Consider the following 128,490-nt stretch of genomic DNA (forward strand, 5'->3'; position numbering starts at 1 on the left):
AAACCCTGGGTGAGTTTAAAGGTATTTATCACCATTGGCAGTGAAACAAAGCAAAACACTGTACAATCCTATTCTGAAGTAGGTCCCTTGAATTCCATGGGTATCACTGCCAGGTAACTGTGCAATGGATTGTAGCCATCAACATTCTTAACTGGCTTATCTTGAAATTGAGCAATTTCCTCCCAAAGTGTTTTTCTTCTCTAAGAGCCTAAGTTCAAACTAAGGTAAAATTAAAAACAACTCTCGCGAAACAGAGACCATCTGCCTAGAAACCACAATGAAAAATATCTGCTCTAAAAGTGGTTTGTTTCCTGGAAGCTGTTTTTGCCAGCATGTAGAAGTAGAAAGGAGTGAAAGGCCACTGAATGTGAACAAACTCACTACAAATGCACTACCTGACATTCCTTTTGTGGGAGGGGTGGGGAATAGGTCCGTGGCAGAGCATAATGGTATCCATGCATGGTTAGTGGTAGAGCTCTTGGTCCGCATGCACAAAGTCTTAATATCCAATCCACATTCAATCTCTACGTAAGGTGTGGGCTGGAAACAACTTTGGCAGCTGTGACCCTGAGCAGATGCCAATCAATGTAGACCCAGGATGAGGAACCTGTGGTTCTCCAGATGTTGAACTGAGTCTCCCATCATCCCTAACCAAGGGAGGGCCACAAATCCCTCACCTTGATGAAGACAGCACATAGTTCGATGAAACAATAGTTTGGCCCTGTGGGTGGCAGTTTTATACATGAATAAATGTGTTTACAGTGCCCTTGAAGAAACTTAACTTTATTTCCATTTCAAAAGAGTTAAGCAATGTATTTGCAATTGGTTATGCTCCAGAGATCAGGTGCGCTTGTATAGTGTCTGGAGACAGCATTTGTACTAGGCACCCAGAACAAATGTTTTAAGGGTTCTGAATACAGCTTTCAAGGATCAAATGGTAAATGACCAGAATAACTTAAAATAAAAGCCAGAGTTTCAATATAAGCAACATTTCCACCTGGTTTGGAAATCTGTTAAATCGGTATCCTCAAGGAAGAAATTGGAAATATGGGTTAGCCAGCTAACTAAATACAGTGGTACCTCAGGTTAAGAACTTAATTCGTTCTGGAGGTCCGTTCTTAACCTGAAACTGTTCTTAACCTGAGGTACCACTTTAGCTAATGGGGCCTCCCGCTGCTGTGCCGCCGCCGCGCAATTTCTGTTCTCACCCTGAAGCAAAGTTCTTAACCCAAGGTACTATTTCTGGGTTAGTGGAGTCTGTAACCTGAAGCGTCTGTAACCCGAGGTACCACCTTAGTATATCTAGAAAGCCTTGTTCAAAACAAATTCAGAATACATTACATTTTATGAATACTTTTGGCAGTTGTTTGAGAAGATGTAAAGATAGATAGACAGATAGATGATAGATAGATGATAGATAGATAGATAGATAGATAGATAGATAGATAGATAGATAGATGATAGATAGATAGATGATAGATAGATAGATAGATAGATGATAGATAGATAGATAGATAGATAGAGAGAGAGAGAGAGAGAGAGAGAGAGATAGATAGATAGATAGATAGATAGATAGATAGATAGATAGATATAGATAGATAGATAGATGATAGATAGATAGATGATAGATAGATAGATAGATAGATGATAGATAGATAGATAGATAGATAGAGAGAGAGAGAGAGAGAGAGATAGATAGATAGATAGATGGATGATAGATAGATGATGATGATGATGATGATAGATAGGTAGAGATAGATAGATAGATAGATGATAGATGATAGATAGATAGATAGATATAGATAGATGATAGATAGATGATAGATAGATGATAGATAGATGATAGATGATAGATAGATAGATAGATAGATGATAGATAGATAGATAGATGATAGATAGATAGATAGATAGATAGATAGATAGATAGATAGGTAGGTAGGTAGATAGATAGATAGATAGATAGATAGATAGATAGATAGATGATATAGATAGCAAAGCAAGGAAAAGGCAGTAGAGAAGAAGAGGGAAGAGAAAAATGTTTAAAAGGGCATAAGAAGGGAGCCTTTTATTTTCATCTCTCAAAATTATACGTTCATCTGCTCACTATGACTATCTTTCAGCTCTATCATGAAACACATCACAAATTATTGTGAGAGGATTTACTTTGCTAATAATAGGGGGGAAAGTATACACACAAACATTTATCCCCTTTTGCTTATGAAGGATAATTATGAAAATGTTTCAGAACTCCTTGGTGTTATTTAGAATGGTGGCCCTATACGAACAGAGCAATATTTAGGAGGAAGATGTATATGCTTTGCCCATTTTCCTGGATGTTATCATATGAAATGAGCAATTTCAAGGATCAACATTAAAAAATAAAGCCAGATGTGACTGGATTCTCAGTGGTGGCGGTGGTGAAAGTGGCAGCATTTTTGCAACTAAAAAAGAGAAAACAATAAAATGCATATAGATGCAGATGTTTATTTCTATGGGGAAAACATTAATATCCAAGCTCATGCATTTAGAATTTCAAATCTGCTGATTAGCTATGTCAGAGATGGCCAGAATTATCATTTGGACTTTATTTCTTACATAATGGCAAAAGAGCATGGCTATTACCTGCCTTCAACACATGAATGCCTATGGAGCAGTATTTAGCAACTCCTTTTCTTTTTCATATCTCACAACGTTCTGGAAATGGGGGCAGATTGATTTGAGGATATCACATCCCAGCCACCTGGCTCTCATACCACCTGGGGAACTGAGACATGGTCACAGAAGAGTGTACTAGTCTGCTTGCACCTACCGTTCCTTTGTTTGAGGTTTTGTTGCTCCTAGATAAGAGACTAATCATTTGCTGGGGGGCCACTAGGGGGCGCATCGGAAGATGGCTGACAATAACATCTCTCCGACCCACACGAGGTAATTTGGAGGCCATGATGGGGGTAATTAGCCTCCTTAACCCCCCCCAAGATGGTGGGGGGGACTGCCTTGCCTGCTGTGCCCTATACCACCCCCGAATTTGTGGGAGTGGGGGCACTAGGCACAAAGCCCTCCTGTGGGATTCCGGCACTCCTGGACGCCGTCCCTGATCCGTGCCACTAGCTGCAAGAACTTCAAAAGAAACAATTTGGATGAAGCTAATTGCACATATTTCAACGAAGAAGGGGGAGTAAAGACTGCTGACAGAAGAGATCTCTGATAAAACAAGACAAGAATAAATCATGAGAAGATACGCTAAGACACGGTATGGCAAATGACTGATGGGGGAGGGGGGAAAACTTTCCTTTCTTTTCTTATGTGATTAAACAAGAATCCCCTCCCCTCACGAGTCATAAATGTCGTTTTAAGGACTTAAGTTGTGGATTTAAGACTGTGTGGAGATAAACTTTCGAACCAAAGCATGTTTTAAGAAGAGCCTGGAATGTACAAGAGCTCTGGAATGACGCAGTTAAAATTGCCGTCGCCATATTGGGAAGTTCTGTCGGAGGTTTTGAGTCTGGGAAGAGAAATAGAGAAATAGAGCTGCTTCTATACTGTGGGTGAAACTCCTCAGAGGGACTCAAGAGCGACAGTTTTGCGAGATAATGATGGAAAGAGCGATGTTATCTATGAAGGTGATGATATATGAAAACCATCTCGATTTGAGGATTGGAAGAACGGAAAAATTCACACAGGATTAATATTGGTGTTTATCGGCTTAAGGAGACTATCAGAAGAGATCATAAAGAAAAAAGAGAAAATATATGAACAAGATGTGATGTGGAAACAGCAAGATAAGACTGGATAGAATTATGAACTTTGTTTGGACTGATTTGGTCTGATTTGGACATTAATGCAGTAGCAAGAAGATGATCAGAATCCCCCTTCGGATCTTGAAATATGGGTCCCCCCAACAAAATTTAAAATTCGGCTTTCTAATTCGGAATTTATGTGATGTGATTTAATTTGATTTGATTGGCCGGTTAATTTTTTTTTCTTTTTTCAAAAAAGAGACTAATCATTTGCTAGGCTTAGCAAACAGCCTCCATAAGTTCCCTGGGATCTCCCATAGCTTCCTTAGGTAGGGTGGGGTTTAAGGCAGAAGAGTGTTTAGTATAAGCTGAGGCCACATAGGTTTATGAAACAAGAAGTTAGTTTACTAAGATGGAAAAATATAAGACAGGCAACTGTCCTCCCCAAAAAAAGATTTAATTAATTAATTAATTGAACTTACTAGCCGCTTGTCATTCAAAGGTTTCCAAACGGCTTACAGCCACACACACACACACACACACATGCAATATCCAAAAATTTCAGAATCCCAAAATATTCCCTTTCGAGCAAAAACAAGCCAAAATCGGAGAAACTCCATCTTTTGTTCCTGGCCTACACAGACCTTTAAACTCGACAGACTCTCACTAGTATTCCTACTCATGAGTAATAATAATAATAATAATAATTTCTTATTTATACCCCGCCCATCTGGCCCGGCCTCCCTAGCCACTCTGGACTGCTTCCAACAAAATATTAAAATACAGTAATGCATCAAACATTAAAAGCTTCCCTAAACAGGGCTGCCTTCAGATGTCTTCTAAAAGTCTGGTAGTTGTTCTCATTGACATCTGATGGGAGGGCATTCCACAGGGAGGGCACCACTACCGAGAAGGCCCTCTGCCTGGTTCCCTGTAACTTGGCTTCTCGCAGTGAGGGAACCGCCAGAAGGCCCTCGGCGCTTAACCCCAGAGGTCAGAATAGAAAATGCAGTGTGGTGGGGCAGGCCGCCCCGGATTTCACCACTGAGGGGGGTGACAAAATGCCAGGCGGCACTCACCGCGGGGCCTGCAGCGTGCCTGAGCCACGCGTCTTTCCTGGGAGTGACACGGTGGCTTGGGCACCTGCAGGCTCCACACTGCCCCAGTCTGCCTGCCGCCTCCCCCTCAGCTATAGGGCAGCTGAGTGGGAGGAGGCAGGCAGACTCCTTGGAGGCCCCACAGAGCATCCTGCCCCAGCTCGCCCCGCCCCAGGCGCCCAATTGGCTTGCTCTGCCACTGGATATAGGACCCGCCCCCCTGTCAATCACAGATCCCTGCCTCAGGTTGCATGTTTGTATGGTTCTTTTAAATCTGTCACCCTCAGATGAGGGATGTGAAGTCCTGTGCTTCAGCAATGATGGTTGCCTTTGTCTTGATGTTTGGAATCTTGAGGCACTTACTGGGACTCCAAGCCATCCCCATAACCCCATCACAGACTGCAAGAAGACATGCAAGCAATACATTCATTATCAATACAGTTGAGGGCAGTAAAGACTCATTTCTTCGCAACCGTCAAAACATTATGGGCAAAAGAAGATGGCAGCTGCCAGTCTGCTACCACTATTGAGGGGGAAAGGCAACCAATGGAGTGGAAATGATGAAACAGGAAATTATGACAACTTTTCAAAGTTCTGGCTCCCCATTAAGAGATATGCTCCTAATATGCATATGTGGACAACATTCCATGCACACAGTTTAGAATATGGTTCTATTTTACAGCTGAGGAACACTGATGCACAGCAGTAGGTAATAGTCACAGATCAGTCAATGAACCCATGCCATAAAAGTAGACATGTTAAAAATTAAATGACCTAAGAGTGCTTTCCCCAAAACCTCTGAGCAAACATGGCATCTCCCACCCACATTTATGAGTAATGAGCAGAGTTTACAGAGTGATGGCATAAGCCCAAGCACCCTTTCCTTTAGAAATTAAGTACTGACCTCACCTCTGCTGCCAAGCAACTAGAAACAGAGAACACATACATTTCTCACCATTGAACAAGTCCACTCAAAAGCACTCAAAAAGCAAGTTGCCTCTGACAATATACTTAGCTCAGCGTTTTCATTACAAAGGTTGAGGACCTCTGTTTACACACACACACACACACACACACACACACACACACACACAACTTCTCATTTCCTTTTCACTCTCCTCATTTCCTTTATTCCAGCAGCACCGTTAATATTTATTTTTTTTAAAAAAATAATAATCTCATTTCAAAGCACATTACCACCACAGTGGAAGAAAGCACTTTTTGTTTTCAGTGTTCATCATTAACTGATGTGGTATGTTAAGGGAATGAGTAAGGGCCCAACCTCCTCCTATTCCCCCACTTTTTTATGACTGGAAGGTTTCATGTTGCTCACCAGTGGTCATTGCAATGTTCCCAATGAAAGCAGAGACTTGTCCTCTGCTTAGTGGGCTTAAGCTACAGGAGGGTAGATTTCAGTTGAAAATTAGGAGAACCTTCTTTACTGTTAAGAGCATTTCAGCTATGGAGCCAGTTACTTGTGGGACTGGTAATCTGCCTCATCAGAAGCCTTCAAGTAGAGGCTGACAAGGCATCATTTTGGGAGGTTCTAGCTCTTGATTCCCTCCATTGATCAGAGGGTTGGACTAGATAGCCTACAAAAGGGATGAGGAAATGTGTGCCTCCCATTTCAAAACTTGAGTGTCTCTAGCAACTGACACATTTACAGAGTGTTTGAGTAGAGGTCTGTGCCACAGGGGCTGTTGAGGAGAGGCCTTATAGGCTTTCCTCTTGCTGAGGAGAGATCTTGCAGGTTTCCTTCTTGCCTGCTACCATCTCCTCCCTCCCCATTTTAGGAGGGGAAAGGGGGGATGGGCAATGGTGGGGTGCAGACCCCAATTTGAGGATGAGTTTGTTGTGGTGGAGAACTGTGTTCACATTGGAATGAGACCACTTTTAAGTCAGGCAGGTGCATTTGCATATTAGAGCTCCCTCCATCAGATAATCTCTCCTATTCCTGACCAAGTATCTGGTTGCGTTTTGGACCCTATGACACAAGAGGATGTTATTCCATGTGCAAATGGTGTGTGTGTGTGTGTGTGTGAAGTTACTCTGGAGCTTCACAAATGGTTTATCATGGGGATAAATCTCTGTGTGGTTTCACTGCCCACATATGTGGTTTCATTTTGTCAGACGAGCCATTTCCCCACCCGCCAACAGCAATATCACTTGACTAGGAAAAAGTATACACAGAAGAATGTATGAATGTATTACGTGCCAGTTTTTCCACATACACATATTCTTCATATATGAAATAAGTTATACAGGGTTCGGTGGGTTTACTCCAAAGAACTTGCCATTTTGTCCTGCACTGTAGCACAGTGCCATCCCCATCTCCATGAAGCTGACTGTTTTAAGGACTTTTTTTAAGGTAGGCAAATGTCCCCATAATATATCATTCTGCCCTTCAATCCCTGTAACATGAATTAATTTTGTCTGTTGTACTGGTGGGAGGCTGCTGGTTTCTTTGTATGCTAGCTACAGATATGAAACTGCTCCATGATTATAAATGGAGGGTATTGATCCGGGTGTGCAAAGGGATATTATCCAGAAAAATGAACGTGGCAGGCTTTGCAGGTCAGAGAGCTTTGTGTGAACTAAAGTTTCACCAATCACTGGTTCAAGAAACATTTCATATAGGCTCTAAAATTTCTTTGACCATCATTACCAGATAATATGAGCTGAAATTGTTCTTGACCCTTGTATCACTTACATACAAACCTCAGCAATGACAGTTAGGAAAAATGATTCAAGGAGATAGAATAGAGAAAACCCCAGTGTACAAGTATATTCACCATGGGACCATAGCTGAACATTCCATCTCAAAATAATAATAAAAACCAAGAATTGCACAAAATAAATTTATTTGAATATGTTATATACCTACAAAACTTTCATAAATACATTTTTGTTGGCCTGGTTCGCAAATATTATGCAATACTTTATAAATAAAATTATAAATAATTTTGCAAAGAACAATAATACTATATATAAATTACCTGCATTCCTGTGTAGATATTTTTTAGTTTTGCAATCCTCAACTTTCAGCTAGAATTGAAGTATAAATGGCTAGACAACCAGGGACAATCATCTTTAAAAAGTGCTTATAACTCAGTTAAAAGCAGCATGTAACATAAGAGGGTCTATAACTTACGGCTTCACCAGGGCCCAAAATATTTCTCACAATCCCATTTGAAAGAAGTCTCTAGCCTATGTTGAGTGTTAACTTCCAGAGGAGCTGTGGTCATTAAAAGAAACGGAGGATCTATGTCTTAACTGACAGCCCAGTTCCTGTGGAATAAACATCAAAAAGGAAATCTCACAAGATTTGAGATGTGTTCGGTGGGAGCTAGTCTTTTAGGGCAAATGGGGCACTGCCCCACAAAGCTCAGCCTGCCCTCAGCAAGCCCCTACCCAATAGCTGCCACCTTCCTACTTACAACCAGCCCAGAGTAGCACCCTCCAGCTTCCTCCTCTTTAGACTCTGATGCCCTTGTAGAACTCAGCAGGGAGGAGGCTGGGAACAAAGATAGAATTAGCTGGTTCTGCATCTGATTGGCTCTGGTTCCATCCAATCCAATGTCCCCTGCCTTCTCTCCTACCGATCCCAAAGGGCACCAGTCTTCACTGGATGGATTTCTGGTGCCATTTGCCCATAATCCATGAGTCCCAAACCCAACAGTTGGGAGACACATCAGACAAAGACAAAATTTGGAGCACACTTTCTTTCTTTATCCCCATTTCCCCTGTTTTTGTTTTTGTTTATTATATTGGTATTGCTTGATCATTTATAATTTGGGGAGGGTGGGTGTATTTTTAGGTGGTGAAGGGAGGATGGCAGGGAGTATAAAGCAGGGAAATGTCTGGGGGATTTGTTGTGTGCTGAAATTTGCGGAAATATCAATTAAATATTGAATAACATAATAATAATATAATAATTTATTATTTATACCCCGCCCATATGGCTGGGTTTCCCCAGCCACTCTGGGCAGCTTCCAACCGAATATTAAAAACAATACAGCGCCAGACATTAAAAACTTTCCTAAACAGTTGTCTTCAGTTGTCTTTTAAAAGTAAGATAGTTGTTTATTGCCTTGACATCTGCTGGGAGGGCATTCCACAGGGCAGACGCCACTACCGAGAAGGCCCTGTGCAAAATGAGGTCATAAGTAGTAGTATTTCTAGAATGATTTCATGTACAGAAATAAATATGTATTACAATTCGATAATGTTAAATAATATATTAAATAAATAAATAAATAGTTTCATCTTTGACACACTGTTATAAGTTAACAAGCAAATTGAATCCCTTTTCTTCTTCTTCTTCTTCCATAATACATACTGATGAGAGTCCTGGTTTGTTCAACACACTTGATTAGTCAAAGAGATCCTCTTGAACAGCAGAGCAAACGATCCTTTGCACGGTCCAAGTTCACAGCGTTGCTTTTTTGGGTCGCAAATGCCTGTGCAAGGTTTTCAGAAAGCGATCAAGGTGTTCTAAGAGTTTGTCAACACTTTTGCGTGGTGCTGTACAATTCTCATTCTTCTCCTGTGGGGCAAAAATTTGCATTGAAAAATTAGATTGTTTGCGGCTTGCTTTCAGTCAGGGGCTTTAGGTTGCCAATGGGTCATTGAGAAATCACAAACAAGTCATGGGCAATTATTAAAAATAATACATGTCAAATTATTTCTGAAAAGGAAAACTAGGATTGAATGGGGTAAAAATACTGGGTTGGCATTTTTCTGTTAATTCATTTTTATTAATTTTCCAATAAAAAATATCCAATTAACATATCAAATTAGGGTTGGCATTTTTATGCCCATGATGGGTGGAAAACTGTGGAAAACCTTCACATATGAGGGGTGCCAATCTCACAATAAACACTTGTCTGGAACCACCCAGAGTGCAGTGTGAGGAAATATTATCTTCCACAGGGCAGATATGTTGAGTATGGTGTCCCATGATTCCTGATTTAGGTGGAAGTTGGCATCTCTTGTATCACTAACTTATCAGGCTATTTATTACTGACCACACACATGTGACTAATCCAGGGACAGTCAAATTGGTGCCCTGCCAACACTGTTGAATTCAATTCTCATCAGTCCCAACCATCATGGCCAGTGGTCAGGAATGGTGGGAGTTGTAGTCCAACAACATCTGGACAGCACCATGTTGGCCACTCCTGAAGCATTTTGTCAACTGATTGCATTAACCCAACATATCAATATTTCTAATGAAGATAACCTTCACCACCAGAAGTTCCTTTAGGCTGCAGTCCTAAATTTAGTTCTGTACACGCAAAGGATTACTTTGTTAGGCATGGTAGCAGATGACCAGTGACAATGAAATGCAAATTCAAAAGGCATTTTAAGGATGCCAGGGATTTAACGTAGGACCATCTGCATGCAGAGCAAATGCTCTACCACTAAGCTGCAGACCCTCCCCAAATCAGTCATCTTCATGACCATCAAGTATCTTAATGACCATCAAAATACAACCAGTGGAACTTATCTGTTACAGCTCCATCATGGTTTATTTCCAAAGATGGGAATTGAAATTAATACTCTGGGAATATGCACTTGACCTACAAAGTCAGCTGCTTCTCCCTCAATGCTCTTTCCTAATGTGATTGCTGTATCAACATTGGATCCTTACCAACAACCTAAGAAGGAAGCTCTGCTCCACCAAATGATATGTGCCCCATTCTCTCAACAAGAGGTCTGCATGCAGAATTTAACTTCTGTATGTGCACCTGTGGTGACTGAAGACAGGGTACCGGAGCTCAGAAAGCACATCTATGTTCACACCACATGGATCTTCCAGGCCTATTGAAGGAAGCATCCTTTTGATGCAAGTGGTAATATTCTGGAGTTGCTAGTTCTTGCATATGACTAGGGTTGAACCAGGTCTGTATTTTAAGCATAAGGTAAAGGTAAAGGTACCCCTGCCCATACGGGCCAGTCTTGACAGACTCTAGGGTTGTGCGCCCATCTCACTCTATAGGCCGGGGGCCAGCGCTGTCCGCAGACACTTCCGGGTCACGTGGCCAGCGTGACAAGCTGCATCTGGCGAGCCAGCGCAGCACACGGAACGCCGTTTACCTTCCCGCCAGTAAGCGGTCCCTATTTATCTACTTGCACCCGGGGGTGCTTTCGAACTGCTAGGTTGGCAGGCGCTGGGACCGAGCAACGGGAGCGCACCCCGCCACGGGGATTCGAACCGCCGACCTTTCGATCAGCAAGTCCTAGGCACTGAGGCTTTAACCCACAGCGCCACCCGCGTCCCAACCAGGTCTGTATTTTAAGCATATATACCACAATTTCCCACTTTGTGATAATTTTCCTGGTCCTCCAGCCACATTACTAAATCCTAACAGTAGAGAGCTGAACCTTATTCTTATATGGAACAGTTCTACCAGAAGTTTCACTGACAGAGTGGTTCATAGGATTGAGGACCCAGATCCCAAGGTGGCATGAGAAGACAACCTATCCAGTTTGTATGTGATGGCAGCTGATATTTAATGGGATCTGTCCCACTCGTGACCAGGGCTGCATCAACACTCCGCACACCTCCTGCTCCAAGTCTCTGCACAGCTCAGATGTTCACATGAGGGTTCCCTCCACCCCCAGAGCAGCACATGCGTTAGATGGATTTGTAGCCATTCTCGGGAATGCCTGAGGACTATCAGAGTGGTTCCAGATCCCCAGCTATAGTCCACAACTGCAACCAATATTTTAACATTACTGTTAAAATGCAGTCAGGGCAATCTTAATGGGAATTTAGAGAATTACAGTGGGATTTGGGAGAGGTTATATGTTAATAAAAATAATATATTTTTTTACCCTGCCCACCTGACTGAGTTGCCCCCTCCACTCTGGGCAGGGCAGCGTTAAATAGATCAGAGCTGGTCAGCTCTGATACACTACACAAACTTAGAATGTTGAATTTGCTACTGCCGCACAAACACCTGTTTATAACCACTGCAAATAAGATAGCACCTCATGATTTGGCTGCCTTTGATACAACAGTGCTTCACCATCATAGCTAAGGCTCTGGATTTTGTGGCTTTTGGTTATTATAGGCCCTACAGCAATATGGATCCATCAGGATGTACAAATAGGGACAAACTGGAGCTAAACTAAAGCAACTTTGTAAGGTTTCTGTAAGGGTAAATATGTTCCAATATACTGTTGCTGAAAACTTAACTAAAATAGCTTTACTTACCTCATTTTTTGGCAAATCTTTTTTTAAGTGCTTAAGGTTTCTGCGCAAGTTGTCAATGTCCACGTTGTCATCAGTTTCAGCCCTCACTAATTCCAATGAGTTGATAAATACATCCAAATTATCCTTTACACAAAATTCCTGAAATGAGAGTATGTGAGGAATTATGTAGCCTTCTGTAGAATAACATACTATATGCCAAAGTTATTTAAGACCAGACACAATTCAGTATTCTTGCACAATTCCCATTTACATATTTCTAAGAGCCTTCCACAGAAGAACTTTCAGGAAAGTCATGCCTACTCTTTTAAGGAGTAGTATTTGTTCTGAATATATATCTTTTCCTGACCCAGGCTTAGAATGCCATGTTGATATCCATAAATGATAGACATTTCATTAGGTGAATGTTCTGTACCTCACAAGCCGTTTTAAGACCACTCACAATAAGTGGGAACTAACTTTGGCAGGATCATGCTTTACCATTTTAAGGGAAATCCATTATTTTGAAAGATAGGTCCCCATTTGAAAATAACCCACTTCCAAGGATGTCTTTTAAGCCAGGACATCCTAATGTCGTACCCATGTTCCCTCCTTTTCAATATGCCAATTGCTTTACACACCAAAAGTGCTTCTTCTAGCAACCCATACCCAATATTTGAAATGATTCAACATTTTAAATAAATAATAATCATGTTTTAATTTCTTACCCGGAAGTTTTCTGGGACAAGTAGTGATGTCTGTAAATATTAAATGACAAAATGTAGTTAAGTAGTGGCCGTGTGAAAGTCAAAGTACATGTTCAATTAGACAAGGTTAAAAATTAGATATGCCCTTTGCTTGCCCCCCCCTATCTTCAAGGGTTGCCTCAACCTTAGGAACACATCAAGGCAGAGGATTACAAGAGGCTCAGCAAGTGGCAAGGGCCCATTCTTGACTGGAAGAGGAGAATTCTATGTAACTTTTCATGTCTTATTATCCTAACCCATGGGTAGGCAAACTAAGGTCTGGGGGCCGGATCCGGCCCAATCACCTTCTCAATCCGGCCCGCGGACGGTCTGGGAATCAGCGTGTTTTTACATGAGTAGAATGTGTCCTTTTATTTAAAATGCATCTTTATTTGTGGGGCATAGGAATTTATTCATCCCCCCTCAAAAAAAAATATAGTCCAGCCACCCACAAAGTCTGAGGGACAGTGGACTGGCCCCCTGCTGAAAAAGTTTGCTGACCACCGGACCTAACCTATCCCTGTGGCATTTTAGAAAGGATGCAGCTTCATGGGATCTCTGAATACTGCACCTCTGAAGACACTATTTCTGAATGTACACATGGAAAGGCTCAGTAGCACAGCCTGGGTAGTTCAGTTAGTTTGAGTTTGGTGCTGATAATGGCAAGGTTCAATCCGCGTATGGGACAGCTGCATACGTTGGACTAGATGATCCTCAGGATCTCTTCCAAGTCTACAATTCTATGATTCTATGATCTGCTTTGTATGCAGAAGGTCCCATATTCAACTCCCAGCATCCCTAACCCTGTCTGAAACCTGGAAAGCCATTGCCAGTCAGTGCAATGACTCAGAATACTGAGCTAGGTGGACCAATGGTCTGAATCACATTATGACAGCTTCCCATAACATAACATAACAAGAGGAGTTTCCTATGTACCTATTAACTTTTAATCAGGTAGGCCCTAAATTCCATTGAGCCTGTGCCGGGGAAAAGTGCAGGGTTCCAAAGACACATTTCCACATGTAAATCTTCTATAATTTCCTTTACTTTCTCATGTGCCCGCCACTGCAAGTCCAATTCATTCAGAAAGGCTTGGTTTTATACGCATGTTTACTCAGAATCAAGGTTCACTGAATTTAGTGGAGCTGAGGAGGTCTTTCGTAAATAAGCATGCAAAGGATGGCAGGTTTAGTTTCTTACCATGGCTGGATCCTTGGGTATCACTTTGGTCTGCAAATAGCAAAATACAAAACGAGGTTACCTGGTGGAAACGCATTCTTTCATGATCAAATGTTTTAAAGTTCAGTCAAACATTAGTTAACTTTGCTTTACAGTTATAGCATACCCTTCGTGTCAAATCTTTCAGACGATTCTGTGTTTCTATAAGCCCCTCTATACCGGTAAGTTCTTTTCTCGCAGTCGGATTGTGTGCTGGTCTGCAATTGATGTAGGCTCCAAGGCAAAGGATGATCAAACAGTGGGGCAGCATTGTGGTGATAGCAGTGTGCTTCAGTTTCCTTGTTCTGAACCTGGTAAGACTTTGATGCTCTTATATATACACATGAAGCTAAAGGAAATGATTAATATCTCACCACAAAAGTCAAGCATACCCAACGGAGGTGGAGGGGTGGGAAATTACCTTGAATAATGGAATCTCCTAGCTGCTTATCTGATGCTCGGGTGCATATGATTTGTTGTGAAGAATGCTTGAATTTTAAAGGGAAATGTATACATATATGGGCACAGAGATAAGCACTTTTAAGTTCAATTGATTTTAGTGACGAATTAAGCATGCAATAGTACATAAGAACATAAGAAGAGCCTGTTGGATCTGCCCAATGGCCCATCTTGTCCAGCATCCTGGTCTCACAATGCCAACCAAATGCCTGCAAGAAACTCATAAGCCAGACCTGAGCACAAGAGTGTTCTCCCTTCCTACAGTTTCTAGCAACAGATACAGTGGTACCTCAGGTTAAGAACTTAATTCGTTCTGGAGGTCCATTCTTAACCTGAAACTGTTCTTAACCTGAGGTACCACTTTAGCTAATGGGGTCTCCCACTGCCACCGTGCGATTTCTGTTCTCATCCTGAGGTAAAGTTCTTAACCTGAGGTACTATTTCTGGGTTAGCGGAGTCTGTAACCTCAAGCGACTGTAACCCGAGGTACCACTGTATTCAGAAGCATCTAACCATGGAGGCAGAACATAGCTAACCATTGATACCCTTATCTTCCATGGAATGGTCTAACTCTCTTTTAAAACTATCTGAGTTGCTTGCCATCACTGCTTCCTGTGGGAGCAAGTTCCATACTTTAACTTACTATCTGCCCTGAATCTTCCAGCTTTTCAGCTTCCTTGTATTTTCATAAGTTCCGGTGTTATTAAAAGAGGAGAAGAACATTTCTCTCTCCACTTTCTCCATGCCATGCATCCTTTTTATAAACTTTTATCTTGTCACCTCTAACTCACCAAAAATGATCAAGGGCATGGAGCAACTCCACCATGAGGAAAAGGTTGCAGCATTTTTACAAAAAAGCTGAAAGGCTTCAACCTTTCCTCAAAGGGAAGTTGCTCCATGCCATTGATCATTTTGCTTGCCCTTTTCTGGATGGTGTGCCCTGTGTCCTACTTTTACAATGGATAGTCCTCTCTTTGAAGGGCTCCTCTGAATGGCTGCCCAGCAAAAGGCCAATTATTAATAATAATACCCTGCCCATCTGCCTGGGTTTTCCCAGCCACTCTGGGCATCTTACAAGACACAAGACCACAGAAAAACATCAACCATTAAAAACTTCCCTATACAGGGCTGCCTTCAGATGTCTTCTAAAAGTTGTGTAGTTGTTTATCTCTTTGACATCTGACAGGAGTGTGTGTGTGTGTGTATGCATATGCAGATTTTATTCAGATTTGTGCTCCATTTCATCGTTGGTGTTGCAAAAGGAGCTGCCAAAAGTTAACAGAATTTAAAGTAATTAATTTCATATAGAATTATGTCCTTACACGATTTGGAATTATGAAGCCACCTTCAATCGTCCATGTATATTAGAGCCCTGGTGATGCAATGGTGGATCTCATTCTAAGGAAAGAGTTTGGACTATTGGGTTCATCACCATGGGGATGTGACATGAGAGCATGGTTCTATCTCTTCAGGCACATGGGCAAGCATGGGCACCAGATCAGTGACCCTGACCACAGGCTTGTAGATGGGGGTGCTAGTGGGGCTTTCCTCCCCCTTATTTTTTTGTTATAAGCAAGTAATTAACTCAACAGGAAAGCCTTTGTTTTAATAGTATTCTCAAGCACCACACATAAGCCAATCAGAGCCATATATTCTTAATGTCTTCATACATCATGCATACCTGCATGCCTCTAGCTAGTTTGCAGCAGTGTGTGGGGAGGGGGAGACAAAGGATTCGTTTTTATTTCATTTTTTTGACTGTAAGGCACAGGACAGGGGGCAGAGTTCTCAGTTGAGCGGGTGCTCAACTTTTCCCCGTTGTTAAGGAGGGTTGTAAGAAAAAGGGCCTCCTAAGAACACTTGGGGGTGGGAGTGGAAGGGCGGAGAAGAGAGAATTCTGGAAGTTTCTGTTGAAATGCATCTAGGTTGTTGTTGGTGATAATTTTATTCAGTGCTTTTTTCTGGGGGGACACAGGGGGACGCTTACCCCTAAACATTTTGTGAATCTTTGTACTTTTGTCCATTTACTATATTTATTTTTTCTGACATAAACTATAAAATGGTTTTCTTGAGTCAAAATGAGAGTACCACTAAACATTTTTTTTTAGAAAAAAGCACTGGTTTTATTTATACGCCACCCATTGGACTAGGGTGCCCTAGCCACTCTGGGTGCCTTCCAGCAAAATAGGATGACTAGCAAACCAATACATTCTGGGTTCTATTCAACTAAGTCCTACTCAGAGTAAACGAGTCATGTCTCTTAACTTCAATGGGCCTCCTTTGAATAGGCTAGCATTGAATTACTCCCCCAAATTATGCCAGAATTCTTGTGTGTGGGTAACAAGTGTTGAGAAGGAGAAAGAATATTGAAAATATGAAAAGGGTGTGTTGGAGGAGAATGGAGGAAACAAGGAAGTGAATGGAGGTCAGGGAAGATGTGGAAGAGAAAAGAGAGGGGAGAGGGAAGGCAACCAGTGGATGGATAGCTGGAAAGATGAGGGGGAAAGGGGATGAACAGAGGGGAAGGCAGTGGGAGGCTGCTGTTCTTTGGCAACCCCATAAATAGCTCTCCTCCAACCTGGCTTACCACTGCTACAGGTTACAGTAAGAAATATCACCTTTATCAGTGTCATCATTAACCACATTAATGTGTACATGGGGATGAACTGCCCCCTACGTTTTTAGTGCCTCCTCCAAACTTTTAGGCTAGCTATGGGCCTAGCCTGCCATACTCTATGGCATACCTTGTCTTCCTGGTGTTCACTTTTCTTTACCTTTTCTTTTTTTTAAAAAAAGAAAGAGTTGCATCTGGTTCAGGAAGTACTAACTGTAGTTCCTATTTGTGTGGGGAGGATATCCTACAGGATATCCTGCAGATTTCTGAAGGCTAAGGAGCGTCCTGGGACTAATCAAGGACTGTTTCTCAGTCTATATATACAGCATTAAGAAGCCAACTTCCTTGTTGGTTCAGGGTTTGGTCACACAAACCAAAGCATTTCCATTCAATGGAACCTGAGCTCTTTTCTAACTGGCACACATGCTGCCAGTTATGTAGACCCTTAACCACAATGTCCTGACAATAATTCATGTGACCAAAACAGCTTGGAAAAGATGTGTGTGAGAGGGGGAGTGCTCAACTTCAGTTAAATGCCCAATGACTGAAATCTTTGGGACACTTTCTCTTCTTGCCATCTAGCTAAATAATTTTTTAGTATGGATCAAACTTTGAAAATCTATTACACTGTAGCAGGACTAGGAAACTTTGGTGTTTTTTTTTCTCATTGAGGGGAGCATTCTCTCAGACGTAATCTTGAAAGACCTACATTGGCTCCCAGTATGTTTCCGAGCACAATTCAAAGTGTTGGTGCTGACCTTTAAAGCTCTAAATGACCTCAGTCCAGTATACCTGAAGGAGCGTCTCCACCCCCATCGTTCTGCCCGGACACTGAGGTCCAGTGCCAAGGGCCTTCTGCCAGTTCCCTCACTGTGGGAAGCCAAGTTACAGGGAACTAGGCAGAGGGCCTTCTTGGTAGTGGCACCCGCCCTGTGGAACACCCTCCCACCAGATGTCAAAGAGAAGAACAACTCACAGACTTTTAGAAGACATATGAAGGCAGCCCTGTTTAGGGAAGCTTTTAATGTTTGATGCATTACTGTACAGTGGTACCTCAGGTTACATACACTTCAGGTTACATACACTTCAGGTTACATACGCTTCAGGTTACAGACTCCGCTAACCCAGAAATAGTGCTTCAGATTAAGAACTTTGCTACTGGATGAGAACAGAAATTGTGCTCCGGCGGCACAGCGGCAGCAGGAGGCCCCATTAGCTAAAGTGGTGCTTCAGGTTAAGAACAGTTTCAGGTTAAATATGGACCTCCAGAACGAATTAAGTACTTAACCTGAGGTACCACTGTATTTTAATATTTTGTTGGAAGCTGCCCAGAGTGGCTGGGGAAGCCCAACCAAATGGGTGGGGTATAAATAATAAATTGTTGTTGTTGTTGTCACAGCCACAGGCCAGCAGTAGGAGGGGCTGAAATGATGGTAGGTGAGAGCAGAAGCAAAGAGGGTGGACCCCCTTTGTCTCTCTCCTGCCACTCCCCGACCCTGTTCCCCACTACCAGCTTGCTTCATGCATTGTAGCTCTGGAGCCATGGGTTGCCTACTTCTCTGCTTTACAGCAATAACTAAGAAACCTGTCCATGCAGAAACCAACAAAATCTGCTTATTCCACAGTTTACCTAAAGACGGCTACTCCAGTGTGGGTTGCTTGAGACTAGAACCACAATGACTTTCCAATATTTGTAACCAAAATATTTCTCTAACAAGAGTAGTGGTGGTATATGAACCATAAATATAATAATTTCTAGAGCAATATTGTTGCTGTGGATGTGTGAGATATATGGACTGCTGACACAATTTTTTTGCAGTTTTTGCTGTCACCTGGTTGTCTTCATCTGCTAGAAGAAAAGACATAGTAGCAATGGTTGAGTGACTTGATATAGATAGTAAAGTAAAGGTAAAGGGACCCCGGACCATTAGGTCCAGTCGTGGCCGACTCTGGGGTTGCGGCACTCATCTCACTTTATTGGCCGAGGAAGCCGGCGTACAGCTTCCGGGTCATGTGGCCAGCATGACTAAGCCACTTCTGGCAAAGCAGTGCACGGAAACGCTGTTTACCGGTACCTTCCTGCCAGAGCGGTACCTATTTATCTACTTGCACTTTGACAGGCTTTCGAACTGCTGGGTTGGCAGGAGGATATAGATAGAGGGGTAAGTCAGCGTTTATGAGATTTGCCATTTTCAAAAGCCACATTCTCAATTTCCAACAACAACAACAATTTTATTATTTATAACCCACCCAGCTGGCTAGGTTTCCCCAGCCACACTGTGCAACTTTCAGGAGAATATAAAAACATAATAAAACATCAAACATTAAAAACTTCCTGATACAGGGCTGCCTTCAGATGTTTTCTAAAAGTTGTGTAGTTCTTAATCTCCTTGACATTTGATGGGAGGGTGTTCACACAGGGAGGGCACTACTGCTGAGAAGGCCCTGTGCTTGGTTCCCTGTAACTTCATATCTCGCAATGAAGGAACCACTAGAAGACCCTCAGAGGTGGACCTCAGTGATTGATGGGGGTGGAGACCCTCCTTCGGGTATACTAGGCCAAGGCCATTTAGGGCTTTAAAGGTCAGCACCAACACTTTGAAATGTGCTTGGAAACGTACTGGGAGCCAGTGAAGATCCTTTAGGACCAGTATTATACAGTATGGTCTTGGCAGCTGTTCCAAGTTACCAGTCTAGCTGCTGCATTCTGGCAGAAGATACTGATTAAGTGTGGATTTCACAATCTTTCATTGGCAGACAAATCTCCTTTTGCTGCTACTGACAAGAATCTTAGATTACAATCCTTAAGGGAGGGAGAGGGAGCAAAGTGTTTGATGAAAATCATTTTCTGGTTGTGTGTGTTTTCTCCTCGCCTCTAGACTGAGCATCCCTTGAGTATGGGCGCCATTCAGCCAGTGTAGCAGCAGCATCCCTCTGGTCCCTGTGTAATGTGAATATAAGTGCCCTGTCCTGGCAAAGCAGAGCCCACAGATGAATCAGGAGGGTACAAATCCAACAGTCTGGAGTGGAAGGAGAGAGCAGGTAGCATTTCTTCAGGGTTTGGACGCAGGAAGAGGAGGGAGGGTGGCAGCAGGACTTTCAGGACCCCGGACAGAGCCCAGGGAGATGACTACAAGAGCTTCTGAACCCAGCCTATTTTCGTTCCTTAACCTTGCCTACATTTCTGGGGTAGAGCCTTAAAGGAGCAGTTTCTTTGCCTGGAACTCTACCATCTCTTTAGCCCAGTGGTTCCCAACCTTTTTTTGGTCATGCCCCACCTAAGCATCTCTAAAATCCTGATGCCCCGCCCACCCGCCCGGTGAACTCCTGTTTACACGGAGGAAGCCTAAAAGGCTTAATAACTCATTCTCAAATTGCACCCCCTTAAAAATCAAATTGCCCCACATTCGAAACCACGACTCTAGCCAATGCTGCTTAACGCTGGACTGTCTAGTCCCTTCTCTTGATGCCATTGAATGACCATTTGGCTTGGGCAAACAGATGTTACTGTCATTGGCTTAGCTACTGTCTCAAAGCAGCAATGCTATAGGAAAGGGGTGGCTAACTCTCAGCCTGTGATCCAGCCCCCAAGCAAGGTGGGTTGTTTTGGATTCTGCCTGTCCCAGAAAAAAAGAAGCAGCAAAAAGGTGGGGGAATAAAGTTGGCATGGCACTAGGTTAGGTGGAGAGGTTTGTTTCTGTGTCCTGATATCGTGTGTGTGCATGTGTCGTGTATGTGCACCCACCACTAGCATTCAGTCTCCACAAGTTGTGGTTGGCCAAGGGTGAATTAAGCCCTTGTTCCTACCCCTCAAATGTTTGCCAGTATAGGGAACCAGCATCTGAGGGCTAAGCCAGAGATGAAAATCTAAATAATTCAGATTCCAATGCCAATGAGCAATTCTTGTGAGAAGAAGACTTCAATCCTAGGCACATTCTTGTGAAGTAAGTCCAAATAAATACAGAGGGATTTATTTCAGAAAACACTTGCACATTGTGGTACTGCATATGACTTGGTTTATGGATTTCCCATTGGTTTTTAAATGGTACTTTGGTCATGGCAAGAGGTTAAGTGGATTTAGAGCTTTTGTCTAGAAACTCAGGCTAGGAACATGCTATCCCTTTGAAGCACATTCTTTCCCTCAAGGAACTCTGGACATTGTAGTTCACCTCTCACAAAGTTACAGTTCAAAACAACCCTTAACAAACTACAGTGCCCAGAATTCTTTGAGGGAAAGACTGTGCTTTGAATGTGCTTTAAAAAGCAGAGTGTGCACACATTGACAGATGTTACTTACCACTTAAATAAGTGAACAAAAGGCAAGTGTGATGCTAGAGGGTGTTTTAAAAAGGGAAATAAGATAATATTAAAAGAGTTTAAACAAATCAGCCACCTTGCCTCTGGAATGAGGAACTGCTGAAATGTATCAGTGCTTAGGAAAAGGAACCCAAAATGTCAAAGCCATGGGGAAAGAATTATTCTGGAGCATAATTCAGAAGCCAGAAGCTGTCACTTTAGACAGAGGTCTTGGTTCTTTGGCAACAACAACAAAAAAATTAAGCTGAAAGGTTGGCATGGATGGGGTTTTTCCACTAAATGTCTTATCATATATGTTGCAGGATGTGGTTGATGAAATCAAGACCATGGGCATTCATAGAGAACATACAGAGCAAAGCAAGAGCCGAATTATCATAGGGAAAATACACTGTGGATTCTATAAAATTAGAAACAAGAATTCCCTATGAGAGATAAAGAAAATGACAGGTGTACATCAGAATATTCCCCATGAAGATCATTTCCTACGAAAGATGGAGGGCACAAGGAGAAGGGGATGACAGAGGATGAGATGGTTGGACAGTGTTCTTGAAGCTACCAGCATGAGTTTGACCAAACTGCGGGAGGCAGTGGAAGACAGGAGTGCCTGGCGTGCTCTGGTCCATGGGGTCACGAAGAGTCGGACACGACTAAACGACTAAACAACAACAACAATGTTTGGTGACTGGAAATGAACTGCTACCCTTGAAGGGCTATAGCTCAGTGGTAGAACATCTGCTTTGCATGCAGAAGGTCTCTGGTTCAATCCCTGGCATTTCCATATATGGCTGGGAGAGACCCGCCCCCCAACCACCTGAAATCCTGGAGATTCAAAGCAAGCCTTACCAGTAAGTCATGAGAAAACGGGAAACTCCCTTATACCAGGTCAGATGATTGGTCCATCTAGTCCAGTATTATCCACTTTGACTGGTGGATCTACTTTGACAGGATCTCAGGCAGGGGTCTTTCACATCACTTGACACCTGATCCTTTTTAACTGGAGCTGTCAGGAATTGAGCTTGGGACCTTCTGCATCGAAAGCATGGTCTCTACCGCTGAGGTAGTGTCTTCCTCAAGATTGGGATTGAATTGGAAGCTTCTTGGCCTGAAACTAATGTTCTGTTTCTATAGCCATTTTTTCCCCCAGGGTGTACTCACAGGTACACAGAACCAGCATGGGTTTCTTGGGGGGGGGGGGGTTGTTGTTGTTAAAAAGTGTCGCACAACTTCATGGTGAGTACCGGCACCTATTTTTCTAGGAAAAAATGCACTGTGCACAGCACAGAGGTCAATTGAGCCTTCCATGATACCTTGGGCCACTCAATTCACAGCTGAGGAGAGAGACTCCTCAGAGTAAGTGTTGTTTCAGCAGCAGTCATCCTCAGAATAAGGCTCCATACACACCATACATTCAAAGCCCAAAGAATCCTGGGAACTGCAGTTTACCCACGCCCAGTACTACAGTTCCCAGCACCCTTAACAAACAACTGTTTTCAGGATTCTTTGGGGGAAGAACCATGTGTTTTAGATGTATGGTGTGTGTGAGGCTCTTAAATAGGAGCTGTGGGTGCCTCTCAGTACCTAGCTGTGCCTGCCATGAAATTGTTTAAAGCCAACAATTTGCCCAGTCACTCGTGCGTTCTCTCCCCGTGTGTCCTGGTGCTGCCTTCAACATGGGAGATGTTGCGTATGAGGAATGGAAGGATTTAGTCAGGTTCTGCATCTGACTAAATTCTTCCGTTCTCTCAACGGTTCTCTCCTTGTAACTTTGCCCTCTAATGTTTTGAACCAGTAATAAGCTGCCACCGGTGCCAGATATTCTTCCCAGGAAGAATGCTTTTAATCTAAAGCCTAAACTCTGATTCACCCACCTGCCTTCATATGGTTCATATAGCTGAATTTCTAGAAATAGGGCATGTCTTTTTCATTCAAGGAATTTAAAAAGTGACAACCACAGTTCACTGGGCCCTCTTCCCACATGGCGTCACATATAGTAGTATCAGGAAAATGCCCGCTTTCAGATGAGTCATGACCTGAATTCTCATTTACCCAATTTACGGTTGGCTATGCACTGACAATACATTGCTTCTGTTTTCTGTTTTCTTTCCTCACCTTCTTTTTGCATCTTAATTGTGGGCAATGGAACTCCTTTCCTGCTGAGCTGCAGCTAATGCTGTCTTTATTTTTCAACACCCACCTATGCAATTTAGCTTTCGTAGGGGTCTGATATTCTCGGTATGCAGCTACTTTCTGCTTTTAACTATATCATCTGTATTTAAATAGTTTGGCTGTAAATTATTCAGGAGGGTGGATCTGTAATCTGCCTTAATGAAGGAAGGGTTATTTATCACAAAACACAATACTACCTAACACAACATTGTGTGCAGAATTTCTCTCTGTTGTGATTTTATATATATAAATATATATATATATATTTCTTTTAAGGTTTCTAATATAATGCAACATGTTTTGACATGCAGCATGTTTTGACATGACATGATCCACGCTTTATATTCAGGGGAAATGAGGCCCAACAGAAGAAGCAAAAAATTGTACATGCCTGCTAGCCCTCTTTCAGTACTGATGACACAAACCTTGTCAAGTTACTGGCTTTAAGTCTTCCCTTATTTGCTTGTGAGCATTAGCGACTTATTAGAAAAGGGGGGGGGGGATACCAAAGCTTTCATCTCTAATAAATCCATAAGCTGAACTTTATCCTGGAAATTAGTACAGTATTCCAGTGGTTCACAAACAAAAATCTTCTACAAACTTATTTGGCAATCTAACCTTTCTGCCTCTTTTATAATAAGTCACTTTAGTAAACAGAGCACTAGTCCATCACCTTTTCCACCAGATGGAGCTTCTATTGGTTTCCAAGGGGCAGCTAAATACATTCTGGCTGAAGTCAACCAGCGGGTCACTAACTCAAAATCTTCTAAAATTATCTTTATTGCCTTTTCCTCTCTGCCTTCCTCTGAGGAGCTCAAACTAGTGCACATAGCTCTCCCTTTTCAATTATAACTTCAACACCATCCTGTAAGGTAGCTATGGATGGGCAGTCTTCAGGCTCCCATGATCTATGTTTTATTTTAATAAACCCCTGAAAGCTGCCAACTGGATCCAGGTATAAGAGAGAGAAAATAGTAGGTAAGGGTGTGACCCAAATAACCTACTGTGCTGCATGCCATAATAGCCAAAGGGTGTGACCCAAATACCTACTGCACTGCATGCCATAATAGCCACACACTGGGTCAATACTGGGATGGATCAGGTCAGGACTGTGGAGAGGTTGGGACTGCACAATTGCATCAGTGGAGGCAATCACAGATCTGCATGGTCCAGGTCTAACCTGCTCTCCATTTCCACTGCACTACTCTGGCTCTCCAGCATATGTTATCTTCCTTCCAGGGGCTTTCTAGGTGGTTGTTCTGCTGCATGAAGAACTGTCAGTTGTAACTTAAATGCTGCGCGTAAAATCAGCATTTCCCCAGAAGTATCAGTCAATATCTTCTCACTGGAAAAAGAAAAGCAATTCTGTTACCCAAATGCTGCATGAAAACTACCATATCTTGCTGTGGTTTTGTGAGTATCACAGCCGTTCAGTGGCTAGTTTCCATGACATAGTGAGTGACCAGAATATGATACTTTCCACCACTAAGGCCTGGCATTTGGGAAATGTTTAAGAAACAATGTCATGTCTTAAAACCTGTTTCTGCCATTGTTTTAACAGGCTGAGTGTTTGTACCATCCAACGGGAAGGATTCATCTGCATGGAGGAAGACATGACTGGAAGGCATGTATAGTAAAGTTATCGCAGAAATGTGTTGCTTGCAAGTCAAGTCTGCGAGAAAAGGTGCAAAATAACGCTGCGTAGCTACTGGTGTGTGCGGAATATGATGGGAAACATCAGCTCTCTTCCACAGTATTGCCATGCAACATAATAAATAAATTGGTGTTGTTTTTGTTTTTAATTTATGTGCTGTTCGCTTCCTACCTCCAGCCATGGAACGTTCATTTAGGTTAATTTTAAAAAGAGAGGGCAAAGCAATAACCTCTCATGCACTTCTGTCTCTCCTTCCACTGTAAAATGCTTGCAAATGAAACTGTGCATTCTGATGACAATCTGTTGGAGGGACAAGGGATTCAGTTTGGCTTCTCTCGCTTTGGACAAACTTGACTCAGGGTCAAACTGGACCCCATTATATGTATATTTGTATTTAACATGCAGCCTTTTCAAAGAAGTTTGCATTTCAAAGAAAATGCAAATAACATCCGCTACTGAAGGCAATAATTATCAAAACTATGGCAGGAGACTGTCTCTCTCTCTGTGTGTGTGTGATTTAATTCTTTTCTCCTCATCAGCTTCCCAGAGGAAAATTCTTCATCCCAAGCCATTCCTCCATTACACTGGGAGGAAATCCCCATGAGCAGCAATGGGGAATTTCCTCTTGATGCAGATACCAGCTTCAGAGGGGATTTTCCTCAGGGTTGCAGCAGGAGAGGAAATGGTTAAATCTCTCTCTCTCTCTCTCTCTCCCTCTCTCTCTCTCTCTCTCTCTCTCTCTCTGTGTGTGTGTGTGTGTGTGTGTGTGTGTGTGACCACACACCCCCCTGCTGTGATTCCAGTATCCATCACCTCCCACATTTAAACAATGGCAAAACACCCCACATTAACTAGGTGTTTAACATCACATCCAGTTCAGCTTTCAGAAGATGCTTGAGAGACCAGTGTTTTATTGAACTGGAAAAGGAGGGGAAGCTCATCTTGTAGATACTCAACCTTCCTTGTATCTATTTAATCACAGATTAAGCTTCCAATCTCCTGTTGGGAGATAGCACTTTCATGACTCTGGGTCTGGATAGAACAATGTGAACATAAAGAGTGGTCTTAGCAGAGGTACCAAACAAGGGCCAGGTTTGATTTGTGCCAATCCCCACCAGGGCTTGATGCCAGAATATATGGGAAAGTGTCCCTGACAAATGCTTAAGTACCTTTTCCATCATTGCTGAGTAGCTCCACAACCCTTATTGCTCTTTTGCTAGAAATAAAATACTAATACAGTTGACTGCTTTATCATGTCATCCTCTCAAGAAGCTGCTCCCATAATCACCTATGCAATTGGTTCATCTCCATATATGTGCAAACAGCTTCTCTAATGCACAGATTCTGGCAACTAACAAGAAAAACATCCTGTCAACATAGCATGGAAAGTACCTGTAAGATGAGTGACTGACCTGCAAAATAGATGGCATAATTGACTGGCATTTGGAATTCACTCTGTCGTTAAGGAAGTCAATAGTACTCTTTCATGCTTGTTAAGAATGGCATGACCTCTAAAAGAGTCCTCAGGAATAAGTCTAATGAAGTATTCTGTTTACTTTGGCATACGTCACAGAAACCGCTGGCTGGTTTACTACAACAGTATAAGCTGTTGTATAGGACCAATGACAGTGTTTGTTTGGTATGGTTCATTACTGTCTCCTTTTCTTCTGAGCTTGCAATGTTCCTTACAAGATCTGTTTCCTGACTGACTGTGTTGGCACATGCATGGACCTCATACTGCACCTCGAGAACTGTGGGTCGCGTTCCTGTGCCACAGACACTGTATGTGTTCGAGATATGTTGCAAATCAGACGTTCACTTCCAGTCCCTGTCTGAAATATGCCACTGTTAATGGTGTGACTCTTGTTAATGGAGTGACCGATGTATGTTAGCTACAGGTAAAAGGTAAAGGACCCTTGGATGGTTAAATCCAGTCAAAGGCGACTATGGGGTTGTTGCTCTCATCTTGCTTTTCGGGCCGAGGGAGCCAGCGTTTGTCCACAGACGGCTTTCCAGGTCATGTGGCCAGCATGACTAAACCACTTCTGGCACAACAGGACACCATGCCAGAAGTCAGAGTGCATGGAAATGCTGTTTACCTTCCCACCACAGCAGTACCTATTTATCTACTTGCACTGGTGTGCTTTCAAACTGCTAGGTTGGCAGAAGCTGGGTCAGAGCAGTGGGAGCTCACCCCATCACACGGATTCAAACCGCCAACCTTCCAATAGGCAAGCCCAAGAGGCTAAGTGGTTTAGCCACAGCGCCATGTGCTCCTGTAGAGCTCAACCCTGCCACCACTCCGCCTAACCTGGGCCAGAGAGCAAGAGCTAAAGTACCACTCTCTACTTCAGGGGCCTCAGGCAAAAGAAACCAAGTTACCAAAGGAAACTACGGTAAGTAACAGATGTGATCAAAGAAGTCCAGACACTAGTTTATAACCAAGGCTTAACCCAAAGAGACACACCAAAATGAAGAGGTAGATATTTTATTAATAATGGTTAAAATAACAGCAAACCATGAAACCTGTTTAACTACATAGGAGAAATAGGAAGGGGAAATACTTTTCTGTTAAGTATATAGGACCACTTGGGGAATCACAAAACATTACAAAAACAACCAAGCAATGCTAATCTAACCAATGAATTCATGTCCCCACAAAGATGCACCAGAGGTGCCAGTCTGGAAGACATCACACACAGAACATCTAGGTAACTTATACCCTTTTGCGTAGTAACCAGTCTGAATCTTCCCAGTCAATGAGTAGATATCTGGGCTGTAACTTTCCAGAACAAAGAGTCCAGAGTGTACATGCAACTCTGCAGCTCTTGAATGCTTCCCAATTAGAGAACTTGCCATCTTTGGTCTTGAAGCCCTGATGCAGACAAGATAACACAGATGCAATTAATGAGCATGCTATCGACTAGCAGAGAGAAAAACTGCTTTCTCACAAGCTCACCTCTTTACCCAGAAGTCTGAGCTCCTAACAGTACCAACATTTGTGAACAGAACCTAATACAAGATTTAATTTAGTTTTGTGTAGTGTGAATATGTATGTGAATGATTTTGGTGGTTGTGTTATGTGGTTTTTTGTAATATTTATGGTTTTTATGCTATATTGTAATTATGTTGCATTTTGATGTATCTTGATAAGCTTTAGTGTTTTGTATATGATTTGTTTTTATGGTTTTTAGTTGTTTCACTTATGTACATTCTTTACAGATATTTATGTAATTATGTTACTTAAAATGTGGATATATGAGGAGCATTATTTTTGGTTTTGAATGTGAAATTTGTACTGTGTTTTCTTAAATGGAATTATTTTTGTTGAGATCTGTACAAGTATGAAGCAGTATATCAATTAATTAAACAAATTCATCTTGTCATGAAGCCACTCACGAGCGAGTCAGTGCATTTGTGAAATGCTATGCCCCTGCCCCCCTCCAATAGAAAAAAACCCACCCAAATGCTTGACAACTTTGCAGCAAACAAAAATATTGGAAAAGTAGGATAAAGCATTTATTCCCAGGGCAGCTGACATGCAACAGTAAGAATAAAAGGAAGCAGTGCCATACAAATGGCAGGATAAAAACTATAGCGGGAAGAAAAAAATTCCACTAAAAGTCTGGGAGAAATAAACACCTTCTCATTTGGTGATGAGAAGACAGAGTAAGCATAAATAATAAATTAACAACAACAACAACAACTCACACTGTCACCCACACTCAGTAGCCCTGGAATGAAAAAGTTCTGTATCCTATTCAAAGCGGAAGACACACCCTAATCCTCTTCATCTATGATTTATTCTTTAGGTAAAGGCATAGGAAAACCACACAGAGCCAGGTTGAAGGTTGACAGCCCCAGTGGTCATATCTGACGTATAGGCAGGTCATTCTGAGAGGAAAGCGTTAGTGGACTAGATATATAGCCCAGTGGCTCAACAGTGTATTTGCAGCTTTTCTTGGCAAACACTCTGACTCATTTCCTCTGCAGGTCATCCGAAACCTGTACTAAATCTAGCCCAAAGAAGAGTTCTAGTGAATTCAAAAGCTTGTTACTATACTTGGTTTGCTTTGGTTTAATTATCTTCTATAGATAAAGTCAAATGACAAGCCAAAAATAAACTAGCTTAACAGTCCATATAGATATTAATTCCTCCCGGTAGGCAGAGGCAACACACCTGCCAGGAGGTCAGCTAAGCCCCAGCCTGTCATCTGCTGCTGCCCATAGTTAAGCAAACGAATTCACTCCCACAAGATGTAGCAGAAAACTTCTTTTGTAATAGCTGGTGGGCTGTGATTTTAAATTTTTACCACCACCACCCCTTTGGGAAACGAGCCGAAAGTAATAAGAAGAACAAAAAGAGAGATTTATCAATGTGATTTATTCGTTTTATGGCTGTGCACAGCACCCCCCTCAATCCAGGGCTCTGACCTGAACTAGAGACCCCAAATCAATTAAATGGTGGGGCTAATAGTTAATGAGGGTTTTAAAAAAAACCTTTATGATCCAGAGGTGGGTGGGGGGAGGTGACACTGCAGCCCCTTTCCTTCTCCTCCCATCCATACTGCAGAGAGCAAGAGGATTCAGTCCCTGAGGGAAACATGTTGGCAAAATAGATCCCTGTAGCCAGCAGGATTGCACTCTTGGTGCGCAATTCTCAGCTGCTGTGTCAGGCCTGCTGGGCCTCCCTCTCACTTCTTTACACCCAATGTGTGTCCCAGCTTGGTGTGGTTCAGGGCCCCAGCTGTCTCTGCCACCACCACCAAACATTTCTGAACAGGGACCAAAACCTGTTTCTCTATCTCAATAACCCTCATGCCAAATTGGGCAACAATATATCTTCAGAGGAATCCATATTGGTGCAGCATGGAATCACCATCTCAAAACGGTCAACATCACCCCAAACTGGGTGACAACATCTTCAGAGGCATCCAAATTTGTGCAGTTTGGAATGGTTCAGCCTGCCATCTTGATTCAAAATGGTTCCCAGCTGTTTCCAAATGTAGACCAAAACATGTTCCTAGGTCTTGGAAACCATCGTGCCAAATTGGAATGATGGTATCTTTACATGGAAGTAAAGTTTGGTACCAGAATGAAGTATTTGATGAAGGTCAGGGAAGCTGGGGCACGCCAAGATAATGGAAAAAATAGTCATATAAGCCCTGCTCAGAGATTAGGGTGGGTGATGATTAAGCTGGATTTCTTATTGATTACACAGTAATGTACTGAAACTATAGATATGGCTTATATGTATCAACATGTTCTTAATACTTAGTCATGTATTAGGCATTGGTTACTCAGCCACCCTGAGCCCAGTCTTGACTGGGGAGGGCATGGGTATAAATAAAAATTATTATTATTATTATTATTTCTTTTATCTATGAAGTTAATAAAACAAAATATAACCTTTTTTAAAGGGGTTGCAGCTTTTTGAAATACTACAAAAACCCTGCAAAATGTGTCCTACCACAGGCCATAGTAGGAGAAATAAATAAAATAGCATGTACCCAAAAGCAATCATAGTTTTATTATGTCACCTTCAAATCCCTGAAAAATCATTTTTGAACACACTCATGCAGCCAAAGGGTGACCTCTAGAGGTAACGTGTCTACAAGGAAAAGGAATCTGAGACAGACAAGGAGTCATTAGTTTCTCAAAAAGCAAAAGAATGTGTGTTGGTCTATTAAAAACATTTCGTAATTCTTTTCTCAGTGGCTCAGTGGCTGTCCAACTACCGGGCCTCACTCAAAGGTGTGCATTGTACTGTTTGGGGAGATGATTGCATTTTATAGTATATATTGTTGTTGTTTTATTATTTTTTGTGCTTTACATTGTTGTAATGAGATCACATACGATGAGAAACATGATATAAATTCTAGGAATAAATAAATGGGTTAATGAATAATCATTAGCCTTTGAAAAGCTGCTTCAGACTGCAATCCTACAGCACACTTACCTGGGAATAAGCCTCATTTAACTCTTTAAGGATTACCTCTTGAATAGATGTGTATAGGATTGCTCTGCCAGTAATTTTTTAACACTTGTCTTTTGCATAAGTGTGTGTAACCTTTGGTTAAAAGGATTAAGCAGCTTTAAAAACGACTGAAAGTAAAGAAATTATATATCTTTATCACTAAGATTTTTATCCTGGTTGTCAATGAAATAATCAGGTTGTTCTCATCAGGGAAAAATCCCGTCCTACTTGTTATAAATTATTTGGACATTTCCAGGCTTAGATTCAACAGAACCATCAATATATGGCAGGCATAGGCAAATTTGGCCCTCCAGATGTTTTGGGACTACAACTCCCATGATCCCTAGCTAACAGGACCAGTGGTCAGGGATGGTGGGAACTGTAGTCCCAAAACATCTGGAGGGCCGAGTTTGCCTATGCCTGATATGCCTATTTTAGCTCTCAGTCCAAATAGCAGAGACTCCTATAGACTTCAGATGAAATTGCATTACTGGTTTCAAACAGAAGGTGTCGCTTTCCTCAAATGTGTGGGACAAGGAAAATCAACTTCCTGCAAATGAAGCAAAATGTAATTCTTTGGTCAATTTCCAATTTGACCCTTTGATGTTTTGCCCTGTGGAGCTTGAAAGTGTGACCAGCTATATCTGCAGGGAATTATTGCTTTCCATACCCAGGCCTCACTGGGGGGGGGGGGGGGGGAGATGGCAGGTTTTGAATAAGGAAACAGTATGTGCAACCCTGTGTGTGTTTACTCAGAAATAAGCTCCATTGAGTTTAATGAGGTTTGCAGCTTGGCAGGCAAGTCCTCTCCTCCACCTTCAACATGGACTTTCCCCTCAGCTCCCACTGTAGGCAGCTGTGCTCTGGTGGGTCCTGAGCTAGGAACAGAATTACATTTGAAGGAAACATCACTATCCATGGTCTTGGTTTTTCTAAAACCTCAATGGCGAACCTCCAGTTTATCATTAAGTGCTCCCTGGTTCCAAATCCTCATAGACTGCATTTCTTCCTGAATCTGTATTGCTTCAGCAGAAAGAGTAGAGAATCCATCTTGTCATAACATTGCTATAAATATCCCTGAAAAGAGAACATTCCCAAGTCATCCATTTTCTTATTGGCATTCATAAAAGGAAGAGGTTTATCTGAATCTAGCCTGCAGCACTTAAATTTGCTATAGTGCTGATAGTTCACCATTGCCCAGAGTTCTAATGCTGTAACACAGATATCATGTTCCCAAAGCAAATACCTGCCATTCTGCTAAGGGCATCATGTTCATTTATTGAACAACAGCAGTGTATATTAAACAGATATAAGGGAAATTCTAAGTGGAGTTCAAACTGTACAAATCAACATCAAAACGCCAAAGCAATATCATGTGAGCAATACAAAAATTCAGCGGCATAGGAATCAAGGAAAGCCTGTGTGTGTATGTGTGTGTTTTCAAAACATCTGAAGCAAATGATGATGTTTGACCAAACAAAGGGCATCCCAAAGTGTAGAGGTAATAGCAGGAAATGCCTCTTTTTGGATCAGCACCATATGAAACCATGTAGGAAGCTGTGCATGAGTAAATATTTCCCCAATGATCTAAGTGTTCTTGCAGGTCAATAGAGAGATAAAGGGTCCTTCATGTAACCTGTCCCCAAATTGTTTAGGGCTTTATATACTAATAACAAGTTCTTGAAGATGGTCTGGTAGCTATTTAGTCACCAGTGCAACCAACTAAGGCAACAGAAGTCCTTTGTTTCTCAGCTGCATGGTAAGAAGGAACCCTAGGTGGGGGAAGAGTATGTCCTTTGCTTTGGGGCAAAATAATGTTGCTTTTAAGATTGGCACCATCTATCTGGGTACCTGTCCATAATATTATCTTCAGCTTGTATATTTGTGGATAGATAATGCAAAAACAATATTGGGCTCTTCTCACAAGGGAACTACAGTGAAGCTACAAACCACTTTCCCTGGAACTTCCGTACCACTTGAGGAGATAAAGAAGCATGGACCAATATAAAGTTATATCTATGACTTTTCAGTATTTCTCAACAGGGAAACCGTCTGAACACCTTAAATTTCAACAACAGGGGGGACGTTTCTCATGGAGGTAAAAAAACCCCAACTGTTTTTACTTCACTTTTTGGTTTTCAGAATAATGTGGATCAGCAGTGAATCCCATTGCAGAACTGGTTGGCTGGTCATTTAATGAGCTTCCTAGATAAATTCTCACAACTTAAAAATTAAACACACAAACACACATTCTAAATACCTATTCTAAAACAAAACCTTAAAACAATGCACTATAAAACTACAGTCAATAATTAAGGTCCATGCACACACAATGTAGTCTAATGTCTGTTTAATGCATTAAGCCCTCTAAGGACAAGCAGGGTTTGCCGCCACTCTGTCTTAAGCAGTTCCCTTGGACTCCCTCAGGTTTCCCCCTTCCTGACTCCAGCAGTGCTATGCGTGCCCTTTTATTCCATCTGGCCAAAACCCTCTAAACCAATCACAATTTACTATCTGGCAACTTGACAATTCCACTGGCCCATACCTATGAGCCAATTAAGCACAGATACAATGCTCCCTCAAGGACCTATTACTGCCTGACTTTTGCACTGCTTTTTGATTCTGTTGGCCAGTGCTAAAGCAAATGGGCATACCTGTAGACCTCCAAATAAAAATAGTTGCTACTGTAAATGCTGCTGTTTCTTGGCAGGCTGCCAACTGTCGGGCCCATAAATATAATGTGTCTTTTAGACCTCAGTAAATTGCTACCTTTTACCTGGTTACTGCCTTATGGGAAAGCTGTGGTGCTCAATCAAGTGCTGACTGCATGGTGTGTTTTTCAATTGTTGCTGTGTCTTATTACGATTATCATTTTAAATGGAAAATGTGTATGTGACTGATGGTGTTTTGGATTCTACAATATGCACCCATTCTCCTTGATGTTGTTGTTGCTTTGCCATTGCTTCCCTTAGTGATGAACTTTATCAACTTGAACTTGGCCTAGGTAATGGAAAAACATTTGCTCTCACAGAAATTTGGCTGAAAATTTAGCAGCCTGTGGTATAAAGCTTTGCAAGCTTGCAAGTTCGTTTTAGTGATACTGAGTGATGGCTAAATCCTCTGAGATGTTGAGTGGAGATGGGTCCTAGCAGTGTGTATGAATAAGGTCAAGGTTCAGGGCCTGATGTCTCCAGTTAAAATAATTTCTGGCACCCGAGATTCAAAGGCCTCTGGTGAGGATTTGGAGTTCTGCTGTCAGTCAGAGTAAAAAGTACTGGATGAGGTGGATCAATGATCTGCTTCAGGAGAAGCAAATTCCTTGAATCAGCCCTGAAAATTGAGAAATCTTTCTCATACTAGTGAAAGTATGTGAGCAATCTCACTGGAGATTTCCTATTCAAACATCATATTTCATTGGATCTGATTAGCTACCAGCTTTTTGAAAGAGAGAGCAGTTCACTTAGCTGTGCCAAAAAGCAAGTTTGATGTGAAAAGATAATATGCAGGCTATTTTAAATTTTTATTTGCCCCTAAATATGTTAATCAGCATCATTTCTCACACGCACACACACTTTTTTAAAAACTGTATTTCTGCCATGGGTGTAAATAGAAATCTAAGTTCGTCCTCTAAACTGCGGAAGATTATACGTTTATTCCTTTGCCTTAAATGACTCGAGTTAGAATGTGCATGAAATGTTACTGGCTTTGACAGCTGTTATGTCCTGCTTTGATCTCCAATCTTAATTTATTTAGGGCTTGATATGGAGGGCTACTTACTTTACACACACACACCCCACTTAAATTAATTGAGAGTGGAATGGAGAGATTCTGATTTGCTCTCTGTGGTATAAGAAAGTTAAAAGTCCCCATGGAATGTCCTGCCTTGCCCTACATACAGTTGTACCACAGGTACTTAGAACCAGATCTTAAGATGACAGACAGAACAAAAAGGTTTTAACCTGGTGCCAAAAGACAGCTGTGTGGGCGTCAGGCAAGCTCCCCTAGGAAAAGCATTCTACACTCTGCCGCTCTCTCATGGCCACCTTCTGAGCTTCATATGCAGGGGGAACATGGAGAAGGTACACATGGGGAAGGTAGTATTCCATGAGAATATCTGATACATGTGCATGGTCTGAATGCTACAGTGCAAATAAGTGAGTCTATCCTTTTTGGTCCTGAGCATCTGACAGTGGGAGGGAAGACACATAGGCAGAGCATAATGTATACATGTGGGAACGTATGTGAACTGCTCTATATTCCAGTAAAGTCATCAGGAAGATCAAGAATTTGCCTCCACATGATGGTCAAATGAGCCAAGCAGAACACAAAGACTTCTTAGGCTGTAATCCTAACTCCAATTACTTGGTAGTCAGTCTCACTGAATTCAGCAGGACTGACGTCTGAGTGGCATGGTTAGGATTGCCTTGTGAGTTGTGAAGATGGTCTCAATAATTTGGGAGGAACATTTTAATCTTTCTCTATTCTTTGAATAGAAGACTGTGGTGAGGGTGCTCTGGGCCATACTCAGGACAGCTGAAGGACCTAAAAAAATCTCTGGGCCATATGTTTGACACATCCTTTCTTTCTGTCAGAGAAAGAAATACACTCCAAATGTATGCTGAATAACTGGGATCTCCCATTTCTTGAATCCCTGTCCTAGGTGCTGGAAGAGATGCTGTGTTTAGTTATGTTAAATGATATCACCACTTCACATTTTTATATTGGCTTTTAGAGTGTTTCAAAAGGCTTTATATATTTTATCTCAGTTACTAATTACACATCTTATTCTCATATTCATGATCAGTTCCAAGGTGAAGGGTGGAAGAGGATTTTGAGCGAAAACAGGTGGTGATAGAAGAATAAACTAACTTTATCTCCAAAAGTGACCCTTATTTCGGAGACTCACATTTCCTTGTTGTAATCCACCACAGCTACACACAGAAGAAGTTGAGATGAAAGTACAGGACTGTGGTTTCTTTGCCCCAAAAAATCAGTACAGCTTATCGAAGAACTGTGTGGTCACCAGGTTATCAACAGCCACTAGCCCTTGGCAGAAGCCCCTCGAATATTGAATAAATAAGAACATTTCTAAGAGGTAGGCCTGTCAACCATTTTAGTTTATAAATCACCTCTTTTTAAAAATGAGATATTGAGATGAATCTGAGATTATTGTGGTTTTTAATAAATTCAGAGCACCTTGTGCAAAAGAGCGCCCACAAATTTCACCTTCTTCATCAGTGACATTCAAGGCTCTTGTGGCTAGTGTGCACTATGAGTACTCCGCTGCCACTCTCTGCTGCATTGAACCAAGCACTAGAATTGCAATACTCCATGCTGGGAGCCTTGCACTGAGATGTGACCTCAGTCCCAGGCCTGTTACTATAGCTGTTAGTAGCAGATCTTAGTGGGGATTAATAGCAGGACAACAAGAGGGGATTTTGCGAATTTTTATGACTTGTACTTCAAGCCAGGAAGCATAAGCACCCACCATCTATTTCACAATGATGAGGATCTCCCTGCCCTTACCACATTTGAGCACATTACATATTAACATCAATTCCATATGGATACCTATCTGGACATTTGAATGCCTTGTATCAATTGATATTTTAAAATAAGTTCTATATACTGATGGTTATTGTACAGTAAGCCCGTGAACTATGCCCATTTAACTTGTGCACATTTGTAAAGAAACCAGAGGCTTTAGGGATTACAGGGAAGGAAATAAGAAGAAAGGACTGTAAACTTTTCCAATATGCAGTCACAGAAGCAAGACTTTTATTGGACCAGAAATGGAAGCAAGAGGAAATACTGACGTTAGAAGAATGGAGAATGAAATTGACAGACTATGCAGAGTTGGACAAATTAACCGGGAAAATCAGATATCTTCGAGACCAAAAGTTTATCGAAGACTGGGGGAAATTTGCAGATTATCTGAAAAGTATATGTGATGTGCAAACAACACTAGTGGGGTTTCAAGAAGCACTGTGAATTTTAAGATGTATTGTTAAAAAGAAATAGAAGTGGGAGGGAAGTCCAATGGCAATACAAAATATGGGGAATGCGTAATTGAGAGATTGAGATGGATGATTGTCAGAGAAGCTGAAGGAAGTCCAAAAAGAGATAATTTGTTAAAATTTGGATAAAATTGTATATTTGTGTGGAAAAACTAATAAAAATTGTTTTTTAAAAAAACTTGTGCACTTCAGCTTTATGCACTTGGCAAAATAATGTTTAATAAATTAAAAGGGGGGCAGAAAGAGGGTGGACGTCTGGGGGGGGAGACTTTGGCAATCCCACCCACCATTGCACCCAACGTGTTTTGACGATTCAGGATTTTGGCTTTAGGTGCCATCCCCGGAAGGAACCCCCTGTGTAAGTTGTGAGCTTATTGTATTATCAATGTCAGCTGGGGGAGGGGTTTCCCTTTTCTTTAATTTTTCACCATCCTTCTTCTTTTAAAATTTGTTATAAAAATCAAGTTTTTAATAAAAATAACAGCCAGCATCAGAACTGACACACAGCAGTGCCACAAGAGACACTCATGAGTGGGCAAGCAGGTGTAACCCACTGCAGAGAGAAGAGTCTTTCATTTTAGGGACATAGCAACTATTTATGCTTCCTTTGCCTTGCTGGGCAGTGCTCTCCAGGGTCTCAAACAGAAGTCTTCCTCGCCACTCTATTGTGGCAGCACTGGGAATTCAGCCTGGGACCTTTAGCATACGAACTTTGTGCTCTGCCACGGAGGCATAATCCCACCCTGCAGGTAGGTAGGTAGAATTGGGCTGCTATCTGCCTGCTCCACTATAAGCCTGCACAACACTATTCTCTGCTTTGCGAAAAGGTTGTTGCATGGAAGGTTTGAGACAAAGAAAACACCATCAGTAATCCAGTCTGTCGACAAGGTAGGAATTTTGAATATCAGGTAATATGCAAGCTGACACCACCCAATGGGAACAAATTGCTTTCCCAAATGTATTTCTTTTTTGTTTCAGAGTCCTACTGAGAACCCATTAATTTTCATCAACCACAGTTCTGCAAATCTCACATTAATAACTCTCCCAAAGTGACTTGTTCCACTAATAACTTTTCTTAGGGAGTCTTTCAGCATGTGTCTCAGAATACAAGCTTAGTAGGTAGAAAACAATAATTGTATCCAGCTGTGCAGTCACTTATTTTTTGTTGCGTGGTTCTTGAAATAAAAGAGTAATGGGGAGAACCTTTTAGAAGCCTGCATGTTCCTGGCAAAGGATGACCCCACCATGTGCAAAATGTCTGTATTTCAAAATGTATTGGTGCCTCATTGGCAACTAAATTACACTTCTGCCAACATTCATGAGCCTTCCCAAAATGATTTATAGCGAATGCATTTTGGATGCTTTCATGTTTTCTTTGACTTAAGTGATTTTATTTATAACACATGATTCATTGCATTTATTTGGTTACTGACATTTAGGCAACAGTCCTAACTTATTAAGTAGTAAGCCCTGTTGCAAAAGTCAGGCTTACTTCTGAGTAAACACTTATAGGATTTTCACCTGTAGTAATAGGAAGAAATATCAATCTATCCCCAATTTTAAATCAATTGCCAAAAGTTTCTCAAGCTTCAGGCTGCTTTTAAGCAATAACTTATGGGGAGGATACACTGCTTTCCATAATATGTTTCAGATAGGTGTCATACAATACTTCTTGAACCAAAGGTAATGCATTTTATTGTGTGATTCTTTACATGTCTGCTATGTTCCATTGAGGGTGGCTTGTAACAATATTCCAAAGGTGGCTGACAAGTTGATTCTGTTGGTAGGCTATCATCCCCAAGAACAGACATTGAGATCTTTTTGCAGTTGTATACCAAGCACCGAAGATGACACACCTCTTGAAATGGCTCTGCTTCCTGGTAGCAGAGGGTATAGCATCAACAGTGACACAGTAAAATTTCCTAAGCCAGAGTGTTATGTATTTACATCTCTTGGCTGGACTCATCTGAGGAATGAAATTTGGCAGATGGTAAAGCAAAGCAAACAAGTCTTTGTTGGAGAAATATCTATGTTAGCTATGGAGCTGCTCTAAGTTCTGCAGGTTTCTTCACTGACCTTGGTATCTGTCACCTCGGTCATCCCTCTGTAGTGGTAGCCCCAAAACTTTTTCAACCCATGCTCCACCTTTAGCTCAAATATGTGTTTGGGGATCCACTTCTTTATTTATTTTTACCATGTAGATGTATGGTATACTGGGAGTTCACTGAGTGATTTGCAATAGAGGGGAAATTTGGAGTAATAATTCCTGCTAAACAATAACAAGAAAACTTTTCCCCAGATTAGGCAGCTGAGATGAAGAAAGCTTGGTATGGGGATGGGAACCTGAATGGGCTGTGAGCTCAGTTCTGTTACTGGGGGGAAATTGTGGGTTGAGTGTGTGTGTGTTTGGAAGCACCCTGTTTCTAAAAGTATGTTGCTTCTCTCACCAAACCATGATTTTGCATCTGGTTCTGCTTGATGGATCTCAGGCTCCAATAAAAACTAACCAATCAATCAGATACTGCAATCCTGAAGTCTATCTGCCCCATCTCTATCAGGTAGGTCATATGTACAAAAAGTATAGGAAAAGCTCAATAATGATTGTGTTGCAGTTGAAGCACTACTCACACTTCTTCAGTTCCTTCTAAGAAGGTGCAAGGGCAATCTGAGTCCAGTTTTCCATGACACAGCTGATGGCAAAGAGTTTATTCAGCACATTCCTCTCTGAGTACTGCATTTTTATTAGTTCTGTTATCATTTGACTCAAAGCACATTGTTCAGTATTGGTTCCCGCACCTTGATACCCAAGGAAACAAATGCCAGAGTGGAAACACATGAAAATCTGCCCCATCTCTATCAATGAAGGAATATATGTAGTCCTGTCTCAGACAGAGACAGGAGCAGGTAATGTCCATCCCTTCTGTTTTCAGAAATTTAGTACAGTAGTATCTTGGATCCCAAACACCTTGGTACTTGGACGTTTAGGCTCCCAAACGCCGCAAACCCAGAAGTAAGTGTTCCGATTTGAGAACGTTCTTTGGAACCCAGACATCCGACGGGGCTTCTGGGCATCCAATGGGCTGCAGGAGCTTCCCGCAGCCCATCAGAAGCCGCACTTTTCTGAATGTTTTGGAAGTCAAATGGACTTCTGGAATGGATTCCGTTTGAATTCCATGGTACAACTGTATCTAATTCCTGTCCCTAACGAGAGAAAACATGCCATGCTAGTTTTCTAAATGAAGGGCTTGTTGATGTTCTTTTAACTGGGGCAGAAGCATTTAAAATATGCAGCCTCTCACCTGCGTTTTGAAGTACTACTGACTTTAAAGGCTGTGCCGCTACGACATCTTTGAAGGTAGAGTGCGGCTCTGACTCCTCAAGTGCCTACCATCTGTTTGACCTTCATACTACACAGACATCTGTGGTACTCTGGTTGAAATAATAATGTTGCTCTCCATCTCTAGAGACTAAGAGCATTTTTCCATTCACTAACACTAACAACACCTTTGAGTCTCTGTTTTGCTATTTGTGGACACGTGAGAATGTTTTTCGAAAAGCGGCATTAGAAAACAGGAAAGAAAAAAATAAATATACAGTATAGATTTTACATTCACATAAAAGAATGTGAATGATCATTGCCTTTCATCATTGCCTTTGTCTTGGAACATGATACAATAAGGATTTTGCCATTGTGGATTGCAGAGAAACCAGTGCTCTCACCCTGGTTGGAGAGATAAAGAGACCGAGGATCTTCTACATTGCAGTTTGATTGATTGAACTTATATCCTACCTTTCCTGCAATGAGTTCAAGGTGGAGTATTTGGTTTTCTTACTTCTTATTTTATTCTCACAACAACCCTGTGGGGTAAGTTGGGATGAGAAACAGACTGGTCCAAACTCACCCAGTGAGCTTCATGGCTGAGTAGAAATTTGAACCCTAGTCTCCCAAGTCCTGGTCCAGAACTCTAACCATTACACCACCCTGATTCACTGGCCTTTGGTTGCTATTGCAATCTTTTAATGGCACACAAAGGTTTTTCATATGTTACACTGAATTCCTAGTATGTTTCATTGTGCCCTTTCTGGGTAGCTTTTGCTGAATGCAATCAAACCCTGAGAGATTAATCTCCAGAGAGACTATTGGGATTGCTGAAATTTAATAATGAATAACTCAAATCTGTTTTCTCCAGATGCTGCCCAAAGAAGACCATGAACAATATGCAGGATTCTTATCAAATTCTCAGTGATTGGACATACTTACAGGTTCAGGGCTGATGGCAGGAATTCAGCTCCCATGTGAGGGGCATAATCTTTAGCCACGTGACAGCCTCCTTGAGCTCTTTATCTTCAACCTTTCCTGACTCAGAACCCACCTTTGCCCAAATATGCATTTAGGGATCCATTTCTTGATTTTTATTTATTTTTACCATATATTTGTATGATGAAAGTGCTGTTACCGTGACTCACCTTAGGTGCTTTCTACTGAACCATTTGAAGTTAAGTCCAACTTGCTTTATGTATTGCATTTTTATTGTTTGCTGGTTTATTGCTTAGTTTAAAACAACAGCAACACAGTACATATAAACACGAAAAATATGCAACAAAAAATGTAACAAAATGTTGCACATAATAATAAAAAAACCCCAAGTATCATTTGGGTGCATTTGCCAATACAGTACAGTGGTACCTCGGGTTACATATGCTTCAGGTTACATACGCTTCAGGTTACAGACTCCGCTAATCCAGAAATAGTACCTTGGGTTAAGAACTTTGCTTCAGGATGAGAACAGAAATCGTGCAGCGGCAGCAGGAGGCCCCATTAGCTAAAGTGGTGCTTCAGGTTAAGAACAGTTTCAGGTTAAGAACGGACGTCCGGAACGAATTAAGTACTTAACCCGAGGTACCACTGTATTGGCTCACTCCACAGCAGCCGGCCTGGCTTTGTAATGTCCGAAACCAGTTGTAGAGACCCCAAAGCATATATTTGACCACTGCAGGCTTGGGTGTTTGCCCCCTGCTGGCCCAACCCTTAGGCAGAGGGAGGCAGTAGCCTCTGGCGGCTAATTGTGGGCGTCAGGAAAGTGCAACAAACTGGCCCCCTAATGCATCATTACAGTATTTTTATTCTCAGGGAGAAATGCTTTGTGGGGTCTTTTACTTTTTTAATGTCTGAGGTGCCAGGAGAGCAGCTATTTGGTAACTTAGCCTGAAGGGGAGGCGAGAGCATTTGCCTCAGAGGGCAACATGCTGAGGCGACTCCCAGCCTCTTTGTCTGTGAAGCGCCTGGCTTCTTTTGACCTTTGCCCTCCTGCAAGGCGGACTACCGGCGCCTTCTTGGGCCTCCTGCGCCTCAGCCGGTCTCCCCAAAGGGGGCGGCGGGCAAAGGCGAGGACGGGGGAGAGAAAGGAGGGCCGAGAGCTGAGCGCGGATGTCTGCCGCCTTGTACGCATGCACCGCGGCGGCAGCACGCGCGAGCCTGGCATCCTCTTAGCGCCGCCAAGCCGGGACGCGGCCTCGCCTTCTCCAAGAGGAGCCGGTGCAAAGAAGGGCGGCGGGCGCGCGGCTAAAAATAACCTCCTCTGCTGCTACTGCTGCGGGCGGGCGGGCTTGCGCCTGGGAGCAGCGAGAGCCAGCCAGTCCCCGTCGCCGCTGCCTCTACTGCTGCTGCTCCCTCAGTCACTGCAGTGAGTTTGCTGCAGTCCCCCCCTCAAGCTGCGCTCTCGCTTCAGGCCGCCCATGCTGCAGCCGGCTCCAGCAGGCATGCTCACCTTCTTCCTAGTGTCTGGTGGCTCCATCTGGCTCTTCGTGGGTAAGTCAGCCTCGGCGCTCGCTCGCTCCCCTCCCCGCCATCCCGCTCCTTCGCTTTCTCTCTCTCCCCCCCCCTCCCCACCTATCACGGGCGCCGCTTCCCATGCCCCTCGCCGCGAGGGAGAACGGAACAAAAGCGGAAAGAGACGGCGGGTGTGCGCGGGGAGGCTCCTTTTTGGAAATGACCTCAATCCAACCCTGCACACCTCTCCCGGCCTCCATGGAAGCCGCTCGTCGGCGCGTCCCGCTGCTGCTTTGAGCTGCTTCTCTCGGATCTCCTGGACATGAGCGCCGTCGCTGGGATGTGTTTTCCCCCAGACCCTCCGGAAGGACCAGGGCAGGAGAAGAGGAAGGCTGCGAGGGATGCTGCTGCCTTTGATGTCATCCTTCTGCGGTATTGGGCCCTATTGTGTGGAGGAATTTGGAAAGCTCAGCAATGCTGGGCGAGCCTGAAAAAAAAGGGAAAAGATTACATAAGTTATCTGCTGTGATTTCGCTGCCTGCACCGGGGTCAAGATGCTCTCTTTTGAGTGTATAGGGTGATGCATATGGGTGTGTGTATGGGTGCAAAAAGGAATCTGCCGTTGTGTGTGGCTGCTGCATGCAGTATTAATGATGGGTCAATGTTTTAAAGATGATGGGATCAGACAAAGAGGATTAGCGGGACCCCGGAATAGCTGCGATCCTCTTCAGCGCCTGACAGATTCAGTTTTAAATGGTGTAATCTGCTGCAATGATTTGAAATAGAACACTCTGGAGGTGAGGGAGAAGGGCAGCCTTTAGGAATCTGTAACTCCTTGTCATTTGTAGGTGATGGGTTGAGATCAACTTCTTTTTGGTGCAGAGATCTTTGCTGTGTTGAGTGGGTGTTGCTGCTGTGAAGGGAGAACCGTAGTTCACATGGGCTGGATTTTCTGGTGCTAAAATAAATGCATGGGAATTAATGCTGGGCTCCTGCCTCCTCTCCATCCGTGTAGGAGGCAACTCCCCTTTACGGCACTGAGGACACTCTGTTTCTTTCCAGGGCATGCAAAGCCACAGAAAGGCACTTAGATGTGCCAATATTTCCTCTTGCTGGCCTAAGTTGGGGTGTGGGAGGCATCATCCAAATGGCTAGCAAATTCTTTTCAGCATGGTGGAAATCTAGTGGCGCTATAATCATATTGTGGGATGGGGGAAGGAGGAAAAAAAGATTTTGTTGCCACGTCTCATGTCTTAAAAAATATAAATTTAGGAACTCATGCCAGCAATTGTTTGAAGACTTGCTTTTTTATTCTCAATATGTATGAAACACTTTGCATGTGCTCAGAGGCTTATTTCTTTGCTGTTACTTTACACATTGCCATGTCCCCCCCAGCCTTGCGGGTGAAATCTATGGCTTGAAGCCATGACAACAGAGTCCTCTTGCAGAGGCGGGGGGGAAAGGACCAATATGTATGAACTGTTGAGGTTGAGGCAACAGAAAGCAAAATTAGCTCATTTAGCAGCTCCAGCCAAGAGAGACCCTGCCCCAGCCGATGCACCACCCGGACCAGAGCTCTTTCACTTTGTCTGCTTGTATTGGTCATGTCAGCTGGCTGCAGAAGCAAAGGCTTGAGCGTGGGGCCTAACGCCAATGGGGTAAGGCAGGATAGCTTTAAGAAGGAGAAGAGTATTTCAAATGAATGTTGTTGCTGTTTTATGTAGAATTTCTCAGGGAATAAAGCATTTGTTCCCTCTTTAACTCTCGTAACATCTCATAATGCCCCGGGAAGTCTTATTCTGTAATCTTACATGGGTGGGGCTAACAGTGATACCCTTAGCGGTTGAAGCACTTTGCATGTGCTCAGAGGCATATTTCCTTGCTGTTGCTTTGCTGCTTACATTACATCTGATCCCGCACAATGGGTGACACTTGAGATATATGGCTGGGAATGTGATCTCTGCTTCGTGCCCATGTGATGAGGCGACAGCACAGCAAGGAGATAAATTACAACCTCCAGATCAACTAATTATTGCAAGGCCTGGGGGCTGTTTCTGTGATAAGTTAATGCTGGTACCCCAAAGAATTCTGCTTCTATTCATTGCAAGCAAACACTCAAAGATCTAAAACTGGTACTTGGAAGCTAAATGTTTGCCCAGTCATACTATGCCATATTCTCTTTCGGGAAAGCCCAGCCAGGCCTCTGAGTCATGCAGGCATGGAATCAATAATTGATCATTTGTAGTTAAGTATAGAGCTGCCCTTAGGGCCCCACCCCTTTTACATAAACTTTTTCTTTTCGTGTACATGCTGAGGCCCTGAAATGTAATGGAATTGTTGTTTTTAAAAATGTGTGCTGCATCTTGCCAATGACCTATCCTTTAACATTATCTCTTCTAGCTTTAGGTGCTTAGTCCTAGGTGGTTAGATTTTATTGTGTCTTGTTTTGAGGGGATGGGTTTGGGGACTCCCCTGAATAATTTTTTTTTGGGGGGGGAGCTCATGGGGGCAGAAGAGGAAACAGAAGTGCAACTGTGCCAATAGAACTCTGCTTTGAATACAAGCCTAAGTGTTTTAATAATTTCTGTATTTATTAAACTTCTACACTGCCCTCTGTCCTGAAGATCTAGGGAGGTTTACAGACACCCCAACACACAATTAAAATGATGATATTATCAAACCCACCAACTTAGAATGACATACAGCATCAGATATATTAGCTGTGCTGTTTGTTTTAAAATGGAAAGGCAGGGCAAAATTGCTTTTTATTGGAGCAACTCTGATGAAAAGTTACACGGCTCAGGTACGTCCAACAAGGCTGCATGTTGAAACATTCAAAAGGAATGTTGAAAGGCTTAGTTAAACTGTGAAATTTTCTGGCCACTGGTTTGGATGGCTTTAAAAGAAGATTAGACAAATTAATGTAAAAGCTACTAGTTGTGATGGCTATGATCTGCCTCTACATTGCTGGGAATTGCAAGTGGTGACATCCTCAGTCACAAAGAGCTGTAGCCAAGGAGAGAGAGTGTAACAATGAGCCATAGATGATGCACTAAGCCAAGCCTTGCTTTAGCTCAGGGTAGCACAGGAGTAAAAAGTGTGGGGAAGAGCAAAGCAGCTGTGAGCCTCTCTCCAGAAGCCCACAAATGGTGCTGGTAAGCCAAGGTTTGAGGTTGTATAAACCATGTCATAACCATGTTTTCAACACCCACCCCAGGAACAGCCCAAGTTTTGGAAAACAGCTAATACCAATGTACCAAAATAGCCAGTGTAGTGTCCTCTATATGTTGTTGGACTACAGCTCCCACCAACCCTAACCATTAGCCATGCTGGCTGGGGCTGATGGGAGATGAAGTCCAACCAGTAGCAGTAGGTGGGGCTGCATTGCTGCTGTTGGTTACCAAGAGGGGGGAGAGACAAGTGAGCAGGGAGTTCAGGTTCTGTGTTGGGAGCATTGGATTGGCTCCGGTGCTGCACCAACACTGTACTGCACTCCTCACTGTCCACCCTCTTGACAACCGGCAGTCTTACGCAGTGTTGGGAAGCCAGGCCAGCAGTACAGCCCCATCTGCATCCTCATGCTGGCTGTTTCTGAGTCGAAAGGTTAGGAAACTGTACTAGATGTTTTGAATGAGCAGCTCGTTGTTTATTGTAAACCATCATTCTGCTCACAAATATGGCAAAGCTGCTTATAATTCCTCAGTGGTGAAGGGAAAGCACTGCAGGTGGTGAGCGTTTCTCTCATCTTTCCTATTATTTTATAAATTCCAGCCCCAGAAAACAGATTGTTTGAAAGAACCTGGTTTAAACGAAGCCCAAGAGTTTAGCCAGTACTACTAACTTGGTTGGACTTTCATGGTATGTGAAACCGGGGGTGGAGATGCTGCAGGATTAATCGATGCAATCCTTTATCACAGGGGCAGGGAACCTTTGGATTTTCAGATGTTATTAGACTACAGTTGCCATCAGCCCAGACCAGCACAGGCAGTGCTCAGGGGTTTTGAGAGCTGTAGTCCAACAACATCTGATGGGACACAAATTCTCCAACCCTGCTCTAAGACTTGGAGCATGCTCACATTCCCACCTTATAGCACAGTGAAGCTGTTTTCTATGCATTTCACAGCTCCCCCTCCCCCCATCTCTACACATAAGCATGGTTTCAATTCAGTTGTCTGTGTATGCACCAGGGAGTGCTGAGGACACAGATGTTGTTACCCCAAGCAGAGGTGTTCACACCTTGGCTGGAGTCTAAGGACTCCTGGCAGTAAGATGCTTGTTTGACATAGAACAGTAATAGCTCACAAGAAAGTACAGGATACTTAAGCATTTTGGACAAGGTCATGTAAATCCAGCACTGGAAGCAAAGCCAGTGCATAGTAAATGGGAATGTGAACACAGCCTAAGTTTTATTGGTTTCTTCTCCCTCCCTTCTCCTTTTATCATATAGCTTTAGTTCTGTTAAATGCTCCAAGGCTGAAGAACTAAATGCCCTTGAAAAGGATGATACAGTTTCAGTGTCCCTCTACAGCTGCTATAATGAAAGGGAAGCTTAAACTAGAGATTTGTAGTATTCATGTCACACATATTTGTTAACATGGGTGAACTAATTAAAAACATTGGCAAAGGTTAAGCACTGATCCATGCTTAGACTGCAGTCCTATAGCTTACCAGAGAACACTGCCTTTACCCATTGGCACTCCTGCTGTTTTTTTATTATTTAATAATTTTTTGTTCCCTGAATAATCAAGATACAGGCGATATAGAGCTTTTTAGCTCAATTCTTGAATTAGCTGTGAAAGAGATGTGAAGCAGTTCAGATGTTTCAGCTGGTGTAATATGATCATGCTAACCCATCTCTGTTAACAGTTGGGCAGCAGCCGTCTGCACTAGCTGACGTTTCTACGTGGACATCTCTGCATAAACCACATCACAGTAATCTGATCTAGAAGTAACTGAAGCATGAATGACAGAAGCCAGTCTCTGTCTTCCAGCAGTGGGTGTCTCAACCAAAACTAATCAAAGGCATTATAGGTCACAGGGATTCTGGGTGTAATGTCAAGTACTGAAGTTTACCTAAGCTTCAAAGTGAATCTTTAGGAACAGTACGATTCTAACCAAAGCAATTTAACCTGCCCACAGGTGTCTCACTCCCCAAATGTTACCAACTCTGTCTAATCTGGATTGGCTGTGTTCACTTTCATCCAGTCCCTCACTGATCCTAGATGCTAATTCAGGGCACCACGGTCTTTGTGGGAGTTGCTAGAAGGGTGAGATAAAGGTGTGGGGCAGGTAAGGACATGTAAGGTAAGGACAATTGGGAGCTTGCTGATTAGACAGTGATCCCCACGGGGGGATCGGCGACACTAAGAGGTTCCCCACTGGTAACTCCCTAGTAGAGTTGAGGGGGCTCATTGTCCAGAAGCCCCTTTGAAGATGAGCTTTCATTGGCAATCTGCCTTCATATAGCCATGCTCTCTCTGCTTGCAGCAGGTATGGTTTGGATGCAAACCATCGGTGCAAATGGACTTCAAATGTCCTCACTGTGACCACAATTATAGTAAGACCCTTTTGAACTCTGACAGGTGGCCAGGTCTGCGTACCTGACAGTCATGTGATATCCTTATGACATGTGATTGACAACCACCCACCAAAGTGGAGTTGAGGCTGTTTCTCTCTTGTGGCACAAACCCACTTCTGAACAAAAAAGGAGATATTTGAATGTTTGCAGTAAGGAAAGTTAAGGGGAAATGCACTGGTAAGTGTGGGATAACAATTGACTTGATGCAACATCATTTAACCCTTTGTAAACAAATGAAAATGAATGCTTCTGAAGGCAACCCTGTTTAGGGAAGTTTTTAATGTTTGATGTTTTATTGTGTTTTTAATATTCTGTTGGGAGCTGCCCGGAGTGGCTGGGGAAATCCAGCCAGATGGGCGGTGTATAAATATTATTATTATTATTATTATTATTATTATTATTACTTGCCAGAAGGGAGAGGAACAAGGTGGTGGTGCAAACACACCAGAAGGAGCTCTGCTGATGCCTTTGCACTGCACCAACCTCCCTGCTGCCTCCTCTACTCCCTCCCATTAAGCAACTGTGACCCATTTGCTGGGAAGCTGGTGTAGCTGCTCCACCCCACCCAGCAAGCCACTTCTAATTGGGTCGCTTATTAGTTTAATGCTGTATATGTTTTAACTGATTACATCACAAATGGTAAGCTGCCTTGGGGAAAATATAGCATTTTGAAAGGTGGCTCAGAAATTTCTTAAATAAATAAGAAACTCCAGGGGAACTTTCTCACTGCAATTCTAAAAGCTACAACTATTTCTAAATTTGAAATCAGCCTTTCTGTCTCTTTATTCAAATAAAGATTTATATGTTAATATATGGATAGAATAAAAAGTAATAATGACCACTGTGTGATAATCATTGAGGATCCCAATAGTTTCTCATTCACAAATGAATAACAGGAATCTTCTGTATTTCTGATAATATAGCTTAAAGTTGGGCTTTGATTATCCTTTCTTTCCACTAGGGGGAAGTGCGTTCTGCAACTTGGATTGGTGCAAGCTCTCTTGAGTTTTCCACAGTAATCTTTTGCAGACTTTACCCAACTGCCCCATCAGTTTCCCTAGACACTAGTGTACAGACCCGGCCCAGCTGAGCAGGTTCCTAATACTAAGTTTTAATTAAAAAGCAGCTACAGGGATTAATTGCCAAAAAGGTTTTCATAGCACCAGAGTCCCTTAGCTGGAGTCTTAAGCTTTTGCCATAATTATTATTTGCCCCCTGTTTATTATTGTTCTCATTATTAACTTGTGATGTACATTGAGATTCTCAAGGAAGATTGGGATTAAAGTATAATACTGACAACAGTATTAGTAATAATCATAGTAACGCCTCCAAATCCTTGTTATGGGCAGGACAACTTTTATTCTTGTCTCTCTCCTCTCTCCAAACACATATGAACAGGGACGCACACAAAAATTGTTTGCATAAGTTGAGCTGCTAAATCCTAAAACTGTTTTTGTTGAATTAGTAAACATTCATGTTTTTAGGTGCCCTTTAGAAGAAGTTACCATTGGAACAGTGTTTTTGTGTGTTGTGGTAAAAGGTTTACAGGGAATATTGTTCCTTACTTACATGACTCAGTGTCCTCTTTATAAGGATCTTTGTGAAAAGTATTTGTTTGAATTTAGTCCTACAACATTTTTTCTTAAAGCTATTGCATTTATATGGTTTTTGCTGTTTGAGAATGAAAACTATGTTACTTTGCGTGTTTCCTTTTGTGCTGGCCAGGAAATTAAGAGCCCGATTTGTTACTTCAAGTCTAAATGCTCCTTTTGTTTTTGTTATGGCTTACAGCTAAACAATAAGCTTGTTACTACTTCTTACTTGAGAGTAAGTCTCAGTGAACGCTATGGGACTTACTTCTTCTGAAGGATGTATAGGACAGCAGTGTTAATGGCTTACTACTTGGTCTACAATGACAGGATGTTACTGGAGCCTCCACACCTGGCACTGCTGTGGATTTTATTTATTTAATAGTTTTTATACCATCTTTCAAAATACATTTCTGAAGCAGCATATATGATATAAAACTACTACCATTAAAATATATAATAAAAGAAATAAAAATGATAAATGCAAAGTAAAAAAAATCAACAGTAGAGGAGTGGAAAAAGGAGTGTTAGCAGATTCAGTTTTTGAAAGCACAACAGAAAAAAATTCTGATGGTTGTGCAAAGGGAGCAAAACATTGTTAGCCTCTGCTACACACCCACACCCACCTAGAAAACATCAGAACGAGAACCCATTGAAAATTCATTTTAAGCCAGTGCTGGCGGGGGTGGGTGGATGACTGCTCTGAAAATACATGGGCATCAATTAGTGGTTCTGGCAACATGAGGCCTGAGGATTGTGTCAAAATGGCACATTCTATTTTCTATTAGTGGTGTTACTGCCAGAAACAATGTGATGTCAAGGGATGGCTGGTTTGGGAGTTGTAGATAGAGGGCAGGATTTAATAGGATTTTGTGCTCATTGTGGTGGTGCTTAGTAGTGCTAACATCCTGAGGAGATAATCTTGAAGTTGTGAAGGAAATATCTCCCAAAGTTTCCAGCTAACATACAAGCAACAAGCCCAAATTTATATTTTTCCAGATACCAAAATTTCCCTATTAAGGAGGTTATTTGGAAGACCAAATGCAAAGTGTGTTTCTGCTTAACACACACACACACACACACACACACACACACACACCTAACATGAATTTATATTCATAATGCCAGGGATTCCTTATAAAGAGTATCTTAATATAGTACTCAGTGATGCAGTCATCAGAATTAAGTGATGGTAAAGTCCCACCTCAGTTCTGTGGGATTTGGGGAGCATGTGTCTTTGGCTCTACAGCAAAAGAAGGCAGGTGGTTTAGTAGTTTGGATTGTGGCCACTTCCCTCCTCACCTGAAATAAAACATTCCTTTAAAACCAGATCTGTGCATGTTCATGGGTACTGTATACATTGATATGATTGGAGGCGACACCATTTGGTGCTCTGCCTCGGGCAACAGGAACATAGGAAGCTCCCTTTAATTCATCCGGTTCAGTGTTGCCTGCACTGACTGGAAGCAGCTGTCCAGGGTTTCAGACCCCTTCTCCAGGGGTCTTTCCTAGCCCTACCTGGAGATGCTGGAGATTGAACATGGGACGTTCTGCATAGAAAGCAGATACTCCATCAGTGAGCTATGGTGGTTCCCTATATAAGTTTTGGGCAGGCGCTGCTCCACTGCAGCAGCACATTGCAGAAGAAGATTAGTAGCAGTGGGGTGGGCAGGCTGCTTTTCAACTAATCTGTCATTACTGATTTTTATCACTGGGAACCCTTGAAAAGCTTCTAGAAAACCCCAAGGTTTCCTAGAACACAGATATAAACCGGCTAATTTGCATCATTACTCTCCTATCCTTTGTATCTTCCTATTTTTTTCCTTCTCTTAAACCTTGCAAGCCTTGAGGCATTTACTCTCCTGTTTGCTTGGTTTTCATAGACAGCTTCATGTGTGTGGGACTCATGGAAATACATTTTCTAAACCACATGCTTGCCCTTACTTCTCTCTCTGCACCCTCCCCCGCCCCTCCCCAAGCTAGGCTTGAATAATGAAAATAGAGGCCCAGCTTAGGAGACAGATGGCAAAACTGAATTAACTGAATATCCACGGAAAGAGTAACTGATTTGAACTCATGCCAAAGGCAAGGAATGCAACTATGTTGCAGTGGAATGGGAACAACATACAGTATATCACTGTGTTGTTGCTTCAGCCACAAAACAGGTGGAATTTGCTGCTGCAAGTTCCCTTGTATGCACATTCCTGAGTGGCTATGCAAAGTTTGTGATTAAATTTAATTGAATTTCAACAGTAATATAATGCAGAACAGAAGTGAAAGTTGCTGACTTTCAATGCATTCACATTTTTACTGTTTGAGTTGGTTTAAATTAATTTGAGTCCAGAATGAGGTAGGTTAGGCTGAGACACAGTTAATGGCCCAGGGGTCACCCAGTGAGCTTCATGGCCAAGTGCGGATTTGAACCCTGGTCTCCCAGGCCCTAGTCTGACTTGCTCTTGTTATGTAAAGCATGATGTTGGAGAGTGGTTTTATGTAGTGACAAAGTTTGCATCTTTTAAGATGAAATGTAGGGCGGTACATATTAGCATTCTCTATCTTGTATGCAAACACATACACCCACAAAAAAGCAAGTAGCAAGCCAGCCATTAATCTATTTCTACAGCAGAAGTTTAGAATAAAGCTGATTACTTTTAAGTTCCTGGCTGGCGTCAGGTTCCATGATGACGGCATCTCCACCAGCACCTTGAGAGATCTAACAATAATAGTTGTTGCTATTGCAAGAATGAGGCTACGAGAGCCACCCATCGCTTGCAATCTGCACCTGCTCTTGTTTCAACAGCACTGCTGGATTTGTGCTGATCATGCCAAAACCCAGGAAAAACTTAAATTTCCTTAGTGTGAGGCTACCACTGGGTTGTCTAGCCCTATGCAATAAGAGACAAAACTTCCACAAAATGCACCCTTGCCATAAAGCACCCTTGAAAACAAATATGCTTGCTAAAGAGGCATGTTCAGATGATCAAGTATTTTTGCCACACTGGATTTAGGCCCAAGTATTTAAAAGGCCTCGTTTAGTCTCCTGTATGGATTTGCAACATTTTTGAGTAATTCCTTCCATTGCTGAAGCCCAATAAGTCATGTTCGTTCCCTCCCTCCTTTCTCTTCTCTTGTGTGGGCCAGTAGGTTCCACTTTACACTGCTTGATGCACTATGTTCCTTCACAAAGAACACAGAGTAAGGCAGGCAAATACAGTCCACACTGATCAACTCCCACCCAGGAACCAATGTCCCCACAGTGGAAGGACATGGGGGTCCAGAATTGGCCTCCACAGTCACTTATGGACTCACTATTAAAACCATATTTATGGAAGACAATCTTACTCAGCTACAAGCTATCACCAAAGAAGAAGAAGAAGAAAGCACCCTGAACACAAATCTGGTTTCAGGGCAGTTTACAAAACTAGTTTACTAGATTAGTAGTAAACTAGTAAAACAGATTTTTTAGTAGACTCTGTCTTTCCAAAATTATTTTGCAGATGTCAGGTGATCTAGGTGTTTGTTTTAACGTATGTCTAGGTAGGAAACATAAATTATTTGTTGCATTTGTGAAGGCATTTAGTTTCATAATTGGCCTTCCTAGTATACTTGTTGACAAAACAGAGGCGAAAGAAGATCCTGTTACAACCTTGAAACAAACACACACACATTCTTTCTCTCTCTCTCTCTCTCTCTCTCTCTCTCTCTCTCTCTCTCACACACACACACACACACACACACACACACACAGACTTAAAACTATGAACCTCCGGATTGAGTGAACGAAAATAACCTCTTCGCTGCACTTGAGTGTAATGCTTAAGCCCTAATTTTATTTTCTTCTGAAAGGATTTTTTGTTGTCCATTGACAGCAGCTTTATTCTGGCAGGATTTTTTCTGCCAACTATCTGAATAATAATATTGTTTAAAAAAATCCTTTCAGTTCACAGGCTGCTGAGGGTGGTGTGATACTGTGATCTGCCAACACCGATTCAGGCTTGTGTTTCATTCAGAGAAGCTATTTGCATATTCTCTGTTCCCCCTGTTTGCTCAAACACGTCTGAAAAAGCAAAGTTCTCAGCCATTGAGGTTGAAGAATGAGCGGTCTGGTAACTCAGCTGAGCTTTAATACTTCCCATACTTGTTACTTGTTTTACCATAGAGAGAAGTTCTGAGGTATCGGTTAAATTCATAACAATTCTCAAGAAATTATTTTCAAAAAGGAGAAAGAAAAGCAGCGTTCAACAGATGGGAAAAGAGAGGACTGTACCTCTGTCAAGTCTAAAGGCCAGCTAATTGGCAATCCATTTGCACAAACTAAAAATTTGTAAAAAAAAATTAATACTTTTCGTACCATATTAGAATTAGTCTGAAAAGTGAAAATGATTGGCGGTTCTAGGGTCAGGATGGATCAACAAAAGGAAATTCTTTTTCACACAATACAGAATAAACGTATAGAATTCCCTACCATAGCATGTGGTGGTTTTAGACAAATTTCTGGATAAAGCTATGACCATGGACTGTTAAGTAGAATCTCCATGCTTAGAGTAATATTCCACTGACATAGAGGTGCGCCCAATGTTTTCCTGTGAACATTTTAGGCACAAAAAGGTGGTAGGGAGGGGTCTAATTCATTTTCTGAAATACCCTCCAAAGCTTTCATGCAACCAATCAGATTTGACTGTGTGAGGACATCACTGAGGGTAAACAAAGCCAATTCAGAGTAAGAGCAGTACTTCCTGAATGTGTCTTGTTTCTTATTCAGGAATTTGAATGCAAAATTGGAAATGTTTCTGAATCTTGAGCAGATTTCAGGTGAATCTTGTGAATATTCATTTCAATGATGGACTGCCCCATCCAGTTGTTTTCTTGGTCAGTTGCAGTATGAATATAACTACTTGTTATTAACATAGAGGGGGATAGGTTTTACTGGCTCTGTGTATAGTGTTGGGTTTTTTTTTTTAGGCGAGCCCGGTCTCCATCAAGATTCTCCTCCACCTCTTTTTGTGCCATGTATCATTTTTTTTGTGTGGTTTTTGTATGCCTGATCAGACAAATCATAGAATTTTATTGCTGGAAGGGAACCAAAGGATCATCTAGTCCAGGTCAGCCTAATAATACTGGCCCACATGACTGCTCTATCTCAACATCTCGCAACACCCAGCAGAGCCACAGAAAGAAGCCCCTGAATCTAGTGCTGCGTGGGTATATGCCGGGCAGCTGATGATAGAACTGAGATGTTTGAAGACGCATGGAATAAGCTTCTTCCCTTTCAAAACATTTAATTTGCATATGAGGCTATTATTGTCTGATTCCAAGCCTGTTTGTGCTGTATGTAGGGTCAATGTAGTTCTTTAGGAACCCTGACATATTTCATGGCGGGGTGGAATGCTGTTGTGATTGTTCACCTTTAGTCATGCCTTTTTGATACTATTTCTCCCTTGATTTGCTTCCATTTGAGCTCTGTTTCCCCTCCCCCTTGTTTCATTCAAAGGATTACGTACATCTTTTCTCCTTCATTGAGTGATCTCAGCTGCCCACGTACAGAAATACTGGTGGGCATGCCCCAAATGGCGAAGGAGTCATGGGTGGGACAAAAACACATGGCCCAGGTACATTCTGGAAAGCAGTAGAATAGCAACAGATGACCCATTTGCTATGTAAAGCCCCGAATCTGGAAGCACCCTGTGCGTCTGTCAAGTGGTGCAAGTAAACAGTAAGGGGTCAGGATATAAACGGCAGAGCACAATACTTGTTGCCTTGCAAGCCAAGTAAGGTAAAGGTAAAGGACCCCTGACAGTTAAGGCCAGTTGCGAACAACTCGGGGGTTGCAGCGCTCATCTCGCTTTACTGGCGGAGGATGCCGGTGTTTGTCCGCAGACAGTTTTTCCAGGTCATGTGGCCAGCATGACCAAGCTGCTTCTGGCGAAACCAGAGCAGTGCATGGAAACGGTGTTTACCTTCCCGCCAGAGCAGTACCTATTTATCTACTTGCACTCTGATGTGCTTTCGAACTGCTAGAGCAGGGACCGAGGAGGAGCAGGAGCAGGGACCGAGCAACAGGAACTCACCCCGTCGCGGGGATTTGAACTGCCGACCTTCTGATCGGCAAGCCCTAGGTTCAGTGGTTTAGACCAAAGGACCACCTGCGTCCTTTTGCAAGCCAAGTATATGATGTCAATTCAGGTGTACCAATTCAGGCTTCCGGTAAACAGATTCCTTTTGTAATATAATTTTACAACATGAAAAATGAAGTATTGTTCAGAGATGTATACTCAGCAGTTGCAATTGCTTTGCCAACACATTTTACAGTACTTAACAGTACTACAAGGAGCTATCAGCAGAGGCAGTTGTAACTCTATGTGCTAATTTATGTGTTTTTTACACTGGGAAGACATATTAGAGTATGAGCACTAAACTCCAATTCACATTCAGCCAGTAATCTATTTTTAAAACACTGTTTTTGATAGAAGTTGTTACCCTCTTGATATCACATTTTCATATTGTTCCTAACAAAAGTGTTGTCATATCCAAGCACCTCTGCTGTTAGTGTTGCCACCTTTTTTCCTGTGACTTTTACATTGCCTTTCTTTATTATTTATGTCCCATATCATGAGTGGGAATGCTTTCAGTGCAGCTGACAGCTGGTACTCCCCCCAAAAAAAAATCAATGGAAAAGAATAACAACCAATTCTATATATAAAAAAATAGTTAAAAATAGTTCCAGTATTTACTTTTGCAGACTAGGATAAGGATATCCATTTAAAAAACATGATGGAGAAAGTCTTTAGCAGGTGCTGACAAGACAATAGAGGGAGGCATAAAGGGTGGGTGCCACCACACTAAAGGCTCCATTCAGACATGGTGCAGAACAGATCTCCTAATAAGATGGTGTCTGCAAGAGGGCCCTGTCCTGCAGAACACAGTGAGCGCAATGCAAAACTAAACTAAGTGCATAAAGGTAATTTGACCCAAACCTTTTGTAATTAGGAGGTAAGAAAAAATGGTTGTAATGACTACTTTGTTTATAGATTACAAATATTTACTAAGTATATTTTTTAAAAGAGAAGAAAAATTTCACGAAACTTTTCTCACCTTTTCTACTCCATGCAAAGAAAAGCTTCACCGCCTTTGCCTGTGAAGTTGCTGTTAAAGGTCCGGAAGCAGGTCTTAATTGGCTACCCTAGAGAGCCATTTTGGTGTAGTGGCTACAATGTCAGACTAGAAATGGAGAGACCAAGGGTTCAAATCCACCCCCCCCCCCCGGTAGCCATAAAGCTCACTGGGTGACCTTGGGCTACTGACCTCCCAGGGTTTGTCCAGCAAAACAACCAGCAATTTTCAAGTGGCCATGGGGTGGAGGGCTGGGAACACCTGATCTGGACAATGGCTTACTTACTGTGACAGTGACTTACTGTGGATGAGCAGCCTGGTAGGGCATGCTGCTCAAGTAGCCCTTGCCGTGCTCCTACCTTTGCCAAACAGTTTCTAAAAGCAGCTACTGAAAGCTAGGACTAAACTTAAACTGCTGAAGCTAACCCATCAAATAAAATAGAAATTCTTCCTTCCTTATTCAGCTCCACTGGTTACCATTAATAGCCTAATGAATGCATTTTATTTCTCTCACGTCCTAGCTGCTTTGCATCAGTGTTCTCTGCCTGCTGCAATTACCTTCTATTTGCAATGTTTTTTGTTTTGTTTTGCTGGTAATAGCTGTCCTGTTATCTCATCCGGTTATTTCATGCAGTGAGTAAGGAAGTATGAGAAATGCTTAAATCAGAACAAGCCTTTCAAGCCTCATCAACCTTTAGAATTCTTTGAGTGCTATATACATATGTAGATAGGGGTGATCTGCTAGCCATTACAGTATATAGTTGGACTTCCAAATGGCTTTCAGCAAAGTTCCTTCCCAGCTGCTGAGTAAACTTAGCAGCCAGGTGCTTTTATGGATTTGGAACTGGTTAAATAACTGGTAGCAGGTGGTTTCCATAATGGAGTAAAGAAGGCAGTGGAGTTCCCCAAAGAGCTGGACTAGGACTGGTGGTCTTTTAACGTTCATGAATAACCTGGAGTCAGGGATGAGAACCAAATTAGCTAAGGTTAAGGTTACATCAATATGAAGAGTGTGGAATTGATATATTGGGTTGACGTGACCCCCGCTAATTGATTTGCGATCCTCAATTAGCTATTTATGGCTGCCCGGCACACTTCCCTGCCAGACTCTGTTCCGTCTCCCGCAGCTCTTCAGTCACGCCTCAGCAGAGAAAAACACAGCGGTGAAAAACTGTCACGTCCTTTGACAAACACACACAGAGTCCAGGTTTGTCCATTTTCAGTTCTTTATTCCGACATTCCCCAGGGATCTCCTGGGCTCACCGCAGCCATAAGGAAACTGCGACTTTCCCCCTCAAAGACCCAGGAGGAAGAGAACAGAAACTCCTCCCAGCTCCTCCCAGCTTCTAAAAGCTGACGTCAGAATGTTGAGGCATCATGGGAACTTCTTAACCAGTTAAGTTCCAAACCTCACAAAGAGCTCCAGAAGGATCTCACAATACTGGCCTTGTTTACATGTCACAGTAAGTTGTGAACATGCAGATGATTCCTACTTTGCTTCTCTCCAGCAGTCAAAACAAGCCACAGTCCTTAGTGCTTCGTGTTAGGTGGGAACTGGGGATTGTAGAGAACCCAAGGTTTGGCTTTGGCTTTCCAGTTGTGGTTTGTTTGAGCAGTTTGTTGACCAGGTGCTGCTGACTGTTGATGGGCCACTTCAAGACTTCTCTTTACAGTTCCTAGTCTTGGACTGGACAGCCCTCTAACAGGGGACACCTTCGAAGAGACAATAGTTTTCTGACAGCCCCTCCAAACAGAGGATTGTAAAGTGTGATGCGTGGCCACTCTGAGCAGGAGCATAGGAGCCAAAGAAGAACCTGGCTGGATCAGGCCAAACAGGTCCAACATCCTGTTCTCACAGTGGTCAACCAGATGCCCATGGGAAGTTGGCAAGCAGGACCTGAGTGCAACAGCAGTCTGCTGTTGTATGGCATTAACTGGCCCAATGCGTGAATGAGTGAGACAAAAGTATGTGCAATTAAACATAAGGAATTGCAAAACTATGGTAAAAGGAAGAGAAAAGACCATTCTATTATATTTACACTAGTGGAGTTTAAACTGGTTGTGAGTACCCAGAAAGAGAGCTATTTCTTACATCGGGGAAGGGAATCTAGCTGTTGTACCAGATCCTTTTAACCCCAGCCTCATGTAGGCCAAGTCTGAAAGACAGGAGGCTGCCTACCTGTCAATCACCTGACATCACAATGGCATTGGCTGAACACTTTAGGCCACACAGTTTTAGGCCACACAAATACAAGACCACTTTAGGCCACACAAATACAAGATGGGTGACACCTGGCTTGAGAGCAGTACATGTGAAAAGGATTTAGGAGTCTTGGTTGACCACAAACTTGACATGAGCCAACAGTGTGATGCGGCAGCTAAAAAAAGCCAATGCAATTCTGGGCTGCATCAATAGGAGTATAGCATCTAGATCAAGGGAAGTAATAGTGCCACTGTATTCTGCTCTGGTCAGACCTCACCTGGAGTACTGTGTCCAGTTCTGGGCACCACAGTTCAAGAAGGACACTGACAAACTTGAACGTGTCCAGAGGAGGGCAACCAAAATGGTCAAAGGCCTGGAAACGATGCCTTATGAGGAACGGCTAAGGGAGCTGGGCATGTTTAGCCTGGAGAAGAGGAGGTTAAGGGGTGATATGATAGCCATGTTCAAATATATAAAAGGATGTCACATAGAGGAGGGAGAAAGGTTGTTTTCTGCTGCTCCAGAGAAGTGGACACGGAGCAATGGATCCAAACTACAAGAAAGAAGATTCCACCTAAACATTAGGAAGAACTTCCTGACAGTAAGAGCTGTTCGACAGTGGAATCTGCTGCCAAGGAGTGTGGTGGAGTCTCCTTCTTTGGAGGTCTTTAAGCAGAGGCTTGACAACCATATGTCAGGAGTGCTCTGATGGTGTTTCCTGCTTGGCAGGGGGTTGGACTCGATGGCCCTTGTGGTCTATTCCAACTCTATGATCCTATGATTCTATGAAATCGAACCACATAAGGAAAATCACAGCACTCTGTAAGCTCTGACAATCAGCTGATCTTTGGTAGCTTAAAGTCCCTTTTTAGCCCAGGTGCATCTTTACCTGCCCCACACCTGGCATAGAGAACAGGTCAGGTAGGGAGAGCTGGTGGGCATAACTAGGCCCATGGACTGGAAGTCCGCCCATCTGTACTATCTGAAAATGTTATTGTATGTTTGTATCACAGTCAGTGTGAATCTATGGGTTGCTTTCTTTGTACTGCATCCCTGTCTTTAACAACAGTCTTGTTACTCAGAAGAAAACCCTAAATTTCTGGCTGGATCGTTTATATATACAGTGGTACCTCAGGTTACATACGCTTCATGTTACAGACTCCGCTAACCCAGAAATAGTACCTCGGGTTAAGAACTTTGCTTCAGGATGAGAACAGAAATCGTGCTCCGGCGGCGCAGCGGCCCCATTAGCTAAAATGGTGCTTCAGGTTAAGAACAGTTTCAGGTTTAGAACAGACCTCCGTAACAAATTAAGTACTTAACTCGAGGTATCACTGTATAAGGTAGCAAACCCAGCAGCAATTGGCAACTTTGCAAGCAGCCACTTTAGCCCTGCTTTATGATGTGTGGACATTAAGAGGTGGTAATATTTCTTTCCATTCTGTGAAAATGTTTCAGATGCGTTCTCCTTTGCAAAATAGAGATAACAGGAAACTGCTGTCTTAGTTCAGCACTCCCCCCCCTCCTGCTCTTTGTTTTTTAATACATATGGAGCAGCCATTACCCTCTCTCTAGCGTTAGGTTTGCAGACTTGTAGTGTGTGGCTTCTTTCAAAATGCAATGGAGGTAATTTAACATCTTTGAGGGTTATTTGAAGCTAATTCTATTTTAACTGTCTGGAGGTGAAGTTATTAGTTTATTTGGAGTAAAATGCACTCTAGATAAAGTAGCAGTGGTCCTGGAGTCCCAGAAGTATTGGAGATGCATGTAGATAGTTGAGGTGGCTGTTCCAATTGGAAACACTACCCTTTGGGGGGTTTTGGGGAGTGGGATGGGGGTGGGGAAGAGAGCTGCCTTTTTTCATGTGAGAGGTGTTTATAAACTGACTAGTGTAAAACTAAGACATAAGATGCCATTTCTTCATTAACTGAAACACTAGGAATGTGGGCCAATTCTGTTATTAAAGAATGTTGCAGTCTTTTAAATTAACTGGGACTTGTCAGGTAGGCAGAAAAGTATGTTTAAAAAAAGCACAGTCATTCTCCTTTCTTGTTTGTTCAGATAGATAGTAATGGCACTGTAAACCTTTTTAGTATGTTTAAAATCTATAGGGCATAACTGTTGCTGCTTTTATGCTGAAGTTGATGGAGACTTTTGTGTAATGTGGAAGTTTGTATATTCCTTTACCAGTAGAATGTGTGCATAAAAGAATCCCCACCTTAAGGCTTCTGATTCTTAAAAAGTAATGTACTGTAATCAGAAGACATTCGCCAGGTACAACTTCTCCAAGCATGTAGATTATGACTTACTATGTGTTCAGATGAAGCAGTTGTTAAAGTCATGCAAGCAGGAACCAATTAAAAAAAAAGAGCAACTGTACATATGTGACAACAGCATTTCCTAAATACAAACTACTAAACTGTCCTTGAAACACTTGCTCTTTAAATTTATGTAAAGTAAACCAAATGGGATAGCAAGGGCTACCTACCAAATGCTGGTGTTAAAATATTCCCTAATCATGCTAGCAATGAGTAAGCATTCTTAGCAAATACCTGGCCATATTCTTGGAACATAGGTTCTCAGCTCCAAACTGATTAGGCCAGCTGCGAAAGACCCATAAAAAAAAGAAGAGAGGCAGAAAACTTGTTCATTTCAGAAGTGTAAGCCAGTTGCACCCATTTATCTTCGACATGCATTTGGTGTGGGGAGGAGGACTTATCTGCTGGCTCCTGTTCCCATTTGTGCTCCTGTGTTGAGAATATTCCAAGGATGTTTGAAGAAGGGACTTTAGTTATTTTGCAAAGAGAATAATATTTCAGCACATGGCTGACAATGCAGTCTCAGAAGCAGCAGGGTTCCTAAGCCACTGCACAAAGGTAAGGACATGAATTTAACCATTTTTTTAGGTTAGAGACAGTAAATAAGAAGCTGGAACTCGAACAGAGCCACAGAAGCACTACAATATCATTTAAAAGTATTTCCTACGGAGAACAATAACAGAGAAGCTGCTATATATATTTTCTCTTACCATATGAATAATTCCAGGCTTTGTTTGAGCTAGGGTTCAGCAGCCTCTTCTCCAGAACCTATTTACACTGCTAGGGTTTAGCCCTGAAATGTGCAGTAGAAAGTGCCTTTGAGAATATGCAGAGTCCTTTTCTTTTGTCACCTAATGCCCACCAGCAGTCCTTCTCTGTGTTTATGGATACAGGCATAAGTCAGGCAGCTTAACTCCAGGAACTCTTGTGTTGGAAATTAGCACCAAACAAGCCTTATCATATGAACTCAGTAGACTTAAAAGCAACAATACCTCACCACCTGTTGCTATAGAAAGGTTGAATTTCTTTAGGTAGTAATTCCCCAGGTGGCTAGTTGTGTGTGAATAGATGAGCACAAAAGACAATGTGTTCACCTGCAGAAACAATGAATACTTCATCAAACCCAAAGCATTTGCTCTTCAGCCGTGACTTTGGCTAGTTGTAATTTTAATATCCTGCTGCATTAAACAACACTTGACAGTCGGGAGTGCATACACTCACAACAGTCTTTTTTTCTCAGTGGGGGATCTGAATAACACAACAGGAAGCTAGTTAGCCCTTGAATGTTTGATTCCTCCTAAAGAAGCCTGCCAATTCACACACACCCCATCTAGCAAAACATCGTAATAAAAAACAACAACCATTGAATTTCATGAGGGCAGAAAGTCCAACAGGGCTTACAACCAAGCAAATCTACATAGGATTGCAGCCAGAAGTAGTATTAGAAGCATCCTGCATGTGGTTTTCCCCAGGACAATTGATTATTAATAATTCTCATTGCATACCCTCTAACATTTCTCTGATAAAAATAGGGACATCCTATTCAATAATAATAAGTTTATTATTTATAACCCACCCATCTGACTGGGTTGCCCCAGCCACTCTAGGCAGCTTCCAACATATATAAAAACACAACAAAACATTAAACATTAAAAAAAAACCTTCCTTATGCAGGTGTCTCTATCAGATGTCTTCTAAAGGTTGTATAGTTACTTATCTCCTTGGCTCAGGGGTCGCATAACTCTATACCCTCTGATGACAATAGGGATCTCCTACCGTGCCCTGCAACATTTCTCCAATTAAAATAGGGATGTCCTAAGGAAAAGCTGGGCATTCTGGGATCAAATCAGAAATTGGGACGTCTTCTGTAAATCTGGGACTGTTGCTGGGAAATAGGGACACTTGGAGCATACAGTGCCAATTAATAAACTTGGAAGTATGAGGCACTTTCCAGTGATGGAACAGTGTCGTGTGCATATCTCAGATTTAGCAAGTTTTCAGCAATTGACCCAAAATACATTTGCCTCCTCAAGCACATCTTCCAGTTCTCTTCCCCACCTATATCCTTAGCAATAAATTTAAACCTTTGGATTGAATAGGGTATGAATAGAAGAATAATTGCTCCTGGGCCTATTAAGGTAGCATTGGCCTTATTCAATGTAAACAAAACCAGAAAAACAGGGGTACAAATAATTCAACAAGCTCTACCTCTTAATGCCAGCTTTTGAGACCTGAAATGTATCTACAGCTTGTGGTACCCTATCTACAGTGGAACTGTGGAATGCTTTGGATGGTGGGATCTCTCAGCCAATGGTTTCCCTGTCCTCTTTCTAGCTAGGGCTGGTGGGGGTTGTAGTTCAACAAAATCTGACGATCCAAAGGTGTACCATACATACTGGTTATAGATGCTTACCTGGGAGCAAGTCCCACTGAATTCAGCAGGACTTCCTTGTGCATACATAGAATGGATTACACTGTGAAAGAACTATAACCTAAGTCAACTGATTGTGATGTAATAATGGAACAGTTGAGCTGATCAGTGTCAGTAAAACTTGCTAATGAGAGCATGTTTCTGTCACCCTAAAATTGCCCACTTTTACAGCCTGTTTTAACGTTGCTCAAGTAGTGAGGGCTACTACAGAACTGTTCTTTGCTGCTAGGGGCGTGCAACTCAACACCTGTGTGGGATCCCTTGTTGCCTTCTGTGGCCAGGTGAATTGTTAAATGCAAGGTTGTACGAGACTCTTCTTAAGTTGTGTTACGATCCAAAAGGGACAAACTATGCCCAGTTGTTTGCATGCAGGAGCTCACAGGCTCAATCTCTGGCATCTTCAGTTAAAAGGATCAGGTAGTAGGTAATGGGGGGAAATTCTGCTTGAGACTCTGGATATCTGCTGCCAGTCAGAGTAGTCAGTATTGGCTTAGAATGAAGGAAGATCACTATTTTTGTAGCAAAGCATGTTTCAAAGCCTATACTATACTATATCTCGATAGCAACACAGTCAGTAGGAAAGGCACCTGAAATGTACTGTGACAAATAGGTTACTTGTTTGCTAATTCTACTTGCTGTCACACTGGCTGCAATTAAAAAGATACAATTAGTCGTACTGGATCATTATGCATGCATTATTACTGAATCCTCCATTTGTTCTGTTGGATTATGGATACAGAGTTGTTGGACCTTTCCACACTTACCACTTAGAGTAAGGCAGTTGCTGTTTTTTCAGATTTTTTGGCATGCTGCCACACAACTAAGGCATTATTCAGTTAGTATTCCAGAATAATGTCCTCAAAAAAGCCCACTTTTTCTTCTACCACAAAAATTTGACTTATGTGAAGGATGCAGAATGGATCCTCAAGTTTTTCATTTGTGTAGCGTGTGTACAGTCATCATCCTGGTTTCCGTGTGGAAGGGGATGGGAGCTCTTTTGTGTCTCCCTGCTTACTGTACACCTGGTTTCCCACAGGCATCTGGCTGGCCACTGTGAGAACAGAGTATTGGTCTCAAAGGGCCATTGACCTGGTCCAGCAGGCTCCTCTTATGTTCTTAACTCATAGTGGAGAGACACACAGCAGAGTTTCCCCCAGGGATCTGAATGATAGAAATATGCTCATCTGAAGGACAACCTTCACTAGCCTTAAGGTCTCAACGACTAATGAGAGCAATTCCAGGGACTGGGTGGCTCCCCTTTTATGGAATACCCTCTCCAGGGGTTTGCATGAAGCCCGCTCCTGAGAGTTTTTAGAAGAGCCCTAAGAAGAGCCCTAGGATGCGGGTGGCACTGTGGGTTAAACCACAGAGCCTAGGACTTGCCGATCAGAAGGTCGGCGGTTCGAATCCCCGCGACGGGGTGAGCTCCCGTTGCTCGGTCCCTGCTCCTGCCAACCTAGCAGTTCGAAAGCACCTCAAAGTGCAAGTAGATAATAGGTACCGCTTCGGTGGGAAGGTAAACGGCGTTTCCGTGCGCTGCTCTGGTTCTCCAGAAGTGGCTTAGTCATGCTGGCCACATGACCTGGAAGCTGTACGCCGGCTACCTCGGCCAATAAAGCGAGATGAGCGCCGCAACCCCAGAGTCGGTCACGACTGGACCTAATGGTCAGGGGTCCCTTTACCTTTGCCTTTAAGAACGTTTTTATTCTAATCTGATTTAGGTTAATTGATTTTATAGCACTGTGGATTGATGATGAGGGCTTTAATAACTCCCTGTTATTTTAATGAGACTTAATGTTGTTGTTGGTTGTTTTAGTGTTTTGAAACTTCACTGTGCTATTTTATTGTAAACCAGGGGGCAAGCCTTGGTTACAGTTCTTGGTTTGTCTGGAGAGAGGGCCAAGTTCAGCAGCAGAGGAGGAGCAAAGCAGCCACCACCTCTTTTCTGGGAGCTCACATGTTTGCTTGTTTGTGCCAAACCATCGTTTGCTAGTTTGTGCTAAACCATAGTTTTACATGTGAATCAGGCTTCTTGGGAAGTTAAGGATTCTCATTGGAGATGAGAGGAGAGGAGGAGAGAGCATGGCACCCGATATTACATCTCATGATTATTGAGAGCTTCTGGCACATAATACTATGTTTGCACCAGGCATGTGAGGGGTAAAGATAACCAAGTTTCCTTTCTCCTCAAGAGGCTTATCATAGAATTGTAGAGTTATAAGGGAGCCGAAGGGCCATCTAGTCCAGCCCCCTGCAATGCAGGAATTATCTGGATTGCAGTCAGTGATGAGGACAGAATAGTTTAAAATTCCCAAAGATCTCATATGTAACAAAGTTGTTTTCTGTTTTAATCTCCTTTTCATATTACAACAGCTCTTGTTTAGTCATTTTGACCTGTTAATAACTAGTTTCCATAGTTACTTTTTAATATAGTTTTAATATAGTTATACAATATGAGTGATGCTGCTGTTTCTGTGGTTACACTGAACATTAATTTACACCACATCTCCCCTCCTTCTTTAACTAAGTGTATCTAAAGAAAAGAAAAGAAAAGAAAAGAGAAAAAGAATGCTTGCTTACAATGCAATAAAGGGAGATTCCAGACAATGATTGGTGGATGAAACTTTTGGATGTTTTACAAGAGTTTTACTTCCTGAGTTCCAAACATTCAGTTGAAGATTTGTTCAACCGGCAGCAAGTACAGCAGATACAAAAGAAAATCAGGCTTGCATTATACTGCTGAAACCTCTTTCTGATCCAATCTCTAGGCCTGTGGCACTTTGGAGTTTCTAAATTGTGTATGTTTGCATTTGCATTTGTCAAGTGCCTGACACTTGACACTTGCATCTAGGAAGGGCTTATACTTTGCATGCTGAAGCTCCCAGTTTCAATTCCTAGCATATTCGGTTAAAAGGATTGGGAGCAGGACTAGGAAAGACCTCTAGTGTGGAACCTATGGCTTTTCGACTCCAACTCCCATTAGTCCCAGCCACCAAGGCCAATGATCAGGGATGATGGGAGTTGTAGTCCAACAGTTCCTGAAGGTCCGCGAGTCTCCTCTGTGCTGCCTTAAGGCTTTGCCGGATCACAGCCAGAGGAGACAGTCATATGGGGCAACTGTTTGATTTGGTGGCAGCTTCTTAAGTTCATTCAGCTTGTTGTGTCAGACTTGCCCTAACACAGTGCCTTCTCATGGAAGAAAACCTGGTCTGAAATCTTGGAGAGCTGTGGCCAGTCATTGTAAACAACCTGTGAGATGGCCAATGGCCTGACTGTATAAGGCATCTTTGTTGGTTCCTATGATATGCTGACAGGGCTTTTTGCTTACATTGCTATGCAGCCTAAGGCAGGGATAGGGGAGCTTGGCATGCAAGCAATTATTATTATTGTTGTTGTTGTTGTTTCCACAACTTTATCATTTCCCCTCTTATTAGTTGAAGAGGTGTTTTCCTATTGGCATCCTAGTTCTAAACAAATTCATTTTAGTGGAATCTGTCTCCAAGCAAGCAATTTTAGGGCCGCACCCCACCTTCCTTAAGTAGGCAGATAATTCATGTTCCAATCCTATGGAGCCAAGGGCAGCCTTTTTAGTTCTGTGTTGCAGGATTTGCCCTTGGTTGGCGTGCAGGGATTCACAGTATGGTGGATTTTCCAGACGGGAGCAGTGATTTCAGGACATCTGTCCCAAGGGAGAACTGGGCGTAGGAAAGAGGCACTCATGCCCAGCCTTTCAGGGACTTGGAGAGGGTGGAGCTTCCATTGTTCTTTTGAATCTTAGTAAGAGTGGAGTGATGTTGGCTGGCTCCTCAGAACGGCATCTCCCATGCTGTTGCTATTGGTGCTTTGTTAGGGAATGAGGTAGCTCTGAGTCAAAGGATATGTTGGTGTGTGGGAACCTTGAAAGCCCTGTTTGGACCAAGTAAGTAGCTGCATTTTATTTCGTTCAGGGTGTTGCGGAGATGTGCGGGTTGCAAAAAGGAACATGCTGCACATGAATGCCAAACCCTCTGCACTGCAAGAATTTTTTAAAAAATCTAATCTCAGTTGCTAAAGGAGGAGGGGAATAACATAAAAAACGGGGAAGAGGGCAAAGTCCTTTTAGTTTTCCCCTTGGAGGATAAAACTTTTGATCTCTGAAACATTGTTAATCCCTTCTTGGAGTTGCTGGTACAAAAATCTTACCTCAAAAAGCGCTCTGTGTTAGTATTTAGCACTGTGTGCCAAGGACGCACTTTGAAACAAACACTTGGGAGGATGGGAATCTTTCTATTGGGTGATATTTAGTGCAGAAAACCCTGAAAGCCTATTGAAGTGCTATGATATGTTACACACTGGCTGCTCAGTGTTTCTCTGGAAGGAAGAGGATGTAGTCTATACATGAAGATCCTAAGATTTGCAAGTATGAAAAGTAAGTGGTGTGTATATACGTTTTACTAATTTAACAGGATGCAAATAGATTGCCTGGTGCATATGACCCTGTTTTGGAAATTTTGGGGTTGATCGAATGAAAAATAACTCTGAATGTTATGTTAACGACATCTCTGTTTCCCGGCAACATGCCAGGAGAGCTGTACGTATATAAAGGAGACGCTGAGAGCAAACCCAAATTATAACAATAGAGTAGAGCAAATAACTGAATGAGCAATCCTAGCAGCAGCAGAATACTTTTACTATAATAGCTTTTCGGATTTAAAAAAAATCAAATTAGCATAACTGTCTACGTGTGTTTGTGTATCAATGTTTGTGCTCCTATGTATTTGTCATCTTTCCAACGATGAAGAGATTATGTTAAGATAGTGGCATTGGTGTTACCAGTAACCCAAGATTTTGCTAATTGGATATCTACTCTTTACTCAGCAAAGTGGCATCAGACTGCAGCTTCTAAGTATTTGAAAAGCTTATGTTGCAGATGAACATTTCAGCAAACAGAGGGCTTTTGGCCCTGACCCTTAGTCTTAGATATTTTGGAGGCAATAAACACTTTGTTTCCTAAGCTCTAATCAACTGAAACATGACTGAACAAACGACACTGCAGACTGGGGCAGCTTTTTCATGCTTCTGCAGCTATGTGGACTTTGACTTATTGTGCACCACAAAAAAGCACTGAAGCTTGAGTTGGAAATATGTGGCAATAATTTTTTTAAAAAATTATTTGACCTTAGGGGGCAATTCTTTCTAAATAAGATGCTAGTTAAATTTGCCAGTTCCACATTGCCCTGAAAAGCACCAGTTTGCAATGGTAAAAGTTGGAGTCAGTGCATTTTTTTCTTCAGATGGCTGCAAAGGGAAATTGAGACTGAGATGCAAAGTTGGAAGTTCATGTGGTGCAAAAATCCAACTTCAGTTTCATTACCCCTTTAGAGTGGCAGTGGATACTGCCAGTCAGAGGAAGACATTTTTTGAAAGGATACCTTCCTACTGATGGTTTTTATTTCATCGTAATTTAGCAGCGTGTAAAGGAAAGTTCTTGAGACTTGCTGATTCTTTTTGCAGTTGTTTCCCATCTCTTTTGGCTTCTGCTCAATGCAGTGAGAAGATGGGTGCATTTATATGTCAAGCTGCTGTTCCCAGGGTTCCCAAGAGCATATTATGAGACAGGATGGCAGACTGCACTGTTAGATAAACTGCTTCCCAATCATTGCCTCCTTCACTTGACTTTGAATTATAGGCTGCTTTGGGAGCCAACGATGTAGTGGAAACCCCCCCCCCCCCATTCCTCCAAAGTAGATTTTATTTAACTTCATATATCCTGCCTGCTTTTAATAGGTGTAGGAACCATCTGGCGGTGTTAGTAGGTTGTTGCATATCACAAATCTATGAGCAGTCTTATTGAATGTGAACTATAACCTAATTTTAGGTCCCATTTATTTTAGTGGTAGAGGCCTGAGCACATGCTTACTTCTCCCATTAAAATAAATGAGATTTAAAGGTGCTCCCATTGAAATAAATGAGATTCAAGAGTGTGCTTGAGATTGGAAGTAACTTTTACTTGGATGGAATGTCCACCAAGTCAGTGGAACACTTGGAGTATGTTTAGAATTGGGATGCAAGTTAATGGTGACATTCCATGTGAAGTTTTCAATATCTGGACCTTGTGTCCTGGTTGCAGTGTTCTCTTGCGCAGCCCAGCACAACATTTGCTTGAAGTGCATGGATTTCAATTGGAAATTGCTTTGGATAAATATGTTTAGGCTTGCACTCTTCAATATAATCATAAAGGTATTTTGGATTGCAGTAGGAAACATAGGATTACAGAGGAGCCATAGGAAGACCCACATGGCAATATGCTACATAGCATCATCAGCATATAGGCCACAGGTGATGAACCTTCTTTAGCTAGAGGACCACATTGCCTTGTGGGAAGCCTTCTGAAGGCTGGATGCCAGGGGTGGCTGGAGTCAGAGGCAAAAGTGAGTGCAGCAATGGGTGTGGCTCTTACAGTAGGCTGTATTCCAGTCACACACGAGTTGGAAGCTGGCCACTGTGAGTATTGGGGACTAGACTAGATGGACCTCGATGATCTAGCAGGCTTTTATGTTCACACATTCTCTCTCTCTCTCTCATCCACACCCACCTCTCCATTATTACATTTCAGCCAGGCAAAAGCACTCAAGGAAGAGATGAAGCTGGGCCAATGAGAAGTGTTTTAGACTAGGAGAGTCCTGACAACTGGACAGAGCTGGAGGGTTGCATTCAGCCTCCAGGGCTGAGGTTCCCCACCCTGATTCAGGGAATTTAATTATGCATTAATGTTTACAGGAATACAAATTCCACAAATTAAGAGAGCCATCTTTTGAACAGGGTTGCCTTAAGATGTCTTCTGAATGTCAGGTAGTTGTTTATTGCTTTGACATCTGATGGGAGGGCGTTCCACAGGGCGGGCGCCACTACCGAGAAGGCCTTCTGCCTGGTTTCCTGTAACCTCACTTCTCACAATGAGGGAACTGCCAGAAGGCCCTCGGTGCTGGACCTCAGCGTCCGGGCAGAACGATGGGGGTGGAGACGCTCCTTCAGGTATACTGGGCCGAGGCCGTTTAGGGCTTTAAAGGTCAACACCAGCACTTTGAATTGTGCTCAGAAACGTACTGGGAGCCAGTGTAGGTCTTTCAAGACCAGTGTTATGTGGTCTCAGCGGCCGCCCCCAGTCACCAGTCTAGCTGCCGCATTCTGGATTAGTTGTAGTTTCCGAGTCACCTTCAAAGGTAGCCCCACGTAGAGTGCATTGCAGTAGTCCAAGCGGGAGATAACTAGAGCATGCACCACTCTGGCGAGACAGTCCGCGGGCAGGTAGGGTCTCAGCCTGCGTACCAGGTGGAGTTGGTAGACAGCTGCCCTGGATTATAACAAGCCAATAGATGGCACTGTGAAGAATTGTAATGGCCTGATCTCACTTGGTATTCAGTCCGAGTGCGGGAAGTCCTCAGATGTACTGCTGCACACTCTGAATTTGTGGTGTTGTGTGGGAAAGTGTGGTTCCCATTTCTAGAAGATAAATGTAAAAAAAACACATGAGCAGTTGTCTAATTCAATATATTTTTACTTGGATGAGAATATAGAGGGGAGGTTTATCTGATTTGCAGATGACACAAAGCTGGGAGGGATGGCTAACACTATAGAAGACAAAAATCAAGATTCAAAATTACACAGGTGTGCTGGAGCTGGTGTTTTGTTTTTTGTTTAAATTGCTGTTATTTTTTACCTATGCCATCTTAAACTGTGATATTAATGCTGTATTAGTTTTAGATTTTGATTTATGTGGAAATTGTTTTCCATTTGGTTGTGTATTTTTTTGATGTGGTTTATTTATTGTTTATGACATTTGTAATTATGTAAATCTTGTCATGTTGTAAGCCGCCTTGAGCATTGTTTTTAACTGTGGAAAGGCAGCATACAAATAAAAAATGATGATGATGATGATGATACTGCAATCTTAGGCCACTTTGGCAGGAACACAGTATTCACATCATGAGAAGTACAGTGGTACCTCGGGTTAAGTACTTAATTCGTTCCAGAGGTCCGTTCTTAACCTGAAACCGTTCTTAACCTGAAGCACCACTTTAGCTAATGGGGCCTCCTGCTGCCGCTGCGCCGCCAGAGCACGATTTCTGTTCTTATCCTGAAGCAAAGTTCTTAACCTGAAGCACTATTTCTGGGTTAGTGGAGTCTGTAACCTGAAGCATATGTAACCTGAAGCGTATGTAACCCGAGGTACCACTGTAATGACTTTGCACTATTCTGCCTTGGTTAATCCATATCTTCAGAACTGTGTTCAGGGGTGCCACATTTTAAGAATGGCCATAGACCATGTGGACCATGTCCAGGGGAGAGAAACAAGGGTGCTAATGGGCTAAAAATCAAGTTCTGTGAAGAACAGTTGAAAGGTCTGGGTGCATTCAGCCTGGAGTAGAGTGGAGACATTAACATTGGTCTTCAAATATCTGAAGGTCTGTCATGCAGCAGACAGAGCAGACTTTTTCTCTGTTGTTCTGGAGGACTGGATTAGAACCAATGGGTGGAAACAGCAGGGAAGCAAATTTGCCTATGTGTTAAGAGAAACATCATAACAGTATTTGACAGTGGAACAGACTGCTTTGAAAAGTGATGAGCTCTTCTTAGCTGGAGCTTGCTGCTGTGCTGCTGTCCAGCTTGAAGGCTTCCCACAGGCATCTGGTGGCAAGAAGATGATGCTGGACTAGGAGGGCCATTGGCCTGCTCCATCTTGTTCTTATGTTCAGAGGCCAGACAGCCACCTGTCACTTGCATCTGCATTAAAGTAAGGAAGGGATGGGGGAACTCTGTTCAAGGCATTGTTGTCACCTGGTGTCATTACGATTATGACTAGGTGATTGACAGGTAGGCTGCCTCATCCACCTGCCCAATTTGGGCCTTAGGGAGACAGGATCTTGGCCCAGCAGTCTGAAAATATTTCCCAACCCCGTTGTATGCAGTAGCATATAGAAAAGACACCAGATTCTGGCTGAGTGTGCCGTTTGTGTTTGTATGTGGAAAATGGGACCTGCGAGTCTTGCAAAGTTGCCTTACCTCTACTAAGAGTAGAAGATTATATCCAGGGTAGGCACCTAAGGCCCGTGGGCCGTATGCAGCCCAATCGCCTTTTCAATCCAGCCCACGGATGGTCCGGGAATCAGCGTGTTTTTACATGAGTAGAATGTGTCATTTTCTGGGTTATTTGTGGGGCCTGCCTGGTGTTTTTACATGAGTAGAATGCGTGCTTTTATTTAAAATGCATCTCTGAGTTATTTGTGGGGCATAGAAATTCGTTCACCCCCCAAAAAAAAAAGACTGACCCCCCACATGGTCTGAGGGACAATGGACCGACCCACAGCTGAAAAAGGTTGCTGACCCCTGGATTATATAATGGCAGCATATCATCTAATTTTTGAGGGTGGAAAAGAGGCTGAAACTTTCCAGTTCTGTCTGTCAGAATTGGCTGCACCTACCCCATTCACTGGGGACGCGGGTGGTGCTGTGGGTTAAAGCCTCAGCACCTAGGACTTGCCGATCGAAAGGTTGGCGGTTCGAATCCCCGCGGCGGGGTGCGCTCCCGTCGCTCGGTCCCAGCGCCTGCCAACCTAGCAGTTCGAAAGCACCTTCCGGTGCAAGTAGATAAATAGGGACCGCTTACCAGCGGGAAGGTAAACGGCATTCCGTGTGCTGCGCTGGCTCACCAGATGCAGCTTGTCACGCTGGCCACGTGACCCGGAAGTGTCTGCGGACAGCACTGACTCCCAGCCTATAGAGTGAGATGAGCGCACAACCCTAGAGTCTGGCAAGACTGGCCCGTATGGGCAGGGGTACCTTTACCTTACCTTTACCCCATTCACTAAAGCAAACCTGTAATGAAACCCACCCACCCCACTTTCTTGCCTATTTTAAAAGGGCATTTTACTCAGTGTCCTGCGTACAGTATTCATTGGGGAAAGAAGTTCCATTAATTAGTTTCACCTTGCCAGCTATGGATGTCTGGTGCAAGACGGTATCACGGTCACTACGACTGTGTAGAAAGTGAGTAGCTGCATGGTCAGCAGGCATGCACAGTCTCTTGTGCTGTGAAGTAGCCTCTGGGCCCTGAGAGGCCAAACAATACCTGTGTTCCTTTATCCAAGTGTCTGGTGGCCCCCATTTTGATGAAGATTGTGGACTACAACACCTATGTGTGCCTGGATGCAGCTTGCTAGTTTGGTGGGGGTCTCTGACTCTTAATGGTTAGCGTTAGGGTGAGGCACGCTAGCTTTGTTATTTTCTGTTCTGTACTTGAGTACTGTTAGTCCTTTATCTTTTTACTGGGAATAGGTTCTTATGCTTATGCGTCTAACCTCCTTAATAAAGTATTGCATTTATCCTGGTGTGGTTTCTTGAAGTAAGCCTGACTCTAAATCTGGTACCTGGCTGCTTGGTGCTCCTGAATAATTTGTTTGTTTGGGGCTCAAGAGATAGAGAGTGAGTAGACGGTTTGGCGCTTGTCTCTGTGAATCCCAAGGATGTCCAGAAACAGCCTGGGGGCACTAACAGGGATGATGGCTGTACTACTTGGCAGGGTTGGTTTTCACCCTGGTTATTCAATATCCCATTAAAACTCAGGAGATAGGCATCCAGGGTTTGGGTAGAACATACCTTGGGGGTGGGGGCATTAGCAGGTTTGAGTATTCATTCTCCCCATTTCTTTCTTTACAAAACCTAATTTCTCCTGTCTCACCTGTTGGATGCTGCTGCTCTCTGCTAGCTTGACTCAGAGGGAGTTATTTTTGTGCTGTAAGTATTGGGCCATGTCCCAAAATGGGGCTGCAGACTCCAGGCCGACTCAGGACAGGGTCATTGTCAAGCTGCTCTTAGACAGAAAAAATCAAGATTAACCTTTTAATGTGTTGTCCTAGTCAGAATATCTGTGAGCCACAGAAATGAAGAAATCAGATTTGACTTGGAGAGAATAGCAGCACAAGTAGTTTAGAAGTATTGATTTTAAAAATATATTCCAAAGGTGGGAAGAAAGAATTCCAGGTTTGTTTGCTTTTAATATAAACACTTGTTTTTATTCTATACCTAATCTCCTCGGTTTATTGACAGCATTCCACTACGGAGTTTTCTCCTCTTACTTAATTGTGTGCACAGCTCCCTTTATTTATTAAATTCTGGTCAAAATATGTCTTTATATGGCTCCATGTATGAATCTATTAGCCCATGCAATTGATCGACCTTGGCTTCATTTGCCCAAGTGTTTCATTACTGACTCATCAGAATGAAAAAGATGGGAGATAATCATAGGTGCTGAACTATTCAAAGTATCAAATGGCAAAAAAAGAATCTGAATTCTTATTTAATTCAGTGGCAGATATACCTACGATGTTTGCTTTTCTCCCCTCCCAACTGGCACCACACTGGAATATTTCCTCCCTCCCCAACAATTTTAAGGAGTGTGTGGTAAACTAACTGTTCTTGAGGTTAAGCACGTAAGGAGAGCCCTGCTGAATTGGACCAAAGGCTAATCTAGTTCAGCATCCTGTTTCCCACAGAGGCCAAGAGGATGCCTATGGGAAGCCAGGGCAGCAACATAATAGCCCTCTCCTCTTGTATCCTAGCAACTGTTATTCAGAGGCGCATTGCCTCTGCCCCTGGAGGTAGTGACTTAGTAGCCACCCTTTTCTACCAGGGACGTGCCAGCAAGAGATAGTTATCAAGAAGTTACCACCTCAGGGGGATGTTGGATACTAAAGTGTAAAATGTAAGCTTTGCTGAATTAATTAAGCAGAGTCTACAATAAATAACTGGCACAGCAAAATAGAAATGTAATATTGAGCAGCGTAATAGTCACTTTTGTTGCAAAAGAAAGGAAGAGTTAAACTTGCTGCAGCTTGGGAGAGGAAGTGCTTAGCAGTACACACATAATAATACTGCAATAATATCAGTCATGAAGAGATGATTGTTTGTGTGCCTGCCCATCAGTTCTATTTTTGAAGCTAATCTCTTTAAGGTACCTACTAACAGTAGCACCTGTGTGTCTCCTGGCACCAAATTGAATAGGAAACAGAAAGCAATTGCTTAAACTGTAATTTAGGCAGTGTGATGATGTTCATGGCTAAGTAATTGTTGATCACTGAACATACTGATATAGTGCTATCGATTGTACACATGGCAATTTACGAAGAACAGGTCTGACAGGTCCCTTACCCAACAATCTGCAAAAGAGAAAGCCACAACAAGAAGTAAAAACTCTGGAAGTGGGGACAGATAGAGGCGGAGGTAAACAGAATAAGAATAATGGGCTTATTTTAGCCTCACATACTTATAGGAGATAATTGGGGCAAGGGTGTTGTTCTAAATGCTTCATGAAACAGAGGAGGAACTGAGGAGTGATTTGATGGAGGTGAGGAGGAAGGTGTCTCAGAAGCCATTCTGAGAGGCAAAACAATCAGCAAGTGAGAAAGGGCAGAGCCGTTTTAAGAAACAGGAGGGTGGTGGAATACAGTATTAATATTTTGATATACTCTTCTCATTTCAGGTGTGAATGGGATGGTTGGTAACCTACTCCTTATTATACATTGTGAACTTGGGTTCTGATCTCAAGGTACAAAATAGGATGCCTATGTGTTTTCCTTTTAAAACACTTGGAAGTAGCAACTGGAAAAGGATTGCTTCATGTATTTGGGAAGAAGCTGCTCTCTCTCTCTCTCTCTCTCTCTCTCTCTCTCTCTCTCTGTGTGTGTGTGTGTGTGTGTGTGTGTGTGTTTGTAACTTTGTAGCCAACATGTATCATCCTTCTTTTGAATTCTTTTATACTCAGAGACTTCTCATGCTTCTTCTTCTAAATGTGGCTTTAAACCATTTAGTTCATGGTGAAGGAAATACTCATCCACAGACTGTGCTTGGCAATCCTGAACAGTTGATTCAGATTTCGGCCCTTAGTTCCTAGCTTCGGATTCTGCCAGCACTGGATTTAGTGACCTCCTCATTATTCTGCTGCATATTCGGCATGAAATAAATATTGCAGTTGTGCATTTGAAACAGATTTGAAAGCCACAAAATGAGGGGGAAAGAGATGGATGCACAGCCCAATTGCCACTGGATTTGGGATGCATTTTCCCCACTATCAAACTGCATGCTTGAACTATCAAAACCCATGTTACCTGAGGTACCTTGCCAATTCACATTTCAGAATGCTTTGCTGCTGTTTGCAAGCAAACATCTTATTGTCACAGTTGTAACAGATATCTTCAAGTGTGATTACAGGATGTATCCTAAACAGTTCATCTCAAAAGCATCGCTGCGGGTGTCTCTGAATACAAGGCGATGCTGTCATGGCAACAGGGTGTTACTTAGCAAGCATTCCACTTTGTTCAGGCAACAGGGGAAGGGTTTTGAATTTAGAAGAGAGTTACACACACTCACACAGTTGAAGCTGCCAGAGAGTACATGGCTGCAAATGGGGAGGCATCGAAAGGGATCTGATTTTGGAATCTGTTAGAGGAGGGGATATGAAAGGAACCTTGCATTAGGCAGCAGTGATGAGAGGGAGCTATGAGGGGAAAACCTCGTAGGGGGACAGAAGGTAAGAGACAAAGAGGCTGAGGGCAGCACAGACACATGAAAAGCAATGAAGTGGATGCAGAGATCATTGTGTGAAGTTGATACAAAGGGAAGCAGTAGAAGTTGAAGAATGTAAGAAGATATGGTGGGAAGCAAGGTTGGGGGAGATATTTGATTCAGTAGGCATTGAAAGCTGAATCTATCAAGTTCACACATTCTAAAATAATACGTGAACTGAAACACAGGGCTCCTTTGAAATGTGCATTTATCTGAATTTTGCAATACAGTTCTCCAACCCAACAATGTTTGTATGTCTTAGGGGGAAGTGCATAAAAATGAATGCAAAACATAGATTATATCAGGGGAAATTGCTTGAAAAAAAATATGTACATTGGTCAAAACTGCATATAAAAATGTGTTTATCGTGAGAAATTTGCAGTAAAATCCTGATGGATTTTCAATTGCTAATTGCTTCAAAATGTGGAGAACTGAATTTGAATGTGGAAAAATAAGAACCGAAATTGGCAGATCCTTCCATCCTTGGCTGGAAGACTAGGGGGCTTATTTGGGCTCATTGAGGTGTTGACATTTGTATGACACACTAGGTTAAAGGCCATGCTGAATCTCTAAAAGGTGCAACTTCACCAAACCTTTCCTCACACACTAGGCTCCTCATATATGCCAGGCTTATAAGAGCAAACAGCTAGGAAGGACCTTTAATAGTGCAAAACAAAATTATATTTTAAAGCTGCCATGGCTGGGGGATTCTTTAAAAACACTGCCACTATCACCACCAACATCAACAGGCCACAGAATTTGTCAGTTTCCAAGATAAGGTCATATTCATGCTGTGCAACCTTTTGGCTTTCGTTGTAGAGTGTTTCCAGCATGAGAAACATCTCCTTTCAGTAAAAGAGCAAACAGACTTTCCACCAACACTCTTCTTCCCTGTGTAGTCATTCTCTTCCCACTGGATGCAATGCTTTGTTTCCACACCTACTAAAGCAGAATTGGGGAAAGAGAGCCATCACAGTAGGAGGGAAATTGTTACTCACACTGGATAAATCTTGTACGTGCAGAGTGTTGTGTTGCTGTTGTTTAGTCGTTTAGTCGTGTCCAACTCTTCATGACCCCATGGACCAGAGCACGCCAGGCACTTCTGTCCTCCACTGCCTCCCGCAGTTTGATCAAATTCATGCTGGTAGCTGCAAGAACACCATCCAACCATCTCATCCTCTGTCGTCCCCTTCTCCTTGTGCCCTCCATCTTTCCCAACATCAGGGTCTTTTCCAGGGAGTCTTCTCTTCTCATGAGGTGGGCAAAGTATTGGAGCCTCAGCTTCACGATCTGTCCTTCCAGTGAGCACTCAGGGCTGATTTCCTTAAGAATGGATAGGTTTGATCTTCTTGCAGTCCATGGGACTCTCGAGTCTCCTCCAGCACCATAATTCAAAAGCATCAATTCTTCGGCGATCAGCCTTCTTTATGGTCCAGCTCTCACTTCCATACATCACTACTGGGAAAACCATAGCTTTTACTATACGGACCTTTGTTGGCAAGGTGATGTCTCTACTTTTTAAGATGCTGTCTAGGTTTGTCATTGCTTTTCTCTCAAGAAGCAGGTGTCTTTTAATTTCGTGACTGCTGTCACCATCTGCAGTGATAGCTGGAGTAGTAGCTGGAAATATTTAGAGAAGTGCCTCACCCTCCCTTGTTCTGATCCTTCTCTGTAATGGCCAAAACAAAATGCTTGTTTCTCCTACCCATGATCGTAGTGCATGTAGTAGGGGGAGACTGAAAGTTCTTTTTTGGATGCTGCAGAAAAGCACGAGGGACTGACAGTATAAGCCACTCAGATTCACTATTCTTGTAAAACAAAGGCCTTAGTGACCTCTCCAGAGTAATTTGTGGTAGTTTTATCTTGTGGCCCACTGCCTCTGGCCAATGCCATTCCTCTGCAAGCCATGGCCCTGATTCTAATTGCCTCCCTGACACATCTCCTTTTGGGGGAAATAGAGCATCCAAAATGCCAGTCATGGCACGCCATTTATCAGGTAGTTTGGTCTGATCATCAGTAGGCTATTTCCTCTCTTTGTCCAAGGACTGGTCCCAGTCTACCAGAAGTTACCAGTGCAACCAAAGAAGACTTCAGGTCTAGGTCTAGGAGTTGCTGGGTCCATGGTAGGGAGGGGCTTGAATAAGGTTGCGTCCTTATTCTTTTAAAGAACTCTGTGAAGTAAAGAGTACTGGATATCTTGTTTCATACCCTAATGTGAATCCTAGAAGACTTCCACATTCTCCTTAAAATTCAGAGAAGTTTTTAGTGTTTGATGTCGTATTGTGTTTTAATTTGTTGGAAGCCACCCAGAGTGGCTGGGGTAACCCAGTCAGATTATTAGTAAGGGCTTGAGAAATTTGTGGCACTTCTTGAACAGATATCATACTCATTGATTGTTGAGGGGACTCCTTAGATAGTGAAATGGTTTCTCCTGCTCCACATCTGAGATCACTCATCTCCACACTTCACTCAGAGGTCCTGTTGAAGTATGAAAATGAATGCATTGTGGGGAGGAGCCAGTAGCTGGTCTCACCCTTGGTTGTTTGTGCACAGGCCTGCACCTGAACAATACTGGCAGGGTAAGTTGTGCATAGGGAGCCTACAGGCATTTGGTTTTATCCACATGAGTTGTATGCCAAGGAGTGCTATCGAATCAGGAGTAGCCATAGTTTAATAGTAGAACACATGCTGTGTGTACAGAATGCCCCTGGTTCAATTCAGGACATATACAGTTTAAAAAGGATGAACTAGCCTTTTTAATGGGAAAAGGCCCTTGAGAGCTGCTGCATCAGATTATATTGGGTTAGATAACTCTGTGTCAGGCAGGTTCATATATACCACGTTCACACACTGTTTTCCATGTAAACACCTGCACAGGGCTAAAGCATAGGAGCTGTAACATCAGACCACACTTGAGCCATCATTACATCAATGTAGGTGGTTTTATAGCACCCTCTCTAGCTTGCTGAATGTAGTAATTTCTGTTTTCTATAGATGTTGCAGTGCTTATTCAGTGGGAGCTGTTGGGAGGAAGGGAAAGGAGAATGTTAGCCGCTTTGAGACTCCTTCGGGTAGTGATAAAGCAGGATATCAAATCCAAACTCCTCTTCTTCTAGAGATCCAGTAGTGATGCTAATGAAAGGCCTGGATGTAGAACAAAATAAGCTGATAGGTGACAAGAAAAGTTCAGGAAAGGATTAATTATCACACACTCTTAGGGCTTTATTTTTTTAAAAAATTATGTATGTATATATGTATGTATGTATGTATGTATGTATGTATGTACCGTATGTATGTAGTGAATTTATATACTGCCCTATACCCACAGGTCTCAGGGTGGATCACAGAATAAATGCACATCCTGAAGCAACCAATAACTAATTGTGTGGTTTACGGTGTGATAGCTCAGTCAATAGAGCATGAGACTCTTAATCTCAAGGTTGTGCATTCGAGTCCTCTGGTGGGCGACAGATTCCTGCATTTCATGGGGTTGGACCTTGCGGTCCATTCCAACTCTACAGTTCTATGATTCTATATGGTGATAAATCTGCGGCAATGAAAATGAAATGCTTTACCAGAGCAATAATAACAATGCATAGAATTTACTTTAACCCAAATCTACTTAGAGAAAATAGGAATCATAATTGTCTAAATCAGTGCTGCCAAATGGTACTGAGTCACTGCTTCAAAGCAGGCAAATTGCACAAATATTGGCTTGGATCCTAAAATATATGGACATAATGAAATTAAAGGAAGGAAAGTTTCCAGTTTCTTCCTGCCCCTTGCAGTGGTTACACCCACAACTCATGTTGACTGTCTATTCTCCTTTCCTTGTTCCATTCAGCTTCTGGGTCTTTCATGTCAGCTGTAAGCCAGGTGAGCTGCATGGTGTTTTATCACTGTTATATGCTCTGCCAATCTGATCCTTCCATTTCTACTATTTTTGCAAATCCCGTAAATTCCAGCCCTGCCACTATTGCCAGCCAAAACCTATGGAGAAACTATTATCACTTATATTAACAACCTGGATTATGAAGGTTATTGTTTACAAAGCCCTCTCACCTTTTAATAAACGTGGTATGACTATTGTGTCTCAGCACAGTCTGGCATCATGCCAGGGTGCTCTGCTCTGGGTCCAATGGCTGGCAGGGATCATCATGGCCGCCTCTGCAAGCCATTGGGTTTTAATTGAGCCTGCCCACGAACTTTTTACATCAGCAGTGGACTTGCGGGGCCTGGTATGCAAGCTTAAATTGCAACCATGTTCCAGTCTTCCTCTTCCTCTTCTTCTTCTTCTTCTTCTTCTTCTTCTTCTTCTTCTTCTTCTTCTTCTATTAAATTTGTATACTGCCCTATACTCGCAGGTCTCAGAGCAGTTCACAGGATAAAATCACAATATAAAAACAAAAAAATACATAATCAAAATAAAAACAGGTTCCTTAAAGGAACCTGAGCCTAGTTTTACAAAAAGCAGATGTGATACAACCCTCCTTCTGGCTTGTACCACTTTAGATACAAGCTATTTTGCTGTTTGTCATTTTTTGTTTTTGTAAAGATGCCTAGAATTGCCTTTAGTGAGAGAATGCATCTAATAAATTTAATTATTAATAATAATAATAATAATAGATAGCTAGTGGGTGTGCACATGCCTGAATATTTCATGAATAGAAAAAGATAACACATGAACATGGAAAACTAGTACATCAGAAAAAAGACAATGGTTGTTTTTTCTGTGTGCAGATATTCCTGCCCCCTCCCATGAAATAGTATTCAGGCATGAGAGTTCCCACAGGCAGCCTGAAAGTATGCAACCCAGAAACTGGGTTGCTACTACACATGTTGTGGGAACATAATCTGCAGTTCTCATACTTCCCCAACTCCTCTAATAGCTTCCTATCTTGTACTTCAGAATGCTATGCACAAAGCTAGAATGAATTCCTGACTTCTACGCTTGATTATTTACAAACCATTACACAGAGGGATAAAGCCAAAGAGCTTGGAAAATTTCCAAACAAACAAAACGGAACATTGTGAGCTTAATGAGAGAGAGAGAGAGAGAGAGAGAGAGAGAGAGAGAGAGCGCAACAGACAGACAGACAGACAGACAGACAGACAGAGAGACATAGCTACACCCTCTCTTCAAAGATATTCAGAACTCTCCTTGTGGCTGGCAATGCCGTTGGATAATTATCTCTGTTCCATCACTGAACATGAAACCAATGACCCACTGGAGCGATTTGTCATTTCTGAAACTGTCTTTCTGGGAGCTGGCCTTGCCTTCGCTGAAGGGACAAGCGTAGGTGAGCTTGTGGTTGTTGCAGGATGAACTAGTGGGTCTATGTTGGGTGCATTTTAATTGTGTGTCCTCTCAGTAAAGTACTACTGTGGTGCTTCTCTGTGAAATAGATTTGCTGTGGCAGTAGCAGCCCTGTGTCCTGTAGCACTCTGGAAAGCTATTGTAGTCTATTGGACCTGAAGTGATGGCTGTAGCTTGCCTAATGCCACCTGAGTTTTGCTATATACCAGCATATCACTCACTGCACCAAACAAAACAATAAGCACCCTATGTTCTGGTGTCTGTTGGCAGGGAATTAAGCTACAGCTTTATGTTAAAAAAATGGTTTCTTATAAATTCTTCAAGGGTGCTCAAAGTGGAGGCAAGTAAACAAGCAGGTTTTAAGCATTCTCAAAGATGTACACTGAGAGTGTTATGGCTTTGGTTCTGGTCTAAATTTTCTGTTAAGGGTTTTCATAACTGAGGGATTTGCTGCTTCTCACAGAAGCAACACTTGCTTTTGTTTTCAACATGCTGTGATGTCATGTCATCATGAGGCTGTTATTGAGGCTTAATGATATTTGAAATGAAATCTGTAAGTAAGCATCGAGCCCTTCTCTTGCTGGAAGCAGCTTTTGTGTGAGCATTTTCAGTTGTTGTTTTCTTATTAAGCCTATAGTTATAGGAGAGGTGTGGCAATCATGAGTTGGTTGATATATCACTTGGGTCACAGAAAGTGGCACGCTAGTTGCAAGTGTCCCATTTCATCCCCTGCACCCTGGAAATATTATGAAGCAAGATGCACTATGGGTAGGTGTCAAGGCCCAATCTGAGTCAGTGCTGGCCGGGGCTGGCACAAGACCCTTGGCTGCTGAGGTAAAGGAGAAGATGGTCCTTGAAGGGAAGGTGTTCCACATGGAGGGCATCACTACCGAGAAGGCCTTCTGCCTGGTTCCCTGTAACTTCATTTCTCGCGGTGAGGGAATCAGCAGAAGACCCTTGGAGGAGGACCTCCATGTCTGGGCTGAATGATAGAGGTGGAGATGCTCCTTCAGGTACACTGGCCGAGGCCGTTTAGGGCTTCAAAGGTCAGCACCAACACTTTGAATTGTTCTCGGAAATGTACTGGGAGCCTGTGAAGATCCTTTAAGATAGGTGTTGTATGGTCCTAAAAAATCCCACCTTTGAGGTCCTCTGTCTTTTGACCCTGCTGTGAACTAATTCATTGTTTCTCCATTGGGTTCTGCAGAAGTTGCCATTTCAATCTTTGAAAAGATGCAAGCGCAAGAGATTCTCAGGAACCTGCGGCTTCCAGAGTTTGAAGACTTCAGTCAGTTTTTCCGAAGTTTGCCGGCTGCTACCTTGGTTGGCATTGGTGCCTTTGCAGCTGTTGTTGCTTACTGGTTGGCCAGCCGGCCGAAAGCAGTGAAACCACCATGTGACCTCCTGATGCAATCAGAAGAAGTTGAGGTGAGTCTTTATGCTCTTTACAAAGAACAAGAGTTGGACTTTATGAAAAGTTGTTGCTGTGTTTTTGCTGCGCTTTTTTCATTAGTAGGCAGCATGGCTCTTACATCATTGATTTTTTATAATATTCATAGGCAGCAATCTTAAATGTTGTGACAGTACAATTGATTTTAACAGAATGGCTTGTCCAAAGTTGTTTTTGAGTTTTCCTCTGGATACTAATATATCAGAACAAACTTAGTATGGCCTGCTTGTCTGCAGATTACTGCCACGTGCGCCTCTCAACCACATATTTGTTTTTTGCAGCAAAAATGCCTTAATCCAAATAATTACTGAATATTTCATTAGCTTGGTATTACTTTGATATCTTATTTTTTTTTATTTGTTTGTGATGAACAAGCACTTTCAAGAAAGCACTTGCTGGACTGAATTCCAGTTCTTTGGAGCAAAGTGTTTTTTTGTGCTGACCTTCACCGAAAATGATAAAACATGGGATATCTAGCTGCCTAAATATTAATGAAATATTTACATGTTTGTTTTCTGAAAAATGAATGATGCAATACAGTCCCCTTGCCATTGTTCTTGTTTGTAACATGCTTTTAATCCTTGGAGACATATTTGTAAAAGCCTAGACAAAGCAAGGTAATTATACTATTGAGATTCGTGTTATGGTACTCAAAAACCCCTCATTATTATTTTATTTTTAAAGTCCATACAAAAACTTACCTATAGTAATTGTGCACTCTAATCCTTTATGCTTTTGGGGTTGCTTAGTGTTATCCAAATATATAATTTTGAGACAGCTGGAAACAAACTACTTGGGCACGGTGGATGTTGAAGTGGTTTTATCACATGGGCTTATGAGGGATTGCTGAGGCAAATGGACTGCTCAACCAGTGATACATGAAGCTTTTCCCCCTACTCTGAGAAATCACCAAGCAACCATGCAGTAAGCCTAGAAAGACCAATTGGAGAAAGGAATTCAGAATGAAAATACTGAAGGGGCAGAAGTCAACACAGAGGAATAATTAAGAATACATTGTCTCTGAACTGTAATGATGAGATCTAGTTTTTTTCAAGTCCACTAATCACAAGGATCAGCCATACCTAAACCTGGTATTTTCTTCAACCGATCTGGAGAAGGACGATCATATAATAATAATAATAATAATAATAATATCCAGGCTGATCAGTGGATTTATTCATTTTATTTGAAATAGGAAAGTTCAGGAAAATTTTGATTGAAACTTTAGGCTACTCTTTGATGTATAAAATAAGGAGACAATTAAAATGTTCCCACTACATTAGAAATGAGATAGTAGGCCACAAAATTTACATTGTGCCAGTGTTCAACTACATAAAGAGACACTGTCAAAGGTGAGTAGGGGGAAAGCAACTGTTTTGAAGGTTGAGGCACACAGCTGTGTATAGAACAGTATCCCCCCCCCCTCCAACTGACTTCTTTGTGAGTAACATGAATGATGCAGCAAGACTCATGAAATATACATTTAATTCCATGCAAGTGTCCACAGGGAGCATTTCTGCAGCCAGCGGTAAGAGTATTTTGAAAGCACATTGTACAAAACAAGGATTCAGAAAAATCAATACAGCAAAATTGCAGGTTTGGAATGTTCTGTAATGTTATGCATAAACGAAGCATAAATAGAAACTTTTAGCAAGCAATTATGTTTTCACTGCACCATAACATGTGGCTTTGAAGGTAACACAGATTGATATATCCATCCAAATGCTCTCCTACAGCTGAGGCTCCTGAAAGCGCATGCTTGTATGCTCTTGGGCCTTTGAGCGATCATGCTGCCACTATTTATTCTGTAGCACAATCCAAGCATCCGCATGTGTAAGCAGTTGCACAATCTGGGTTTTAAATCAAGCAGGCGGCCTACGTGAGAGGAGGAAGCTCCGTGCTACAGACTTTTGCAACTCTTGGAAGAGTTGTTCGTAGAACAGAGATGACATGCTAGAAAGGAGGGGCTTAGCAGTGTCCTCCCCACTCCGCATTGTGTGATTGCTTACACATGAGCACAGCTAGACACCCAAATAGTGCTACTGTAAATTGACATAAGGGACATAGCCAGGCATGTCAACCCTCACATTCTTTAGGATCTTGACAGTCTTGCCGGAAAGACATGAAAAGGGTGGAGAAACCAGGGACAAGAAGGGATCAATGTGAGCTAATGCAGCTATGTGTAGGTATAGGCTGCATGTCTGTTTGCATTGGGGATTAGAATCAGAATCATAGAATCATAGAGTTGGAATAGACCACAAGGGCCATCGAGTCCAACCCCCTGCCAAGCAGGAAACACCATCAGAGCACTCCTGACATATGGTTGTCAAGCCTCTGCTTAAAGACCTCCAAAGAAGGAGACTCCACCACACTCCTTGGCAGCAAATTCCACTGTCGAACAGCTCTTACTGTCAGGAAGTTCTTCCTAATGTTTAGGTGGAATCTTCTTTCTTGTAGTTTGGATCCATTGCTCCGTGTCCACTTCTCTGGAGCAGCAGAAAACAACCTTTCTCCCTCCTCTATATGACATCCTTTTATATATTTGAACATGGCTATCATATCACCCCTTAACCTCCTCTTCTCCAATTAAGGAGATTAAGGAGTGTTTAGCATAGCTTTCTTTATACTGTCTCAGAGTCTGTACTTCAATGGCTTTAAGAACTTTGTCTGAGTAACTGGAATGTGACTCTAAGGGCCAAACTCCTGATCTCCCATTGTCTGTGTTGTTTCACTGTAGGGCTGGGATGGGGCACGGAGATCTGTAATAGGCGACAGCTCCCAACTGCTAACCCACTACTATGATGATGCAAGGACCATGTATGAGGTTTTTAGAAGGGGTTTTAATATCTCTGGTAAGTGTTAATGCGGACTTGTAGATCATAATGTTCATCTCGCCTAAACTTCCTACTAGACCCACAGGGGGCTGTTGGCTCAGTTTCTGTAAGAGGCCAGTTGTGAACTGAACTTTGATGTTGACCAAGATTGAAAACTGCAATGGGCTGGAAGCAGTTTGGGATCTAGAAAACGAGGTGGTGATCCAAATCGTTCACTGTAATTGATATTGCAACCCTTGCACATTGGTTCAAACAGCTTCAGCATCTAGCAGTATTAACTGTGTGTGCGTGCTTTCTCTTTGGGTGAACAGTAATCAGAGTATAAATTACTCTGTTCTGAAGCAAAAGAGATAATATCGCTAATTCCAGGAGGAGCTAAAATCATGCTATAACAATTCTACCAACCTTTAGGATAAATCTGATGTTATAATCACGCCTCATATAGCCCTCCCTTCCATCCCTCCTGAAAAATATGCAGTATTTTGTTCTTGTTAGATGGAGGTTTTTCTTATTTTCCCTTCTGCTAAAGGAAACTGAACCAATGGGAGGTGACATTTAGAATGGAAGTATCAATCAGATAATGATGATGCAGCCCTCTAGAGTCTAGATATATTAATAAGGCAGTGGAGGTGCTTAATGTCACAGTCACCTTCTCATTTCTAAATGAGAACACTGAATGGTCCTTGAGGGAACTTACAGAATGCAATATTCCATTAGGCAAGATAGCTTCTGTTTGCATTTGATGGTTCTCTGTATGAACTCCTGGATTGCTGACCTTGATAATAGCAATGGTTTATTTTTAGGCCTGCTGTCCTGCTGAGGAGCACTCAGGCTGCCAGGAAGTGCATTATTAACCATCTTTTTGGGAAAGAATTATGGTTCTTATAGCTCATTTCATCTGTTTTTCTTTAGAAAATGGCCCCTGCTTAGGATTCAGGAAACCAAAACAGCCTTACCAGTGGTTGACCTATAAAGAGGTGAGGTTCATGTTATATTTTTCTTAATAGAACAACATTAGAAGAGGGTTTTTGAATTATTGCTCTTGTGGAATATGTGTTCCTTCCACACAGCAGTTTGTTGTGAACTTAGTAATGCTCACATATGGACGGTTTCTGTAGTGTCCATATGATGTTGTCCTCATTAAGATGACATCCCATATCTTCTTTCCAATTTTATCTGGTGTTATGTGTGTCTGCTGGTGTGGTTGCTCGAGAGCGAACAGGCAAGACTCCCACTGGTCTTTTCAAGGCTTTATTATCTGTACAAAACATTTACAGTGCAGAGCGTCTCAAGTCCATGTCTGCTCACTCGCTAGCAGAATCTGGGAGTGGGCAGTCCTTAAACTTTCCCCAGCATAGCAGTCTTTTGTCCCCCATCCTACGCCTCCCCTCTCTGTGCGTAAACCGACTGCGCAGAGAGGGCGTGGGCAAAGGGGGACCTGCCTCCCCCCCCCCCCCCCGCTTTGCTCAGGCCCGGTGTTGCGGCTCTTTCTAGCATCTTCCGAGCCCTGCATCACTTCCCCACTGGAGGCGGGGCTTCCCTCCTCGCTGGGTAAGAGCTGCTTTGCACGATCTTTGGAGGCTCCCTGTAACCCAACTGCTCTTCCACCTCTTGCCTCTGAGCTGATGGCAGTTCCCTGACATCTAGATTTACTATTTCTGAAGGGAGGGAGGTTAAAATCAAATTATTTAATGGGAAAACAATATGGGACAGCATTTTGATGAATATGATGTTGTGTGGATGCTGCACAAAACTTCCATGCATGAGAATCACCAAATTCACAGTAAACAACTCATATATATATATATATATATATATATATATATATATATATATATATGGGACGCGGGTGGCGCTGTGGGTAAAAGCCTCAGCGCCTAGGGCTTGCCGATCGAAAGGTCGGTGGTTCGAATCCCCGTGGCGGGGTGCGCTCCCGTTGTTCGGTCCCAGCGCCTGCCAACCTAGCAGTTTGAAAGCACCCCCGGGTGCAAGTAGATAAATAGGGACCGCTTACTAGCGGGAAGGTAAACGGCGTTTCCGTGTGCGGCTCTGGCTCACCAGAGCAGCTTTGTCACGCTGGCCACGTGACCCAGAAGTGTCTCCGGACAGCGCTGGCCCCCGGCCTCTTGAGTGAGATGGGTGCACAACGCTAGAGTCTGTCAAGACTGGCCCGTACGGGCAGGGGTACCTTTACATACATATATATATATATATATATTCATTTTAATATCATAAATCCCTGAATATTTTACAAAAACTATACCAATCAGTATTCCATTATTGCATCCATCAAAAGTTATTTACACTGTTTAATGCTGCCAGTGTTTTCAGCTGTACACAATTATTAATTATTTCCCATATATTCAATAAATGTTTTCCAGTCTTCTTTAAATGTATGTTCTTCTTGTTCTCTTATTCTATATGTTAAGTCTGCAAGTTGTGCATATTCTGTCAACTTCAGTTGCCATTCTTCTTTGGTTCACAGTAAACAACTCTTTATGAGACGCGGGTGGTGCTGTGGGTTAAACCACAGAGCCTAGGGCTTGCTGATCAGAAGGTTGGCGGTTCGAATCCCTGCGACGGGGTGAGCTCCCGTTGTTTGGTCCCTGCTCCTGCCAACCTAGCAGTTCGAAAGCACGAAGTGCAAGTAGATAAATAGGTACCGCTCTGGCGGGAAGGTAAACGGCATTTCTGTGCACTGCTCTGGTTTCACCAGAAGCAGCTTAGTCATGCTGGCCACATGACCTGGAAGCTGTATGCCGGCTCCCTCGGCCAGTAAAGCAAGATGAGTGCCGCAAATCCAGTCTCGTCTGCGACTGGACCTAACAGTCACCTAAACAACTATTTGGAAGTGCCCATACACTATAAGAGCTGTTTGTGAACAGACAAACACAAAATCCCTGTTAAGAATATCATTGGATTTGCCTAATGCAATGTGGAAGATGATCCTCTGTTAATTCTTCTTAAGTGTTTTCTTTTACTTTCAGGTTGCCGAAAGAGCAGAAGCATTGGGATCAGGTTTACTCCAAAAGGGGTGCAAACCATCAGCAAGTCAGTTTATTGGGGTTTTTGCACAAAACCGGCCAGAGGTGAGCTTCAAGAAAACCAGAGCCTTATCTCCAACTTCACATTTTATTCATATTTATTGCAAACTGTAACTTATACCTTTCATAATCTCCTTCCAGTGGATCATTTCTGAGCTGGCTTGCTATACCTATTCCATGGTTGTGGTTCCCCTGTATGATACGTTAGGCCCTGGAGCCATTCGTTATATTATCAACACAGGTAAAAAGAAATGTAGATTCATTGTGAGTAAATAGCTTCATAGAAAGCTATTTTTGCTATGTAAAACAGACACAGCTTTGGCTGTTCAAAGGGAGAATTCTTTCACCAATATGAATCGCTTCACTTCTGAATCCTCACCTTCTAGTGAAATGTTAGAAGAGGAAAACAGAATGTCTTGCACACACACAAAAGATTGACTGGGTGGTATATAATGGTACTCCTTGGCAGGATGATATAGCCAACCAAGCTACCCTAGGGCAGTTTGGTTGACTGTGTGTTTTATTGTGTAGGTTGTCAAGCCAATATCAACATTGTGATATTTAATAGGTACTTTTAGTGTTAATATTCAAATACTGCATCTTTTTAAGATCCTTTACCAAGTCCTCATTCCCTACAAAAAAAAAGCTATTAAAATTTCAGCAGGGCAATCAGACCTAACCTGTCAAATTCATACCTTTGAATGCACTTCAGAAGATACCCAAGGTGGAATTTGAACATTAAGCGCTAGTATCAACAGAGTCTAGTTGTGGCTCTGTAATGGTTTCCTTTTTGGAGTTCCAGGGTAACACTAGTTCATTTCAGCAGTCATCCACTGGCAATATAGTACCAGAACACCTGCACTTTCATTTTGCGTTTTGGCTTTTTTTTCTGGCAACAATCATTTCCCATCAGAAAAGATCGATCTCTCTGCTCCCTTTCTTTTTAAACACTAAAACAACTGAAGGCGTATACCAGTATTTCCAAAGGAAAACTGTCATAAAATGTGTGTGAGAGTGTGTTATTTTGTATCTTGCTTTTTGCCCAAAGACCCCAAAGTGGCTCATGACATTTATAAAGTAGGGCACGTTCAGCCATGGGGAGAGTCAGGCCAGAAGATGAAGAACAAGTTGAAAACTAGGAGAACAAGTTGGAAACTAAAATTTTAAAATATTGAAATCAAGATCCACGGAAGAAAGCAAGGGTGGTTGATGAGCCTGGAAAAGCAAGAGCTGTTAAATTAAGGAATTGGTGTATTTGTTTATTTGAGCTATTCCACTGTATCGACCAGGGTGAAGTACAAAACATAGGCTGATATCTGGTGCTGGTCATACTCCAAAAAAAATCCATCCACTTAAGACCATTGATTTCAGTGCTCTATTCTGAATATGACTCAGTTGGGCATCACCAATTAAATAAAACCCAGCCAACCAAATAATAAAATAAGCAATATAGTAAAATGCACCAATGAACAAAAAAGTCAGTTAAACACCAGAGTAGGTGAATCAACATAAAGCACTTAAAATGCATTGGCAAATGAATAAACCTTAAGCTGTGCATTGAAATGATAACAGTGTTGGTCCTGCTTCTTTCTGTAAAGGGTGGGATGGGATTTCACAGATGGGAGGCCACCACAGAGAAGGCTCCTCTGCATTCCTATATCTCTTTGTATAGTGGTCAGTGACAAATTTCAATGGAGGGCGGATTATGATTTTTTAAAAAGAGAAATGTGTTGACACTGCACTGCAATTTTTTCAAACTTATTTTCTGTTTGTTTCTTTGTGTGTTTAGCTGATATTTCTATAGTAGTTTGTGATAAGCCAGAAAAAGCCAGAATCCTCTTAGAAAATGTAGAGAAAAAACAAACTCCGGGCTTGAAATTCATTATTTTGATGGACCCTTTTGAGAAGGATCTTAAAGAAAGAGGGCAAAAGTGTGGAGTTCAAATCCAGGCTATGCAGGAAGTAGAGGTAAGGTTCTTATGCACTGTTTAACTGATCTCACGTTACACTGTTTATGCAGTTAAGCAGCAGTTCCACAGAATTATAACAAATTAAAGTTATGTGATATGCCATCATAGTGTGTGTGTGTGTGTGTGTGTGTGTGTGTGTGTGTGTGTGAAGACTTGTCAAGGCTAGCACAAGTATAAAATGCACTGATGGACAATCAAAGATGGCCAAAGTAATAATAATAAGAGGTGATTATTTTTTATGTCTATGCTTTTCATTGTCCAAACAGTTTTTCCTCTTATTTGTCGCCATCTGATATTACAACATGACACAAGCAAATGAGAGGCACACTGCAGAAAGGCATCTGCAGAAAGTGTAGCCCTGGTGACTCAAGAAAGTGGGCCAATCCACAGGCTATAGCATGGGTGGCTAACCTCTGGCCTTCCAGATGTTGTTGGGACCCCCAACCACCATGGCCAATGGTCAAGGACGATATTCCAGCAACATCTAAAGGGCACTAGGTTAGCCACCTTCCTGCAGCAGGGCTAAAGGCCTTTGGCCAATCCACATATATTAAATTGTTCTCCTTTTTATTAAATCCTTTCAGGACTGTGGTCGAGAAAGTTGGCGTGCCCCTGTAGTGAGTATAATCCCTTTTATTCCACACTGAGCAGTTTCTCATAAACAATGAGCACAATTTACCACAAACGTCCCCGGTGCAAGCATAACTGAAATGAATGAAAGCTGCAGAACAGCCTGTCTCTGTCCTTGTGCATGGCCCATTTGTTTTAATGAAAGCTGGTGCAGGGGTCTTTGTAGATGATTCTCATATTTAAGTACCTTGTGGTTTTAAATGGAATCCAAGTTACTTGTGAAAAGCACAATTGGCCACGTTTCTTGTTGTGTATTAGAAGTTGTGCCCCTGGGTCCCTTTTTTCTGTTTTTGGGATATTTCAGCTTAATGGACGAGGCATGAGATAAGTAAAATGGCAGTAAGATGGGGGAAGGGAAATTTGCTTTGGAGGAGGAGGTAAGACACTTGGTAAATATAGTCTAGTACAGATAAGTGCCTAGCCGAACTACATGCTAGAGGTGGCCACCGAAACAGTTATTACAAAGGCCCCTTCTTCATTACAAAGCACCCTGGGTAAACAAATTGAGTGCTTAAACATTCAATATGATCAGAGACTACAAAGTGATCCACTGTGGGGCAGAAATTAAAAATTCTGAGTTTTTCTCACATGAAGTATCAGCTGAGAAAAAAATAAAGCAGTGAACTCTGAGGAAATGAATGTGCTGGGCACCTACTACTGTGCTGGTCCCGAGGGTTAACCGTGCAGCGAGGTCCGAGTCTAGTCCGAGGTCAAGGGTGTGGTATGGAGGCTGTCTGTCAAAGCTGAAGCGGGGTCCAAGGCAAGGAGTCGGGTGAGGTCAGGAACTCTGGCAGAAGACCAGGACAGGGTGCAGGCAGGAACAGGCTACCAACAATGTTGCTCCCGCAACCTGGGACTGGCAGCAGATCCTTCGCATACCTTTGCTGCTCCTCCTCTGGCTGCAGATAGGACTTACTGCCATCCCAGTTGCCCCTGAGGGCGAAGGTCACTCTGCCACTGCCTGCTTCTCTCCAGACTCTATTTTTTCCTCCCTTGACACCTTCAATGTGCTGGGGCTTCCCTGCACCACTTCCAGTCGCCTCAGGTGACAGAGGAGGAGGGAGCCAAAGGCACCATTTTATGATTTCCCTCAAGTGTCTAAATATCATGGGCCAGCCCTGAGTACAATTTCTTACTCAGAGGTAAGTCCCATTGCATCCAGTGGGACTTAATCCCAGCTAAGTGTGCATATGATTGCAGCCCAGCACTCCTGCATGGCAAGTTATTCAAAGATAGTACCATCATCTGCTTTGTAGGCTTGGAACAAAATACTTTGGCCGGAGGGACAAAGAATTCACACAGTGGGAAACATAATAATTTGTCTCAAACCTGCACTGTAAGGTTAAAAATGGATAAGCAATGTACAAGGAGCTCCCTGCTCCCCTTGGGAAGGAAGGCTGGGGTGTAAATCATATAAATAAGTAAAAATAAATGAACTAAGACATTTCTTTTTCTTCCATGACTTTTCTAGCCTCCTCGACCAGAAGATCTATCAATAGTCTGTTTTACTAGTGGCACTACAGGTAAACTTTACCAGTTTTGCAAGTTTTCCTTGGGCCTTAATAATGGTGACATTGTACAGAAAAGCATTTTGATTCCATTAAAATAATATGTAAATAGATATCAGATGTATGTAAATTTAAGTCATGTATATATTTTGAAACGTATTTCATATATACCAGAAAGGATATGAAAATATACTACTATACAAATTGCAGTACACTGGCAGATGAGAAACGGATAGACTGCTGCTTTGTCAGTTATTTAAATTTATGCATTGCATTTTGAAAAATAATAGAAACATGTATGCAGAGGATATCACTAGTGAGGATAGCATTAGTTTTAGTTTAACATTGCTTATTAAGTTTACTATTAAAAAAAATAAAAGTCAGCCTAGCTGAACCATTACAGCTAATGAGCCAAAGTCTCTTATCACTTGAAATGTTCACTGATGTAAAAAAAAAAAAATAACAGCTCCTGTTTTCAGATTCTGATTATTTTAACCATGTAGCCAATCCCTCTTCATTTTCTAGCAGGACATAATGAGAACTACAAACAGATCACTGCCAATATCCATGGGCTTTATCCTGAGTAACTTAGTCAGGATCCAATGTTACCCAGCAGCAAAGTTTTTTTAAAAAAGCGCTAGAAAACTAAAGATAACAGAAACAATGAAATGCTGCCGCCCTGAAAAAAATCTCTACTTGTATCTTTCTCCTTAAGCCTCTCCAACCAGAGGAAGCAGGCATATTGTCCACCACCATAACCTTACTAGCCCCTCTTAGGAATTGACTTTGATAGAAAACAAGATGATTGTAAGATGATTGTGACAGTTCTTTCAAAACTGTGCCAAATGTCCCTTCTGAAAACCTGCCATAACCAAATGGTTGCATCCAAGTGATCCAAGAAGCTATCTACTAATTTTTATGACATTAATTCTGACAGGGTCGGAATAACTGATTCCAGTAAGATGACAAATGATAAAGTGATACTGTATTCTATAGTGGCAAGACATACTTAAGAGTCGAGGTTGGACACGGCCACCCCCAAAGAAAAAAAGTTATGAATTGCCATGACTGAAGAAGCTGAGTTTTTCTTGTTTGAGGCATAAAATATAACACAAATAATCTTTACATTTCTCCTACTTTCTCAGAAATTCACTTTTATAATAATAATAATAATTTTTTATACCCCGCCCATCTGGGCGGCTTCCAACAAAACACTAAAATACAATAACCTATTAAACATTAAAAGCTTCCCTAAACAGGGCTGCCTTCAGATGTCTTCTAAAAGTTTGGTAGATATTTTTCTCTTTGACATCTGGTGGGATGGCATTCCACAGGGCGGGTGCCACTACCGAGAAGGCCCTCTGCCTGGTTCCCTGTAGCTTGGCTTCTCGCAGTGAGGGAACTGCCAGAAGGCCCTCATCGCTGGACCTCAGTGTCTGGGTAGAACGATGGAGGTGGAGACACTCCTTCAGGTATACTGGACTGAGGCCGTTTAGGGCTTTAAAGGTCACCACCAACACTTTGAATTGTGCTCGGAAACGTACTGGGATATTAATCTGTGAGCCTAACAATTTTTTTTTAAAAAAAAACCCTTCTTGATTGAGTCTTTTTAGCTACTGCCAAAGATGCTGAAACAGTCACTAGTGGCAATGAAGATCAATTATTTTATTAGTTATTAACTGTAGGACAAAATCTCTTTTAACAAGAACTCTGTGTGTTTTGCATATTAAGTTTTTGGAATTTAAAATGCTCCTAGTATGTGTTAGGCTAAGGGTGTGTAGACTCTGGCGCCATTTCCTGACCCAATTGAATGGCCACTGAGCAATGGAATTTTTCCCTTGGCATTTGGATTGTGTGCTGGTTTTGATCTGGATCTGATGGAAGGGCTCCAGGTGTCTGGGTGCTGCTGTTCGCATCCACATTTACATTTAACAATGTCAGTGTGGTGTTTTCCGCAGCATGCTTTTGATCTTGTATGAGTTGTGCAATACACCGGTCTAGTTCAGACGTAATGCTACACCATAGCAATTAAGCACAGCTTTCCAGATTGTCCAAACACAGACATTCTGTGGTTAATCTTAAATGTAGTTAGCAAAAGTAAGCCAGCTTCAGGGCATAGTTTAGCTTCCTGGTCTGAGGGCAAATCATGCAACCACCTTGCTGAAGCTAAGCAAGTCCAGCTCTGGTCAGTGCCTGGCTGGGTGAACCACATGTACAGAACCACATGTACACTGGCTTGGATTCCATGATGAAAGAAAGGTAGGCTGTAAATGTAGAAAAATAAACAAACATAATGAATAGTTTATGAAGCTGGTTTGTTTTTACCGGCCATGGTTAAGACAGAGCACAGTTTTAGGGTTCAGTATTAAATGCTAAACCATAATAATAATAATAATAATAATAATAATAATAATAATAATAATTTATTTATTTATACCCCGCCCATCTGGCTGAGTTTCCCCAGCCACTCTGGGCGGCTTCCAATCAAGTGTTAAAAACAATACAGCATTAAATATTAAAAACTTCCCTAAACAGGGCTGCCTTCAGATGTCTTTTAAAAAGAAGATAGCTGCTTATTTCCTTCACATTTGAAGGAAGGGCGTTCCACAGGGCGGGCGCCACTACCGAGAAGGCCCTCTGTCTGCTTCCCTGTAACCTCACTTCTCGCAATGAGGGAACCGCCAAAAGGCCCTCGGCGCTGGATCTCAGTGTCCGGGCTGAATGATGGGGGTAGAGACACTCCTTCAGGTATACAGGACCGAGGCCATTTAGGGCTTTAAAGGTCAGCACCAACACTTTGAATTGTGCTTGGAAACGTACTGGGAGCCAATGCAGATCTCTCAGGACTGGTGTTATGTGGTCCCGGCGGCCACTCCCATTCACCAGTCTAGCTGCCGCATTCTGGATTAATTGCTGTTTCCGGGTCAATCTAAAGTGGAAGTGGAATCTGCTGATCTAGTTGTGGCTGTGTGACAGGAGATAGAATGAATGAATGAACAAGCCTGGGGCAGAGGGAGGGCTAGGTTCCTTCTCCTAACAGGAAACAATTTTTGCCTTCAACATGACTTATTTTCCTGCTTCCTGCCATGTTGAGGTGACAGCACTAGAAATTGCAGCCTAAATATGCTTGGGACCCTCCAGGACAGCAGGAGGGAGGGTGCAATGGCTGTAGGAGAAAAGGGAAATTTGTGAACATAGCTCCTGTTCATTGAAGCCTTCAATGGATCAAAGAGCCTTCTGTGAATGGAAGTACGCCATACAAAATAGCCCTAAGTGTTTTAAATAAAAATAATTATCATTTCTAGTCTAAACATCAGTCAGGGACTATCTAGGATGTGAGACACAGTCCAAATCAGAGGCTTGGAACCAAACCCTGTTCTTTACCTTGGGGTACATTCTTCCCATATACACATACACTTCTGAACTTGCCCTACAGGTGTTGAGCCAAGCCAAGCAGTTTTAGTTAACACGGTTATTGTATTAACACAATTAATGATAGATCCATTGCTGCTAATTTAGATGTCACTTATGGACAAAATTCTGGCCAAAGACATGTTGTCAAGGGGCAAGATGGTGCTGCCTCCCATATTCCTCACACAAAAACCAAATGGATTGCTTTAGAGAAATCCCAGTGAGTGTCTTAAGCAATACTGAAGTAATGGTTTGACATATATAAAGCTATAACACACAAATCTTTGAAAACATTTAAAAGCTGCTTGCTTTTCAAGGTAGTCCAGGAGCAAGCATGTTCATTTTAATGATACTTCAAAATGAGGTCACTTGGAGGAAAAGCTTATTGTGCCCTCTTTCAACACCAGACAGAAAAGTATTCCTCAGGGAATGGAAAAGGTCCATTGCTAGTGGTCCCTGGAGGTTCGTTTTGTGGTTACATGGGGGGCTTTTTACACCTCCCTTCCATGAGTATGCTTTCTTTAAAACTAGGGCAATTAAAGCATTATAAATTGTTAAAGTGCTCAACAAATCAGCTGAGAATGTGCATCCTTTTATGGCTCACTGTATACTAGATAATCCAGAGGCAGTTTCCTGAGAGAGTCCAGTGGTGCTGGACTCCTCCCATCATCCCTGACTATAATCTTCCCTTCAGTCTTGTTTATGGCAATAGTGTTCACAGAAGTCTAATTTCATCTGCATGACAGGCATGACGGAAGGGAATCCTGATTTAACTACAGCTGTGCTGGGATTTCAAATGTAGGCACAGAGCTCAGTTTGGGTCACTGAGGTGGTTCTGCTTTATCGGTGGAGAACCTGTGGTGCTTCAGGTTTTGCTGGACTCCTCCCATCATCCCTGACCATCGGTCCTGCTGGCTGGGGCTGATGTAAGGCGAGAGTCCAGAAACATCTGGCATGCTGCAGGTTCCTCATCTCCGTATTATGCTTTGGTCCAGAAAAAGAAACGGGATTTCCCTTTAATTCAACTTTGGAAACTCTTAAGTGTTCCTTTGATGTATTTTTCTTCTTCCATTCTCCAGGTAACCCTAAAGGTGCTATGCTGACTCATGGGAATGTGGTTGCTGATTTTTCAGGTTTTTTGAAAGTGACAGAGGTGAATATTCTATCGGATTTATTTATGATGCAAAAAAAATTCAGCAGAATGTATAACATGCGGTGAATCGGTTACTTTGATGTGGAAACAGCTACCGGATGTGAAACTGCCTTTTTGAGAGGTCCTCCTTGCCTTGGTGCATCTGGTGATACTCTTTCAAACAGAGCTGGGTTGAGTGTCTTTTTTTGCAGGATGCTGAAATCTCCAGATCCATCAAAATAATTCAGGTATCAGTTAAGATACTAGCCTACAATGGTCAGTGAGTCTTTTTCTACATAGAAAAGGTTTCAGAATTTTGTTTAAGTCTTTATCCTCTTTTGTATGAGGATAACATCCCAACTTGAGGATAAAGTTAGAAATATTTTGGAAAGAGGGAAGCAAATCAGGGCTGGAGCAGTGTGTCCTCAGCTTCAAAATGAGATAGCAGTCCGTGTTACCTAAAATGGGTCACAGAACTCTGAACGCTTCTTCTCTTTGTGCTCTGGAAGAATTGCCAATAGGAATGTCATTTTCCATCATTCTCTGTCTGTCTCTCTCTCTGTACTCCAGATCGGAGTATATACCATAAATGTGTTTCCTACAGTAAAGCTTCATCTGCATTGCTGAAAAACCTCAGTCTCGTGCAGTGCCTTGTTAGGTGCACTGATAGTCCTTCCCATTGTATTTACCAACTCTTCTAACTGGTTGACTTTTGCTTTCTTAAAGCATGGGTCCTACAATTAATGCAGTAGCAGGAAGCATGGTGGGGCAGTGCCACTCACCTGACCTCCCTCCAACTGAATCACTACTGCATGCCATGATGATGCGGGACAGTGGCAAGGCAGTACAGTGCAAATGCACCAGCAGGAGCACTGTATTAGTTCTGCAGGCATGTTGGCACTGTGCTGACCTTAGTGGCATCTTGCTCCTTCCCCTCTCCATCCTGGTATGCAGCAGCGACTCAGTCAGAGGAACTTCAGCTGAGTGGCAGAGGCCTACCACGCTGTCAGCTTCTGTATTTATGTAAGTCATAATTCATAGGGGCTTCCATGGATATAATCCCCTGTAAGACTGTGAGGAGTTATCACCGTAATATGAGAAGGAAATGTAATTGTAAAATGTAACCACAGGTGATTCCTTCTGTGCATTGCTCTTCTTAGTTTGAATCTGAAATAATGTAATGTCTTTGGAGGTTAAATGAGAACCTAGAATCAATGATGGGTTGTAAAAATAGGATCAAATTATCCAACATCAAAGCATTGTTAAATCAAAGGATTTGTCCAGCCTTAGCAATAATGTGTTGGACTGTTCATGAAAGTTTAGTACAATTGAGGAACATGTGCCATCAGTCTCTCTGTTCCTGGATGAATACACCCAGAAGAAAGTTGCTTTATATAGTCCTGTTCGTAGAATCACTAAACAGGATTAAAAAAACCACTCCACATTTTAGATGTGTGATTTATGATCACTGTCGTTTCAGTTAGTTTGCCATGATTTCCATAGCCTAAATAAATAAATAGTAGCTTCAAGGTTGGTAGCTTAATTCTTTTTGCCATTCGTGAGCATGTTTAGTGTTACAGGCTGGGCTTACAATTCCGTAGCAGTTTAATTCCACGTTAATTACCCTTCAAGTGCCCTTATGGATAATGTGGATCAAACTCACTTTCTTTAAATAAAAAAAAAATGAACAAAAGAGAGGAAGATAAAAAGATGGCCTCTTCCAGTGAGAAAACTTTGTGATCATGGTAGCAAAAATCTGCTGGGTATTAACTAATGTTACATTATCATTTAAAGTTGATATCCAAGTGCCGATTTAAACCATAGCAGGAGTCTAATACTTTAAGTCTGCAAGATTAGCTCATATGGTTGCCTTCTTTTTCTCTCCCTAGTAGGATTTCTATGCCAAGCTGCCTGGTAGGAAAAATCTAATCTATTAAATTTTGGTTATCAAATTGCCTTTGTATCCCCGCAAAGTGTCACCTGCTACATTTCTATTGAAGAACATAGGAAGCTGTCTTATAAACTGAGTCCGACCATTGGTCTATCTGGCTCAGTAGCTAACACTGACTGGCAGCAGCTCTCCAGAATTTCAAACAGGAACCTTTTCCAGCCCTACCTGGAAATACCAGGGATTGGACCTGGAACTTTTTGCAAGCAAAGCACATAGGTTCCAGCACTGAGCCACAGTCCTGCTTATCGGGTAGCTTATTAGTGGCAAAAGAATCCTGCCAGGGAGGGGTGAGGATCCTGTCAACCTTATGATCCAATCTTCTGGTTTTGAGCTGTACTAATGCTCAAATGGGCATTTGGAAATAAAGTTTAAATCATTTGGCATACAAGGTGTACAAAAAAGATCTGCTGTAGCCGAGTGGTGCAGGACACACTTTGCATGCAAAAGATCTTCGGTTCAATTCACAGCATCTGCCCGCAGGGCTGTGGAGGACTCCTGCCTGACAGTCTGGAAATCTGCATCCAGTCAGTGCAGAGCGATAGACTGTGGCTTCCCATGCTCCCAAGTCAGATGAATGTTGGCACTCAGCTTTGTTGTTTAGCAACCGGACACCTTTGCAGGGAACCTCTTAGGAGAAAAGAGCTATGCCTTACCTTGGAATATCACAGGGCAACAGAAGTGTCAAGGACAGAGGACAAGAAGCCCAAGCGCATTGGTCGAAGGGCATGCTCACCACCCAGCTCTCCACACATGCTCTGCGCAGTGGAGAGCGCTCTCTGCATACGTCCCTGTGTTCTTCACCACTCCTGCTAACATAGTTCCATTGGTGTTGTGGCCTAACGCATTACTTCAAACACTGTTCTCTTTTTTCTCGCTTAATAATCTTTACCCCTTTTGCTCCTCTTGGTGCCATTTTTCTTTTTTATTGTTTTATGACTTTCTTGTTGTGTCTTCCTGTCAGTGTTTCTTTCCTTTCTGTCTCCCATGCCCTTCATCTGCAGAAAGTGATCTTTCCGAGACAGGACGATGTGCTCATCTCCTTCCTGCCTTTGGCTCACATGTTTGAAAGAGTGATACAGGTAAGAAACCTGTCTAGACTGACCCGGGCCTTGCGGGGCTCCTTGTTTTTGTTTTTTTTCCAGAGTCAGTGGTCTCCTACATTTGAGGATGCACACATTTCCTATTTGCCTTTAGCACACATGTTTGAGAGAATGGTACAGGTAAGGTCTTAGTGTCAGTGGAAGTCCACTAATTCCCCTTGATCAATGAGTCTGCTAATGGTCACATTTGTATGCCACACTAAACTGTAGTTTAGCATGATGCGCATAAGCTGCACAGAGCTGCAGTGTCAGGCTTACACACTCCTCCTCCTCTGCATGTCTGAGAAAAGGAGTGATTTCAACATGGTCAGTTTCCACAAGCCCAGTTCAAAGCATAGTTTCTGAAGCTGTACTGTTTAAACTAACCATAGTTAACATTAAGAACAGCTCTAGGCTTAGGCAACATGAGAAACAGCGCTTAACCAAAAGTGAAGGCTTTTGAACTCCTCCTCATGGCTGCATGGAAGTAAGAGAGGGGAGGAGAGGGAAGAGCCTGAAGCAGGCATAGGCAAACTCGGCCCTCCAGATGTTTTGGGACTACAACTCCCATCATCCCTAGCTAAAAGGACCGATGGTCAGGGATGATGGGAGTTGTAGTCCCAAAACATCTGGAGGGCTGAGTATGCCTATGCCTGACCTGAGGCTTAATGCTGCCTGTGCACATCCATGGTTTAGCCATGGTTTGGGTTTTACCGTGGATTCAATGGCTGCAATGTGGTTTGCAACTACAGCCTGTCTACTGTAAAAGTAAAAACACTTACACTCCAGAAATGCCATGGGCTATTTGACAGGGGGAATGTTCAAGCCCCAGTTCTTTGGCACCACCCTAGACAATATCTTCCAACTTCCAGCTTCTGCAGAACCTGTCTGCTGCAGCATAACGGGATACTGACTGCTCCGAAACTAGTGTTGAAATTTCTAGTGGACTTAAACACGACTGAATAAGCATTCTTTTATTCCACTGACTTAAAGCTGGGTCTGAAGAAAACTGTCCCCAACAGAGCCTGAATCACAGCATCAAGTGTAGTTTTCCTTTAGCAAGGAAACAAATATCAACAAATGTCTCTTTTAAAGAAACTTTTATATAAATTTGAGATTAATCCAGATACCATGCAAAAGAATGGAAAGGCCCAGAGGTTAAATAATAGCAACATACTATTTTCTGAGAGAGGCTAGAAATTGCACAACTCTTGATAACAGATTTGGGGGTGGGGAGGAGAAAAATGCCTCCCTATCCCTTTCTGCTGAGATATTCCTTCTGTCAATGGACAGGCAGCATTGAGTACTCCCTTACAGAAATTAACAACCGGAGAGGCAGTTTTCACAAGCACCATAATGACAGTAGCTGCTGCCAGTTCATAAATCATCTGGTTCACATATTACATTGTCTATGCTAACATATACTGGGAAAAGTACAAGACCCTTTGCATGTAGGTGTCCTGGCCCCCACCCAACACACAGAAACCCTAACGTGTTGGTAAGAAGAGATGTTTATTCAGGCAAGTAATGGTACAAGGTCAGCAGAAGACAAAGAGTTCAGGGGTTCAGGAATCAGGGAATACTTTCAGAACTGGATGGAAGCAACAAAGATGTCCCAACAGGTTTCATGCCCCACCCACTAACCTTTTAAAGGCATGGCATGCTCACTCACAAGATTCACTCACTTTGTAGGAATGTCAGAATTGCAACCATGTGCAGGGTGGGTGGGTCTGCTCCCTTCTGCGAAAGTGGCAGCTGCTTCTAGGCAACATTACTGCACCCTAGGCTCCAGATTCCCTGTCTAGCAACGCCTGATCTCACCATTCAGGTCTCCTTTCAGTTTCCTCCTCCGATGTTGGGGCTTGCCAATCCAAACCTGATCCCAATCACACAGCTGAGATCTTAACATTATGACCAAATGACCCATACTAAATGACCCAGATCAAGGAGAGCTATTCATAAACACACAAATAATGCTTAAGAAAGCATTGTTTAAATGAGCAGGAAGAATAGTCACTATGTATGTGATTAAACTAAAATTTATTTTTTTCTGCCTTTCCCATCACAGTCTGTAGTGTATTGCCATGGCGGGCGAATTGGGTTCTTCCAAGGGGACATTCGCCTACTGTCTGATGATATGAAAGCACTGCGTCCCACCATATTTCCTGTTGTGCCAAGACTGCTGAACAGGATGTATGACAAGGTAAGCCTAACATATGTTTTGGGGATTAAAACAATCAGTGATGGTCTACAGTCTTGTTACCCAATGAAGTTAAGTGGACCTACTGAATACTAGGGACGCGGGTGGCGCTGTGGGTTAAAGCCTCAGCGCCTAGGGCTTGCCGATCGAAAGGTCGGCGGTTCGAATCCCCACGGCGGGGTGCGCTCCCGTTGTTCGGTCCCAGCGCCTGCCAACCTAGCAGTTCGAAAGCACCCCCGGGTGCAAGTAGATAAATAGGGACCGCTTACTGGCGGGAAGGTAAACGGCGTTTCCGTGTGCTGCTCTGGCTCGCCAGATGCAGCTTGTCACGCTGGCCACGTGACCCGGAAGTGTCTCCGGACAGCGCTGGCCCCCGGCCTCTTAAGTGAGATGGGCGCACAACCCTAGAGTCTGTCAAGACTGGCCCGTACGGGCAGGGGTACCTTTACCTTTTACTGAATACTACTTTTTTGCATCTTAAATTCTTTGGCTGCTTTGCTTTCCACTTTGCCGTAAACCAGCAGAAACAAACTTACTCAGAGTTATCACATTTGAAAAGTGAAATGAACTCCCAAGTTATACCTAGTTCTGTGCATTACTGTTTATTACATGTAGGCAGTATAACTTGCACATCCTCAGTATGAGTCTCCCTTATGCCTGATGTTGTAGCTTAGCAGATAGGATACTGAACAGAAGAAACTTGTGCCTCTAGTTCCACCACCTATGCTTTTCTATGCTAGCAGGATGCCCAGAAGGTGAGCTTTGACTTGTGAGGCATGGTCTGTTTATCAAAGCTGTTTTGCTTACTAAATTAATGTATTGGTTCACACAGTGGAAAGGAGTCTTAAAGTGATTTCAAGCAAAGCAAAGCACAAAATTACATTATAAAAATATTCATACAAACGATGCAGCACCCACTTTGCTTTATCAGAGAAGCACCCTTTCCACCGACTTGCAAAAAGCAAGTGTTAAGGTGTCATGTGCAATGTTATTAGGGCTGTTTGTGAGCAGGGAATTAGCATCCCAGTCAGACTTAAAAACCTTTCTCCTGAGCAGCCTTAAGTTTCTAAATGCAAGCCTCCTCACGCCATGGGAAGTTTCTGACAGGGAGCCACTGTAGACTCTTTCCAGCACTCTGTTTGTGCCTTGTTTGTAGGCAGGGAATGTGTACTAGGGCAAGGTGATGTTATCAATAGCTTCCCAGCTGTCACCATGATCTGATTGGTGCTTTACATGCATGGGGTGCTGCTAAGCTGTGAAAGGTACACAACAGGAATTTTTCCAGAGATGCTTCAGGAGTGTCTGTTAAGAGTTGACCTACTTTCTATTTTCTAATAATGTTATGACTGCACTATGCTTGATTTACCCGTCATATCCGGAAACTATGAATGTGATACACATTTATTATTGGTACCTAGTTCTCATCTAGGTTTTCTGTATCCACCCCCCTAGATACAAAACAGACTTCTAGATACAATTTATATATTTTTTGTTTGGAAATTAATTCAACGTTCTTTCTTTTTCTTTAATCTGATGTGGAAGGCAAGCATGTGTACATCATACTGCAACATTTGCCAGTAAAATACTTCGGGGTGGGGGTGGGGGATGACTTCTGGTGAAATCTCGTCTATCTGGATAGTCAGTAGAGAAGGGTGTGTGTGTGTGTGTGTGTGTGTGTGTGTGTGTGTGTGTGTGTGTAGAAACCAGCCAATGATAACATTTATATTTATTGCTCTGCCCACTTCCACCTGTGGCCCCACCCAATCCTGGAATGTGGCCCTCAGTAAGGACTGTGTCCCGTGGGCTGCCGGAGTCTGTACATTTCTTTGCTTTTTCACATCTTTGCTGTGTTCCAGCATTGTATACCTGAGAATGGATTTGCAAGCAGGAAAAGGAGATTGTGAATCAACACACCTGAAGTTGTAACAGCAATGTGAAAGAAGTCTGACTTCCACTCCCTAACATTTTTGCATGTGGGGCTGTTTATAAAATGATTTCTGATGAATCTTAGGTTGGTTTGACATGGAGATTTGCCATAATTGCCACTTCATAAAACATTAATAAAAATAACAGCCAGCCACAATTAGCTCATTAACAGATTGGGAACTGCTCTGCAGCAGCCAGATGTTTCTATTCTGTTGTTACAATATCCCCAATAATTCTATATAGCTGTGCCAAGCTAATTACACAATGGAAGCCCTTGGGATACCTTAATCTCTATACATACTTTTCAGTGATTTTGTTTTCCCTTAGAAGAGAACAGAAAGCATAATTCAAAGTGAATTGCAGCAGAAGAGCTTTGTTGTTAACTTTTAGCAATGGTATAGTTATGATTAATTCAAACAATTAATTATACTGCTGGCATCTGTGGAGCCCTGTCTGCTTATGCCAGTGATAAATTTGGTCCCGCTTCCCTTTTAAGCTGTGCAATCTTTTCTCTCTCCCCACGCCCTGCCATTCTGCATTCTCTTAGATCTTCAGTCAAGCAGACACCCCACTGAAACGCTGGCTTCTGGAATTTGCTGCAGAGCGTAAAAAGGCAGAAGTTCAAAGTGGAATAATCAGAAATGACAGCCTGTGGGATAGACTATTCTTTAATAAAATACAGGTAAGGATCTGGGGAAAAAATGGGCACTTGTGCAAGGAACCCTTTACGAAAATGAAATTGTACATGAAACTAGAAAAATTACTAAAGGGGGGGAGGGAGGCAACCTTTCCCAGGGAGCCTTCTTGCCCTGTAAAGGACTGGGTTTTGGCCCCAGCAGCAATTTTTATGGGTGAGGCCTTTGAATGGCATTGTTATTCAAATGAATGGAGACAAACCTTGGGCTGAGTGGGTCCCAGTCACTGAATGGGTGTTTGCCCCCTAGCAACAGTTTTACTGTCCTTCAAAGGAGCAGTAAACCAGGAAGTCTCTTTCAGTCTGGATTTTAATCTAAACTGGAGAATCTGGATGCTCCCTGACTTAATTTTCAGGCATGAGCCATGGCACTGCCCTGTCTTTGCAGCAGACAGAAGCAACTTGTTTAAGAGTCAACTAATATTTCACTCTCTATCGGCTGTTTAGTTTTATGCAAGTTCACAAGTACCTAAACTGTGAAAATCACAGGAAACGTTGCTATCAAAGTGACTAATTCAGGATTGCTGGAGTAAACAAAGAGACCCCAAATAGGCGCCATTCTTCTTATAGAATCCCGATCCTCTTACTGTGAAAATTCGCAGACCAAAAGTGAAATTTATTGTAGCTTTAAGGAGATTGTTCATCAGTGCAAATATTTCTGCTTACCTGATAGAACAATCTCATTCCTGCTCCCCCGTGTGCTGTTCTGGGGTTACTTTCAAGCACATTTGGGATCAGGGCATGAGGCAAGAAATGAAGCCATTACTAGGAACACAAAAGGAAAGCTTTGACCAGTAAGAAGCAAGATCATATTCAGAGTCTATCGGAAGGTCTCAAATACATTAGTTATTATTATTATTATTATTATTATTATTATTATTATTATTAGTTATTATTATTATTATTATTATTATTATTATTATTATTAGTTATTATTAGTTTTACTCAACAGTACATGCTTCAGCCAATTGTGTGCTCCTCCAAAAAAATGGTAATGATAAAAAATTAAAAGCGAAACACTAAAATACAAGGTTGTAGCCAGCTGTGGCTTTGCAGTAGTACAAAAATGCTTATGGTTGTGTATGGCGGGGCATCCAATTTTCACCCATTGTTCCTACCTGCTGCTCCCCTGTACCTTATCCCATGCTATTTGGAACAGCTTTGTAGGGACTGCAGTGGGTAGGGAAGGAATCCATGAAAATTGGATGTCATGGTTTGCATGAGGGTACACTTTCTGCTAGTGCAAAACCATCGCCGGATACAGACAATCCAGTTTTATTTGACATGAAAACAGAATACTCTACAGCCCATATTATGCATTTAGAACTACGCTCCCTCCCCACCCCATTTCTCCCAGAGCATCATTCACCTAGGCTGAGGTGTGTGTGTGTGTGTGTTATGTGTGGCAAGGTCAGGAATGTAGCTGTTTGCGTGGCGAGGCCCTGGGCCCCGCAGTTCCATTAGATAATAAACACACAGACACAAATGTTTAGGTTAATGGGATAAAACAGGCCACAACTTTATTGGTTACAGATGTGAGCAGCTTGGCTTAGGCATTGGGTGAAACTAGACTATATCCTGACTCCTGTACATCTGCAGGGAGTCTCATAAGAGTAAACCACCGGTAGGGGGAGCCCTATGATATACATTGATTAAGAGCACCCCCAGGGTCCCCGATGGGGTTGTGGCATGGCTTTGGACAGGATCCACACGCCCGGGTCCCTTTAACAGGATACCCTTAATGTGGAGGGGCAGGTGGATGCAGCAACCTCCCTTCCCATAAACAAGGCTTACCCAATGCCTAACGGTCACTCAAGCCCTAAAGGCTCCCCGCCAACTTAAATGGCTAGTGGCCATGCCCCCAGCCAACCTGATTGGCCAGCCAGGGGGCATGATGCGGCTGGGAGTCCCTATGACTTGGGCGGCATCCCTCCACCCACAGCTGGGTTACTGGGAGGTCCTGGATGCACTTCCACAACACCGTTCCCCCCCCCCCCCGGAAGGGGAGCGGACTTCCAGCATGCAGTGTGATCTTCATAAATGTGGGAGAGGAAAGAGGTTTGGAAATATAGGCATAAACTATTCGGCTAGATCTAACAGGTAGGCTGATCTTTGTTGTCCCTGGAAGCCCAAAGTATACTGTGCAAATATGTACAATAACTTCTTTATGCTACATGCTGTTTTTTCAAAGTTCTCTTTGCCCAACAGGCAAGCCTGGGTGGCTGTGTTAGGATGATTGTAACAGGAGCCGCTCCTGCTTCTCCCACTGTTCTGGGCTTCCTTCGAGCAGCCCTGGGATGTCAGGTATGTTGCATCTATACATTTATCCCGTTGCACTTTTTATTTCCTAGCTAGAAGTTCTGCTACCATTAGGGAAAAGCTAGATTGTTAAAAATGAGCTGTGGTATTAACTAATAACACTGTGGAAACTGAACACATCCATAATGGAAATAGGGAGAGTTAAGTATTAGGACCATATAAAGAGCCATGTTTACGTACAGCAAGTCCCTTGCAAAAGTAATAAGCTAATGGTAAAGATCTGATCAGAACTTGTGTCTAGATTTTATTTTAGATCAGGTGGGGGAGGTACTATAGACGGATTGGGGCCAGATTTGTCTGCCTTCCAGTTCTGTCTAAGGGGAATCCCCCTCCTTGGGTGCCCCTGTGTTTCCTAGATACCATTGAAGATCTCCCGTTTTAAGAAACAAGTTGGATGCACCCACCCTTCTTAAATGGGTGTTCAAGGTGGCAGGGATGCTGAGTAAGACAAACCCAGCTTGCAGTGTCTTTTTCTTTAGCAGCAACCACCGACAGGCCTTTTCAGGTGTGGGCAGAGGCCTGTAGCACTAAACTTGACCAATAATTGGCTCATGCCATTCTCAGCCAGGTACTAGTGGCTTTCCTAGCTTGCAGTACAAGTTCCAAAGTGCATCCTCTTCAGCTGCTCCCAGAGTTCCTACAAAGGAGAGATTTCTCCTCCATCTTTACTGTCTTTCTCCATCTCTAAATTCAGCAATCAGAAGCTATTATTGTACACAATTGTAATTTAGATTGTGCTCTTCCTGAGTCCCAACACTGGAGAGAAAAGTATTTATTGCTCATTTATTTATTTTTGGCCTTCAAATAAAATGGTGAAATTAGCATCATCTTGTTTAAATGATGCAGGCCTCTGAATACCTGTTCTGCCTCAGAATACCAGTCGCTGAGGATCGCAAGTGGGAGAATTTGACTGTCCACTTGTCCTGCTTGAAGGCTTCCAATAGGCATCTGATTTATCTAGATGGACCTTTGGTCTGACCCAGTAAAGTTGTTCTTATTTTCTTACATACTTTTGACAGGTCTATGAAGGCTATGGTCAGACAGAATGCACAGCTGGCTGTACCTTCACTACTCCAGGGGACTGGACATCAGGTAATAAACCAAGCAGAGTACTGAATCATCAATTAATCAATTGCCTTTTTATGCATTGTGAAATAATTCACAGATAAATAATAAAAACAGCTAAGAATAATTGTAAAAACAATACAAAAACCAAATAAAGTTAGGTGTGAAAACAGTACAAAATGAACATCAAAGACAGGGACCTTTTCATCCAGCTGGAAAAGCTTGTCGAAACAAATATGTCTACCATTTCCCCACCAGAAACTACAGATTGTGGGCACCTTTCATATCCCAACAGAGATAAATGTTCCACAAAACAGGAGCAGCCGCACTGAAAACTCTGCTTTGAAATACTGTGGCTTCTGATATTTCAGAGATTTTAAGGATAAACTCCTGTAGAATGCAGTGACCTACTAGGTTTATGAGGAATAAGGCAGTCCTCAAGAAATTCTGTTTTAGAATGCAAGTTTAATTAGCTTATTTAAGCTTGAAAACAATTAGGTCAGAATCCTAAAATGCCATGTATGTGCGTGCAGGAGAATGACGTGTAATCGTGATATTCTTTGCAGCTTTGGGCTCAGCATTTTTCACTGCCAAAAAGGCAAGCAGCTTTAAAAACCAATCAGTGGTTTGTCCCTTTTCTCACTGAAACAACAGCTGTGCTCAGCCTAAACAAATGCTACTTACCAGTATGCATATATCATTTCTTTAGATCCCAGCTTCTGTGACTTACGATAAATCTGTGGCCCTGTTTGGATTTTGTTTCCTCCTTTAGATTGTCCTTAGAAAGAGATGAGCTCTGGGTTATATGTGCTCTTTCCCCTCACTCCTAATTACAATTATTATTTTTCACTAGACTAGCAATAAAACTGCATCTTCAGCAATGTTCAGATACTTTTATGATAATAATCTGCTGTAGTCGTTTTACTTTTGTTTTTCTTTAATTTTTTTAAAAAGACACATGTCTCCTTGGCAAGAAGCCAGTGACTCGATTGCAGAGCAGTCTCCTTCGCCAGGGAGCACTGTGAATTGCACTGTCACTTTCATAAATCTATGTCGAGGGATTAGATCCTGCACTGGGCAGGTTGTTGGCCTAGATGACCTTTATGGTACCTTGCAACTTAAAAACTATCATCTCTCTGTGATTTGCAGGTCATGTTGGAGCACCTTTGCCCTGTAATTTAATCAAGCTGGTGGATGTTGAAGAACTAAATTACTTTTCTTCTAAAGGAGAAGGAGAGGTAACATGCACTCTTCCTGAACTGTTTGCTGTCTCACTTGTAGTTTAAAAAAGCCAACAAACCATTTTCCAGAGACAAGATCTGTCACTCCTTTACAGGAGATAGGAGGGTGCAGAGATACATATATTTCTCAAGAACATGACCAACAAGCTCAGGTGCAGGAGGAGTTTGCTCTGGTGCTCAGGAAGGCAAGCGAGCAAGTCGGGCATTGGCTCTCATTCTTTCATTTCAGTACTGATGATCCAAACTTCATGCAGGGTAATGGCAAGAATTCCTGGAACTGACAGGAGCTGGGAAGGGAGAAGGTTCATGCCATAACTCCTTAGAAGCCTAGTTTAGGATGAACAGCTAAAGGAAAACAGGCACAATGAAATATACACAGCATCCTTGGAGTACGAAGGTGGCAGTGGAGTTAGACATTCATCTTGTCCTGCTGGCCAGGATTAGTATTGTGGTGAGGCTGCTTTCTGATTACTGTGAATAGGACTATTAGTGTGGATTTGCCTTGAAGAAATGCAGGAGCACAGTTGGGTTTTGAACAAAAAACGGTTCATCATTAAAAGATGGTTTCTTGGTTCTCTCTGGAATAATTTGAATGGGGGGGGGGGCAAAGAAGAGTGGCACCTGAAAGTCCAACAAATAAGTTATAGCATAAACTTTCATAGTTTTAGGGCATAAGTTATTGTGGACTATGAAAGCTTATGCCATGAGGCGTTTCTTAAGTCTTCTACAAGACTCTTTCTGCTGCAACAGTCTGACATGGCAACACACATTTCACACCCAGCTGAGGATGGTGTAAGCAAAATATGTGCATTTGAGAAAGAAACAGAAGAGCAACTGGAGTTTTAGAGACAGAGAAAGCTTGGAGCTGTAAGCTAACAGCAGCTGAGGAGGAAGAAAGGTGTCTTTCCCTGGCAATCTGGTGTGGGAACAATGGACTGGCTTTGTTGAATGTTAAGCTGTCTGCCTCCACCTATGCTTGACTTGCATATATTTATTTAATACATAATTTTGTTTTGCAAACTGCAGTACAATAAACAACAACAACAAAGCAAAAAGTTGCAGATTTCTCATGTATCATTGTTACAGGATATAATTGGGGAGGGGGATAAGAATTAAAAAATAATAATAAAAACAACTATCTACTATCTGAAATAGCCTCTCCAAAATACAGCCCAGGTAGTTGGAAAAATTTGAGCCAGTGTGGTGTAGTGGTTAAGAGCAGTAGTCTCGTAATCTGGGGAACCGGGTTCGTGTCTCTGCTCCTCCACATGCAGCTGCTGGGTGACCTTGGGCCAGTCACACTTCTTTGAAGTCTCTCAGCCCCACTCACCTCACAGAGTGTTTGTTGTGGGGGAGGAAGGGAAAGGAGAATGTTAGCCGCTTTGAGACTCCTTAAAGGGAGTGAAAGGCGGGATATCAAATCTAAACTCCTCCTCCTCTTCTTCTTCTTCTTCTTCTTCTTCTTGTAAATAAACCCAAATATTACAAAACATCCTAAGTTGCAAACGATGCTTCTATCCTGCCTGTTGTGCATCTAACAGTATGTTGTGTTGGCTCAGGCTGGTCTTTGCTTAGATAGAACAGAAAACCTTCACTCAGGAAGCATTACACATGTTCCAATCTACTCATTGTTGGCACAGAGTCCTCATAGTCAAACAGCTGTGCTTCTCCCACCTTGTATCAGTGGTGCCAACCTCCCCTCCCCAGAAAAGGGTTGTGTCAGTATTCAGTGGCATGTGATTATAAAATAAGAGTTCCTTGTGTGGCTCAGTCTAACCCATAGGCTGAGGTTCTTGAAGACTTTTTGCCTATATATTCATCATTTGTGTGAAGTTATAACAATTGGCCTAAGTCTCTCTTTTTAAAAAAGATGTCTACCTTGCAGTGTACCAGCAGATCTATCTCTTGCAGATTTGTGTGAAAGGTCCAAACGTTTTCAAGGGCTACCTGAAAGATAGAGACAAAACCACAGAAGCTTTAGACAAGGACGGATGGCTTCATACTGGGGATGTCGGGAAGTGGTTGCACGTATGTACTGAAATGCTAACTTTGCACACTAAGATTGCAGGTTTACAAGCCCCTCTGACCAAACAAATAAGTGAATTAGACATTGATGTGTACGTCAGATCATGAGTATAGTGGTGGATAAAAATTACTACTGTGTGATGTGAGTATATGCCAGACCCACATCAGAGTTCAGCTCCAAAATGGTTCCCTTCAGATTCCAACCCTCCCCTGGCCTTATTTTATGGGTTTATGGGCTGCCTCATAGCAATTGTCACAACTTATTGGTGGATAAGACACTGGGTTGGATCCTCAGTATATGTGGGTGGGGCTGGAAGCCCCTCCCCTGCTCCATGGTCAAAGGGTATCCCCTTAATGGGAGGCTGGGGGAGGTACTTCTTGTTCTGATGCCTAGCTTGGGAGCTAATGGGCTATAGCACCCCAAATGGTGATTTTGGGGTTTGCCCGGATATGATACATATTGTGATATGTATCTGTCCCTGTGGGGTGACCCATAACCTTGATCAACCCTGCCAATCATCCACCAGCAGTTGGGCTGGCTGAGTTCAGGATACCTATCCAATGCCTACCCCAAAACCTGCTGACACCAATAGTTGTAGCCTGTTAAAATCCCAACACTGCTGTTCTTTGTGGTGTTGCGATTAATGTTATACCTAACCCCCTCCCCCGCCCATGGCTCTACTATGCCTGGGCCTGCCACTTTCTGTTAGGTTTCATAGATATTTGACCTTTGGCCAGTCTGAGAAATTTGAAATCCGTTTGAATTCTGCTGCTCAGAAGGGACCCAGTAAACTGGAGCTGAGTTGCAGGCAAGGCGATCTCACTTTCCCCTAGCTCTACGTGATTACTTGCTGCTGCATAAACGAGTCCCCACTTGCAGGCTTCCCTTGGGCATCTGATTGGCCCCTATGGGAGATAGGATGCTGGACTAAATTGGCCTTAGGCCTGAACCAGCAGACAGACTCTTCTTACATTCTTATGTTATTTTTTACTCACAGAATGGTACACTTAAAATAATTGATCGAAAAAAGCATATATTTAAACTGGCTCAGGGAGAATACATTGCACCAGAGAAAATTGAGAATATCTACATTCGCAGTGAGCCTGTCGCCCAGATATATGTGCATGGAGATAGTTTACAGGTAACGCTATCCATTTTCTAAACATTCCTTGAAATTTGGTCATGCCTTTTATACCATTTTGTATTGTTTCCTGGGTTCGGGGGGTTGCATTTAGGAGCAGGTAAGGTGTCATATTTATTCCATTTAATAATGTTCAAAATGGATACAAGATGTTGATGTCTGTTACCTGCTGAGCAGGTAAGTTCAGCAGCTAGATACATACAGTAGTTTAAATGAGAGGAGCACAGCATTCACTCACTGATGTCCCAGGCACAAGGCATTCTGGGGCAGGCATGTAGCAAACTTTCTGGCGCAGTGGTCATTGATTGACCTGCATACTCTATAAAGTCTGTATAGATCAGTAGGGAAACAAGTGCATAAGCAGAGTCAAGCAACATACCCACATGCAGATTTTGTAACATTTGGGGCCAGCCTCCTGATGGAACTGGAAGAGCTGAAGGACTGTGGAGGAGAAGCGGGACTAACCTTACTGCAGAACTATTTACTGTATATGGAAGCCATTATCAAAAGTTAAGAGAACAGAGCTCTGCTCTGAACCTCCACTGCTGAGAAAACACACACACACAAACACACACACCTCTGACTCTTGTGATAAGCAGAAGTTGCTGTATCATTGTTTGAGGAATGGGGGCAAAGGGCAAAGAACTTGAAAAGCACTCTTATTTAGGAAGCACAGATAAGAGAGCACAGCAAAATTCAAGGGATCAAGATGGGTTTGCTGTGTCACAAATACAGTCCCCAATTTTATCTGTATCGTTGCAGGCCTTCCTGGTGGGGATTGTTGTACCTGATGCTGAAATCTTGCCAGCCTGGGCCAAGAAAAGAGGCTTTGATGGAACTTTTGCAGAGCTCTGTAAAAATGCGGTAAATTGCTTATGTACATGTTCCTGTGCAATTCAGTGCCAATTTGGGCTGTGTGTGTGTGAACAGACAAACATAGATTATAATTCTAATTGGTAGGTCAGAATTTGCCAGTGCACTGAAAGAGCCTTATGGCGAATGATGCAATATGATAAGCTGAAAGGCCAACTTCAATGTTACATTAAAAGCAGCCTTCCATATCCTGTTGCCCCCAAGATGTTTTGGACTCCCAGTAGCTCTAGCCAGCATGGCCAATGGTCAGGGATAATGGGAACTGTAATCCAGAATATCAGGAGAGCACCAAGATGGGAATGGCTGAATTAAAACAGTTCAGCTAATGTGTTTGGATCTGACTGTGACTTTTTTTTTTTAGAAAAAAAGCAGCTATAGGGGGCTCTGAACTGGATCAGATCCACAGCACAGAAAGAGGGAGCTTAACCATGCCCTGTTTTCCTGCTAATAATAATGCCCCCAAAGGACATATTTACTGCTTTGGATAGTTTTCAGGCAAAAAGGGAAAGGGGTTTTAATCCTGGTCAGGATTCCCACAGCTTCTTTTCATAAAGAAAGGCACAGCCAAGTCCAAAGCGCAGTAGTTAAAACTGCTTTTAACATAATGTGTAATTCTGGCTCTAAGTAGCTAGGTGATTACTGTGTTAAGAGACTGGGACATCTGTTAGAAAGATTCCATTAGATAAGCAAAGCTCTGTCCTATAACAGGAGCTAATATAACATCTTGGGTTTTTTCCACTTTCTTTATCTGTACTGTTCCATTGCTACAAGATGACATCTATTTTTTTGCACAGTGAGATATGCTTTTGTTTCATTTTGTTTTTTGGGGGCTTGGAATGTCTGAGCCAGAGCCAAATCATGTGATTTCTCTGCTGTTGCCTAGACAAGATAAAGATTGCAGTAATGTTCCAGAAAGAAGACAGCAAAGCTACAAAAGAGCAGGTTTTATTTCTTCTATGGGTGTTCCAGCACATTTACCTTTGGTGGAAGCCATAAGTGAAGGACCATAGCTCAGTGGTGGACATATGTACTGCCTGCAAAAAAGGGTCAAGATTCTCAACACCGCCCGGATGTTCCAGGGATTGAAAGACCCCATGTCTGAAACCCTGCAAAACTGCTATGAGTCAGTGTAGGCTATCCTGAACTAGATAGACAAATAAGGCTGTAATCCTATCCCTGCTTACCTGGGAGTAAGTTCCATTGAACTCAGTAGGACTTACTTCTAAGTAGATGCCTACGCTATAATCCAGGGACTTGGTTATTAGAACACTAAGGAAGTAGACTATAAGCACTTTCTCTTTAGATTGCCAGCTGATCAGGGCTGGGACCTGGCCTCTGTGCAAAATGCAATTCATATTGACAGCATTAGATAAATAACATTGAAAAGGGCATCAGTGTAGGGTGTAGAGAATATTTTCCGTGGAATGGAATGGAATCTACTATTTTGGAACTGGCGTTATAAGATATAGTTTTAGTCACTGAACTCCTTTGTACTTTAATTTTAAATGCAAAGAGGAAAGTGAGAGCTCAGAGCTCTAAGAACAAGTTCCAAGACAACATGCCAGAATAAGAATTTAAGTCTTTGTCCTGTAAACTGTGTTCATGCTTGGGAAATTTAAATCAAGGAGGTATTTCAGACACTTCTGCATGAAGACTAGGTAAAGGTAAAGGGACCCCTGGCCATTAGATCCAGTCGTGACCGACTCTGGGGTTGCGGCGCTCATCTCGCTTTATTGGCCGAGGGAGCCGGCGTACAGCTTCCGGGTCATGTGGCCAGCATGACTAAGCCACTTCTGGCGAACCAGAGCAGTACACGGAAACACCGTTTACCTTACCTATTTATCTACTTGCACTTTGATGTGCTTTTGAACTGCTACAGGACCAGAATTCCTTAGGGATGGGCAATGTTTTTCAAGCTGAGGGCCACGTAACCTTCTGAACAATCTTGCAAGGGCTACTTGCCAGTAGTGGCCAAAAATGGGTGGAGCAACAAATGTAAATTTTACCTTTTGTACAATAGGCTATTTTGTACGAACACTCAAGCACCCTGCCTCTATCCTCCCCATGTCAGAGTTCAAAGACACGTTCCAGGTGGGCATATTTGGATTGCGAAGCTTGGCATGTGAAGGGTGTGACCTGAGGAGAGTTCCAAGGGCCAGACAAAGAGGTCGGGAGGGGGCACAATTCATCCCTCTGCCTGATATTTCCCATCCTTGCCCTACACAGTATAATCACATTTCACCCTCTGCTTCTTTGAAAAGTTAATTGTCAACAGAGAGCCAAATAAATAATTATTTAAATATTGGAACATGTATTTGAACAGGACTTCCTGGCTGTAAATGTTCTCATATGTTCTTACTTAGGAGCTCAAAAAAGCAATAATGGAAGATATGGTGCAGTTAGGGAAAGAGAGTGGACTTCATTCGTTTGAACAGGTAAATACTAAATACTGATGATAGCTTTTGATTACTAGATGCAGATGAGCTTCTTCTTTGTGACTGAAAGCAGGGATTTTAGCATGCATTATATAAAAGCCCCAATGCCTCGCTTATGCTTTGTGGTTCAGTACTCAAGTGTGTATTTTTCTATGAAATAAAACTATCCTTGTCTGTTTATGAATGCATGAAAGGTAATGTTAAAGAAGGTCTCTCTCTATGATAGATAACATGATAAAATATTTGAAACACCATTCCATTCAAGCTGAGAGCAGTAAAGTCAGCTTAATTACCATTCTTGTAGCTGACCTGGAAAATACAGCTGTTCTCTTTGTCCCCCATCCATGGACTAATCTCCTCCTGACGTAGGTATTTTTGCGGCAGACCTCCAAACCTCCAATAAGGGAAGTTCAAAAATGGACATAATGTACTCCTCTCTCATTCTCTCTCTCTCTCTCTCTCTCTCTCTCTCTCTCTCTCTCTCTCTCTCACACACACACACACACACACACACACACACACATCATTTAAGAAGCGTGATCTAAAATAAGGTCATGTTGTGATTCTATTATTTTTAAAAACACAAATGTAACAGCTGTAACATTCGTATAATGACATAAATTCCTAAGCGTGCCTGCATTTGTGCACTAGATTTGGCAACAGCATAATAAATGCACTTGCAGTGTCATAATGCATGCACTAAACAAGAATAGAGACTGTAGAAACTAATTCCACATAAAGCTTTCCTGCTTTTTCAAAAACTGCTCTATAAAAAAATGTTGAGAACTTACTGTCTCTTAAAATTGCTTTTTCTCCCATGCTGTAAACTTCCCTGTGATGAAATATACTAATCTATCAATTCATCTAATATAATCCTTGAGGGTATGGGGGGCACATATGCCTCTGTTCTCTGCATCATTTCAGCACTGTGTAGTGAGGTGGGCGGGCGGAGCCCTCCTAAATGAATTCTTAAAGTCACAAGCAGGAAACATGGGTACAAAGAAGAGATTAAGGGCAAAGCCTTTTCCTCTATAGTCACTACCAGTTGCTTGGGTAATGATTTTGGGTGTTCTTAGCTCAGGGAGGCAACAAAGAATCAAAAATATGCAAGTTGCATTGTACCCAGTACTCTTATAATGAGCTCCTGACACTTAAATGAACAAATGCACATTTAAACATCATAGTTTCCTATGAGGTCTATATTCAGGATTAACACTTGATTTAACACTGCTTTCTGCAACATAGAAGATGGATGGCTAATGTGTTACTCTTTAATTGTAAAAATGCAAATAAAACATAAATGATCCTTAAGTTGCTTCCAGAATTAATGCTTAGCACCAACACATTTTTCACAGCAGCAGCAAAGATTTTGCCAACATGAAACTTTGAAGTGGGCACTGCAGTTCATTTTCAGTGCTAAAGGTAGTCAAGTGTTTTAATAGTTAAAATTTAATTTCCCCTAGTGCCAGTTATTTCTGCAGAAGGTGGAGAGAACTCAGCATGTCCTCATTGTGTCTCAATCCTAGAATCGAGCCTTTTAAGATTGTTCTTGATGCAGAAATGTATTTTTTAAAGTCTGTTGCTAAAATATACATTGTGTCTGCCATTAAATGCCAAGTGATAACAACAACAGCCAAATTTAGAATTTCTATTCCAAGGTATATATACCAAAGCAACAGGCACAGAACCTCATCCATGCAGCAAGCTACCTCATTCTCAAATAAGCATGCACAGGATTGCACACTAAATTTGTTCACCTTTCAATAACAAGCCAAGCAAATAAAGAGCGACAAAACTTCCAAATATCTAAATAGTCTGGGTTGTATTAAGAAGTCAGATAAACGAAAATACAGAGTGACTGCTTACTATAATTTATGCTGTAAAAGTCACATGCTTTGCCCTATTGGGAGGGGGGGACCTTTTGTTCAAAAAGCCAGTGTATTGGGCAAAGCTAGGGACATTATTGATGAATTTCTGCAACTAAAAGGCTGAATTTAAAAGTAGGCAGGTGTTAGCACTGGGCTATTACATCCTACATAGGAGTGGGTGTGCAGAATAATACTTGGCAGAATGACCAGTGTGATATGTCTGGAACACAGCTATCAAATCAGCCGTTTCCTTTTATTCAACGTTACAGTATATTTTTATAAACATGTTGACTTGTTTTCCCCCCTCATAGGTTAAAGCTGTTTACATCTACCCCGAAATGTTCTCTGTACAAAATGGTTTGTTGACACCTACGTTAAAGGCTAGGAGACCAGAGCTGAGAGAATTTTTCAAGAAACAGATAGAAGAGCTTTATTCAAGCATCTCCATCTGACACCAGGGGAAAGTTCTTCAGAATAATGGACTCTGTAGCAACATTAGGATAATACTGAAACGTGAAAAGGGCGCAGTTGAAACGAATAAGCATCTGACCTTCCACGCGAGCCTTCTGTTGTCGGAAGACACCATCACTGAGTAATTCTTTTACCATCTAGTTCTAGTTCCTCTTGTTGTAATGGATGCTCTTGAAGATTGCTTAAAAACATACTGGACAACCGTTAAGCTACTTTCAATCCCACTCCTTCTGAAAGCATTTTACAGACACCTTTGTTATTAATACCTGCAAAAACATAAACAAAGATCCCTTAGCAAACAGGAAAGAAAAGCAGACTGGACCTGCCCATTTTGTATGACACTCCTCTAAGCTCCTGGATGATTCAATAATGTGATAGGGTTTCCAGATGTCTCTCTGTATGGGTACCATTAAGAACTCTTTAGAAGCAAGCAGTTCCCAGGTTGCACATCATGCACACACCTTCCTTAGCATGGTACGGCACCTTCCTTCGTGTGGTGTAGCTTCACCCTTGGCTGCTACTGCGTGCATATGTGGCCAAGAACTCCTCACTGCAACTGAGCTCTTAAAAGTACTAGGGTCCCACTCAGCGAGATATCTGACAAAGACTAGTGGTCTACCTCAATGTTCTTGGATGCTCCAAGCCAGAAATAAATCTGTTACCCTGATGTAGAACTTAAAACTGGAATTGTTTAATCGTTCTTTAAGTGGTAGCACTTATGCTTTCCCTGCAAGACATAAATTGAATTCACCTTGTGTGAGGCCTTCACAAAAAGAACAGATGGGAGGAAGAGTTTGGATTTCATATGTATCGAAGTAGGAAGAGCTTTGGATTTCATGCCTACTTAATACAGTGTAGTGGCACGTGCTGGGTGAATGCTAACCTGTAATTGCCAGAAATGTCAGAAATGTTACAGGCCCTGGAATTTTTTGTATTTCTTGTGTCTTGGATGTCTCTGAAATTAGCAAGGGATCTCTGTGGGCTGCTCCTTTTAAAGAACTGACTGCCTTGTGTTGTGGCAGCTACCTGACAGCAACTTGCAAAACAGAAGGATAGTTGGTATAAACATGCTGCATAATTTTGCAGCTTCCACTCCCCACCACCCCAGTGGATTCCAAATAGAATAGGATTTTGAGTCAGAGCTTTCCCTTTGCAGCACTTTATAGCGGTGCACTTCAGGAGAACTGAGCTGGCTTCAAATAATTTAAAGAGGATGCAGAGTCTTAACAGCTGTTTGGCCACATCATCTGACTTTAAAGCAGCTTCTCCCAGCTTCTTCTTCCACCAGGCTTGCATCTACTCCAAGTCCCCACCTCTTATTCTCATGCATTCTGATAGCAGGCACTTCTGAGCAAATAGCAGTAAAGGCTTCACTCCCTTGACAATGGCCTTGAGAGGGATTCACTTGACTGAATAATAAAAATAAATGTAGAAAAAGAGCCTGTTCCCATATTTTTTTAGGCCAACACCGTAGAAATTTGCCTAAATAAATATTCCATGTTTCAGTGGAGAAACTAACGCTTGCTCTGGAGAACCTGCACAAGCCTCCTTATGATGCCCAGGAATTGCAAGTACTGTAGATCAGGGATGGGAAACCTGTGGGCAAGCCAAGTGGTGCTGGACACCCAAGGCCCCATCTGCCAGCACATCCAGTAGTCAGAGCTGATAGGACCTGCTGAAGTTCCCTCTCTCTTATGCAACTACTAAAGGTGCAGGGGCCATGTCCCCTTCTGCATCTGACTACCTTAAATATAGTTTTCTGCTCTGAAGTAGTCATTTGATTCAAGGGTTGGGGAACCTGCAGCTGGGCTAAAACTCCATTCACACCTGACAGCTGACCATGCTGGGTGAGGCTGATGGGACTCAGGAGTTCAATACTCAACAGCATCTGGAGGGCCACAGGTTCCCTAGCCCTGGCATACTTAGTACTAGTACCTGCATACAGGAGGACACAAGAAGATCTCTGCTGGATCAAACCTAAACCCAGTCTACGCCACCATTCTGTTTCTACAGTGGCCTGCCAGGTGTTCATGGGAATCCTGCAACATGAGTGTAGCAGCACCATTCCTACTTGTATTCCTAACACTGGCGGTAGATCATAGCTATCAATACTACAGTGGTGCCTCACAAGACGAAATTAATTCGTTCCGCGAGTTTTTTCGTCTTGCGATTTTTTCATCTTGCGAAGCACAGTTTCGGGAAAGTTTTGGAAAAGCTTCAAAAATCACCAAAGTCTTCAAAAACCTCAAAAAAGGCTACCACACCGCGTGCTATGAGTTGCTCCTCGAAGTCAAGTCGCAACTGTATTAACTGTGTTAAGAAAAGGGAAAGAAACTTGCAAGACGTTTCCGTCTTGCGAAGCAAGCCCATAGGGAAAATCGTCTTGCGAAGCAACTCAAAAAACCAAAAACCCTTTCGTCTTGCGAGTTTTTTGTTTTGCGAGGCATTCGTCTTGCGAGGTACCACTGTAGTAGCAATTGAAAGCTTTACCCTCCATGAATTTGTCTCTCATTTAAAGCCATCCAAGCTGGTGGCCATCAATATCTTGCGGTAGTGAATTCCACAATTTAACTATGCACAAAAGTAGTATTTCCTGAAACTTCCAACATTCAACTTCATCAAAGTTCTGCACATCATGCATAATTTCATACACCTCTGTTATGGATGCGTGTTTGCCTTTTCCCCAAACTAGAAAGTCCTAAATATTGGGATCTTTCCTTATAAGGGAGTGTATTGTTTTGGTTGGCCCTTCCTGCACAACTATTCCTCAGTGGAGGCAGTAGCAGGGTTAGGTGAATGTCTGAGTTCAAATGCCATAGCTATATGAACGCAGCCATAGAACCAAATCCAGTGCTAACAGATTACAGTATATGGCTTTCTTGAAACTGTCTCCCCAGACGTAGTTCAGATTTTCTAAAGTTCTCAACACACAGCACCTTGCATGGAGAAAGAAGCTTGTGACCACATTAATACAGGAGCTGCTTCTGATGTAGATCAGCATGAGTGGAAAAGCTGAAAGGTGGTGAATAGGATGGCAAGGTTCAAAAGAAGGCTTTCTGTATACAAGAGGGAATTTTAGCATCTGCCGTCTGCATGACACCTGCTGAATTTCCCCATATATATCACTATTCAAGGAGCAGCAACTTATCTTTTTTGCACCTGGAGCTCCCTAATGAGCCACAATGCTCACATATATTGATATAAGGAAAGATCAGCTTAGATGTTACTTTTTCCATGAGGAAACCTGGGAGGTTTTAGGACATCTGAACTATCCATGAGACATCAAGAAGTCTTGGGCTTGTTTGAGCTGAAGTAGACCTACTATCTCCATATCATCTTACCAATAACTATGGTGTTAAATGATTTATCCACATGGAGCTGCTAAATCAGTCAAGTTGAAGGGTGACCAAAGTGAACTTAAGATTGCAAGATTTTTTTTTAGAAATTAGAGAGACAGTGAATTAATGAGCAAGTGTTTATGCTGAGCCTGGTTAATTAATGTCTGTTCTGAACAAACTGTTAAGATTTCAAAAGTGACTGCACTTTTGAAGTAGTACTTCCAGTACAAAAAGTACTTCTTTTGTAGTTTTCAAATGCCTGTTCTGATTTCTTGATAGCCCAGCTACAAAGGTTTCACTTCATGCTTAAACTTATCTGATTATCCAGGTTCTATCAGTGCAAAAGCAGAATTAAAGCCAGTAATTTAGGCTTCACTGTCTGGGCATAAGTGTCACTGAACTCAATGGGACTAACTTCTAGTAGCTATGTATAGACTGCACTGTTAGATCCACACTTGAATACTAGGCTGCAATTTTACAGCAGATAATGAAGGTACACAAGTTTGTTGTGTGTGTTCTTTTCATTTAGGTTAAGGCATTGCTTGGGAATGATTTTCTAAATGCTTACTTCCCTGAGCTATAAACACTGGAGAAAACTGGCCCACAGATTAAAAGCAGGTCTATATGAAATTGAGGATTTGTAGTTGGCACTGGCTCTAAAATTCTCTCATGGCCCCAATTTACAATCTACAAAGGTTACTTAGATATTTATTGAACTTTTACTTGAAGCAGTACATAGGAACATATTGGGCAGGATCCAGCCAAAGCCCCTTGGGTATGATCCAGCCACCATTCTCTTTGATTTCAGTTAGACAAGCATTTTCTTAAATCTTAGATATTTTCTAGTGAAACCAAGAGTTCTTAAAATGGTTAACACTGGTTGGCTCTAGCATATTTTTCTTAAAGAAAAAAATTCAATTGTGCATTTCCCTTTATTGAGGAATTGCAATTCCTTATAACCACTATAAGGAAAATCCCAGTAATCACAATTGTCCACTCTAGTGGCTGAGTTGTGAATGTTGTTCAATATACACAAACCCACACAAGGTTTGCAGAAAAAGGAGCCAAGCTAGAGCTTGGCCCTATATGCTTGCTAAACATTGCAGGATGTATTACACCGCAGTTAGGCAAATAGGACAAACACTATGGCCTAGGAACAGATTGCTATCTGCCTGTCGTTTGCAATGGATATCTGTCTCTGGATTCAAAGACTACTAGGGAGTATGCATCCTTGAACTTTAGGTGCCCTTTATATGATATGACGGTAGCATGAGAGCCACTTACTCCTGGCTTTATGCCACATTCATGCTGCAACATTTAAGAGCCTGGTCCTTCCCACCCAATCATCACCCTTTTACCTCACCTATGAAACAAGTACATTAGAAGAACCCATTGCTGCTGTGCTGGTTGCCCACATGGCCATGTGCTTTTAAAAGTTATAAAGGCAAAATATATTGCCATGACTGTAATGAATGAATGTGGTTCCTACATTGTACCCAGAATACAAGAAGGACACCTTACCGAGTAAACATGCATACCCTGAGCTGTCAGTACTTAAAGAAAGACACATAAAAGCATAAATCAGAAAATGAACTAGGTTTAAATAAATTGTAAGTTTTCCTATATCAGCAAATGTGCATATGCCAGTTTAGGATATGCACTATTACACCAGTGTAATCACGGGATTACAATGTTACCGCACCAAAGGCTATTGCTTGTGGTGTGGGAATATTATTTCCTATCAGAGTTTTTTGTACTAGCACTAGTACCTGATCCTAAAAAGATAATGTAATATATGGGAGGTAGACAAAGTGCTGCCCTACAGGTATTGATGGATTATGAGCTCCATCATCTCTGATCACTGGTTGTGCTTGTTGGTACTCAAGTGGAAGTGCATCAATGTCTGGAGGGCAACAGATTGGCACAATGACACCTGCTATGATGTTATGCCAGCAGGAAAGATCAACACCCCAGCCAGTTAAAATCAGAGTTCATGGCCATCAAGACATGCTAGTCAAAACAGAGTCAGCAACCTTTGGCCAGCCAATCCAGGATTTTGTATATACTCTGAATCGGATTGCAAACTACAGTGAAAAATAATAGGTCAATTTATCATCAAAAGCACTAGAATTAAACCAAGACAAGTTCAGAATACATAATAATGGGATTTATCTATTCGTTATACACCCATTCTATGAGCCCGTTAAACAGTTCTGCTGCTGACACTCTTGGATGTTACTGATGATATAGATTTTGTTTCAGTCAAACACCAAGACGGCCTTCGCTGCTGATTTATGCTGAGAAAAGGGATGGGGGATTGTGACCCAAGATCTCTTGGTGGATTTTGCAACCATCTGGTATCCAGTATCCAACTGGACAGTTTCTCTCCATTGGAGGTTGGATGCACTGTACTATACTTCAGTGGTTCCACTCCTACTTTGATGATCAGTTCCAGAAGGTGGTATTTGCATTATGGGGCCCTGTGGTATTTACACAATGGGGTCCCCATGTTTCCATCTTGTCTTCTATTTTCCTAAATACATACATGAGCTTAGCAACACCATTCAGGGATTTAAGAGTGAGGTGCTGCCAACAAACTGATGTCATAGAGCTCCACTTCCAGACGAAGCAATGGAGGTGCTGAATTGGTATGGATCATTCATTGGCTCCAGACAAGAAAGAGGTGAATGGTTTGTCAGAGCACAGAAGTGTTGTTGAACCAGTTCCCTCTAAGGAATCAGGTTCATAGTTTGGAAGCAATCGTCCAACACTATCACTGGAAGCCTAAGTGTCACCTGTGGCATACAGTGTTCCCAGCTAAGGATGATGTGCTAGTTGCAACTCCTCAACAGAGGTAGCACGGCCACATTTATGCCCTAGTAACCTCCATATACTTTATACTACTACAGTGCATTACAAAGGCTTCCGAAGATTTCTCAAAAATTTCAGCAAGTTCAAAATTCAGTTGCCTCAGTACTTACTGGGATTGGCCTTATGGAACATATCACTTTTCTTAACTGCCTCTGCTTTGGACACAATTCAAACTGCTGGTGGCCACCTTTAAACCCTTAGATGGCCAATGATCCTGGGTCCATAAAGGGTCACCTTTTCCCACAAAATGTTATTTTATGGGAAAATAAAAAAATTCTGCCCAAATTTTATTACCACTAGAGATCATTTTAAGAGATCCTCCCTGTGTCACTTAAGTTAGGTGTGAGCAGAGAGAGGGCTTTCTTTGTTGTGGCACTACATATGTCAAATGTCCTCCCCAGACTGCTGCTACCTGTTGAATACCGTTTTTATTATTTTAATACATGTCCAGTATAGATTGCTTTAAGTGACATTTTATTGGTTCTACTGGTTATTAATATGCACTATTATACTTCTGTTGATTTGATTTTCTGATTTTTTAAAACTGAGTTTTATTGTATTAGGTATTTTCTTCCAGCTCTTTTTACCTGATGGCTAGTATATAAATATTTTTAATTAAAATAAAGAATTTTGAGGGCAAGGGAACAAAAATGGTGATCCTCTCCAGTTATCACTCTGCAAGGCAAGACCATCCAAAGATCAGGTGCTTAGGTGGACAAAAGAAGACTTCCTCAAGCTAGTGCCCTACAGAGGTTTTGGATTACAATTTCCATCAACCCCAGCCAGCATGGTCAGGGATAAGGGGCGCTCTAGTCTAAAATGTCTGGAGGGTCCCAGGTTGGGGAAGCTTGAGCTAGCTCACCTCAGGTTCTGGTAGGAGGGATGGGAATAATGGTCATGCCCCATGACCCTGAGCAGATAAGATGAAGCAAGCTGGTTCTACATTCCTAGAACTTAACTAAGGAAATGCACAGTATTTAAAGATGAGTTGTGTTCTTAGTTATTAGAGGGAATCTCTGTGTTAGCTGGTTCATACATGCATGTTCATCACTTGATGACTTGCGGTTATTGTGTGAACTGTGTCCACCAGAAAAGCATGGCATTTGATACGAGGTGAAGTAAGACAATATGGAGGTTTTGTTCCTGGTCAATGACATCTATTTTCCACACACGTCATCTCTTCATTTTGGAACCTCATCAAAGTGATAAACTTGCATGTGTAAATCTGCGATGGGCTGAACCAGGGCCTAAGTAAATTATACAAGAAAATTCAGTCATTACTGCAGGTTTAAAATCATATTACATAGTTTTGTATTATGAATACCTGTTGTTAAAGTCTTCCCCATAAAATATCAAAGAGCCAAAAAGCATATACAAGTGAAATAAAAAGCACTATTAGGACCTATTTATTTGACAAATCACCCTGCAGTCAAATGAGGATTTTCAGCGTATCCTGCATGAAAAGAAGCTGCAATTCCTTTACAAACATTTTTGCAGCACATGACTGGTAATGACAGTAAAATCTTGTATCTTGTCAATATCTTGGATTTGATTATTATCGCATATATCAAAAAAGCAGCTTCTATCTTTTAACAGGTTTTTTTGGAATGAAACAAATTAACTTGAACATTATAAACTATTGTTTTCCATCTGTGAAAAGCACAAACTGGTGATCTATATGTAAATAAACTATGACATGAATGTAAACTTTAAAAGTAATAATACTATTTTTGCATGAAATCTGACAAAGAGATGTACTGGTTCTCACAGAAAACTATGGAAATATTTCATCTAGGGATTATTAGTACAATAGATGGAACACTGTTTTCTTTTGAAGTAAACAAGCTTTTGCTAAAACAGAATTTTTCTTGCTTTGTAGAATTTACCAAAATGAAAGC

At 42.3% G+C, this 128,490-nt stretch overlaps 1 protein-coding gene and 1 long non-coding RNA gene across 8 annotated transcripts; one reads left to right on the forward strand and one right to left on the reverse strand.

The window, feature by feature from the left end:
* Positions 1-8,891: 8,891 nt before the first annotated feature.
* Positions 8,892-14,323, reverse strand: LOC144326718 (uncharacterized). The gene is made up of 4 exons (XR_013391696.1): positions 13,979-14,323; positions 12,761-12,790; positions 12,057-12,194; positions 8,892-9,380 (listed from the first exon to the last, which is right to left on the reverse strand). It is a non-coding gene; the product is annotated as an uncharacterized LOC144326718 (long non-coding RNA).
* A 28,270-nt stretch (positions 14,324-42,593) lies between these two features.
* Positions 42,594-121,064, forward strand: ACSL6 (acyl-CoA synthetase long chain family member 6). 7 transcript variants are annotated; one of them, XM_077924516.1, is made up of 21 exons: positions 42,594-43,009; positions 84,323-84,543; positions 87,303-87,417; positions 88,312-88,376; positions 90,387-90,488; positions 90,585-90,684; positions 92,233-92,411; positions 92,998-93,030; positions 94,515-94,566; positions 99,042-99,115; positions 102,047-102,265; positions 104,193-104,327; positions 106,798-106,932; positions 109,153-109,248; positions 110,283-110,355; positions 111,478-111,566; positions 113,481-113,597; positions 114,593-114,736; positions 115,499-115,600; positions 117,973-118,044; positions 120,224-121,064. In XM_077924516.1, exons 1-21 carry the CDS (start codon positions 42,937-42,939, stop codon positions 120,362-120,364), a joined length of 2,337 nt encoding a protein of 778 aa, XP_077780642.1. In that variant the 5' UTR covers positions 42,594-42,936; the 3' UTR covers positions 120,365-121,064. The 7 variants fall into 7 exon arrangements, with proteins under 7 accessions (XP_077780642.1, XP_028573831.2, XP_028573830.2 ...); XM_028717998.2 differs by having other exon boundaries at positions 42,597-43,009; positions 102,047-102,124; XM_028717997.2 differs by having other exon boundaries at positions 42,599-43,009; positions 102,188-102,265.
* Positions 121,065-128,490: the final 7,426 nt, after the last annotated feature.

The sequence above is a fragment of the Podarcis muralis genome, chromosome 2 (genome assembly GCF_964188315.1).
Source record: "Podarcis muralis chromosome 2, rPodMur119.hap1.1, whole genome shotgun sequence".
Lineage (NCBI taxonomy): Eukaryota > Metazoa > Chordata > Lepidosauria > Squamata > Lacertidae > Podarcis > Podarcis muralis.

Bases quoted from the DNA above. Each gene is read 5' to 3' on its own strand.
- ACSL6 (XM_077924516.1), top strand. From the start codon at position 42,937: ATGCTGCAGCCGGCTCCAGCAGGCATGCTCACCTTCTTCCTAGTGTCT. The intron at 92,412-92,997 runs GTAAGGTTCTTA...AAATCCTTTCAG, and splicing joins AGGCTATGCAGGAAGTAGAG to GACTGTGGTCGAGAAAGTTG. The intron at 109,249-110,282 runs GTATGTTGCATC...TACTTTTGACAG, and splicing joins GAGCAGCCCTGGGATGTCAG to GTCTATGAAGGCTATGGTCA.